Source organism: Schistocerca americana, chromosome 7, assembly GCF_021461395.2.
Source record: "Schistocerca americana isolate TAMUIC-IGC-003095 chromosome 7, iqSchAmer2.1, whole genome shotgun sequence".
NCBI classification, from domain to species: Eukaryota; Metazoa; Arthropoda; class Insecta; order Orthoptera; family Acrididae; genus Schistocerca; species Schistocerca americana.
The window spans coordinates 427,825,269-427,969,447 of NC_060125.1; the positions used below are offsets into that span (position 1 = coordinate 427,825,269).

Consider the following 144,179-nt stretch of genomic DNA (forward strand, 5'->3'; position numbering starts at 1 on the left):
GAACCTCCTCATTCCTTACGTTATGAGCCCACCTAATTTTCAGCATTCGTCTGTAGCACCATATCTCAAATGCTTCGATTCTCTTCTGTTCCGGTTTTCCCACAGTCCATGTTTCTCTACCATACAATGTTGTGCTCCAAACATACCATTCTCAGAAGCAGCCTGGCCTGAAGTATAATCTGTGTTGTCAACCCCGTAGGTAAGCTACACTGTCCTATCTCTGTCATTGTGAGAAAATGAAGCGCCTACAGCCGTCGTTATGATTTTATTTATTTTGTGGCCACCAGTTTCTCCGCTTCAATGCGCCATCCTCAGGCTGCCGTTTTTACCCACTACATTTCCCTCTAGTACTATGGAGATTATTCCCTGCTGTGATAATAATTATTCCATTGCATTAACCCTTCTTCTTGTCAGTGTTTCCCGTATAGTAATTTCCTCGTCCATGCTGCAAAGAACCTCCTCATTCTTTACCTTATCAGTTTACATTATTTTTAACATTCGTCTGCAGCACAACACTGAGATGCTTACATTCTCTTCAGTTCCGGTTTTCCCACAGTACATGTTTCACTTCCATACAACACTGTGTTCCAAACATGCATTCTCAGAAATTTCTTCCTCAAATTAAGGTCTATGTTTGATACTACTAGACTTCTCTTGATCAAGAGCACCCATTTTGCCAGTTCTAGTCTGCTTTTCTGTCTTCTTTGTTCCATCCGTCATGGATAATTTTACTGCCAAGGTAGCAGAATTCCTTAAATTCATGATCACAAATTCTGATTTCGAGTTTCACGCTGTTCTCATTTCTGCTACTTTTCGTTACTTTTATCTTTCTTCGATTAACTCTCAGTTCATATTCTACGCTGATTAGACGATTCCATTCAACACACCCTGTAATTATTCTTCACCTTCATTGAAGACAGAAATGTCATAAGCGATTTTTATCATTGATATCGTATCACCCTGAATTTCTATTCCGCTCGTGAACCTTTAATTTTATTTCGGTCATTGCTTCTTCCACGTGTAGACTGTGCAGTAGGGGCGAAAAACAACATCCCGGTCTTACACCCTTTCTAATCCAATCACTCTTGTTCCTTCCAGGTTCCTCTATATGTTGTATTGTACCCGTCTTCTCTTTACCGTACCCCACTCATCTCAAGATTTTGAAGATCTTGCACCATTTTCTACTGTCGAACGCTTTTTGCAGTTCGACAAGTCCTATGGACGTGTCTGGATTTTTCATCAGTCTTGTTCCGTTTATCATCCGCAGCATCAGAACTGCTTCTCTGGTGCCTTTACCTTTTCTGTAACCAAACTGATCGTCATCTAACAGATCCTCAATTTTCTCTTCCTCTACAAAATGATTAACATATTTGTGAACCCAAACAAGGGATCCACCACGTAGAATTACATAAAGATAGAGGAAATTCTACGAAAATGTTCTGTATTTAAATTGCTGAAATATTCCCCTCCAGTGACTCGAGCTTCCTAAGTAGGAATTACTCACAAAGACCTCTTCTTCCACACAGTCTAGTACGTTTCAAGTCGTCGAATGAACTGCTACAGCTAATGAGTGCAATTTGCGTATCGAAAATAACTCCGAAGCATCCATACCAACAAACATCTGTTTGTAATCGAGGAAACGCCGCGGTATCAGCTCCAGCGTGAACTGCAGATAAGAAGCGATACTGTACACTTGGCCACTTCTCGCAGACAGCGGCGATACTGTGCAGTAGGGAGCGAGCATCGGTTCAGACATGTGTCCCTCTGTGGTGCAGTTCCTGTTGCTGACCTCCATTGGCTTCTCAGTGGGGCTGAGGGCCTCCGCGAGCGGTCAGCCAGTCGTCAAGGTTGTAGCGGCTCACACGCTTTCACTTACAACGATATTACGCCTATATCTGTGATAAAGGGTTCTCCTTTTGCGATTGCTCGGTCATCCTGGCAGTAAAAATTCGGTCATGACGGAATTTAAAGAGCGACATGTCAGAAAGATTAGATACCACTAGCACAGAGGAAGGACATAATGTAACGCCATACGTTGATTCGGTCATGACGGAATTTAAAGAGTGACATGTCAGAAAGATTAGATACCACTAGCACAGAGGAAGGACATAATGTAACGCCATATGTTGATTTTATAGAGCGCATCGGAGATACGAGCACATACTCATCTTTGGTCACTGTTCAAAATGATTGTAATCTTTTTCAACAGAAATTTCAGTGATACTACAGGAATGTGGTGATTTAATAGGCTCTTTCCCGAAAATACTATCATTTAATTTCTTCAGACATGTACAGTGAGTTTGTTGATTCTCCACGAGAACATTACAAGTAGAAACTTCCAATGGTGTTGAGCTGTGTTTATGTTCATGTCTCTCACTATATTTATTCGTTTATTTATTTGTTTATATAACTGCCTAGTACAAAGCTTTCTGCAAAAGAGGTTACTGTGTATTGAGATGAGCACACGATAACAGAAGTCTCGAAATTTGAAAAAGAATCACTACGTAATATCGAAAACAATACGCAGTATCATAAATTCCAAATGCAAGTAGCACAAAAACTAAAAATTACAAATCTAGAAACAGGTCACTAAGCGTTTCTAATTGACAAATTCAAGCAAAATGTGATTTTTTTGAAGTTATTCCCAAAAAATAAAGTTGTATAACGCCAGACAGAATTTTTGTGGATACTTCACAAGAGAACGTAAAAATCGAAAAAAATCGAACTACACTCAAATAAAAGCTTATTATAGTTTCCATATCGAGGTAGGTGCTCTGTGCGAAAGCCAACACTTACTGACACCTTTGAGAATCATTTATTGTAAAAGAACATATATGAGTAATAGTGGTCTACCGCCCACAGGGCGAGGTGTATTCCCGGGAGTGATAATCTTAAAAAACTAAAACTATTAGCTTGGCTCGAGTCGGACACGAAATGGTCTGGAGAGGGAATGAAAGCGAGCTACGAAACCAATTAAAGCGTGCGCAAACGGTACTGCGAGTTCGTGGAATACTTGCCAGTAACGAGAACTTATGATCTGCAACATCGTCAATCAGCAGGCACGAAAATAGGAAAGACTGTGAAAACGCGACAGGTTACGAAACGTACAGTCTCGTTGCGCAATCTTAGTAACGTTTGCTTCCAATAAGTCTTATTTTCTGTAACCGTGTCTTGTCAGGGGGACGACAGATTGTTTTTAATGTAGGGGACTCTGTAACTGTTGTTTCTGATTTTAATCTGCTGGGTGATTTCATAACACCACATATCGGTGTGAGGTGAGAGCTTTTTTCCCAGAACGTCCTCGCAAGAAATAACATTTTTTGGAAAACAAAAGAGCAGAAACGGTTTTAGCATAGAGTTTCACCTGAGTTGGATCCCGTGAACAAAGCTGTGTAGAACCTTCCAGTGAACAAATTCAGTGTATGACTCTATCGCATGTTATCGCACCGTTGTTCCTTGTTGTGACTGCAACTTATTCACGCTGGGATAGTATGCAATGGGATTTCTCTGCTGACACAGAAGTACATTATGGCGTTTTTCATAATAACGGCTCTAAGTATTTTCGCTGTCAGGGCTATAAATTTTTTGTGTACATTTAAAGACAGCAAGTGAGTAAAAAATCTTCTGCACATATGGTGTCATTCTTTGACTTCATTCAATTTTTCAGTTCAACAATAAGCAACATTATTCGTACTGGACGTGTAACTGATCCACTGTGGTTGTACCTCCGAAAAAATGAATAAAAGTAGGTTTATTTATAGATAGATTTTTGAGTAGTGTTTCTTTTTAGTAGCAAGGTATGACCCCTACAGGGTGTCGACCATTTCCACTTCTTCATCTCCCCCCCCCCCCCCCCCCCTACTCACCATAAAATCCATTTTGGAACAGTATTTCCCATTCAATACTTGCAGATGTGATGTTGAAAACTCGAATTATACACAAAAAACAACGATTCGCACCAAAAGCTGTCCTGCTCTAGTGAAAAATGACATTCTGTGCCAATAAGTGACATGACCCCCTACTTCTTCCTTCAAGGCGTACTATAATGTAATTAATACTAGGCAATCGTTTTTATAGTGTTACAGCGTTTGGGATTCAATATAAATGTCAAATTACTTTCTCATTCGAGGAGAACCTAAGTTTTCTTCCTGATACATGGTCAATTTTGTTCTGGAGTTTTTAGGTGGACTTCTCTGCCCCGCAAGAGTTCATTCGATAGATTCTTTATTTGATTCAGGTAGAAGCAGGCATGTTCAGCGAATGGAGCTCAGTTCCTTCGACCTCAATGGTTTGCTTATTCCTTTATGGAGATGTACATTATCATTTTGAAAGAGCGAAGTCTATTTCTTAACTGCACCATCTTGGGAAGCGTGATCGTCTTTAATTTTGTCCATGTACATCCCGCTTCAACTTCGATTTGAAAACCACACCATAGACAATCACCCCTCTCCCATATAATATCGTTGCTACTACACTCCTGGAAATGGAAAAAAGAACACATTGACACCGGTGAGTCAGACCCGCCATACTTGCTCCGGACACTGCGAGAGGGCTGTACAAGCAATGATCACACGCACGGCACAGCGGACACACCAGGAACCGCGGTGTTGGCCGTCGAATGGCGCTAGCTGCGCAGCATTTGTGCACCGCCGCCGTCAGTGTCAGCCAGTTTGCCGTGGCATACGGAGCTCCATCGCAGTCTTTAACACTGGTAGCATGCCGCGACAGCGTGGACGTGAACCGTATGTGCAGTTGACGGACTTTGAGCGAGGGCGTATAGTGGGCATGCGGGAGGCCGGGTGGACGTACCGCCGAATTGCTCAACACGTGGGGCGTGAGGTCTCCACAGTACATCGATGTTGTCGCCAGTGGTCGGCGGAAGGTGCACGTGCCCGTCGACCTGGGACCGGACCGCAGCGACGCACGGATGCACGCCAAGACCGTAGGATCCTACGCAGTGCCGTAGGGGACCGCACCGCCACCTCCCAGCAAATTAGGGACACTGTTGCTCCTGGGGTATCGGCGAGGACCATTCGCAACCGTCTCCATGAAGCTGGGCTACGGTCCCGCACACCGTTAGGCCGTCTTCCGCTCACGCCCCAACATCGTGCAGCCCGCCTCCAGTGGTGTCGCGACAGGCGTGAATGGAGGGACGAATGTTGACGTGTCGTCTTCAGCGATGAGAGTCGCTTCTGCCTTGGTGCCAATGATGGTCATATGCGTGTTTGGCGCCGTGCAGGTGAGCGCCACAATCAGGACTGCATACGACCGAGGCACACAGGGCCAACACCCGGCATCATGGTGTGGGGAGCGATCTCCTACACTGGCCGTACACCACTGGTGATCGTCGAGGGGACACTGAATAGTGCACGGTACATCCAAACCGTCATCGAACCCATCGTTCTACCATTCCTAGACCGGCAAGGGAACATGCTGTTCCAACAGGACAATGCACGTCCGCATGTATCCCGTGCCACCCAACGTGCTCTAGAAGGTGTAAGTCAACTACCCTGGCCAGCGAGATCTCCGGATCTGTCCCCCATTGAGCATGTTTGGGACTGGATGAAGCGTCGTCTCACGCGGCCTGCACGTCCAGCACGAACGCTGGTCCAACTTATTTTGTGAGATATTTGGCCCGGTCACTATCAATGGACCACCCTCTATAACCAGACGACACACATTCGCATTCTGAGGGGTTTCTGGAGAGTATGGTCCCCTATTATAACTATTATAGCAATATCTACTACTTTGTTACATCTCTGATTGCTTATTTTCTGTAGCTGTAAATCGTGAGTGCCAAATAAATTTTACGAGGGTGTGCTGAAAAGTAATGCCTCCGAATTTTTTATGTGAAGACTCTTGAAGCTTATTAAACAAAGCAAACGTTATTATCATTCTACATCTCTGTTCTTCATGTCTATGTATTTATTTCTCGACGTAGTGACCCTGGCGACGTACACATTTCTCCCAAGGAGAGATCTCTTTGTTGGTACCGTCACTGTAGAATGTTTGACTTTGTTGATGGAGCCGCAACGTCACCTTTGCCTGCACCGTATCATGTCTGTCAAAGTGAAGTGCTCAAATGTATTTTTTAAGTTTTAGAAAGAGATGAAATTCGGATGAACCCAAGGCGTCGGATATTTGCAGCGTCCGTGTGTGGTATAGGATTGTCATGCTTAAGGAGAAGATGTTACACATGTGTACGAATTCTTCGAATTCTAAACTCGATTATAGCAGGCTATTTCTCACCTACTGTACTACTGTATTGTATGTTAACCGTGGGGCCTAGAAACGGCGGAGAGGCTCCGTCGCCCCCCCCCCCCCCTCCCGCAGCCGCAGTGGTTCACAACCCCACGACGACTACCGCAGTCCACTAAACGACCCCACCGCCCCACACCGAACCTCTCTTTCAGGGTTATCCTGCAGTTCGTTCCCCAGTGGACTCCACCGTCTCACGTCTCACACCGGACGAGTGTAACCCCTTTGTTTGCGTGGTAGAGTAATGGTGGTGTACGCTTGTGTGGAGAACTTGTTTGTGCAGCAATCGCCGACATAGTGTAGCTGAGTCGGAATAAGGGAAGCCAGCCCGCATTCGCCAAGGAAGATGGAAAAGCGTCTAAAAACCATCCACACACTGGCCGGCTCACCGGACCTCGACACAGGTCCGTCGGGCGGATTCATGCTGGGGACCAGGCGCTCCTCCCCAGTCCGGGAAGCCGTGTGTTAGACCGCACGGCTAACCGGGTGGGCCTTAACGACATTTTACGTTACACACCGCTACATTACATGAAACACTTCGCAGCCCTTTAGCGGCAGAGGACTGCAAATGTATAGACAAGAGGGACAAAGACGTAAAATGTCGAAAACTTCTGTATTATTTTAAAAGCTTCAAGAAGTTTCACAAATAAATTTAGGGGGCATTGCTTTTCAGCACCCCTTGTACGTATGGCCATGTATCATTAATTATTCATATAGTGTACTATAATTTTGATATACATTGCGCAGAAGAACCGTCCGTCATCCTTACAAGGATGTAATGAAATTGAGGGTGAAGTTTTTTGAAACCCTGTGAGTACACGGGAAAGGTACACATACTGTCCTTTACTAATGACAGTCACTGCAATCGTTGCTCAACGTCACGTCTACAGTTTCAGAATAATAAGCTTTCATTTCTGTGTTATGACACTGCACACCGCGCCCAACAGAAAGATCTCATCGTAGGAAATATTGAGTGGTCACTGGCATATGGGCTTTGGTATCGAATTAAATGTAGAATAGGAAAAAAATACTTTGTCCCCTAGGCTGATACTTATTCATATAAAAGTAGATGCTGTAGAGATGATTTACTGCAGCGTGTGAAGGTGGTTTAAAGCCTAGTTTGAAAGTATGGTAGGGTGACAACAGCAAGGTACCATTACATAAATGGCTGTTTACATTGTTTATTTGCTAAGTGAATCAAAGTAGAAGATACATTTTCGCCATACAAATTAATAAAGCTCGGGAAAAGCGTGCACTGAAAATGAATCAGCTTTTGAAATGGGTGGGCTGTGATTTGTTAAAACGATTAAGATGTTGATTTCGTATAATTTGGTATAAATTTTCAAAATAACGTTATTCTGCCATAGCCTTTCAGTGGTTTACTAGAATCTCTTTAAGCAAATGCACGGTGGGAACTTCGCTGAAAGGAAATGCGTTTCCTTCGTTACGAACGACAAATCAGTTAATAAAATGAAAACATCTCCATAGAATAAAAGATTAATAAGGTAAATGGCAAACAACAAACCTCCAAACTAAAATTATTAGATAAGAATGACGTATATGTATTCTTTAAAAGGACGTCAATAAAACTATGGAGCCAAGAAATGGTAACATAATTACTACACGTTACGACTGTCAGTTTAACAGCAAAAAGTTAAACTGTATAACATTTACAGTCATAAATTCGAAGGGAGACTAGAGTTCCTCATCGCCGGCCGCGGTGGCCGTGCGGTTCTAGGTGCTTCAGTCCGAAACCGCGAGACTGCTACGGTCGCAGGTTCGAATCCTGCCTCGGGCATGGATGTGTGTGAAGTCCTTAGGTTTAAGTAGTTCTAAGTTCTAGGGGACTGATGACCTCAGATGTTAAGTCCCACTGTGCTCAGAGCCATTTTTTAGAGTTCCTCATCTGTCATATAGCGATCGTAAGAGACACAGCATTATCTCAGTTAGGTAAGAATAGGGGTTAAATAGAAATTCAGGTGTGCATAATGTTTATCTGGTAAGTTAACGAGCACCTTTTGTCGCATATCACTTTTAATAAAATTTAAACTTCCATCGACACACCAAAGCGCTGATATCGGTTAGTTTTACCTAATTTTAAAAGTATATATGTCCACATTTAAAAGTTTTAATCTAGTATTTAAATAGTTGTTCCTATAAGAAAAAACCTGAAACTATGTAGAATTGTAAGGGTTTGATGGGTCACTTTAAGTGCGAAATAACACTAGTTCTCTCGTTTTGCTTCTGTGTTAATATCGCTTTCGTCAGCTCACCCGAGCTAAAAAATTTCAACCGTTCGCTACGTCTGCATAAAACATGACCGACGGTTTCAAGGGACTTCACAAGACCATTCCTTTCAACTACTCTTCCTGCTAATCGAGAAAGGGCAGAGAGATTACACTCGAAGCCAAAGAATCTAATTGTTTACATCGCTGGCGATGACAGTACTTAAATTGATTGATACATATTTTTTAGAGAAAACATTTTAAAATTTACTGAAAATATTGTAATCAATTTTATAAAATTTACATTGGTTAGTTTCTATGCACAACGAATGTAAGAAGCAATACACATAATTTGACATTCGCGAACAATTAGTTTTGTATGAAATTATTGTCCTACAAATGAAATGATCGATATCAACTGGTATGAGAGAGATCATAAAATGCTTTACGTGTGATTACATTTCACTGTGACTATACCCCTGAAGATTCACAAATCCCCAACTTCCTTTAATAGTACTTTCTTTTGACGTCGTGTTCTTATCCCAACCACGGCTTCTCCTGATGTCTAATGCTATCTTAATATTACAACGTCAACGAGCAGCAAACGTTTTAGAGAAGTTTTGTTTATTTTATCACTTTCAGCTTTGTAGACGCACGTAAATGGCAAGGAATTGCTTTAATTTTCAAGGTGGGTGACATCGATGTTACCATCGTAAAATTATTTCAAAGGATAATACTGATGCTACGTATGTGGCACACATAGTGTCTCTATCATCCATTAACACTTCCTTCAAACATTATATCAGCTATAACGGCCTTTGAAACTTAACCCTTCCGAACACGAGTCCAGCGTGTGAAATACTGAGGCTCCTCGCCATTTTGTGGTCCTAAGAGAAGGACAATATAGAAACTTATCGAGAATATGTGAGATACTACTCGTCGTCATTAATATATTTTTTGCTACCATCGAAACTCTGGCGCTATTACGACTGAAATTACGAAGTATCGGAAAACGTTGAAGAAATTAGGAATTAAATGTTATCAACATTATTAATCATGTCTATTAAGTCTATGCGAAATGTTTTATGATCACATCAGACGGTTTTAAAGTGTTAATTACAACGCTTCATTCGTTCTAGGTGAGCCATCAACAAAAACTTTTACGACTTTGCTTGGGATTTTACCCTGATTTGTGGATTTGTGGAAACCTGTGTAGTTAGCTCCAGTCCCGTTCAAGAAATTCTCATCGACGCCTTTGTTGCAGGTGACTCAAGACGGCGGTGGCAGTTACGTTTTCGTGACGACTGAGAATGGTGAACTACGGGGCACCGTGACCACCTCGCTGAATGGGACGGTCTACAGCAGGCTTCTCGGCATCCCGTACGCCACACCCCCTCTGGGGGATCTCAGGTTCCGCGTAAGTATAGACACTGACTTACTCGTGTGTCTTACACCTGCTTCAAGCTTTTGTAGTTCCATGAAATTTGACATTATCAAGCTGACTTTTGGGAGCTATTTCAAATACAACCTTTTATTCACAAATTTGTTGATCACATTTGGTGGATTTATGTCAATCTGTTTTGACTCTAATGACTCTCACCACGAAAGTAACACGTCAAGCCGTGGTCACTTACAATCAACTCTATTTTGACTTCAAGAGACCATGGGAGTACTATATGACACTTCGACATGTTACTTTCGTAACAAGATGCTGGTTAATTGGCATAAATTCGCAAAAACTGATCAAGAGATTTTTGAATAACAGGTACACTACTGGCCATTAAAATTGCTGCACCACGAAGATGACGTGCTACAGACGCGAAATTTAACCGACAGGAAGAAGATGCTGTGATGTGCAAATGATTAGCTTTTCAGAGCATTCACACAAGGTTGGCGCCGGTGGCGACACCTACAACGTGCTGACATGAGGAAAGTTTCCAACCGATGTCTCATACACGAACAGCCGTTGACCGGTGTAGAATGGTGAAACGTTGTTGTGATGCCTTGTGTAAGGAGGAGAAATGCGTACCATCACGTTTCCGACTTTGATAAAGGTCGGATTGTAGCCTATCGCGATTGCGGTTTATCGTATCGCGGCATTGCTGCTCGCGTTGGTCGAGATCCAAAGACTATTAGCAGAATGTAGAATTGGTGGGTTCAGGACGGTAATACGGAACACTGTGCTGGATCCCAACGGCCTCGTATCACTAGCAGTAGAGATGTCAGGCATCTTATCCTCATGGCTGCAACGGATCGTGCAGCCACGTCTCGATCCCTGAGTCAACAGATGGGGACGTTTGCAAGACAACAACCATCTGCACGAACAGTTGGACGACGTTTGCAGCAGCATGGACTATCAGCTCGGAGACCATGGCTGCGGATACCCTTGACGCTGCATCACAGCAGAAGTGCCTGCAATGGTGTACTCAACGGCGAAACTGGGTGCACGAATGGCAAAACGTCATTTTTCGGATGAATCCAGGTTCTGTTTACAGCATCATGATGGTCGCATCCGTGTTTGGCGACATCGCGGTGAACGCACATTGGAAGCGTGTATTCGTCATCGCCATACTGGCGTATCACCCCGCGTGACGGTATGGGGTGCCATTGGTTAAACGTCTCGGTCACCTGTTGTTCGCATTGACGCCACTTCGAACAGTGGACGCTACATTTCAGATGTGCTACGACCCATGGCTCTACCCTTCATTCGATCCCTGCGAAACCATACATTTCAGCAGGATAATCCACGAGCGCATGCTGCAGGTCTTGTACGGGCCTTTCTGGATACAGAAAATGTTCGACTGCTGCCCTGGCCAGCACATTCTCCAGATCTCTCACCAACTGAAAACGTCTGGTCAATGGTGGCCGAGCAGCTGGCTCGTCACAACACGCCAGTCACTACTCTTGATGAACTGTGGTATCGTGTCGAAGCTCCATGGGCAGCTGTACCTGTACGCGGCATCCAATCTGACTCAATGCCTAGGCGTATCAAGGCCGTTCTTACGGCCAGAGGTGGTTGTTGTGGGTACTGATTTCTCAGGATCCATGCACCCAAATTGAGTGAAAATGTAATCACATGTCAGTTCTAGTATAATATATTTGTCCTATTAATACCCGTTTATCATCTGCATTTCTTATTGGTGTAACAATCTTAATGGCTATTAGTGTATTTTATCGTTGGTACTTCTAGGACACCTAGTGTGCAAAGTGACTATGATGAATCTGTATAGCGTATAGTGTTGTATTTTCGCTGTTGTTCTAGCAAGTGATAGTCGTGATGAAAAAATGGAGATGGAGAAATACGGTACAAGTGCAAACAATAACGTATGACAGACGAATACCGACAACAGAGTCACATACTCCCACCTGAAGTGACACTTTGAGGAGGTTTGAAAGTTGACACAGGTCACTCCACATCTACATCCATTTCCAGCTAAATACTAGAGATGGAAATTACCCCATGTCGAGCGCACACAATCGTGCGTTAGTATCTTCTGAGATAGAGGCACTTTGCATCCATACTGCTATTATTAAATATTCGCTAATTGTAATTTTTGAATGTTGTGATTTCCATGAAACTACTAATTGGATTTTGAAGAGTTAAACGCCGTTGATTACGTCTCTTTTAAATCGACGAATTAACAATAGAAGCTATTCAGCTCCATTTGAAAAGAAGAATTTGATGACGATATCTCTGTAATTAATGTAGCAACGAGAAAAGATTATACGTATAGTTGCGCTCTGCCAAAACTACGACCGCACTTCTCTTAGTGTTTGCCAATTGTGTATTTTATGTGCCTAAAAATATAAATTGAATTTTATAAGTAATAAAAAACTAATTGGTTCCACAATTTCTTCGCTTTTACGTAATCAAAGCAATTACTTTTGATGCAAATACAGTTTACAAGCAAAAACATAGAAAAGCTATATAATTATTGGGATTATTTTATACCTCTTTTACTGTTCTTCATCGTGATCAAAGGCAAGAGTTTCCTGTTATTACTGATAAGTGTGAAAGTTGTTTATCAATAACAAAAACATGTTTCATACAAGCTGAACGGAGGTTTTTTGAGTAAATTGTGTTTTCTAGTACTTCATGATAAATATTTATCGCTTTTTTTCATTTCTTTCTGCAATATCCCTCATGTTACACATCAATAATTTGCTAATGAAACCTGAATTAAACACTGACATTTTAAATTTTTTTTATAAATACTGTTTACTTTTAAGAAACAGCAGGTGGATAGCTATGTAAAACAAAAATGTTCTGTAGGTTACGTCACCCTTTATATATCATCACTGAGTTTCTAGACAGTACAACGCTTCTGCTTTCTAAGGGAATCTACATATGTAAACAGGACGATCAAATTGGGTTAATGTTTGATAAGTACACAACACGTATAACGTACAAGTAACATGGTTATGATTTTAACTGTAAAAGACTACTAGGAAAACTACCATAGTCTATGCTTACTTGTGACAGCCTATGGTAATCATTTCGCGAGGAATTTTATGCAATTCATTTGGGTGAAAGCAGACTTGAGAAACCTTTAACGATTGTGTTTCCCAGCAGTTTTCCGTTCCACTGTACATATTTCATGTTAGTTGTTTACTACTGTGAACTATTAAAGTAATTGTTCACTAATATTCACACCCGTTAGTACATAGTATCAAATATCCTGCAAACTAGGTGGTATTGGCATGTCATGATTAGATTGTCAAAATGTGTTAAAAATTCCACGGGAATGTAGTCTACAACAGGAGACGTTTTGCTACTTATGTCTCTCACTGACCTGTAAAATTCTCTTCCCAAAATCGTACTTCTTACCTCGGCTTCTTCTACTCCTCTTCCGTTTTCATAATATGATCCTGAAGTCCTTTTCTTTTGTATAACCTTTGTACATATTATTTCCACCTTTCAGCTTTCCCTCGTTTGCTTAGTACTGCATTGTCATCTGAGTTTCTGATATTCATACAGCTGCTTCCTTCTTTCCACAGGTTTTTTCACTTTCCTATAGGTGGCGTACTCCTACAACTTTTCGTTTTGCTTACTTCCTTTCTCCTTTCATCCATTCAGTATAGCGTAAGTTAACTGGGAATTTCTGGTGGGTGTGACCCTCTTCCGGATTCACTATTTCATTTCTCTAAGCTAACCATTCAAATTCTAATGTATTTTTAACCAGTTTCAATCAGTAACTGCCTAACGGATTTTATGAAACCCTCAAAAACATCTGGTTCTTTCTGCTTATCCAAGTCCCTCCTCTTAATTTCCTATGTTAATGCAACCGATCTAGTTTTTGTTTGTGTTTCATAACTAACGACTGCACTATGGCGAGAGTTCAGATCTGGTTTTGGAATTATTCAGCAGTTTTAAAATACAGTTCCTAAATCTTAAACATTCCGGTGTCTCCATGTCTCTTCCTTGTTGTTTCCTAATCCTTAAAGCACTTGGTTACATTGATTAAATTGTGTTGTGCTCTATGCAAAAATTTTACCAAACGGCTGCCTATTGCACTGCTGTCCATTAGCAATATAGGACTCGACAAACCACGGGCAGAGGGAAAAAGGAACTCTGTCCCCACTTTGGTGCTCTTTGCAGCTACCCTATAGGTAAGGTAGCTCAAGAAATGCGTCGAAAATTGTAACAATCTGTCATAGCCATTGGTGTCAAGCTTAGGGTACAGTTCAGGCCGGTCGCCGACTTCATCCAAAAGGGCGGCCACTGACGTCATGCTGTCAAACGGCCGTCACCCACAGGAATTGCTTGCACACGCGCACACCTCGAGAGCCTCGATTCTAGTGCCGGGCGCGAAGACGTTCTTCCGTAGGCGTGAGGTTTCACGCCGCTGCACACGGAGTTTTTAACATGCTGCCATTGGACACGAATAGTGGGAAATTCAAGTAGGTGGATCGATCTTCCGGTTTAGTTAGCATGTTCTGATATAAAGGTTGTCTCAAACCTTTCGGGACAAATGAAACAGATGATAATGGGTCCGTAACCGATCATACTGAGATAGGAAAGCAATGGTCGGAAATGCATATTTATTATGTTGTGGTCATACACAGCGTACAACGCTTAACAACATCGTAGCTCATAGTAATTGTTCAAAATGACGATCACCATTCTCAATGCTTGTATGAAAAGGGTGCATGAAGTTGTGCTGTACAAAAAGATCCCTGATGTCTGTTGTACCAGCTGACGGGCAGCTTGGACCCTAGCAAGCAGGTCGTCATCAATTTCTATGTGCGTTTCGAACACCAATGTCCCGACGAAAGCCCAGAAGAATAAGTCCATAAGTACGAGATCCGGCTATCGCGCTGGCCATGTGACAGAGCCTCCCTTTCTGGCCTTGCGAAGAGTCTATGTGTTGTTTAGGTGCTCGCTGGCGTTAACATCGAAGTGGACTGGTGCATCGTTGTGTTGAAATCGCGTTCTTTAGCGGACAACAATGGGACAGTCTCCAAGAACTGTGGCAGTACATCTCGCAGGAACTCGAGATAAAGTGGACCAGTCAAATGGGCAGACAGTAAATAAGGGCAATGCTGCCCATACATTAAGAGAGCATCGTTGCCGACGGTCACCGATGTGGTTGGCGTGGGGATTATCCTCACTCCAGACTTGGGTTTTGCGGTTGTTGGAATCACCATCAAGGAGGAATGAAGCCTCAGTCGTGAACAATACAAACTGTACGCAGTTCGGCACTAGAGCACTGCGGTGTATAATCGATTGACAGAAATGAATGCGTGGTTCGCACACATTCTTTGTGATGGGAGCGTAATACCTGTTCCACCAGTACTCTTCACACTGTATACTTCGAAATGTGCGCTTCACGAGCAAGTTGACAGATACTTATTGCTAGATGGCTGGTTAAACGATCGAAAACCGTCCACTCAAAGTCTGATGTTCGGATATGTCTTTGGCGGGAACCTTTCCAGCTCTCTGTCTCGTTAACGACCTCATTTCCCGTTTGTTGGTATCCACGGTGACAAACTTCTTCCAGTATATTAAATGCATGTCTGACAACTCTCGTGATTAGTATTTTCCATTTTTGACTAAGTCTCATGCGCTATATACGCATCACCGTAATCACATAACACGCTATCTGATGCAATGGATACGAGACACCATGGATAGTGGCGTGCATGCAGCACAGTTTAATGCGCCATGCGATGCATGTAGTCGTCACATGACACAGTTGCTATGAGCCAAGTTGTGTACAGCATGTTTGTTTGGTTGTTAGGGGCGTACACTAACACCTGCTGCCTGCTCTAGTGTAGGACACTGGTGACCCCTAGAGAGTGCGGCAGAACTGCATGCACCGTTGCAATACATGCGTTGAGACTGGCGGTTGTCGCATTGAACAGTTACTATGACCTACACCGTTGTAATGCTTTGTACATTGTGTATGTCCATGACACAACAAATATACTTTTCCAACCATTGGTTGTGGATCCACCACCACCTGTCTCCATTTGACCCAAACCGTTTGAGACCCCCTGTATTTGGATTCTCAGAAATTATAATATTCGTATTTCCATTAGATGGGATGGAAATTCAGAGGAAAATACAATTGTCCAGAGTCTATTGCAGTCTTTGGAATCCGTCGTCTGAGTAAAGCAGGCAAATTTATCATAGCGAACTATATATGTAATACTGGCCTTGTATTTAGTAGGATATAAGCATATTTTGTAATGTGAGGAGCTTAAACTATTGAAAGGCCATGGGAAGCTCTGAAGATTATGGATGAACTTAAATTAAGAGAAATGTTGTCAATTTTGACCCGTCTGTCGAGTGTATCCTGCGCCAACTCTCTTCAGCGTAGAAGCTTCTGCTGGCGGTACAGAGAGGCTAAACACAGAACGTGTTTCTAATCGTAGAGCGCCCCAGACATGATTTTCATCGTGGTTGGTGTACGCTTAGAAGCGAGCTGGTGCACCACACGGAACGTGCTCCTAATCATGACTCACGACTGCGGCTTTCTCCAGAGGCAGTTACCAGCTCTACTTCACTCGCTAGTCACACGATTTGCCTACGAAAATGTCTGATAGTAAAATTCCCATGTTAGCTCTATTAATACGCTCATTTCCTCTCTTCTCCATATGTTAGTCAGGTTCTGTTTGTAGTATGTGTAAAAAAAATCACAAGTACCCGTGAACATGACGCAAGTTAAAAGTAAAGTTCTATGTCCACTCAGTAACGAATCAGCTTATAAAAGTTCCATTATAAGTAGTGCAAAAACAAATCTACGACAGTCTTTCACATATGGTAAAAAATTTTCATCCCCACGTTTTAGTGAAACTCTAAGTTCAGTCTTGGAGGGTAACTTGTTTTAGTCGGTAGCAGAAATTTTTGGAACAAAAGTCTTAAAATACGAAAGTGGAAAATATCTTATTGCAAGCTGTCTTGTAGATAAATACAGAAGCCAGAAAAATAATTTATTTACTGCCGTACTACTTTTCATTTTCTGTACTTCGTTTAAGTGTGTGTGCGTTAACACAATAATAACAAATAAAACCTGAATAGTGATCGAATTACATAGTGAAGCTGAAAACAATCTTGCAGTTCGTTGGTCCATGCTCCCTGGCATGTTCAGAACACTGAACAGACTCACTCCTGAGTATATTATATACCGCCAGTAAATTAATAAAATGTCTCAGAACTTTTTAAAAGATAAAAAAGAATTTAAAAAATGTATATAGAGGGACATGAATTAACTATACCTGGCTTGCCCGCCCGGCTAGCCTCGCGGTTTCAACACGCTGCTTCCCGAGCGGGAAGGCGTGCCAGTTCCCGGCACCAATCCGCCCGGTGAATTAGTGTCGAGGATCGGTGTCCCGGCAAGCCTGTGCATGGCTTTTTAGGCGGTTTTCCATCTGCTTCGTCGAATGCGGGATGGTTCCCCTTATTTCGCCTAAGTTACACTATGTTAGCGATGGCTGCACGAACACTGTCTCCATGTACATGTACACCATAATTGCTCTAACACGCGTCCGCCCCCAGTAGCTGAGTGGTAGACGGCATGGTAGCTCAGCGTGTTCGGTCAGAGGGTTAGCTGCCCTGTGTAATAAAAACACTGAGTTAATCGATCAATGACGAACTTAAACGGGTAACTTACGACGTCCGCCCCGAGCAGATGCAAGGAACGAAAACGAACAAAATGAGATTAAAAAAAAGAGAGTGGTCAGCGCGACAGAATGTCAATCCTAAGAGCCCGCGTTCGATTCCCAGCTGGGTCGGAGATTTTCTCCGCTCTGGGACTGGGTGTTGTGTTGTCCTAATCATCATCATTTCATCCTCATCGACGCGCAAGTCGCCGAAGTGGCGTCAAATCGAAAGACTTGCACCCGGCGAACGGTCTATCCGACGGGAGGCCCTAGTCACACGACTTTTACATTTTTACTCTACCACGCAAACATCTGGGGCTACACTCATCTGTTACGAGACGTTCCCGGGGGCGTGGTCCATTGTGGGCCGAGCTACACAATAACCCAGGGTTCCGTGTGGGGCGGCTGTGGGGTGAGTGGACTGCTGTTGCCTGTTGTGGGGGTGTGAACCACTGAGGACAACGGCGGGGACGAAGCTTCTCCGTCGTTTCTAAGTTCCCGGTTCAATACACACACAATGCACACAGTACCTGGCTTTGTAACTGCTTACCTCCACCCGCTACATTACCGACAATGATGCATTTTTGAGAGATACTCAATGTGCTGGCGTCTCGAAAAGGCATATATTCGTGGCAATTAAGATGTAATATAAAATTCACCAAATACGGGGGCCGGCCGTTGTGGCCAAGCGGTTCTAGGCGCTTCAGTCCGGAACCGCGCTGCTGCAACGGTCGTAGCTTCGAATCCTGCCTCGGGCATGGAAGTGTGTGGTGTCCTTAGGTTAGTTAGGTTTAAGCAGTTCTAATCTAGGGGACTGATGACCTCAGGTATTAAGTCCCATAGTGCTTGGAGCCATATGAACCATTTTTTAAATACGGGCTTCAACCTGAAATGACGAAATCCGATACGGTGTCGCCAAAGTTCCGCTTGTGACGTGATCACAATCTTGCATCTCATTGGCGGGTTCCTCTACGCAAAACAAAAATCTGACTTGTCTCTTACAGAATAATGTGGAACGTAAAATTTCACGCTGTCATTTCACAAAACTAGACCACCTCCTCGCTCACAAATTCTGTCTCACCCCGTGTGAGGGCAGCTTTATTTCGGAAAGACGTGTAACTCTAAGAGCGCAGTTCACTTGGTCGTTTTTATGCAAACAATGCCACTGTTTGTAAACACTGGAAGTATTGTCTGGCAAAGTGGATTGAAGACCAGGACAAGATAGCAGCACTGCTGCGTTTATGTTAGAGATCCGGAGAAGTGCACATTAAACTATCCCCACAAGTGTAGAACGGTGTACGCCACGTCATGTGTAGCACAGCAATTGAAATGTGATCGGCAGATTTGTTTGACAATACTCGTGGTATTCGTTGACAACGGACTCTAATAAGTCAAAACATTATAACCACTCCCCGCGGTGAAGGTTGAATGCCGCCTGTTGCCGTTAAGGGCACGTGACTCGTAACAAAAGTGAGTATGCGAAGCAGACACGTCCGGAGGATCACCCTAGTGAAGATAAGTGCCGCAATAGTCAACTGAGGCAAGCTACTTTGTCAAAGGACTTATTGTTATTATACGAAGCCTGTGAACGAACATCTCGAAAGAGGCGAAGCTGGTTGAATGTTCACGTGCTACTGTCGTGAGCATCTACGGAAATGGGTAGAAGGATAGTGAAATTACCACTAGACACATAGTTGGACGTCCACGACTGTTCATAGGACGTGGGGTTCGGCGGCCTGTCTGCTCTGTAAAGTAGGATGGCTGGTGATTTGTGGCATCTCTGCTGTAAGAGTACAATTCTCGTGCATGCACAAGTGTTTCAGAGCACGCTGCTCATCGTACATAGTTGAACATGGAGCTGCGCGGTAGATCCCCCCTACGTGTTCACATGTTGACCCAACCACATCGTCAATTACAATTGCAGTAAGCACAGGACCAAGGGGATTTCACCGTCGATCAATGGAAACTCGTCGGCTCTTCGTGTGAATCACATTTTTGTTACACTACGTTGATGTTCGTCTCCACAAATGCCTTCATCAAGGTGAAGGGTAGATTGAAACGTGCAGCGCGCCACCGCGCCACGGACGCAGGCTGGTAGGACAAGTATTATGCTAAGGGAGACATTCTGCTACGCATGCGTGGGACCTATGGTAGTAATCGAAGACAGACTGACAGCTGCGAACCACCTGCATCACTTCATGCGTCATATCTTTCCCGACGGGGAAGTCATCATTCAGCTGTATAACCGTATGTGTCTCGGAGACAGAAGCGTGCTACAGTGCTATGTGGGGCATTGTAGCGGACTCATCTTGACGTCTCGACGACCGAATTCACCTAATGTAAATCCTATGAAACTATTCTGAGTCGCTATCTGGCGCCGTCACCGCGTACATAAATCAGTGGCCCGTTATTTATGCGAAATGTACGACCTGTGCGTAGACATTTAAAAACGTATACCTCCACAAACCTACCAGCAAATTGTCGGACCCATGATACGTAGAATCAGTTGTGTATTTCGTTCCAACGACCGACAGACAAGGTATTAGGCAGGCGGTCTTAACTTTTTGGCTTATCAGTGTGCATTCTCCCTCGTAATGTACATAAATTCATGATTCGTGTGAATAACCAAATGGCCGTTTAAATTATGCTTCCGTTGAAACTGAAGATTGTTTGCCGTGATTCCGTGGCGCAGTTGAAGTCCCGCCCTACTCGACTGGTGTTGTCAGGGCCGTAACTACTTCCTCGCTTTGCTCAAAGGGCGCGTGGATCAACGGAGGTGCCGTTGCCAGCGCCAGCCATGTTGGAAGGCGAGCAGCCACGGCGGCCGTGACGTCCTGTGTGGGGCAGCGGACGAGCCGGTACTTGGAGAAAGGCCCTGGTCACTCCATTGGCGGATGCTGGCTCACAACACCCAGGCAGCGCCGTCGAATGCACCAAGCACGTGTCGGACTTTGTCTTGGGGTCTGAGAAGTCTGCTCCTGGAGTGGTCAACATGCACTCTTTGAAACTCTCAACAACTCACTGAATTGATCCTCCAGAAGAGGGAATTAATATGGAATTTTACTGGTTATATGTGGCAATGACTGACATTCACTGTATCAATACTCGTATACTCATTTTGCGATGGGAGTTAATTCATACTAGTTGGGTGTATCAGTTTACTGGAGTTTGCTTATTATGTGTAGCAGTTTTTGGAAACATGGTTTGCGTATCAGCTACTAAGGCAAATATTCCCTGTGATTACTGAAATTACCACTCTAATCATTCTGTTCAGTAATTTTGACGAAAGTTTCTTAATACAGTAAGTCGTAATATAATTACTGTAACACTGAAATAACCTTGGACATGACAACAAATGGACGTTGAAGCACATTAACAATTCACATTATTTTAGCTGAATTAAACCCCCAGGAAAAAAATAAAATAATTTCAAACTACTCAAATAACTGTTGAATCCCTGTTAAAACACTGCTCATCAAGAGACTAGCACACAATAAGAATATGGAAGTATAAGTAAACTACATTTAGTATTTGTTTAGTGTCAAATTCAAATAAAATAAAATAATTACTTCCAAATAAAAGAATCGATTTACTCACGAATTTTTAAACGAATAAACTTTGAAATAACCCTTTGTAAACTGGTCCTGAAGTCCCGGTAGATCTGTGATCATAGTAAGAGTAACTATGAAAGTGAATTTAAAAATTCAGGTAAGTCGCATAAGTAATTATTGTTTGTCACCAGGTCACCTGGTGATGGATACGCCCGAAACGCGTCATGAGCAGAGTAATGGCTTCAGTACCATCTGGATCTGAACTACTTACGCGACATACCAGCATTTTTAAATTCACTTTCATAACTGATATAACTCTGTTAAATTGTGAGATACATATATCATACTTGTTCATGCCAGTAGGAATCTTGGAATCACGAACATTCCAGGGTAATAATGTCACAGGTCAACAATGTAGTTTACCACTCAACTATCTACAGTGATAGAAAACACTACATATTCTAGGAACATTACTGGTTTCAAGGAGTCATTGGAAATTTACAGTTCAAATTTTTGGTAATTTGTGATAAGATCCTATGGGACCAAACAGCTGGGGTCATCGGTCCCTAAGCTCACGCACTACTTAAACTAACTTTAAATTACCCTAAGGGCAACACACAAAGCATGCCCGAGGGAGGACTGAAGCTGCTACGGGGGAATCGTACGAACCGTGACATGGTGTCTAGGCTACCCCGCTCGGTTACAGTTTAAATTAATGATGAGTCTAAGCGTCAATCTTTCAGTCTCATGATGCTCGCTTAGTCGAGCATCATAATCTTGTGGCGTGGTTAGTCGTTGGTGATAATGATACAGAACTACTACACATCCGACTTTTGCGACTACTCATTAATATTTTGCAGAGGCGTGTTGGCGAAATTTTCTTCTCTGCCCATTGAAAATCCTGCGTTGATGTTAAGGTGAGCCTCACAGATGCACGAGACAACAGTACGCCGTTTACCAGCTCGCCCCCCGTTTCAAACCTGCTGATAACGACATGTACAGCGGCCAACTTGCTTCCGCCGGCCAGCACGTACCCCATGAGGGACTCGTCTACTTCAACCGACGCCAGTATGATGTATCTTCGATAAAACGCAATGCGAACACTACATTCCATAAGAGTCGACAAATGCAGAACTTAGCAGGGGCCGTTCCGAATTTACATATTTCATTGTTCTTGTGTTTTAACTTGTGTGTAATGAAGTATGCTGTTTAAGGTAACGGATCATTGGAGATTTACTAGATACATGTCGCTCTTGATTCGTTTTGTTATGCTTAAATGTTTGTTATTGACAAACTCTTCCAGCACATCGTAACATGGAAGATAACGTCACAAGTTATAGGGAGTAGTGCAGTGTGCAGAGATACGCAGGAAGAAGGTCCACATCATTCTGCACGCTGATACCTTTTTCACCCTAGAGTTTGTAAAGAATTGTGGGACGTTGTTATTAATTTAAGAAATGTACGTTTTGCAGCATTGGATTTATTTACACGCAACAGCGCTCACTCTAAGAGTGTGTTTCTTCAATTTTTTGACTTCAGTCTCTTTAAAAAACGAAAGATTAAAATGCAGGGAGTGAAACGAGCAGCAGTGATGTTCAAATTATTGCTTTCACAAATATTCGGCAGTTTATTTACGAACAGATCGCAATTTCCTAGGGTATAGTAGGCAGTAACCTAAGAGGACAGCTTAAATTGCTGCGAGTGAAACGAGCAACGGTGAAAATTACACTATTACTTCTTACAAATAATATCAAGCGGAGATTCTGAAATTTTAAGATTTTGAACGTGACAGCGCTACAGTAATTGTGCTTGCAAGATCTTCAATGGAGTGAAAATAACCGCCAACTAGTTACAAAATACAGCTTTATCAAACCTTGATCATGGTTTTGACAGTTTTAAAACTGTCTTGTTCAGAAGGTATTGCGTTTAGAATCATATATTATCCATATACGATGTGGAAGTCGTTGGCTCTGTCTGGTAAATGTCGAAACCATAGTCAAAGTTTAATAAACCTATATTTCGCAGCTGGTTGACTGTTATTTCCAGTCCACACAAAAGATCAAGGGAGGAAGTTAGTTTCACCCGAATCACAATGGGACACGTGACCACGAGACTCGATAGTAGTCGACAAATGAACAGTGTCATTTATATTACTTCACAGTAACTTTACAGTTATCTTTGCCCTATCGTATCCCAGTGATCACAATAGATACACATCAACATTAGATGCATTATTTTTTTTATTAATGTGCGTTTCGTAATAAAATACATGGAAAATGACATATCTGACCAAGTTTATATCTCATTATTGACTCTGCGATCTCTGTACTGGGGCGAGTGATATTTCCATAGTCGTTTACCTTAAGATGAAGTACACAGGAAACCTATATAATGTGGTGTTATCGTGCAAAAACTATTTAAAGTTTACGAATTGAATCTGTACTTATTATGACACTCGGTCACAACCTGAAAATCTTTGGGCCATAGAACACGTATTTTATTGCCAGAAGATGGCCACATTGTGAGCGAAATCGAGTGTCACAATAAAAAGAAGTACAACTGTCTATTCCATGACGCGGTTCCTAATTTTCCTGAAAGTTGTTCATCTCGCTACACAAAACGAATTAAAATGTTTCAGAACATTGCGAAATGCATGCAGTTTGTTACTGTTCCAAAAATATTGCTGAGAATATGGTTCAAACGGCTCTGAGCACTATGGGACTCAACTTCTGAGGTCATCAGTCCCCTAGAATTTAGAACTACTTAAACCTAACTAACCTAAGGACATCACACACATCCATGCCCGAGGCAGGATTCGAACCTGCGACCGTAGCGGTCGCGCGGTTTCAGACTGTAGCGCCTAGAACCGCTCGGCCACCCCGGCCGGTTGCTGAGAGTACTTACGCTACGAGACTGTTATAGATGCCTTTATTTTGTCGCCGAATTGGATCAGTACTGGTACTAATTGGGTCAATCGTTTAAATCTCTTCTATTAAGCCTCCAGGTTGGCGAAATTGGGCTGCGTTTTGCCGGCTGGGAAGTGATTTGGTACAAGCGCGGGTGGTGTGGTTTCCCGGCAGGCGCCGCAGCCGGCGGCCAACTGGTCGGGCACCCGCGACGCGATGACCATGAGCGCCGCCTGCCCGCAGAGCGGCCTCGGCTCGGAGGACTGCCTCTACTTGAACGTGTACTTCCCCGTGTCCCACGACTCGCCGCTGCCCGTCATGTTCTACATCTACGGCGGTGCCTTCACCATGGGCAGCGCTACCGGCAAGGCGCCGGACTACTTCATGGACAAGGGCGTCATGCTGGTCACTTTCAACTACCGCGTCGGCTCCATAGGTAAGTTCCGCGAAACTTACGGCTCTTCACTTCTAACGAGTACGACATAGAAAAATCTGATCAATTCCTTAACATTTTCATAGTTCCTGAACAACGTAGCACCAATTTGAACAACGTACTCGTGTCATGCTCACTGCAACTCGACTTTACAAAGAGATGGTAGATTGGTTGTGCTAAAATAACATGTTTTACGTGCAAACGATTGTGAAGCAAACTGCAGAAGGTACTTTACATTGAACCACTTGTCAGCAGTTCTACCTGCTACATCCACATGTGGAACGTCAGAAGAATGATTGCTTAAACGCCTCTATGTGCACGATAATTTATCGAATCTTGCGATTGCTACGAGAGTGGTGCATAGAGGGTTGTAGTATATTTTAGGGTTCTCATTTAATTTGATGGCGACTTAATCGAAGATACTACAGTTTTAAACATGGCTGTTTCTCAGCACCCGTATAGTAGTTCCAACACAGGATTATACAGCCAACCGGTTGCAAATAACTATTTGGTACACGGATATAGGTCTCGACACCTGATATGGATGTCTTCATCAGAATGAAATATTGAGAAACCGTAAAATTACATTGCGAGAAAGCAGTGGTCACAATTTAGAGCAGCTGTGCTCAAGTCAAAAATAAAATAAACCATATTATTTTTGACTTGAGTATAGCTGCTCTAAATTGTGACCATTGTTTCCTCGCAAAGTAATTTTACGGTTTCCCAAAATTTCACTCTGATGAAGGCACCCTTAAATAGTTGTCGAAACCTAGGTCCATGTAACAAACAGTTTGTTACAACCGGCTGCCTGTGTTATCCTATGTTGAAACATTCGTACCAAGTAGGACAATATTTCATACGGACGTGACTGGCGGCTCGTAACAATTCATTTGGAAATATCTTGTAAACGATTGGTTTGGTTGGTTGGTTCGTTGGTTTGGAAAAGGGCACCAAACAGCGACGTCATCAGTCCGATCGGATTAGGGAAGGCTCTGAGCACTATGGGACTCAACTGCTGAGGTCATTAGTCCCCTAGAACTTAGAACTAGTTAAACCTAACTAACCTAAAGACATCACACACATCCATGGCCGAGGCAGGATTCGAACCTGCGACCGTAGCGGTCTCGCGGTTCCAGACTGCAGCGCCTAGAACAGCACGGCCACTTCGGCCGGCGATTAGGGAAGGATAGGGAAGGAAGTCAGCCGTGTCCTTTCAAAGGAACCATCTCACTATTTGCCTGAAGTGATCTAAAGAAATCACGGGGGACCTAAATCATGATAGCCGGACGGTTGATCTGCGGACCCGAGTGTACCGAAACGTTTTTGATTCTAATACCATATATTTCCACCCTTGCGAGGTTTCGCGAAGATGACTTGCTCATCCAACATGGATCTCAATATTTGAATCAATTATACGAAGAGAGTACAGAAATGGCGAGATTTTGAATTTACGTATACAATATTTCTCATTCACAACAAAAGCAAACTGCATTTTGTGTTTCTAATTTTTCCCGATTGGAAATAAATTTTGATTTGATTCAGATACGCAAATGAAACTCAGTAGCACTGCCGAAACAGCAAGAAACTGTAGAAAAATACAGATATGTTACGTGAATTTAAATGGACTGCCGTTCCTCCCTCTCCCCTACCTCTAGGTGTTTCTATCCCAAAGTCTCTAATGACCTCAACACTTACATGATGTTGCACCGTGATGTTGTAACCAAGGAGTTTGGTACTTAGCGTAGTGATCAACCACTACGTATCTTCCCAATACCGGCCAAATACAGCTGATTCTTCTAGCATTAGGAGTAGGCAACACGGTTATCTCCCTAAGGCTCGTCACCATACAGATGTTTCCTAGCGACAGGCTATGGAAGAAAGCCTTTCTTCGTTCCACTGGAATGATGTGCAGGTATAAAGGTCTGTGCATGAGGCGTTCTACGCAGAGAGAGAAAAAGAATACTTTGCAACGTCGCCAGTGTGCAGTCCGTCTGTTCCTCCACGCTACACACCACAACCGTAGCCTACGTTAGCAACTTGAAAAACAGTGGTAATTGTCACATTAGGCCCCACTTTTTGCTCCTAACGTTCTCTCGAACAATTTATATTCTTGAAGAATTATTGCTGTAGCATTTAACATGCTTTATGTCATCCACAATGAATACTACAACGACTAAATATCCTCATACCTAAGCGAAAATGAATATCAAAGGAAAATGTTGAACGCGCTCCGGAAGCTCCCGCTACAGTCAGATGCAGCAGAGTAGCGCTACTGTCAAGAATAATTACTCGTTTCTCGCGTATTGAAATTGCTTGCAGTTCTCACACATGGAGTATATATGCTGAAAGTTGTTCATTAAAGTGTTGGCTTTCAAATTATTCAGTCCTCCGGGAATTCTAATTGCAAGTACGAAGGATAGATGTTCTGCAACAGGTGATCGATTGTTTAAGATATCACAGTCTTTGACTAGTCGAGTAAAGGCTACCACACCGATGCAGAGAAGTTAGGAAACTCTTCGTGCATTCAAGTCCGCCATTTCCAGGAACGAATATGAATACTGGCTTATGGTTTATATGATATGAGAGACACTGAAAGGAAATCAAAGAACAAAATGAAAGGATGTTCACTACACTTTCTAGTGAGTAATCAAGTCCGTCTTAAACGATTCTCGTTCCCTAGTTTTCTGTATCAGGTCTCCATCAAAAGACAGAAAGTTGTAAATATCTATTCAGGAACGTAGGATTCGTTTCTTACATGTACGAGCGAAAAGTCTTCGTTTGAAGATAGTTGCATGAAACTTATGAAGTAGAAGATAATGACATTATCATTCATTTTTTCAGTCTCGGTTGTTATTTAATATTTCCTGGCACATAATCTCCGCCTGTCTTTTGCGATTATTATCCAGTTTTTCATTTATTTTTGTATGGCATAATTTTATTCGTCTTACCTTCCACAGTTCTATCGTATTTTTCATTCAACTAACTTGGACCTGAATAATTGAAATCTCCAATATCACTTGAACTAGCCACACCATTTTACACATTTTTCTAACAATACTGAAACACACTCCTTATAAATGTTGTTTACATCTGTTAAGTCATCGTGTGTGCAACGTTTTATCACATATTTGGCATCATTCACTAAACTCAAATACAGCGCTGTCCTGCAAATGCCAGCTTCAATACGGTAGCGTACACTAACGCCAGTGAGCAGTCTCGTTATTTTTAGTACTTCCATGGTAAAGGCATGTCTGCCAGTAAGTATTTCCTGGCAGTAAGTAAGAGACAATCACACACCTGTCCGAACGCCATCGTACGTTTGTGCGCCCCGTTGAATGAGGAGCAAATCATCGTGTTCCTGACTCTGTTTCCGGGCGACTTTCCATAGGCTACCCTGGTTCTGATGGGGTTCTTGGTTGTTGCTTCAACGTCTTTTGCTAAGAACTGATAGGGTATCTCGATGATTTACTTTTTGATGGCTATTCTCACGCAACGAGCTGAAAGAATTTTAGTGAAAGGGAGACATGCATTTTGCACATTGGCGTAAGATTAGCCTGCAGTACTCTGAGGTGACTAAGGTCATGGGGTAGCGACTGTACACATATACATGGCAATAGTACCGCGTACACAAGGTGTAAAAGGGCAGTTAATTGACGGAGCTGTCATTTGTACTCAGGTGATTCGTGTGAAAAGGTTTTCGACGTGATGATCATCCCACGACGCAAATTAACGGACTTTGAACGCGGAGTGGTAGTTGGAGTTAGACGCATGGGACACTCCATTTCGAAATTCAATATTCCGAGATCCACAGCTCAAGGCTGTACCGACAGTACCAAATTTCGGGCATTCCCTCTCACCACGGACAACACAGTGGCCGACAGCCTTAGAGCAGCGGCGTTTCCATAGAGTTGCCAGTGCTAATGCCACTGCTAACAGACAAGCAACAATGCGTGAAGTAACCGCAGATATGAATGTCGGACGTATGATGAACGTATTCGTTAGGTTAGTGAGACGAAATCTGGTTTTAGTGGGGTACAACAGCAGACGATCAACCCGAGTGCCTCTGCTGACAGCACTACATCGCCTGGAGCGCATCTCCTCGGCTGGTGACCAGACGACTGGAAAACCGTGGCCTGGTCAGATGAGTCCCGATTTCAGTTCGTTAGAGTCCTGCAATACTGATACAAACCCACCCCATCGAACATTTATGGTACATAATAGGGAGGTCAGTTCGTGCACAAAATCCTGCAGCGGCAACACTTCCGCAATTGTAAACTGCTATAGATGCAACATGGCTTAATATTTCGTGACTTCCATTGTTCAGTGAGTAAGTTAGCTTTACATATATGTGGTTGGGCTCGATTGTAGCACAGACCACACGAAGCCATGGATCTAATTTGTCAACAGAAGACGGTTGTGGCTCCATAATGGTGTGAACTGTGTCCTCTGGTCCAACTGAACCGATCATTGACTGGAAATGGTCATATTAGGCTACTTGGAGGCCGTTTGCAGCCATTCATGGACTTTATGTTATGGGTGACAATGCTCTCTGTCATTGGGCCACAATTGTTCGCGATTGGTTTGAAGAACATTCCGGACAATTCGAGCGAATGATTTGGCCACCCACATCACCCGACACGAATCCCATCGAACATTTATGGTACATAATAGGGAGGTCAGTTCGTGCACAAAATCCTGCAGCGGCAACACTTCCGCATTTGTAAACTGCTATAGATGCAACATGGCTTAATATTTCGTGACTTCCATTGTACAGTGAGTAAGTTAGCTTTACATGTATGTGGGTGGGCTCGATTGTGGCACAGACCACACGAAGCCATGGATCTAATTTGTCAATAGAAGCCGGTGGTGGCTCCATAATGGTGTGAACTGTGTCCTCTGGTCCAACTGAACCGATCATTGACTGGAAATGGTCATATTAGGCTACTTGGAGGCCGTTTGCAGCCATATGTTATGGGTGACAATGCTCTCTGTCATTGGGCCACAATTGTTCGCGATTGGTTTGAAGAACATTCCGGACAATTCGAGCGAATGATTTGGCCACCCACATCGCCCGACACGAATCCCTTCGAACATTTATGGTACATAATAGGGAGGTCAGTTCGTGCACAAAATCCTGCAGCGGCAACACTTCCGCAATTGTAAACTGCTTTGGATGCAACATGGCTTAATATTTCTGCAGAGGACTTCAACGACATGTTGAGTTCATGACATTCCGAGTTGCTGCGGTACGTCAGGCTAAAAGAGGTTCGACACGATGTTACGAGGTATCCCACGATTTTTGTCACCTCACTGTCTTTTCATGTGTTTAAAGGTTCTTTTCCTTCTATTCAGACGTGACTTCCATTGTTCAGTGAGTAAGTTAGCTTTACATGTATGTGGTACAAAAACAATTTTTCATTAGTTCATCTTTACGGTAGGCATATTGACTGTATCACATTATCGTTTATTTAAATGTGCTCAGGATTTCCTGATGCATCTGGAATTATTCTTAAATGATTCAAATGGCTCCGAGCACTATGGGACTTAACATCTATGGCCATCAGTCCCCTAGAACTTAGAACTACGTAAACCTAACTAACCTAAGGACATCACACAACACCCAGTCATGGAATTATTCTTAGTTCTTTTCTTGTTTATATAGCGGTTCGAAAATGGTTCAAATGGCTCTGAGCACTATGGGACTTAACTGTTGTGCTCATCAGTCCCCTAGAACTTAGAACTACTTAAACCTAACTAACCTAAGGACATCACAAACATCCATGCCCGAGGCAGGACTCGAACCTGCGATCGCAGCGGTCGCGCGGTTCCAGACTGTAGCGCCTAAAACCGCTCGGGCACTCCGGCCGGCTTATATGGCGGTCTTGCATGTCGCGTGATCATGTTCAGACAGTTATCATCTTTCCTGTGTTTCTGGGTGTAGACTGACTCTCAATACCCATAAGGTTGCCTTAAGAGTCCATGAGTTATATTCATACTCGTATCACCCATGAAATTCATGTCCAAATATGTGAGTACCTACGTGTGTTACTATTCATTTCTCTATCTGCACTTACTTGAAAGCCTCATCTTCAATAAGAATTCTGCCTTCAGCAGTAACGTTGTTCAGTGGGAAGCTAAACTGCAGTCAGCATAAACTTTTTCAAAATTTCAGTGAGCAGAAACTTTTCTTCCATCGATTGCATGCTTTACAGCTTGGAAGATAAATGGTGGTGCGCAGATTTGGGCACCGTTTGCTGCTTATCAGATTGTGTTTCGATGTGGTTGTTATACATTTCAGGTTTTGTGTGGAAAGGTGTTAGGCTATCTGATGGAACCACGCACGCTCATTAAACATTATCTACGTATACGATTAATCAATTACACGTTCTCTGGATCAGATTATGATATTGCTAGAAGTGACTGTTTCACTCAAGTATTGATTTGTGCCCCGCATTTGTTTCTTTTACTCAAAGAAAACACTCGATACTCTTGAATATGTTCATGAAATTTGGTCAGATTGTGTTATAAATTATTTGTTTGGTTAAAGTTTTATGTAAAGAGGGGAACATATTCAGGACATTTTTCGGATGACACGCTTTCTTCGGGTGATTACAAAAAAGAGTAGGTGACTTACAATGATAATAGCACCTTTGCTTATGACCTCTAGGATTCCTGAGCCTGCAGAACGACGACATCCCTGGCAATGCGGGCCTCAAGGACCAAGTCATGGCCCTGCAATGGGTGCAGCGCAACATTGCCGCCTTCGGCGGCGACCCGGACAAGGTCACTGTTTTTGGGGAGAGCGCAGGTGGAGCCTCCACGTCACACATGCTCCTCTCGCCGGCGGCCAAAGGTAAGTGCATCTCCTCATCCGCATATACGTTCAAGACAGTTGTTGGAGTTCTGTTGTATGTGGCTAATTGACAGCTGGAAAACTCAGTTCCTACCTGTGTTCTCTATGTAAGCGTCACCCCTTGACAACATACCAGTTTTGCTTGTAGTGCTTAGCTCATTTTAACCATACCGCCCGAAACGATATATAGAAAACCTTGCGGGATGTAAGGTCGTGATCCATGAAACTCTTCAGCTCCTAACGTTTCGTCCAGTGCTTCGCTGGACATCTTCAGAGGGGTGTTTCTCCTCCGGTGGGTTTCATGGATCACGACCTTACATCCCGCAAGGTTTACCAGAAGATATGTCATCCGGTCGTGAAAGCCTTCATACTATGATATATAGAAAGTTGCAAGAATCGCTATACCATGTCTGGCTTGTAAGCCTATTACCATTCTCAACTGAATATTTAAAATGCGAATTTAATTGCAAATTACTCCAAATAATGAGTATGTTACAACGTTTAAGAAATATTTGAGAACAAGAAGTACTACATATTTTTATTTACCGCAGCTTTTGTATCGCTGGCCCTTACACAAGTTCATTGTATGCAGATGATTTGGAGTTTCTATTATTGTCCCAATCTGATCTCGATTTTAGGATGTTGCAAATGTACCTGACGATTTTTTCCTTATACGAGTACATTATTTCCTTCAGTTTCCCCAAATACATTGTTTATTTGTTTCCAATTAAAACTGTGTGCCCGACCGAGACTTGAACTCGGGACCTTTGCCCTTCGCGGGCAAGCGCTCTACCATCTTTTTTTTTAAAATCTCATTTTGTTATTTATTGTTCGTTCCATTTGTTCGGGGCGGACGTCCCATGACACCCTTTCAAGTTCGTCGTTGATCTATTTACTCAGTTTTGTTATTACAGAGGGCTTCTAACCCTCTGACCGAACACGCTGAGCTATCGTGCCGGCAACCATCTGAGCTACCGAAGCACGACTCACGCCCGCTCTTCACAGCTTTACTTCTGCCAGTATCTCGTCTCCTACCTTCCAAACTTTACAGAAGCACTCCTGCGAACCTTGCAGAACTAGCACTCCTGAAAGAAAGGATACTGCGGAGACATGGCTTAGCAACAGCCCGGGGGATGTTTCCAGAATGAAATTTTCTCTCTGCAGCGGAGTGTGCGCTGATATGAAACTTCATTCATTCTGGAAACATCCCCCAGGCTGTGGCTAAGCCATGTCTCCGCAGTATCCTGTCTTTCAGGAGTGCTAGTTTTGCAAGGTTCGCAGGAGAGCTTCTGTAAAGTTTGGAAGGTAGGAGACGAGATACTGGCAGAAGTAAAGCTGTGAGGACCCAGCGTGAGTCGTGCTTCGGTAGCTCAGATGGTAGAGCACTTTCCCGCGAAAGGCAAAGGTCCCGAGTTCGAGTCTCGGTCGGGCACACAGTTTTAATCTGCCAGGAAGTTTCATATCTGTATATGATTATACGATTCAAAGATCCACATCGATGGTTTAGAAAAAAAAATCCAATTAACAATTGAGCTATAATTCGAATTTTAGTATGTTGATAACATGTTTTCAGATGTGCAAGCATTAATTTTGTTGAAACGAAGCAACCTTTTCAGAATTTCAAAAATGGCAAATGGATCTGAGCACTAAGGGACTCAACTTCTGAGGTCATTAGTCCCCTAGAAAATGGTTTAAATGGCTCTGAGCACTATGGGACTCAACTGCTGTGGTCATAAGTCCCCTGGAACTTAGAGCTACTTAAACCTAACTAACCTAACGACATCACACACAGCCATGCCCGAGGCAGGATTCGTACCTGCGACCGTAGCGGTCGTGCGGTTCCAGACTGTAGCGCCTTTAACCGCTCGGCCACTCCGGCCGGCAGTCCCCTAGAACTTAGAACTAGTTAAACCTAATTAACCTAAGGACATCACACTCATCCATGCCCGAGGCAGGACTCGAACCTGCGACCGTAGCGGTCTCGCGGTTCCAGACTGCAGCGCCTAGAACCGCACGGCCACTTTCTATAAACTGATGATTATATCCAGAAATTATTATAGAGCTTATTTGAATGTGGCAGAAACATATTCACAAGCGTTATTTTGTAAAAAATAAAATAAAATAAAATGCCTTCCAGAAGGAAGATAAAATAATCTGACTGAATCCCATGTCAGATATAAAGGTCAATGGAAGGGATTACCAGTCTGCCTTCGGCAGGGCAACAGAGCGGACGCGTACGTGTTGACTTCGTGCGGCGCGCGAGCTCGCCTTGTTTACATTCTGACGGCCGTTGCTTAAGTGCCGGCTTACCTTGTACGATCCATGGCGAACCGTTACCGTAAATCAACACTCCGATTTACTATCTGCAACGATTATGCCCGACCCAAAGCACTCGAGGTGGAGCGTTTTCTGGCTGGCTCTGTGCACTATGGGACGTAACATCTGTGGTCATCAGTCCCCTATAACTTAGAACTACTTAAACCTAACTAACCTAAGGACATCACACACATCCATGCCCGAGGCAGGATTCGAACCTGCGACCGTAGTAGTCGCGCGGTTCCAGACTAAGCGCCTGAACCGCTAGACCACCGCGGCCGGCGGAGCGTTTTCTGCGAGAGGAAGTGAAGATTCCGGCGACCGATACTATCGGCATACATTTGTCCATCGTGAGCAGCACGGTCTGTGTGAAAATCATTAACGACGCGGCGTGCGAACGCATACTACGTGAGACCAAACAGGGGCTCCGCTTCTGTCACGCTGATAGCAACGTGGGGGAGGTAACCGTCGACCACGCAGGCTTAGGTATGCGAACGATACGCATTTTCGAATTGCCATTCGAACTTCCTGCTGAGGAAGTCGTCGCGGCACTACGCCCATACGGCACGGTCCATGGCCACATTGCGGAGAAGTGGACACAGTTTCGGACGTATCCTGTCCTAAACGCGGTCCGACAGGTCACCATTGATCTCCGAAGCCACGTCCCGTCTTACTTACAGATCGGCGGATGCCGCGCAATAATTATATACGACGGCCAGCCTCGGACCTGTTCCGGGTGCGGCAAAGAAGGCCACCTTAGATCCAAATGCCTACAACGGCGTATTACGCAACTTCCAGCTGCCGAAGAACCACACACGTCGCAACCTACAGTGCTACCGGTGACCTATGCCGCTGCTCTAGCTTCTCCTACGACTTTGCAACGTCGCCCGGTCACCACAAACGACGCCACCAACGAGCCCGACAAGACACCGACGGAGAGCGCCTCGGACGACCCGCCGCCTCGGCCGGCCATCGACGCCGCTCCGAAGATGCCGGCGCAACCAGACGCTGACCCTGACCTCGGAAACACGATAGAGATCGACTCGCTCATCGTTCCTACAGCGGCCTTTCTGCCAGAACGACGCGACTCTCTTCCGTCGTCGGACACGGAGGGTCGCACAAGGAAACAACGTACTCCGAGACGTCGCAAGCGAAGACGTCGCACCGTTTCCGGCCAAGAGGAGACGTTACAAGCCGGGGAGGACGTAACCGTCGACCAGCACGAGGCCTCAGATCCCGCTACTGCTGACGAAGACGTAATGAGCGCGGAGACATCTATCGGTGTGCCTGCGCCCCATGCTGACGCTGAACTAAATCATGAACGTATCACAGGCGACACTACACCATGCACAATTATGACATCTTCTGCAGACAAAATGGATGATACACCAGTTTCCGCTTCCACGGCGTGGCACGAGGAGGAGGTCAAGGAGCAGGACCCGTTACGGGACCCTGCGCCGTCACGGCCGCACCACTAATCATACTCTCCCCAGACTCCCCTGCGGGCCAGCGGGATAACGTTCCACTGCGACGCCCACACCCTTGCGCGGGCGGTGGAGTGGACCAGCCTCCAGCAATCCGACACCAGGCCTACCGGATAGCAACCATCAACACCAACAACATCGGTTCCAGGGTGAAAATCCGCCTTATGCAGGAGATGTTCTGGGCTTCGGATATTAATTTCGCCCTTCTGCAGGAAGTTCATGTGGCTAGTCTCCCGGATATCAATGGCTATAACGCCCACGCCTCCGCGAGTGATCCTATGGGCCGCGGGGTGGCCATCTTCGTCCGCCACGGGATTTCTGTGACCGATGTCGCCTTCCTTCCATCAGCTCGGGGCATGGCACTCACTGCCATGGGGACACGCATAATTAATGTCTACGCTCCCTCAGGCACCGACCGACGGCATGAAAGAACCCAGTTTTATTCCGAGGAAATCGCTCCCCTGTTTTTAGGGCGTTATGACCATTGCCTACTAGGAGGTGATTTTAACTGCGTTCTGCATCCTAAAGATCAGATTCCCCACTATACTACATGCCAGGAGCTACGTATAGTGGTGCGAGACCTCCTGCTTCACGATACCTGGGAAGTTCAACACGGCGGCCTTCTTGGCCATACCTTTCTTACAAGTCATTCCGCAAGCCGACTAGACAGGATATATGTCTCACAAACTCTTAGATCTGCGATACGGGGCGCCGAGCGCTGGCCGCTGGCCTTTTCCGACCATTGCGCTTACATCTGTACGGTCCTCCTTCCGCCGCAATCAGTATGGCGCAGCCGTGCGCCATGGAAACTCATTACCTCACACTTGCATGACCTGGCGTGTCGCCAACAAGTCACTGAAACGTGGACAACCTGCGAACGACGCCTTCCCCGCTACCACTCGACATTGACATGGTGGTTGGACTGCGCCAAGCCGGCGATCCGGAGGACACTGATGAGATACGGGAAGGACATGGCCGACTGGCATCGCACCACTGTTGACTTGTATTACGCGATTCTCCGAGATCTGGATGCTCAACCGCCAACCCCGGGCAACCAGTTGGAACGGCAAAGAACTAAGGCGAAGATAATTGCGCTGGCACGCCGGAAACTGCAAGGGGTCGTGATACGGAAGCGGCGCCACGATCACGTGGATTTAGAAATTCCTTCCATGCCTGATATAGTGTCCGACAAACGAAGGCGTCGTCGGCAGATCATCAGCACTCTGACCACGCCTCATGGAACGCAGGTGACCACTCAGAATGACATCGTCCACGCATTCGTCGAGCACTACCGTCGTACTTATAGTGATGAAGACGCTGAAACTGCAGCAGACGACTCCATTTTGCATTACGTCACGCGCACCCTCCCCCACACGGAGGCGGATGCTTTGACAGTGGCGGTCACGCTAGACGAAGTCAACAACGCCCGGCATTGACGGCTTCCCGACTGAGTTTTACCGTACCTTTCGGGACCTCATGGCACCACGGTGGACGACTATGTATCGAGAACTGATGACATCTGACCAAGTAATCCCACCCGCCTTTGCTGAGGGCATCATTATACCAGTCCACAAACCAGCCCGTGGTTCGATGGTCACGAGTTACAGACCGCTCACCCTACTCAATGCCGATTACAAGATTTCCGCGCGCTTACTGGCAGTGCGGCTCCGAACTACACTCCCTCATATCCTCTCGCCAGAGCAAACGACGCCTGGCGGACAGGTTAACATACAGACAGCCACAGGGGAATGCCGCGACTTAATTACGATAGCGGCGGCCTGCAGACTCCGGGCAGCGGTCGTCGCTATAGACTTCGACAGCGCCTTCGATAAAGTGCGTCATCGTTTCCTGTTTTCGGTGGCAGCCCGAATGGGCATCCCCCCACCGTTTCTCGACGTCATCCGACGTCTTTACGACAGTGCCAGTTCACATGTCCAAGTCAATGGACGTTTAGCAGGGCCGGTACCTACCTGCCGTTCGATACGGCAGGTGTGCCCCCTCTCTACCCTCCTGTATGCCATTGCCCTTGAGCCCCTTATTGGTGGCTTGACGACCAAGCTCTCCGGCCTCACCCTACGCCAACACACTTTTCGCTGTCTGGCATATACTGATGACTTCCTCCTCCTCACTCGCTCCGGCTCTGATATTCGGGAAGTCCTCGAATTGATTACCCGTTATGGGGCTGCCGCTGCCAGTGCCATGAATGTCACCAAATCTTCCGCAATGCACATTGGACGAGGCCTCCAGGAGGGTGAAGTGGCACCCCTGCCGCTTGTGCGGACTTTCCGGTACCTGGGCATTACCTTTACCGCCGCGGTCACACGCACAGCGGCAACGAATTTCCATCGCCTTTTACACGTCATCCGGAACGACGTCCACCAGAACCTCTTGCGCCGCCAGGACACACTTCAACGGGTTGAGTTTATTAATCTTTATGTGGCATCAAAATTGGTTCACATCGCGCAAGTTCTCCCTCTGCCAACTGCAATTGGGCGCAACCTTCAGGCGGCTTTTGGCTATTATCTCACGGCTAGTTCAATGTTTAAAGTCCGTTATGAGACACTTACCCTGCCCTCACGGTATGGTGGCGTCAGGCTCGTCAATGTCCGTATGCGAAAACAGTGTATGCGCCAGGGTACATCTCTAACACGCAGCTTGCTTGAGGTCCTCCTACCTTCTTCCACCTCACCACCGGTGTCTGTCGGCCATATCGTGCCTTATTTGTCCCATATTTCGACCTTTTTCGTCGACTACAGTTACATACATACCAGTCTCCCAGATACACGCCCACCTAGGACTAAGGATTTTTACAGCCTGTTGCTGCACTGTGTTCCCCGGAATGTGATGGAGACCAAACATCCCTCCTTCCAGTGGCCCATAGTGTGGACTACCGTCCACCAGCCCTTCCTCCCTACGAACGTCCGGGCACTGTGGTATCACATAGTCAACAAGAAATTTGCCACGAAGCAGCGCCTGCACAACATTGGCTTGTCAGAATCCCCTCTTTGTCTCCTTTGCCAGCAACTGGACACTGATGAACACCGTCTACCATGCGCCTCATCGCAAGATGTATGGCGCTTCGTGCAGCAAATCATTGCCTGCTCTCTCCGGGTGCCACCAGACACAATCGAACCTCGAATGTTTCTATACCCGGAGGACCGACATTTTCCCGCCGCCAAATGTCATGCTATTACGTGGGTCAAAGGGTGGGCGGTCGCTTATCTCTTTCATGAGGGACCTAAATCCCGCCTCGACTTCTAGACCTATTTACGAACAGCCCATGCAGCTCTCGAAAACACGCCACGTTACCGAACATTATTTGCCAACTATCTTCGAGCGGTCTTTGTTAGACCTCCACTGAGCTGGGGGGCTGCCTGGCTCAGAGGGCACCCACCCCTCCTCCTCCGGCGGTGTCTGAGTTTCAACCGCCTAAGATCTATTCTACTTCTGACCTCCGCGGATGGGCGAGCGCGTCGCAGATTGCGCGGATTTTATTTCTTTTTGCTTTTCCTTTTTCCTTTCTTTTTCTTTAACCAGAATTTATATTTCTTTTCCCTTTCGCCGATGTGTTCCCATAATTTCATGATATTAGTGAATCTTACAAAAACAAAAAAAACAAAAAAAAAACAAAAAAAAGCGAATTGGATAACGTCACTGAGCCGTATGACGCAGAATCTTTAGGTAGTGGTTCGCGACTCGACACTTCCAAAAGCTTTTCTAACATTTGCGATTTTATTTAATATAAGTATATACCATAATATTTGATGTTATGTAAATATAAGTTCACCTTTTTTTTGTTGAAGGGTGACTGTTCGATTGGTTTAATCTACTTGTATAGCGATATTTTGCTCCTTTTTCTTTTACGCTTCGTAACTCACATGTTGCAAAAATTCTGCTAAAAAAAAAAAAAAAGATAAAGATGGTAGAGCACCTTCCCGCGAAAGGCAAAGGTCCCGAGTTCGAGTCTCGGTCGGGCACACAGTTTTAATCTGCCAGGAAGTTTCATATCTGTATGTGATTATACGATTCAAAGATCCACATCGATGGTTTCGAAAAAAAAAATTCCTTTTAAACAATTGAGCTATAATTCGAATTTTAGTATGTTGATAACATGTTTTCAGATGTGCAAGCATTAATTTTGTTGAAACGAAGTAGCCTTTTCGGAATTTCAAAAATGGCAAATGGATCTGAGCACTATGGGACTCAACTTCTGAGGTCATTAGTCCCCTAGAACTTGGAACTAGTTACACCTAACTAACCTAAGGACATGACACACATCCATGCCCGAGGCAGGACTCGAACCTGCGACCGTAGCGGTCTCGCGGTTCCAGACTGCAGCGCCTAGAACCGCACGGCCACTTCGGCCGGCAGAATTTCATAATTTCTGTAAACTGATGATTATATCCAGAAATTATTATACAGCTTATTTGAATGTGGCAGAAACACATTCACAAGCGTCATTTTGTAAAAAAAATAAAAAAAAATAAAATGCCTTCCAGAAGGAAGATAAAATAATCTGAATCCCATGTCGCATATAAAGGTCAATGGAAGTGATTACCGCCACCTCACGACAACAAATGAAAACCCAAACCCCACGGAACGAAATTCCATTGCGCAGACACATTATAGTCCTCATAAAATTCGTCCGAATGTGCTGTTCGGACAACTGTGAGTCTAACCGCTCCTAGAATAGCTTAATGTGCCGTGGAATGCATTTAAATTTTTGTATACACCTCAAAACTCTGCTAAAATCTTTATGCTATATCCATATAAATAATATAGATTTCAGCATGCACGAAACTACTTTTTTTATCAAAGCTATAGAACACAACCTAAACAAATACGCATTTTATTAGGTGCGATTTAATGTAAGCTTAATGCAACCCTCAAGGGTCTCAGATTATATAGAGGAACAAGATGAATTAACTTATCAAATTGCAGGGGGAGCACTCAATTTAATTTCTCGCGACAAATTCGAAACAGCTTTTCCTAACATACGGGAAGTTTTATATGTAGAACCGCAATGCTGAAAGTAATAAAACGGGTTCCTGGGAAACGCTGGTCAGCAAAGTTATCCACAGGAATCTAACAATTTGCGTTGTATATAACAAATCCCACATATTCACGTTCGTGTCAGCAGCTTCACACATCATATACACATGCATTCCTTTATAAAAATTATGATATTGAAATAATACCTCTTTGTCCTTTGTCAAATATCTGTTTCTCTATACAGTACCGTCCTCTGTTCATATCCTAGCACGTGACCCTAACTTCCCAAGTACATGTGTCAAATACCCATGAGGAGCGTTCCTTCAAAACTCGATAAACGCAAGACATACAGTTTTTCATAAAATGAGTTTTCTATTTTCACAAAGCTACAGAAGCTCGAGTATTTGAATTTTTACCTAGATCTTACTGTCATTAATAAAGTGCTGTAATGAAATATACTAGAATTTAATTTTATAGCAGTGTATTAAGAAGTGAATTTTTTTTTCAAAGTGCTTATAATTATTGCTGACATCACTTATGTTGCCTTCTTTAATTCTGTGTATTTTTTTCCACAGGTAATCTTTTTATGCACTGTTGTGTCATTATGCAGCTGCGTTCATATTTTTGGATATATTAACATACATAACATGTTCTTAAAATTTAAAGTTTTTGCTTTTATTGAAAGTACAAGCAAGAATAACAGAAACAGTAGCATAATACTATAATAGAAATGATATCTATGTTGTCTCCAACGAGGTGTAAAAAACGATTCTTTCCTTTTTTTTTGCTCCTTAGTGTAGATCATGATGCACAAATTGTATAACCATACTTGTCTACCATAGAAATCGTCACTGACTGATAGTTTTGGGATGGGGCTTCGCTGTATGTCAAAACAAATCTTAATGACAGTTGGATTATCTTCCTTCATTATATCATAAAACCACTTTACACCACTTGTATATAATCTGTGTTCAGTTAGTGGTCCAGTCTTCTTCTCCAGACTTGTTTCTGCTGTTATTCCCATTAAACCAATCTTAAAAGTGGAAGAGGTATCAGTACGAGGTGTCCCGAATGATATATTGAAATGTTTGTAAAATATATGCATATATTTCGGTAAGGAACATTGTTTCGGTCTTGAAAGTCTCCTCTCTTCACAGAATCTTTTGAACATTGTATTGAATATGAGATCTGCAGTTAAATAACTTCTCGTAGACTTCAATTCCATGGTGGCTCTCTCTGCATTTATATATTTTTTATATCATTCTTAATAGGAAAGTTGTGAAACTTCCTATGATCCTTTTATGTTGTGTTGCCTCCTATCCTTTCAAAAAAATTTTCAAATGTGTGTGAATTCCTAAGGGAACAAACTGCTGAGGTCATCGGTCCCTAGACTTAAACACAAACTAACTTATGCTAAGAACAACATACACACCCATGCCCGAAGGAGGACTCGAACCTCCGGTTGGAGGGACCGCGCAATCCGTGACATGGCGCCTCAAACCGCGCGGCGACTTCGTGCAGCCCTCTCCTTTCCTTTGAAAATCTTCCTCCTTCATGAAACCTGATTACTAGACAGTATAAACTGTCCTTTGACATGTCAGACACTAGTTGGAAAGCGACAGCACAAACAGGCACTACTTCACCACTCTTCTTTTTTAATGGTATACTTCACTATCACTGTTTTATTCCTTTTTGCATTCTATGTGTCCACTACCCTGCGCTGAGGCGAAGAAATATTAAGAAATTTTAACACAAACTTATCTTGATCCATTTTAGTTAATGATTTCCCGTGATGATGAAAGTTGGAAATAACTTCATAGCAGAGTTCAGTTGCTTTACATTCTTTCATTCCCTCAGCTTTTGGTGCCGAAATCTCAAATACATGATTCAATTTAATGATTGGTTACTTTTTACACTTTTTGTGTATTGTTTCAGGTCGATGTAAGCTTTTTTGAATCAGGATTTTCTCCCAGCATAGCGTACCTTGACCTGTACTCTGTTTGCAGAATCGCAAAAAACATCAACCATTTTGGTTTCGCTTGCAATACTTCTTTGTAGACGCACACGTGAGCGTCCAGTGAATACTTGTCTAAAAGTAAGCTGTAGGTGATCCGATGACAATAGAGTCTGGTTGCCGGTGAGTCCGCCGGTAAATATTGTTACATAAATGAGTAACATCGCTTAAAAATATATAAATGCAGAGAGTAGCCAGCATACTGTCTTATTGTTAACTTATTGCTGCGGAAAGACAGCCGAGACACTAGAGAGTAATTATACTGCATGTATCTACTTTAGCTATAAATGTAAGAATGCATACATGGTGTTTTGCTTAAACCTTATGAATTGGAGGGTTCACACACACAGCAGTTTTTGATTTTTGCTAAAACTTGGTTCAGAGGTTGATTATATCACAAAAACGCTTCTGAATTATGACACAGTTTATCGCAAGGGTATATGTAGATAATATATTCACTATGTAGTTGAAAAGTACAGGCCATTTGAGCTGTTACGTTCCATTTTAACATTCAAATACGTTAATACTTTAAACTACGCTTATTTCACCACTGATTTCACATTAATGTTCATAACAATAACAAGTAAGCAGGATAAAAAATTATCTTTAAGCTGAGTTACTCTGCTCGGTACTTCAATTAGCAACACTCAGAGCAGGGGAACAGCAATATGAATCGTGGACGGAATCAAAAAACAATATTTAACTCATTTTTATTGATCGTATTTGTGACTTGGTTGAAGTTGCACAGGTCTATCGAAGGCTACATTGGCTTGCAGAGCATGGTCACAACGTCACCAGATGCGTAGTGTTGATGCAGCAGCGATTGCCATCTTAGCTCTGTAATTACAATTTCATTGTTATCATATTAGTAATAACGGCTCCTACTATTGTACTGGATCCAGTGATAAGATACGCCTAGAAATTGATCCATCTCAACGTTTGGTAGCCACTATTGCATCCCAGCACAAGAATTCCCTCGCATGTTCGTACCGCAAGTGAGCAGCGACAAGCATGCCACACAACCCGAGCACAAGGACAGTCATCATTTAATCTTGTTATTATTTGGGGTATGGGTTTCAAAGCATGAATCTCATACCGGTAGGAGAATGATTGTTACCACTACAATATGCAACTTTTGTATCTATGTGAAACATGATGTTCCAGGATATCTGATGAGCGCAATGTCCGAAACGCGTAAGATTGAAATGATAAGGTCATCTTGCATCTAGTCCTTTACTAATGACTTTTTCATCAGTGACCTATTCATCATACTATCGGTCTGCACATACTAACGTCATTGCCCATTGACCCAGTGAGGTGCCGGCCGGTGTGGCCGTGCGGTTATAGGCGCTTCAGTCTGGAACCGCGTGACCGCTACGGTCGCAGGTTCGAATCCTGCCTAGGGCATGGATGTGTATGATGTCCTTAGGTTAGTTAGGTTTAAGTAGTTCTAAGTTCTAGGCGACTGATGACCTCAGATGTTAAGTCCCATAGTGCTCAGAGCCATTTGAACCATTTGAACCCAGTGAGGCAAATGTAATAACTACATGTCTTGTGTTGTTGTTGTTGTTGTTGTGGTGGTGTGGCCTTCAGTCAGAAGAAAGCTTTGATGCATCTCTTTACGCAACTCTATTTTGTTCAAGCCTCTTTCTCTCTGAATGACTGCTGCAATCTAAATCTTTCTCAGTCTGCATACTGCATTCATTTATTCGTCGCTCTCTACAATTTTTACGCGTCACACTTCCTTCCTGTACTAAATTGGTGATCCCTAGATGTCTCAAAATGTGTCTTATCAGCCGATCCCTTCTTCTATTTAGGTTGAGCCACAAAATTCTTTTCTCTCCAGTTGGACCAAGTACCTCTTGATTAGCTATGTGATGTACCGACCTTGTCTTCAGCATTCTTCTGTAGCACACCATTTAAAACTTTCTATTCTCGTCGTGTCTAAAGTGTTAATTACGCACGTTTCACTTCCACACACGGCTATACTCCAAATGCTTTCAGAAATAGAGTTAAATCTGTACTTGATGTTAACATATTTCTTTTCTTCAGAAAATCTTTCCTTGCCATTTAAAGTGTACATTTTACATCCTCTCTACTTCGGGTATCATCAGTTATGCTGCTGCCCAAATAACAAAACTCTTCTACTTCTTTAAGTGCCTCGTTTCCTACTCTAATTCCCTCAGCATCATCTGATTTAGCTCTCCTTCTTTGAAGACACTGTCCATTCCAGTCAGCTACTCTTCCGAGTCCTTTGTGGTCTGTGACAGATTAAAATATCGTCGACAAACCTCAGAGTTTGTATTTCTTCCCCCTATGCTTTAATTCTGTCTCCAAATTTTTCTTTTGTTTCCTTTCTGCTTGCCTCGTGTACGAACTGAATAATATTGACGATAGGCTACAACCCTGTCTCACACTCTTCTCAACCACTACTTGCCTTTCGTGGCTCTTGCCGCTTATAACAGCCGTCTGGTTACTGTGCGAGCTGTACAAAGCCATTCGCTCTCTGCTTATCACTCACAAGAAATGGCACACAGCGAACACGGCGTGGCATAGGAGTCGCAGTCGGCTTAAGCAGCATGTGGGCCAGGAATTCCCTAGCTTTACTCATAGTTGGCTGAAACAACTGTTTATGAGACTGCAAAACGAATAATGGGCTACATTTGATCAACAACAAGAAAATCTAATGCAGTAGAAGCGTCAAATCCAAAAACATTCAGTCCCGAGGAAGAATAATGTTACTTATGGCTCCACATCCTTATATTTTGCCGCCTTAATCGGTTGAGCCCTGAACATAATTCGTTGGCGACTAGCCCATAGAAAACGATTGTTTTGGTAACTATTTGTAACGGACGGCTAACCAGTTCATGATGCATAGCCAAACTCATCAACGAAGACGCAGCCGCAGTTCCAAGATGAAACGATGCTGAGCGTCCAAAAATAGACAATTGTAGCACAGGCTAATGATCCGTTTGCCAGATATGCGAGATTGGCGCGGAAAAACAAACTTTATTTAAATGGGCACACATACTCCATTTATGTTGGGTATGGCAACCGGGGCAAGCCCTACAATCTAAGGAACTACTCGACGCCAAGGGAGGGTGGCTGTTCCTGCCTACCGTACCTCCCCAGGAAATGCTCAGTTCCCGTGAGGGCTGGTCGAACGGCTGGGAAAACTGATTCGTGGTATCACTGATTAACCTGTTTAACAGGACGGCGGCGAGACCGCTTTTTAACAACGAAAGTAGACGCGTGCACGTCGGACCCCAGGGAAGGGGCCTTTCTGTGTCGTCTGACGACTTACTAAGGAAAGAATCACAATGTGCTTCCGCAACAAAAGATTCCTGGGCCGCCGCAGACTGCTTGTACGACCGTTAAAACTGTACCACATTAGATAGAGTCGAGGCAGACGACTCTAAGTCCTTCTCTCGAAACAACTTACCTGGAACTAATCGAATAATTACGTCGTGGATAATGGTATCCGTGTTAAAACACTCCATAGTACAATCAAACTTACGCTCTAAGACTGCCCTAAAACTCCGCTATCCATTCAACGTACGACTCGTTAACCCGTTTTTTTCAGTGATTTAACTTAAGTAGCACTGCCACAACATGCTATTTACACTCAAGGGGCGTAGTCAACACCGTAGACGACTCACGGCATTTTAATGAAGCGCAGACGAAACTTTTGCAACAAAGTATACAGAAATGAGCTGGAAGAAAGGCGGAGTGTACTCATATCTACAGAATCACAAACTTTCTTTACTTTGGAGTAGACAATAAAACGTTTCAGGTAGCTGTTCCAAGCTCCGTGCCTACATCGAAAGGTCCAAAAGCAGAGGGGGACGGAGGGTGCTGGAGTCGGTGGATGGCGCCTTTTGCCGCAGTTGCTGTCGAGGCGCCACTTGCACAAGCTCAGCATGCTGTTGCTGTAGTTGATGCTGCTGCTGTATCCGCAGCTGCTGCTGCTGCCATAATTCCGGAAACTGGTCGACCATGATGATGCGCTTGAGATAGGCTGGTCGCCCCTTTAGCGGCCCGGCCCAGCGTATAAAGTATGATTTCGCAATCTAGGAGGAAAGCGCCACACTGTGTCAACAGCGAGAGTTCTAAGAGTTCTTGGTTCTTGCTAAACCAAGCAAAACTGTACTTAAGCCAGAAACGTCAACAGAGCACTTCATATTTGAAAAGAGGGTGAAACGATATGTGGCAGAATATCAGCACGTCAGGCTTCTAAACTAGCAAACGTGCAACAGTCTTAAAATGACGGCCACATTAACATCGCTGTTCGGAAACCAGAGGGTCTTTCCAACAAACACGACGCTGGCACGCACTGTCAGCCGCCGCCGTAACCAGTTTCCTGACTTCCGGCACGTTTGATTCCGCAAAATTAGGTGCCATGGCATTATCAGCAGGAGCGGATACCAAATTTGAATACTCTTTTTAAATTTTACTGTGACTGAATTTTGTCATTATCTTACGTATCTTATAGACGCCACAGTCTGTGAGTATTCGAGTTTGTGTTTGTTACTCCTTCACGCTGAGATGGCTGGACGGATTTGGATGAACTTTGAAATGGAGATAGCTTGTAGCTCAAATTAAACTTGGGCTGCAATTGTGTATCAAACCTGTCAAAGGGGATGTGGGAGTTGGGGTGAGAAAGGATTGTAGCCCACGACGCGTGAACGCTCGTACTTTATTCATCCAGTACTTGAGAGCGGAAGCACATACTGACTTGCAACAAACTTTACACGTAAACTTTTTCCTCGCTGACAGCTGCCACAAAATGATGAAAGGATAAAAGCTTATCGCCTAACATTTTCGCTTTTCATGCAGTAAAACTGCGCATTTAGCATGACATATTAATTTATTACTCCTTTACTATTAATCGTATTCGCGACACATTTTTTTCACGCACTATTCACATATACCACTGAATTTACCAGCAAAATTATATCATTGTATAACACATAATACAGGAAATATGACGTCATGCCGCATCTTATGTGGCATATAAATTTATTACTTCTTTGCTACTAATTCCATTCGCAACACATTTCGCAGACAGTATCCACGTGAATATATCTACAAAAAGGTATGGCTGTACGACACACAATTCAGGAGATACGACGTCATAAACATCGAGCAGCGTGAAAGTGAAACTACCGGGGGAAATTTGCTACAGTTACAGGTCAAATATGTGTACACATACGTGTGAAATATGTTAAATATATGTGAAGTATATTGGACTTGAGAGGTACGACTGGGTTGATGCGGCCCGCCACGTTTTCCTCTCCTGTGCCAACCTCTTCATCTCAGAGTAGCACTTGCAACCTACGTCCTCAATTATTTGCTCGATGTATTCCAATCTCTGTCTTCCTCTACAGTTTTTGCCCTTTAAAACTCTCTCTAGTACCACAGAAGTCACTCCGTGATATCTTAACACATGTCCTAGCATCCTGTTCCTTCTCCCCGTCACTGTTCTCTACATATTCCTTTCCTCTCCGATTCTGCGCAGAACTTCGTCATTCCTTACAATATCAGTCCACCTAATTTTCAACATTCCTCTGTAGCACCACATCTCAAACGCTTCGATTTTCTTCTGTTCTGGTTTTCCCACAGCCCATGTTTAACTACCATACAATGTTATACTCCAGATGTACATTCTCAGAAATTTATACCTCAGATTGTGCCCTATGTTTGACACTAACAGACTTCTCTTGGTCTTTTTTCTAGGGCCTAGTTAAACAGTAATAGTGAGAGACCATCTCTTTGCCGAACACTGGAGTATTTACTTTTTATATATGTATCCTTTGCTGCAGGGTGAGCGCCAGTTCGCCATTGATTCCCACGTATTATCTGGAAGAAAATGTGATGATAGTGTTTCTATACCACTTGTGTAAGCACTTTCGACAGTAAAAGTTTGAGTCAGGCATGGAGGATTGTTTAGCATAATCGTTAAGGCAACTAATCGCGACGAGCAGATATTCGGGCTGGAATCCCAGATTCATGAAAATTTTGCATTGCATTTCGAAACAATTTGGTAGCGAGATGTGTTGCTTCTCCACAGGCCTGTTCAGTGGGGTGATCATCGAGAGCGGCCAGGCGTCCGCCAACTGGACGGTGGAGCCGGTGCCCCGAGAGAAGGCGTACCGTCTGGCGGAGGCGCTCGGCTTCCAGACTGAAAACCTCACAGCAGCAGAAGAGGACGAACGCCTCGCTGCCTTCCTAAGGGCAGCAAACCACGAAGACCTCACCGTCGACGACTCACGTGCCCTCTCTGATTTCGTGAGTTCGTTGCGACAGGGTGTTGCCTGCTGAACATTCGGCACTTTATTTTTTTCTCCCTGATGTCTTAACACACATGTCCTATCATCCTGTCCCTACTTCTGTTGTGTTTTCCATATATTCCTTTCTTCACCGAGTTTTCGCACAACTTCCACATTCTTCATCAGTCTATCTAATTTTTAATATCCTTATAGAGCACCACATCTCAAACGCTTGGATTTTATTCTGTTCTGGTTTCTCCACAGACCATGATTTACCAGCACATGGTGCTGTGCTCGAAACATACATTATCAACACTTCTTCCTCAGGCTAACGCCGATGTTTGATAATAGCAGAGTTCTCTTCTCCAGGTATTCCCTCTTTGCTAATATACTTTTTATGCCGTCCTTGCTTCGTCCGCCACGTGTTGCTTTACTTCCACGGTAACATGATTCCTTAACTTAGCCTACTTCCTATTTCACCAGTTTTGATCTTAAGTTTCTCACTAATCCCATTTCAACTAAACGTCATTATTTTCGTGTGTCTTCTGTTTACTCTCAATCCATATTTTGTACGCATAAGACTGTTCACTCTGTTCACTGCGTCTTGTAATTATTTTTTATTTTCGCTGAGGGTAACAATTTCATCAGCGAGTCTTATTATTTATGTCATCTCACCCTTGAGCTTTTATTTCCAGCGTTGCTTCTTCGATGTATAGATTGAACAGTACAGGCGAGAGACTACATCCATGTGTTAATTCGTTCTTGTTCTCCCATTTTTATTGTTCCCTTTTGGTCTTGGGAGTATTAGACATGTAAAACGAGCTCTTAGTCTAGACCTTGAAGGTCATAGGGATTTCGGACGGACACCGTGTCATCCTCTGCCATTTAGCGTCATGCGGGTGCGGCATGGAGTTTCATGTTGTCAGCATACTGCTGTTCCGGCCTTCTTGCCGACTTACCAGACGGAGGTGCTATTTCTCATTCAGACAGCTCCTCAGCTGGCATCATGACGTGGAGTACACTATGTATCAGTCCAGTTCTGTTCATTTGATATCACACTCTCAGGTTTTGGTTTTTGGGATCTTAATTTCTCCTCTTCGTCCAGCTATTATCCTTGTTCTTCTGTGATCTTAAGATTCTTCTGATTGTTTTCCCTTCTTATTGTCCAGTTCTTCTTGTTCACCTGTTTTATTTATTGTTAGTTATTCAGATCCGTATCATGCTTCCGGTTTAATTACTGTTGTGTAGCGTTTCTTATTTTTGCCACGAACGATTATGATGTGTTAGATTAGATTCAGTTTAAGTTCCATAGATCCAAAATTGAGATGATTATAGTGGGTGTGGAACATGTCAGAAAGTGTAACATAAAAGACATCAAACATTTGGATATAATACTTACTGCCTGCTCATTTGTCAGGAGCCTGTCAAAGTAGGTACAGTAAATGTGAAATGCTAATTTTTACAGAATTAATACACTGTCAGAATGAAACACTGTTATGCACTTTTAATAAATTTATCATACACAAAATATCTAATCTGGACTGGACCAAGTGCTGTCCAAAATAAATCTGGCAGACCTTTTTACTAAAGCTGGTCTAACAGTCCCTGTTAAGATATCTATCTACAGAGTAGAGAAACTGCCTGTCAAAAAGTCTTTTAAACTCCATGTACACCGTGCTATACTAGAAACCAAGTTTTTAATGGCTGCTGGCAATTTATTGAAAATGCATGTTTTTCACTAGTAGTTTGTTGTAGGTCTTTTTGTAGATTGTTCTTATTCAAAGTATTGATAGTATGTGCAGAGCTACTGGTTGGAAATAGGGATATATTATTCCCAACAAATTCTATTAAGCAAGAAATACACAGATAAGCAGATGTTAGAATACACAGTTCCTTGAACAACATTCTATATGATATTCTTGAATTTACATCACAAGTGATTATTATTACACTCTTTTGCACGCTAAAATCTTTTTCTCAGTTTGATGAGTGACCCAGAATATGATCGCATATGACATAACAAAATGAAAGTAAAGAAAGTATGCAAGTTTTTTATATTTATATGCCCTACATCTGACATCATTCTCGCTGTAAATACAGACTTGTTTAGGCGCTTCAGCAATTCTGTGGTATGCCTTTCCCAACTGAATTTATTATCGAGCAGCAGTCTCAGAAATATAACATTCTCATATTCTTCGATCTGCATGTCTTCATATGTTATACGTATGTGGGAAGGAAATCTGTTACAGGTTCTGAACTGCATAGAGTGGTTCCTTGCAATGTTTAATAACAACGAATTAGCTTTAAACCACTTATTATTGTCAGTGAGCATTTGAATAGCAGCCATTTCTAAATATATTCTTGACTTGCTACTTACTGCAATGTTCGTATCATCTACAAACAAAACAAACTTACCATCTAGCAATGTAACAGACGAGAGGTCATTAACGTCCACAAGAAAAAGCAACGGACGTGAGATGGAATCTTAAGGAACACCACACATAATTAATTTCCAAATAGATGAAGACTGGCTGCTTACTGCATAGCTATTTCGCAATAACACCCTTGGTTTCCTGTCTGTCAGATAAGACTCAAATCATTTCGCAACATTGCCAGTGAAAGCATAATATTCTAATTCACTTAAGAGAATACTGTGGTTCTCACAGTCAAAGGCTTCTGAACAGTCACTGAAAATGACAGTAGCCTCTAATTTATTACCTAATGAATTAAGTACATTCTCACTGTAAGTGTAAATAGATTTCTCTGTACCAGAATCCTTAAGGGACCCACCCTGTGACTAGGACAATATATTATTTTGTAGTCAGGGCTTAAGGAGATGCTGAACACAACGTTATCAAATATTTTTGAAAAATCTGGCAAAAGTGAAATTGGTCGATGGTTTGATGGTATCTCTTTATCTCCTTTCTTGTAAAGAGGTTCAACTTCAGCATATTTTAGCCTGCCTGGAAATGTTCCAATGATAAGAGACAGATTTCATAAATAAGATAGAATGGAACTCACATGAGCGCTCTTTGATTAACTTTGTTGATATGTTATAATACCCGCTAAAATACTAAAATTTTAAGGATTTTATGATGGATGCTACTTCTTTGGGAGGCTTGAGTATCAGTCCCATTTTAATGAAAATATTTTTGAAGACTGGTCTCAGATACTCCATTGTACTTTTCACCTAACCTGACAAGACCAAGCTGTCAGCAACAGAAGTAAAGTAATTGTTTAAGAGGTCTGCATCACTAGATGTACTTGTTACCAATGTCACATTTATTTTTAGAGCTATCTGTTCCTCTTCTTTTTTGGCACCACCTGTCACTGTGCTCACTATGCCCCACATAGTTTTTATTTTGTTGCCTGATCTAATTATCTTTTTCTCGTAACAAAGCTGCTTCAATTTCTGGATTACTTGCTTCAATATTTTGCAGTATTCTTTGTAACACATTACAATGCTAACATTAAAGCTGTTCCTAGAGAGTAGATACAGTCTCCTTTTTGTCCCACATCTATATTCATTGTGTAATCCATGGTCTCTTTTTTCAGTTGTGTGGTTTGAATTACCTTTAGGTGAAAATATTTTTTCAAAAGTGGAAGTAACTTATTAATGAATGCTTTGTATTTGCCATTTGAGTCAGAAGTACCGTAAACATCTATCCATTCATGTCTTAGAGGAATTTCTTGAATTTCTCAATTTTTGACTGATTTATTTCCCTCCTGTACTCGATTTAATAGATTTTTAATCATGACAAGTTTCAACATTTAACACGTGATTCTGCATGTAATGATCAGATAGCCCATTTGCTATTGGTTTTGTGATATGCCTTTTTTTAGATTTGTCTACAAAGATATTATCAATACCAGTCTCAGAACATTCACATATCCTAGTTGCAAAGTTCACAGTAGAACTAAATTGAATGATGGTGTTACTGGTTGCAATTATTGTTCACTGATAGGGCTTTTCAGTAATGTTCTGTTTCTAAGTGAACACTTTTTTCCTTTTTTTCTTTGCCAGCTGTGTTCTGACTGTTTTGACACGGTCCGTCCACGATTTCCTATGCTAACCTTTTCATCTCAGAGTAGCACTAGCAACCTACATCTTCAGTTATTTGCGGGGCATATCCCAGTCTCTGTCTTCCTCTATAGTTTTTGCCCTCTATAGCGCCTTCTAGTACCATGAAAGTAATTTCTTGATATGTTAAGAGATGTTATGTCAGCTAGTCCCTTTTTATTGTTAGTGTTTTGCATAAATTCCTTTCCTTGCTGATTCCCGAGAGAACTTCCTCATTCTCATTGCTTACCTTATCACTCCACTCAATTTTTAAAATTCTTCTGTAACACCATATCTCAAACGCTTTGATTCTCTTCTGCCTCAAATGCATAAGTCTCTTCTGTCCAAGTTTTCCCACAGTCCACGTCTCACCGTCATACGATGCTGTGCTCCAGACGCACATTCTGGAAAATTTCTTTCTCAAATTAAGACCACGATTATTTTGCGACCTAGGACTCAGAATTTCTTAACTTCATGTACTTCGTCTCACCAACTCCGATGTTAAGTCTCTCGCTGTTCTCATTTCTGATACTACTCATTTTTTCGTCTTTCTTCGATTTGCCTTCGGTCTATATGTTGTTCTAATTATACTTTCATTCCATTAAACAGGTCCTGTAATTCTTGGACTCTGTCACTGAGGGTAACAAAGTCATCATTTAATCTCAACTTTGACTCCCTATCACCTTGAATTTTAGCCCCACTCTTGAACCTCTCTTTTATTTTGACTTTGTTACACATCAAATTTAATTGTTAAATTCCTTCTCGTTAAAATATTTATTCCTCTCTCAGTTCCTGTGTGATTCTGATGATCGTGATCAATTTAGGCTGCTTGGGACTATTTTCAGACCTTCCATTTCGTGTTAAATCTGTTCCACCATCTTCCACTACCATTAAGACATTTTTTCGATATGAAGAGGTGTTCGTCATTTTAATTTAACACAATATTTAGATTATATTCCTAACCGATTCTTCTGGTCCTGTGTGCAACACCATCGTTATTAGTCGTAACAGGTGAATAGTCGTCTAAGGAATGTGCCAAATCTTCCTGTAGAAATGAAATATTTTATTCAAGTGCATGTACGAGTAAAGTTTTCCGTCGCATACTGAAATCTTGAAAAATTGCATCACTGTTATTGAACATGACTATTGCCAAGACCTGAACTACAGTAGTTCACACAGTAATTATGAAATGGATTTTTATGCCATTAAATTACCATCTGCATCCCTGTAGTACCTGGGTGTGTTTCTTCTGCGTCACTGAGTGCTGCATACTTGCAATCTACGAGAAAACTGACCATAATCTGTGCGTATCTGTTCGTTACAGGAAAAACGACGTCTCAGCCCCGTGGCGTGGCAACCCGTTATTGAGCCACCGTCAGCGTCGGCAGTGGTTACTGAGTCACCGATCAGCATTCTCATGGAGGGCCGCTACAACCAAGTCCCCGTCATGACCGGTGTCACATCCGCTGACGGGTCCGTCTTTGTTGCCAGTGCGTACCAAAACCTGTAACCTGCACAAACACAAGTGGTCCATTATTCTTGACAGCAACACTTACTGTGATACTGGAATGCTCCGTCTCACTGGAACACCCTTGTTGGTTTGTGCAAAGTGGGGAGGAATGCAGCACCTACACACATAGCGTATACTCATTCCGAGCTGAAGTGACTTTCTGGGGATATGGAGACAGCCGCCCCGTTTCAGGCAATAGTTCTGTTGTCAACGCAAGGATGCTTTCGAGATTCTGTTCCTTTTAATCGTAACACATTTAGAAGAATTTCGCGGTACAGCTGGTGCTTTACTCGTATGGTTATTTGCCAGTATTTATTTCTTATTATCTATTAACGTTAATACGAGGGCTATTCAGAAAGTAAGGAACGATAGGTCGCGAAATGGAAACCACAGTGAAAATCAGAACTGTTTTATTTGCACCAGTTAGCTACAACTTCCAGCTACTTATCTCCATAGTCGCCGATCCGACTTAGACGTTTGTCGTAGCGTTGTACGAACTTTCCAATACCCACGTTATAGAAGGCAGCCACCAGTACTTTCCGCCAATTCTCTACGTTGGCCTACAGCTCTCTGTCTTTGCCAAAATGTTGTCTTAATAGCCAGCGATTCATGTGAGCAGTGATGAAACTCAGAGGGAGACAATTACGGGCTGTATTGTGCGTAGTCAGACATTTCCAATTGAAAACGATGCAGGATCATCTTCATTGCCTCTGCAGAATGCGGCTGAGAATTATCTTGATGAAGAAAAGGCACGACAGTTATGTAATGTTGGCTACATAACTTCAGGCGAAATTTATCATGAGGCCCTCGTTCTTGGCGGGAGACACTATTGTTCTAAAAATCTTTATGTAACGGGATCCACGTTCATACTAGAGACACTGCCCAACACACCTGTGCAAAACTTCATCGGATTTTCACTGTGGTTTCCATTTCGCGACCGATCGTTCCTTACTTTCGGAATAAACCTCGTATAAAGAAAATGCTTTCTTTAAATCGAGCTTTCTACAAAGTACTCTCTGAAATAATCCCATGTGAGATTTTTGTCAAAAACGTGAGAGGGTAACTGGTTGTAATAGGTCTACATTTCACGTGGAGTGTCACTAATGGACATGCACATGTGAGCGATATGTTGTAAAATTTTAATTTGCACTCACCTTCAGTCTTGACACAATGTCCCCAGTCAGAGTAGGTAGAGTGTCCTTTCCAGTTCGTTGGTCACTCACCTTTCACACAGCACTGGACGCCGGCCGGTGTGGCCGTGCGGTTAAAGGCGCTTCAGTCTGGAACCGCGTGACCGCTACGGTCGCAGGTTCGAATCCTGCCTCGGGCATGGATGTGTGTGATGTCCTTAGGTTAGTTAGGTTTAATTAGTTCTAAGTTCTAGGCGACTGATGACCTCAGCAGTTGAGTCGCATAGTGCTCAGAGCCATTTGAACCATTTGAACAGCACTGGACGCTCCGAAGAAATGGGCTAGATGCTGTCTGGCCACAATTAACTAGCGTTTTCTTTTATTGAGCGTTATAATGGCCCATACATCGGGAATAATGAAGACAATCATTCACAATTATCGTGACGACTAATTTGATATGAGTAACCGACAAGTTCACAAAAAACAAACAAAAGATGTAGATACTTTTATACATTAATGTACACTGTTCGCAGATGCGCTATCGTGCCTCCAAGTCCGAACCCTATAATCACTAAACTTGGTGTCGGTGTCTTGTTTCTTCAGCTTGTCAGGAAAGTCCGTGCTTACTTACCCCTCAAATCAGAAGGTAGGATAAACAGCACTCTGAAATGCGTCTGTTGCTGTGGCCTGATCAATAATGGATGAGAAGGAAATATGTTGTTATCTTATAAGCTTATGTGGTGTGTCTCATTGTGTTGTTAGAGAGTTATTATGGGTACAAGCCACTGTCTATAATACTGTGTCCAAAGTAGCTTATCTCTGAAGCAACTGATATGCTCTAGCTGACGTAAGGCTAATTAGCTATGAACGTTACACCAGCATCAGAAGAAGGAAGACATCGAAGTCAACAACGACAGAATAGTATCCCTTTTCTAACGGCCTCCAAAACTGTGGGATTGAATGAACATATGAAAGTGAGCCTGACGCCATTAAGAGCAAACATTATTATTACACCAGTTTAGAAAACGGGAATTTTGCTGTTGGTGCCACGCGATACTTGACACAGCAACAAAGTGGTGCATCACTCAATTGGATCCACTGCTGATTATCGCCAGTTGCCTTGTGCGATATTTTGCACATAACGAAAGTTGTCAGGTACGAATATAGTGTATCTGCGGTTAAACCAAATACGGACTGTTCCATTTGATTTCGGATAGCAGGAGACCATGCATTTTTGTGGGTTCGATTTTCTATCATCTACAGCAGACTTTACATTAATATCCTTTGAAAAATCACAGCTGTGATAAAAAAGTGCTTCCGGTTTTATTAAGGGTTAAAGTTACCGTAATTTAATTAAATGACGCGATTCTGACATTCGTAGCTCAGAAACTATTCAAACTAAAATTCTCAGAACATAAATTTAATGTGAGCTTTCTCATTTTTCATAATTTTCTAAAAACCGCAATTTAAAACGGATTACAAATCATGCAAAACCACAGTTTAAAACGGATTACAAATTATGCCATATTGTCCGCCTGCTTAGCTGTGTGGTACCGTGCTTACCTCTCATGCAAGCGGGCCGGGTTCGATTTCCAGCCAGGTTGGAGATTTCTGCGCTCGTGGACTGGGTGTTGCTTTGTCCTCATCATCGTTTCGTCCTCATCACCGGCGCACAAGTCGCCCAAAGTGGCGTCGAATGAAATAACACTTGCTACTTCCACGAATGGGCCCTCCCGGCCAATGTTGCCATACGCTCAATTCCATTTTTTTTATGCCATATTGTTCACCAGTTGATTTAAAACCGGATTAGTAAACTGTTTAATGGTGTCTTGAATTAGGAGGCGTAGAAGAAAAAGAAAAGTATATACAAACAGCGCCAGCACACATGAATCATGACGAGCCTGCTGTCGATCGCTTGTTGCTGATGTTTTGCGGCAACCTATCGTCAAATTTTAACTGACTCAAATCAGCAAATCGAGGGTAGTGATTGCATTCATGTTTGGAATACGAGTGACCCTGTTGCGGAACTGTGACAGCCCCAGAGCCGCGGTATAGCTTAACTGCGCAATTACTGACGCATATTAAATTCATTGCGACCTATAGCTCCGGTGTAGGCCCCTGTTCGCCCCATTCTTGAGTACTGTTCATCTACCTGGGATCTCTATCAGGTAGGACGGACAGAGGAAATAGAGAAGATCCAACGAAGAGCGGCGCGTTTCGTTACGGGATCGATTAGCTGCGAGAGAGCGTTACGGCAAAGCTAAACACACTCCACTGGCAGACGTTACAAGAGAGATGTTGTACATCACAGAGAGATTTGCTACTGAAATTTCGGGACAGTACTTTTCAGGATGAGTCTGACGACATATTACTTCCCCCCACATACATATCGCGCATTGACCGCGAGGAGAAAATGCGAGACATTAGAGCCAATACAGAGGCTTACCGACAATCATTCTTCCCACACACTATTCGCGAGTGAAACAGGGCTGGAGGGATCAGATAGTGGCACCGAAAGTACCCTCTGCCACACACCATTAAGTGGCTTGCGGAGTATGATGTAGATGTAGATGTAGATGTACTGCCAGTAAATCTCACCATCGCTGGTGAGCGTGAATGTCTGGCCGTGGGAGGCGCGCAAGGTTCGCTTAGTGCGACTGTGCGAGCGCCGCTGCTGCATCGCCCTCGGACGAGGTCTGACCCAGCAGTCTGCTGGTGAAGATTCCGCCTGGAGCGTCGTGATCGCGAAGTGTCCCACCTGCGTACGGAACCTGAAGTGCCTCTATCGTGCGTAAGGCGCGAAGTGACACTGCTGCCAACAGAAGCCGAAGTTCTCCTTTGGAAGCAAAGCCTGAAGTCGATCTACTCCGAGCACAATCTGATGTGAAGTAAAAGATCAGAGTGCGTCAGTCCTGTGGAGATCTCCAGCGTCTCAAGAAGCAACAGCCAATCAGAAAGGCAAAGTTTTTCTTCCATCAAGGAAAAAGTCAACCAGACCCGCTATACTTCCACCACCGTGGGAAAAATGTGTACAGAAGCCTCTCTTCCAGAAACTTGCGTCTAAAAATTTTACGTCACCGCTCTCTAGGCAATCAAGCTTGCTACTATTTGGCACTTTCTGGGCGCAGTTTTCTAACGTGGGGCATATCAAGAGAAAAAAAGTACAAATGTGGGGCTAGGTGCCGAGCAGGCGGATAAAACGTGTGACCTTCAAACCAATGGATTGCTTGTGCGTTTCAGAAAGCTTTCGAGATCGCTATCTCTCCTACAAAATTTTCTCTTGACAATTGTTCTAAAAGCTGGCCATGTTATTTACCAAATCCACAAGGGAAAGGTTTCACAGAAGTTCATAGGTCCAAAAACGTCCAGAGTGCCCCTCCAGAAAGCTGATACCGCAATGCCTGGCTATGAGAGTGGGACTAGAGGCGACGGAACAGGGTTGTTGGAGCGATTCCTCAGTGGAACTGCACTTGCTTCTCTAAAGCAACTGCCCGAACAGCGCAACAGTCCATGAAGGGCCACCGGTACCGAACGGCCACCGTGTTATTCTCAGATCGTAGGCGTCAGTGGATGTGGACATGAAGGGGCATGTGATCAGCACACCGCTCTCCCGGCCGTACATCAGTTTACGAGACCGGATCCGGAGCTACTCAATCAAGCAGCTGGGTGCACCCAGCTTCCCAACAGCGCTCGGTAGACCGGGATCCGGAGCTACTCAATCAAGCAGCTGGGTGCACCCAGCTTCCCAACAGCGCTCGGTAGACCGTATGGTCACCCATCCAAGTTCTAGTTCAGCCCGACAGCCCATAACTTTGATGATATGAAGGGAACCGGTGTTGCCACTGCGGCAAGGCTGTTGGCAACACTTGCTTGCTTCTCTGGCCATGTTATTTATCAAATCATCTTTCCACCAGGGTGAGGTTCCACAGACGTTCGTAGCAACAAAATTTCCAGAGTGCCTCTGGTTGATAGTCTCTCTAGGAAGCCGATAGAACACAAATAGAGCGTAATGCTTGACTACGAGACCGGTGCTAGAAGGCAACGTGAGCAGGAGCTCTTCTGTTGAGCTGCACATTCTTCGCTGCTGCTTATCCTATACCCAGGACGTGGAAGTGAGTATCTACACGTATCCAGATAGAAGAAAAGGGAGTAATCACACACGTTTTCACTGTTCTTCTACTTAAATTTAAAATAAGCGGGCGTTCCCTCAATCTCCTCGAGTTAGGTTGGATTTAATCTGAATTGTAATTGATATAGATTTCAAACTGACTGTAATTTGCATATAAAAATTGGCTAATTTGTACAGAATGAACAGGGGCCTAGCATTTTCCTTTCCCAGTTTTCAAAATAGATGGTAACTTTTCCAATTTTTCGTCCGATCTGAAATGGAATCGTCCGCACACTCCAGAATTGGTGCAGATATCAAAGACTATGAGACACTGTCTGTGCAGTGCACATATGATGAAAAATGACGCAGTTTAGTTGCTGTGCGCCTGTGGAGCGTCGAGGTGGGTTGGCTGCTTCCTACTAGTAACACGGCTAGCGCGGAATCAGAAGAGCTCAGTAGGCAATAACATTCCTTATTCAGACTCCCGTACCGAGTTTCATGTCGGCGCCTCGACGACGTGCATTGATGCCTCGCCATAACACGCGTTGGTGTATTTCAAATGGTTCAAATGGCTCTGAGTACTATGGGAATTAACATCTGAGGTCATCAGTCCCCTAGAACTTAGAACTACTTAAACCTAACTAACCTAAGGACATCACACACATCCATGCCTGAGGCAGGATTCGAACATGCGACCGTAGCAGCAGCGTGGTTTCGGACTTAAGCGCCTACAACAGCTCGGTCACAGCGGCCGGTGAAGTCACCATAGAGGAGGACTTCCTCTGGCGTCATGTGGTCGAGACGCGCAACCATCAGGTCTAGTGGCAGCTTGTAGGACAGCAGCTACAAAATGAAGTTGCTAGGTGACGTTGAAAACTACTTCGTTCATAGAGGACCATGGGCTTTCATGGAAACGCCGTCGTCTGCAGTTCGAAGCCCCAGGAGCAGTAGCAGTATGGTTTGAAGAGTTTGTGTGTGTGTGTGTGTGTGTGTGTGTGTGTGTGTGTGTGTGTGTGTGTGCAGAGCTGGTCTAGCTGAATTGACTGAGCGTGAGATTAACTTTAGTTATTTATTCACACTCAATGCACGACGTTTAGGGCTTAGAGTACCTTACCGCCCTCCGTTGTTTGCTTTCCTGTAGAGGAGGCTACCCAGTGACTTCTCCTACTAAGACTGTGGCGTGCGGTGGACTTATTGTCCATATGCGAATCTTCCGACAATGAGAGCAGTACCAGGTAAGGATACCAATTTTGAGGATGTGTCGTGCCTAAAGTGTGGACAGTTGTCTTTCCGAGGGGGTCAACCTTCAGGTGAATGCGTCTCGCTTCGTCTTCCATGAAGCCTTTTACGAAGGGCACGCCGGGTTCCTCGTGAAGAGCCGCAATGCGTGTTAGCGGCGACGCCAGTAGACTCCGACGAAGGGCCTTATTTTGGATTCTTTGAACCTCTTCATCCGTCGGACACTAACTATTGTACCTGACGAAAATACGCTATGCAATACAATTGTCGGTTCTTTACTTGATCCTAGAGGAGAACAAGTGGTTCAAAAAAATGGCTCTGAGCACTATGGGACTCAACTGCTGTGGTCATCAGTCCCCTAGAACTTAGATCTACTTAAACCTAACTAACCTAAGGACATCACACACATCCATGCCCGAGGCAGGATTCGAACCTGCGACCGTAGCAGTCGCACGGTTCCGGACTGCGCGCCTAGAACCGCGAGACCACCGCGGCCGGCAAAGAACAAGTGGAAATTAGATAATGTAAAATATTAGTTCACTTTACTACAAGGTAATATGAAGATTTACTTAAATTCCACAGTGATTTTTTGAGTGTTTGCAATTGTTTTTGAACATTAAAGTATCACTGGATACAGACAAGTCTACAAGACTTTTCATTTTGAGACACGACGATGATGTTCACAGTTCAGCATAAGACATTAAATACACTTGTGTCCTACCTATGACGATACTGTTTTCTTAATGTATGATCACGAACCAAGCGTGAGCGTCCCTCTACTCGGTTGTCTATTGGTGTGTCGATGTGGTGGCGCTCCGAAGGTGAGAGAGAGTGTAGCTCCGCCAGTGCCTCCCATTCCCCGCTGCAGTACGCAGCGAGAGTTAGTTATCTTCTGTGGTACTGATGCGAACTTTGGACGATACCATACTAATCATGGCCCACAGAATGATACTGTAGGTGAGTAATGATCGTACTACTGAGCAATAAAGACGCAGCTTAGTGTCTCTATTGTCTTCACAGATGAAGACGGGGTATAAACCCTTCACCGGTCGCAGGTAGAGCGGTTGACCAAGGCTTTGTAATCTAAGCTGACCCCAAAGTGTTTAGTGAGTCTGACACCGGAGTCTGACACCGTTGATGGTGATGTTATTGCGAAGAATTGATTTCTTCGTAAAACATGCTGTGGTTTGTCGGCATTTTGTTTCTCCTGCACCACATGACCAGTCTATCGACTTGGTGCTGGAGACTGTTAATTAACTACTCAGTATCGCGGCCTGTGGGAAACAGGACTGTATCGTCGGCGTGTTTGGCTAACTTTTACTGCGGATCCAGGAATAAGCCATTTACGTAGATTCACTATAGCCGACATAATTGTCTTGAGAGATTCAGCAACTGTATTGATAATTGAGATAATTCTCATTTTTGTTCTGTCTCAGTTGCATATTTTTCATTAGATTATAAGTTTAGATCACTCAGGACCACCTTCAGCAACTACTTAGATTTGAGGATGTCCCAAAGACATAGCAACATGTGAGCTGTTTAAAAGTGTGCAACTGAGATGGAATAAAAAATGAGAAGTATCTTATTTACACAAATGTTTAATATGGGTCACAGAACTGACCCCTGCGGTGTTCCAGTGGAAATGCGTTTTGTGCCGTAGCTTTGGCTATGGTGGGCGACCATGAAAGTCCTGTCTCGGAGAAAGACAGTGATGAAATACAGGGTGGTTGTATCTGTTACCAGTCTTTAAATCAAGTTTTGCTGCCAAGCCTTGTCATAGGCGTTCTGTGAATTGATAAAGACAGCCACAGTAGACAAGGGACAATTGATGCCTTTGGTAACTTTCTGTCAGGCAAATCACTTGGTGTTCTTCAGACAGGTGCAAAGAAAATGCGATTTGTTCTGGTTGTATAATACCATTTGCCAATAGTGACAGTGATTTTCGTTGCTGAATAGGTGTCTCCAGTACTTTATATCTTTAAAATTGTGGATTTGGTGTATGTTTTAAACTGCTTGTGTTTTTCATTAATATCTCCGTCTAAGGAAAATTAATCAAAAGCCCATCGCAAAATTGGTAGAATATAGGGACCATACGACTGTAATATTATTCAGCAAGACTTTCAGTAGCACTTTTCATACAGAAAACTGCATACTGCATATGTCGATCTTTGTAGACTAATGTAACTAAAAGTAATTTCAGACAAATACGAAAATTTAAACAAAATTTTTCTGTGGCAATTTTGTTTTTAGATCATGATGAGCAATTTATGAGCTGCTGTATGTTTAAAACTAATTTAATAATCTGGCTAATCTCTTTTATCATTTTAATTGGTAATGTTTGCAAAAACCCAAATATTAATCTTCACATTCATGGATACTCAGAAACTTTCAGGATCAGGAACAGGGCATTATTACAATTATATTACTGAGGTGAATGATATTCTCATGACACACAAACACTGAATTTTACAGTATAGCGGCACACTGCAGTGAAATGACTGATTCATTCACTGATACTAGTCTAAATAATCTGTACATCGCCTGGCATGGTGATGGTCCTGTAAAGCAATCTTGAATTTTCATTGTCAGGCTTCTTAGAGCATTACACATTATGCCATTCTGCAATGTGCTGATACTACTGTAAAAGAGATTTTAGGATGGCTAGTTGTGGGCGGTGACTCTGAACTGTAGATGGGTGCAGATACTCAAATAAGGCTGCTCGTGGATACAAGACACGTTATTGCTGTTTGTTTACATTCTTTAGACTTTGATGCTGCTAGTGTTGATGGCTGACTTGGCAAATACACTGTCACGACGTCTATAAGCACGCTGACCCGCGGTCTAGCTGTGTAGATAATGGCGATGCGTGAGCACGAGTGGCTGTCGCTGTACATTTCCTCCCACTGCCACGTCACGCTCTCAGAGCATGAGGAAGGGCAAGGTGGAGACATTGTAAATGTGCCTCGTGTAAGTGGCAGCGCAGTGGTGTTGCTTAAGAAGTGATTGTATGTTTCACGTTTCTGAACACCATAGGTCTCAAAGAAAACAAATTTTCTCTATTGTTTGATTATTTTTTATATGATGAAGATATAATATTATTTTCACCTGGTGTAAATATCGCCATACGAATGAGTGTAGCTAACTTGAGTGCAGCTAATTTCACAGCTTTTCAAACTCAAGTTGCCACGTGATTGTGACTTATTTCGCAACATTTCGTAGCATACTTGAAAAAAGGTATTTCACATAAATATTACGTTCGAAATATTTTAAAACTTTTGCAACCTCATTTTGTTGACGTAGAAACTCTACCTGAGCAACGCAATGTATACGTCCTAGGCAGTTTTAACGTAAAAGAATTTGTCATTACAATGGGAATTACTTTGCAAGTCAGCCAGTTACATCTTCACGTGCCCAAGTGTGCTTTCAACTAAAATGGCAAATGGTCTCGCAAACAGCTGGAAAAGAGATGAAGATTGACAGTGCCGTCTAAACGTTTAGGAGAATTTCCTCGGACTTCATTTAAGGTCACAGTGAAGTCTTCAAACCACATATTTCCTTTACAGCAGTGACCATAAGGAAATGGACTGTGTTTGTCAGAATGTGTCCCTTCAACAACCCGATTTTCCTTTTAAATGCATGCCCACCAAATCAGAAACAAGTTGGTTTTCACCCTGCAATGTCTTACTGTAGGCAGTATGCAGTGAAGTCCACTCAGAATGCAAAGTCTGCAATCCATTCAGGATGTTCTAATTGTCATTCCAGCATTCATTTTTGCTTCATAAATTCCACAATAAGGAATTTTAAATCAAATAGTTGTTCCTGACATGTTCTTTGACTTAACCAACATGCTTTACAATCGTACATTAAGTCTCCATACTCTTCGATCAGTTCCAACTGACAGTGGCATAATGCAAGCGACTTCATAAAATTTTACTGTTCATACCACCAATTTCTTCATGTGCTGCTTGGCTGCACATGTAGCACAAAGTTCTTCCAGATCCACTCAACAATGAATTCTGCCTGCCAGTCGTTGTAATTTTTGTTCTTTCACTGTCATCTGAGTATTTAAATTCTTTCTGCATGGTATTGTAATGTCACTTCATAGCAAGTCTGCAGTACCCATAGCTTATGTGACTGTATAATATGTATTAAGAATTCTCGTTCCTCTCTTCTGTCATACCCATTCATCTCTAAAGGCTTATGGCGACACGTCGCACGGCTGTGCAAACATCCACTGAACCCAGGAACGTCCTTCACACCATGAACAAATAGCGATTGGAAAACCGCGCTGATACCACAATTCTCTCAAACGGAAGAGAGTTGTGCAGACAGAAACGTGCTACACTGCAGTACTAAATTAAATGTCTCGCTGTGCTAAGTATTCCCAGAGAAGTTACGAGCAAAGGAGAGACAGGCCGCGACTCGGCTCGCACACGGCCCACACGCGGCCAGCACACCATTACTGTGTGAAGTTTGGCACCAAATGGCTGGCCCTGGTACAGGAAATAGCACAGACCGTGCGCCATCGTTAGTGCAACGGCTCCGCTTCTCGTTACCCCCAGCCCATAGCGTGGGACCCGACGAAGACGGCTGTCACTGTGTGTATCAGGCTGCATCTCACTCTCAGTGGCACAGGCCGAGGGTGTTATATCTCGAGAGAGGCGGGGACGGCTGGATCGCCCATATCGCATTACTGAGAGGGCAACAGAGTGCTGAGCTACCTGATCAACCAGATACTCAGGCGGGGACGTAGATTCGAGGTCCGGCGACTGTGGAGACAGCAGCGTCATCCACACGAAGATGGCCAGTACTGACTGGACATCATATTACTGCCCAGCTGTTCGACAGCAAAAGGATCTGCTCCGGGCATACGTAGTGGAATGGGCCACGTTTGTGTCACGCGGTAATGTCTGGAACAGAGTCTGATGACCAAGCTTCAGCTATTATCACATGGTAATTGGTCAAACCACAGAAGACTAATGACGACTGGTCCACCACCAAATCGTTGTCATGCGGAAGTAGTGGTACTGAAGCTGAACGCTATATCTGAGTTGCTGAACTGATGGTCGTCAATGCCAAATGCGTCAGTCAAATACCTGATTTCATTCCCATTATAAAACATGCGCATTCTTTTCATCTGGAATTTCCTCACCAATGTACAATTAGTACACTAGCATTTCAGGACAGGCAATAATAATAATATATCAGTATTTTCTTAGATGGCAAAAAGGTATAATTTGTACGTCAGTGACATACAGTGCTGGTATTACAACAGCTGTCGAATTTGTTCCGTTTAATATAAGTCTGCTGACCCATGATATGTCGCACATCCACCTGCTGAAGACCGCATCGTAACAGATGTGCTGATTTTTACAGTGTCTGGAGTGATGGAGAGTGCGTCTGTGGCGGCAGATCTCAACGAAAACTTCACGTCCCTGGTGGGTTCTCTGCTGCCGAGGCCAACGAGGGAAGAGCAGGAGGCGGCGGCGCAGCAGCTGGAGGACTTCTACTTTGGGGACCAAGGATTCTCACAGCAACAGCCGCAGGCCGTATATGATGTCTGTATCGACATTTAATTGACTCTTAGATATCTAAAGATGTATGTGAAATGTATTCGCAGGTGTAAATACCAACAACCATTGGCTGTATAAGGGAATGACGACAGTGAAAATTAATTCCGAACTGGGACTTGAACCAGGATTTCCCATTGCAAGCGAGTGGTCAGCTTGTCGTTGTCTGTGCACGACTCACACCGAGACCCAAAGTTCCACACGTCGTCGTTCCTGCACCACAAAGTGTACTGGCACACACGTTATGCAAATCCGTACAACGGGGGACATTTAAAGTCGCTACTTGGTATCGACAGTTAAATACGATATTCCAGTGCCCCTATTGTTAAGAAGAACGATGCAATGTTCCTTCGGACATGGATGCATGGACGTGAGTCGTGCAGGGATAGCCAAATCGGTTATGGCGGCGGCTAGCGTACAGCGTGAAATCTCGGTTCGACTCCCCGTCCAGCACAAGTTTTCTTTGTCGTCATTCGCTTATACAGCTGATACTTGTGCGTATTCGCAACTACAAATACATTTCATGCATTATATAACAGCTGTAGTTGCCACGGTGCCTGTTCCTTCGGACATCCATGGATGTTCTAGGGAACACTGCACCGTTCTTCGTAACAACACAGACACTGCAATATCGTATCTAGAGATGCGCTTCTGTACAGTAACATACAAAACAATTTACTGCTGTTTGTATCCAGAGTACAAGAGGAATCCTGTAAGACCTCGACCTAGGACAAGGGTAGTGGTTACGTCAAGGAAATTCTGATTTTGTTTTGTAACATATTATTGTCGATTCGGATGAGATAAGTGGGACGTGAATCACAAGAAAACGCAAACACAGGCTTGTAGTTCACAAAGTTTTATTACACATATCCCCCTACAAAAGCAGTACAAAATATTTTACGTACCTGGCTTCCAATAGCCACCAATAACAAATATAATTAAAAACCTTATAGAGCCTTTATAATATTATACAGAATGAAACAAGTTAAGTAAAGTTCCTTCCTTTTAACTAAAGAGCAGACACCATATCCATGTAAGTATATAGTGCTGTCAACACCGGCCATGACCTTCTTCTTCTGTACGGATGCACACTTATTCCTCGAAATCTTAGGAGACTTGGTAAGAATGTCTTCCACGAGCAATGAGTGTGTTGGGGTAGGACACTACGAATGTAGTGTGTGGACATACAAGGTGAGAATGGTGGGTCTCACGGGAAGCGTGCGCGAGATAGTCCCTGCAGTCGCGCTATCCTCTGTGCCCTCGGTGGCTATGGACCAAACATAGCACAGAAGCTAGCCGAAGGAGGCACAAATGGCGAGCGGAAAAAAAAAAAAAAAAAAAAAAAAAAAAAAAAAAAAAAAAAAAAAAAAAAAAAAATGTGACTCAGCTGGATAGAGCGTCTGACATGTAAGCAGGAGATCCCGGGTTCGAGTCCCGGTCGGGACATACATTTTCACCTGTAGGTATTAATATAATACCAAAATAACAAATAGTTCCAGATAAAAATAGAGGAGCAGCATAATTGACCACAAATTTAACAGGAATTTACCAGGACCAAATCCCAATTGGTGAAACAAGCAACAGTACAGAATATTAAATAACAAATTCCAAGTAAATGAGCAAAATCTTGGACCAATAGACAGATCATAGAACCACGGCATTCCACCAATTATATAATTATATAGTGACTTATTCCACTGAACGCGTTCGTGACGTTCCTCTCTAGTATAACAACAATATTTAGGCAGACAGTTATCTTGCACGCAACAGCGGGCACAGCCCGACTGATGACCCACCCTAAAACAAGAGTGACCAAACTACTACTAACAGGGGACGCACCTTGACGCAGCTCGAACACATTAACGAGAGGAATCTCCTAATAATTACAGGAGAGAATACTCAACTACTGGGGCGATCAGCGACTCTGATAGGTTACAGCCAAGTAGCGCCAAGCGTCACCAAAACGTAGCTGGCAGAGCTAAAGGCGTCCGAACACATTTCAATCAAGGCACCGCCCCCTGTATTGGTCAATCCAGAACTGATTGGGCCCGCCGCTCGTAGTACACTGTAAGATTAAAAAAAAAGTACAGACTACCAAACTAAAGAACACAATACAAACCCTCTTACTTCAGAGTTATCTGCCCCCCCCCTTTAAATTTAAAACATACAAGACCTCAAACACCAAGCGAGATGGCGCAGTGGTTAGCACCATGGACTCGCATTCGGGAGGACGACGGTTCACTCCCGCGTCCGGCCATCCTGATTTAGGTTTTCCGTGATTTCCCTAAATCGCTGCAGGTAAATGCCGGGATGGTTCCTCTGAAAGGGCACGGCAGACTTCCTTCTCCGTCCTTCCCTAATTCGATGAAGCCGATGACCTCGCTGTTTGGTCTCTTCCCCAAAACAACCCCAAAGCCCTCAAACAAATAGCATGGAAAATTATTCTTTACTCTTAGAAGCAGACTCCAATAAGAAGCATAAAGTCTGGAGAAGTTAACGGCCTTCCGACGCAAGAGCATAAAATCCCATAATACAAGACACCAAATGTCACGGCCTCTCCAAACGAAGACCACAGAATAAGTCATAAGATGTTCATGTAACATTACAAGCACACTATCTTAACACTAGCTGAGGCCCACCTTTAGTAGCACCAAACGTCGAGAATCCACATAGCATAGATAGGCATCCAGCATCAGGTGGTACAATATACACACTTGCTAGTGCATTGGAGGCCATCAGCACCATCTCGCCGCCGACACTCTCAGCACCGCGAACAACCAACGCCCCTTCGTAACGGTCACTCCAAGAGTCGCCAACACAACATATGCCCAAGAAACGGGCAAGCACAGCCACTAGGGAATCGGAGCGAAAAACCAAGAGAGTCATAGCCGGAAGCGCCGCGCTTAAATAGCGACCACAAGAGGAAAACCAAAGAGAAAACGCGCATGGCAGAACGAGCGGGATTACTGCCCCTACAAGATAAGAGAATCACTGGCGCCAGCGACTCCCCCACGGCTCAATAAGGATCCGAGGGATTAATTATCTGATACGCTTGTAATTGGGAAAGGTTCTATTTTTATTTCCTTTTGAGTGTCACCCATTAGAAGGCCACACCATGGGGAGGTGGTCAAACTGTTAGTGACGCAAGAGCCGACGTCCAACGCTACTTCCGCGAGCCCCATGGGCTAATTGTTTGGTATTCAGACCTGGACCTGTCTGTTAATGTTTATGCACCGATTTTTACAAGACTGGTGAAAAGAACAAAACACGAAACGTCTCTGTGTAAAAGAGATTCCTGCAACTGTAACTGGAGGAACATGGCGCTACAGTAGACTCACCTCATGATTTCTGCTACTCGGTCCGCATCAGGGGTGCTGGAACCTGTTACATCTCACATGTCTCACCTGGCCTGCACTCGTTCTGACGTTGCACTCTAAGAGGTAGCACATACACCATCTTTGAATTAAATTATTGACGTGGGAAGAGATAGATTGCCCAGAAAAGAAGTAGACAATTCTTCTGGTAAAAGTAAATTATATTGTCGACGTTCTGTGTCCTCCAATTAAGTTGGTGCATATCAGAAACAACTTCAAATTAAAACAAGTGTGTGTCACCCCAGAACTCACTGAGCCTTCAGGGAAGTCACTAGTTCAAAGTAATTGTCTGTCCAATGTACCTTCGACGAACTAGTCATCCCAGTAGAATGTGGAGGAAAATATGCTGCAATGCGCGACTTTGTAAGAGACACGCCAAGACAGTTGTGACACTGTTCACCACCTCGATGCGCAGGTTTCTGCCCTGCTGCTATATTTCCACACACAATCGTGACCAGAAGGCAGTCTACTTCTGTTTACAACAACACCGAACGTGTAGACACTAAGACAAAAACATAGCCTTACTTACCACTACGAATGCAAGACATGACGTAGTAGCATGACATAAACTTTGTCCCTCTAATCTAGCCACATTTAAATCTGTAGTTATTTTCATAGTTAAAAATATAAGATTTCGATACCAATCAAAGTAACTTCGTAAGTCATTTTCGAAAGTTATACTTTGCAAAAATCAGATGAACCAACAATAAAGCTTTGTGGGCTGCTGAGATTGACTTGACACATCCTCTGTCTTCAAATCCATGATGATCTGTATTGAGCAGATGTGATATTACCCCTATTTCTGACTTTTTAGCAAGTGGTGACATCAGACATGTCATTTTTCATGACAATCAGGATTAAGCTATTTTTCACACCAGTAAGCCATATTTATACCCACTCATTGCACTTATTGTAAAATTTTACGATCTATGTGTCTACTGCAAAACGTGTTTCTATTCAAGAACTGTTTTTCCCCTCCAACCTTCAGTGCCAGGGACGAGTCCATCCTGCTGTTGCCATAGGGTGTTTTGTTTTCTGTTTTGCTTCTTACTTTCTAGTTTAGACTGTATTCCTACTCCAAGCTTCTAGAACATTTCGCTTTCGTCGCTTTCTGGGATCTCACTTCCTCCCACATCTTCTGCTGGTGGGTGTGCCACACCTTCTTGCACAGCAATGGAAAAATGGCTGCCTCTCACGTCCCTGAATTACGATTCTGTATTCGTTTAAAATTCACATAAATCTTGAAGCAAAAGTCGGATCTTGATGCGGGTTGCATGAATAAACTGAAAAACTCTTAGAACACATTTTATGCTTTGTTTGAAAAGAAGTTTCGTTTTATTTCAACTCAAGAGATTACGTAATGTTAGGTTGGGAAACGAGCATGGGTAGGTAAATAGCATGTCATTGCCTCGCCTTATAAGACCTAAATGGGTTGGTTGTCCCTGACTGACACCTAAAATGAGATGTATAGAATCGACAAAATGCATATTGAAGGTTGTTGTCCATGTCTGCTGGGCTCGTGTAAAAGGCATTCCAAAGATGCCAGCTATTGTTACAGCATCATTTAAGTTGACTATAAACTCTCAAGAAGTGCTGACAGGAAGCAGCACTTTCTTGGGGAGTGCTGTTAAGAGGAGAAATCATTAACAATGCCTACATTCTGGTCTTTACGGTGACAGCTTGAATGACCTCAATGTTTAAACAAATTCAGGAGCTGTTTGGCTCTATCAAACGTGAATAGTCGTCTGACAGTCTTCCTGTCTGGAGAGAAAGAGGATTTAGAAGTTTCTAATAGTTTGGAATTCTGGCTGCAGTAAGCCAACATTTGTTTCCGGAGAGCTTTTCAAGTGCTTCATCATCCCTTACTATACCGATCCTGTTCATTTTTCTCCATCCACATGAATTGTCATATCTGAAAGCCATTCAAACATTTCTCCTTTTCTCGATAACTTCGATGTTTCTGTGTCATGTACAACATCACACCAAAAAGGCATTTCGCAAACGTCAAGTCCTATTGCTGTACCTCTCAATAATCCTGGCATTTTTCTAAACAATTATTTTCCACATAGTATCATTTTTTCCAGCCTTACATTTTCAATTCGAATTAAGCTGCTTCCTAAGTTAGTGAAGGAGTTTACATGTTCAATTTCCTTTCTATGTAGCCCTAATTAGTCTATGTATGTCCCTGATGTTTTGATTGTTTCTGTCTTGGATGATGAAAATAGCAAGGACTCACAGCACTGTAAATCCACAGTCCGGTCACGTTAATGAAACCACCGTCTGTGTTCGACATCGCTGTGCAACAACAACAAACGGACAGAAAGTGACACACCTAACAGTGGAAGGTACATAAAGCGTGGAAAACAGTGCAGATGTTATCGTAATACATAAACTGAGCAATTGATCCGATGATCACTGGCTTTCGGACAAAGAATGGAATCATTCTCGTAACGGCTGAGCCCGTAAACTGTTAGCGTGTTGTTGTGTTGTTGTGGCAAAATATCCCTAACCAAAACTTGCGCCCAGGCAACAGGGCGCGCCACGAGCCGTAGATGACCGGGGTAAAGACGACTGCAGAGGTGTCTACGGGCGAACACATATGCAGCTGTTGAGCAACTGACCACCCAGATGAACCAACGTGCTACCATCAGTGTGTCCTCAATGACTGTACACCGAACGCTGCAGTGTATGCTCCTCTACTGCAGGAACTTGGTTCATGCACCCATAGTCACTGTTGTTCATCGTTGACAAAGCCTGGATTTTGCAAGCCACTCCCTCAGTTGGACTTCCACCGAGTGGCGACAGGTAGTGTTTTCAGATGAAACCACCATAAGCATCTTCCGCCAATTTTATAGTTTTTGTTGTTGTTAGTCACAAAGTTGTGTTTTGTGGTGCATTTGTAAATATTTACCGTTCTAAACACTTAAGTGCTGTAGTTAGTTAGTTAGTTAATTAATGAGTTACATGTTCCATAGAACATCTGAACGATTGTTTTATCGAAGTTATGCGAAACGAGTCAGTTTACAGGATATGTATACTGGCTACCACTTTTTGAGTAGAAATTCATAAATGTAATAGAAGGGATTGACCAGGAGAAATGATTTCAAATTAGATTTAAAACTTACTTCGCCACCCGTCCGACATTTTATGTTATTGGGCAAGTGATCAAAAATTTCTATTGCCGCAAATTTAACCCCTCCCTAAGCCACTGACAGCTTTAACAGTAGTTAACGTAGGTTACTTTTTCTGGTGTGCGTACTGTAAGACCTTCAAGACACACACCATCAGATTATTCGACTTGTCGCTCTAACGAAGTAGGCGAGTGTCAGCAATATGTCTCGTGGTCTTATCGTGGCGTGTTTATCTTCTGCCGTTAGGTCAGACGATAGAAATGCCACTTGCACCCTTCGAGTGGCAGATTGACGGTGACCAACTTTAAACAGAACGTGATTAATTTTCACACGCTTTTATTAAAATAATAAAAAGCATAGACATTATGTAACTTGATTCTGCTGTTTACAATTGACAATCTGAAGTTCCTTTGGTCTTGGTACGTAATCTTATTCTCAGATATCTCTGATACTTGACAAAAGTGTCTATACATTTATCTTCATGACTATGTACAGGAATATGATAATCTTATTAGGTGCAGACTGAAACTTGACTATATACTGGTACAGACTAATGCAGACTGGTACAGACTGCTGCAGACAAATGCAGACTTGTACAGACTGGTGCAGACAGGAGCAGACAAAAGCAGACTGACTAATTGGAGGTCTGTACACTCGTTATAATACCTTGCGCGTTCAGGTATCACTGCGCGAGTGTGATCCACGAGGAGAAAAGGTTCTACGTTAGCAGCAGTCTCATTGGCTGCGTTACATATTACTACACGGATCGGCGGAAGCAGAATTTGGTCCGTCTCTAAGGCAGCGCCATCTCGTAGTGCGGAGACGGACGAGTGCTGCACCTGCGCTGTTGTGCTTAGCGGGGCGCGCTCGAGTGGGAAAGTTGTGTACGTGCTGACTACGCCGAACTGTGTACACAACGCTTTTCCTCTCTAGGGTTGTAGGTATGTACATCATTGTTCCTCTCAAACGTCATCAGCGAAAACATGCATTGTGACGGCACAGCTAAAACGCCTAACTCCTTGGTTAGGTTAGGTTAGTGTTGTTTAACGTCCCGTCGACAACGAGGTCATTAGAGACGGAGCGCTAGCTCGGGTTAGGGAAGGATGGGGAAGGAAATCGGCCGTGCCCTTTGAAAGGAACCATCCCAGCATTTGCCTGAAACGATTTAGGGAAAGCACGGAAAACCTAAATCAGGATGGCTGGAGACGGGATTGAACCGTCGTCCTCCCGAATGCGAGTCCATAACTCCTTGAAGAGGTACCTAAATGCCATGGGTGAGCACCACATATTATTCTTATTGATCTCTCTCTCTCTGTCCGAACAGGCCTGGGAAGGCCCAAAGGTACCGTCCGGCCGCCATGTCATCCTCAGACCACAGGCGTCACTGGATGTGGGTATGGAGGGGCATGTGGTCAGGACACCGCTCTCCGGAGACGCTACTTTTCAATCAAGTTGCACCTCAGTTTGCCTCACAAGGGCTGAGTGCACCCCGTTTGCCAACAGTGCTTGCCAGACTTGATGGTCACCCATCCAAGTGCTAGCCAAGCCCGACAGCGCTTAACTTCGGTAATCTGATGGGAACAGGTGTTATCAGTGCTGCAAGACCGTTGGCTGTTCTCACTGATAGCTTTTGTGCAATCAATACTTTCTTCCTAAATGATGGTTTAACGTAGAAAAGAATTCCCTACGACATTACTGTGTGGAAATATGCAAAATATGTCAGGGGGTTTCCAAGTTTAGCACTTATGAGGAAGAGCAAAAGTAACTGAACTTACGTGTTTGAGAAGCTCAGTAATATGCTTCTTCCAGGCCAAGTTTTCATCAGTATGTACACCCCATAATTTAGAGTGTGACTCTATTTGCTGTACAGAGCTAAATGTAGCGTGTTCCTTCAAAATTTACAGAGAGGTCTTTTTCAGATACCCATTTAATCATTCTTTTGAAAATATCATGTATTAACTCTTCCGCTACTTTCTCTGTAATGGGATTTGTAACAACACTAGTACCGTCTGCACCAAGAACCAACATTAAAGCAATTTGGAATATATTGTTAATTTTTCACTTACAGAATTTTATGGCGAGTGAAATGTTATGTAATTTAGAATTCTTTATATAACATGTAGACAATTAATCCACACGTCGTCAGTCGTGAACCATCTTGTACCATGAAGCAGAACAAAGTCTTTTGTCATGGGGCATCTGGTACTTTACGAATGAACTGAGTTTCTTTAATGTCTTAACAATTTTATCTACCTTGAAAACAGAAATCTGTGGTAATTTCTAGTAGCTATTTCAAAACATATGCATCTGCCTAATTTGATTTCACTTACTGATTATTGATAAGTAGTAGAGTAATAATGTAGGAGATGGACTCTTAAATATAGTAGCCACAACGTTTTCTCGAGAACAACGCTTTTAAATTTCAATCTAATATTTGTTCCTAGGTACGTGACCATACTGGAATACATTTTCACATTTGACAAAACATCAATTTTATGGAGTAACTTTTATAATTTCAGAAAAATAATGCAGCACAAAATGTGAATAGCATCATTTCATAATGGAATAAGATAGTATGTTAAATTTCTGTTACAAGGATTGCTAGAGACAAAAATTTAAAAAGTATGCCATGTCAGGACACTCTACCCTACTTCATAGTGGTAGAGAACGGTGATCAGTTCTCCCTGAATCCTGTATGCACCTAAAAATTTCCGTTCTTTTCTTTATTAAGTCTCTATTTCCCTATCAGTTATTTTAATAGTACTTTTCAGGTATTGCTAGAGTAGCATAATTTTTGGAGAAATATTTTTCTTGCTGAAACGGCTTGTAAAACACCCTAAAATCACCTGGCTTTTTTTATAAATTTGCAGATGATTTCCGACTTGTACTTTATACAAGACACGCAGGCTTTCGCCAGGGTCGTGGCGAACACGAGCTCGTTCCCGCTGTACTACTACTATTTTGACTATGACGGCTACGGATCCACTGAATATGGTAAGCCTCGTTCTCACATTTTACTACACCGCTTACAGCTTATGTTCTATTCGAGTAACGGTGCACAGTTTACCTATAAATTTGCGAAAGTTATGACATTTCTCTGTGACTCCAAATTGCTACAAATCAAGTACAAAGACGAGTGACAGTTGTCAGAAGTATTTTAAGTTTAGCTCTGATTCTTGAGAATAATAACGAATGTTGAATGTTCTCATAAGGATTTGAGTGCGGTTCCGAGTTGTGGGCTACTTAGTACATTGCAAACCTTTGAGATTCGTCTACTTCATGATGAATGCTGTCCTCATCTTACATGGAATAGGTTTTCCCAAGAAATTACATTCCAGTTATTTTTTCGTACAGTTTACCATATTCCTCATCTAGCTTGAATTTCCCTTGGACGCTTACGTACTCGCTTACAAACAGTGCCTCGAGTTGTTTCCAAGCTGTTCTTTTTCTGTTTTTTATGTATTTACGTTCTTGCGGCTACACTGTATGCTAACTTTCTGAAAGTAGGCAATAGTCACTGAGAGGGGGGCGATTATGAAGGGGTTAGCGTAGACCATCATCCGTCGCAGAAACTGTCATTAGGTAAAATGATGTAGAAACTACTATGATTCCCATTGACGGTATAAAAGAAGATGAGCACACTGATTTGCTAATTTCCTTTGTGGGAAGTGAAGTAATAGCCAATATTAAAATTATACCTCACCAATGTAACAGAATAAAGAGAGGTCAAAATGTAAACACAACGATCTTTGGATGCCCGATGTAAAAGGAACAGGTCAAGAAGCAGTTGGGAAAAAATCCACAAAATTATAATAACTTCAAAAACATCATGGACGATGTAACACAAAAACTGACTCTGCCAAAACCATTTGAATGCAGCTGGAACCTCATGCCTGAGAGTCGATAAGGATACGTCGATGGATGGAGAAAAACGAGGGAAAATTATCGGGGAAATTCTAGAACAAAATTCGAATGACGTCCACTACATACGATTCATAAAAAAAGTTTGCGGTTGAAAATACGAGAGTGACAGGTGAAGCCGTCCTCCGTCTACCTGCTGTCGTCGACTATTCTGACGGAAGATATAAGGTTACTATGTTCTGTACAAGCCAGGATTTTAGTTATATATGTACATCAGATGGAGCAGCCACAAACATCTTCACTGTAACGGCGACTAAATTTCGGCTTTTCCTAATAGTTAATGTTACCTTTTTGGCTGAGTCGATCTGCGTTACCGAAGACAATATAGCTAGTAACGTCTTTGGGTGTTAGTTATTATTCACCAATATAAGCGATGTTATGGAAAGCGGTTTAGTTTTTTATTGAAAACATTCAATAATAATTACATGACCATGAATGATTGCCTTTTGTATAGAGGGAAAAGGAGGATTGATCCTACAATTACTCTCAGCAATTACGGCAACTAAAATGTCCATGATTTTTATAGTTCGTCACTCAAAGACATTATAGCAAGGACTATGGTCCATTATTATACTTCGCTACAGTCATTCAAACTTCGTACGCTTTTATTTTCTCAAAGCTAAGTGGCCAATTCCGTTCTTATATTCAATTTAACGTCCCTTCGTATAGTCCACAAATCCGATTATCAGTTATTCGGCATGTAGCAGCACTCTGTCTTCAGGCTACAAGAGGCCCATCGGGACCATCCGACCGCCGTGTCATCCTCAGCTGAGGATGCGGATAGGAGGGGTGTGTGGTCAGCACACCGCTCTCCCGGTCGTTACGATGGTTTTCTATGACCGGAGCCGCAACTATTCGGTCGATTAGCTCCTCAATTGGCATCACGAGGCTGAGTGCACCCCCGAAAACAGCAACAGCGCATGACGGCCCGGATGTTCACCCATCCAAGTGCCGGCCACACCCGACAGCGCTTAACTTCGGTGATCTGACGGGAACCGTTGTATCCACTGTCACAAGGCCGTTGCCATATTTGGCATGTACTAGAATTTAATACTGAGGACTACTTTTTCTCGCTCACACAATTCCTCAGATATTCTCAGTCTGTGACCTACAGCAAAAGTCTGTCCAATGTAAATTAACCATAGTTAATTTCCTTTGCAATTTGACAAAAGTGTCCTGACCCCTTCCGTAGCGTATCACACGCAAGTTCCCACTATAACGCACGCCGGAGCTACGTAGACTTCATTCAGAGCGAGAAAAACAAGACAAGAGAACCAACAATACCCGGACATGGTTTATGTAGTAGAATTTAGGAACAAAAGTTGATTTCTCTGAAGCGAAACTTTGCTGCGGGCATTATCCTGATGAGATATTATGTACCGATAACTTAATCAAAACCTTTTCAAAGCTATTAATTATTACCGATATCATCGATCACCTCTCCCCTATATAAATATAAGCCTGATAATATTGTTCTTAATTAAGAGCGCGGTTATACAGGTTGATAAAAATTGCTTTGATATTTTCGATTAAATGATTTATAAGTTCCGAAGACGACCTAAAGTTTTGGGTCAAATTTTAAAATAATTTCGACAGAGACCACTCCCGCAAAGATTTTGACAGTATAACCTGAGATGAACACCAAAGAGAAGACGACGTACTCCGTGCACACAGAGATTTCGAATAAAAGGGTATCTTATTCCGAATGAAAGAAGAGTTGATTGTCGAATTCAGTAAGACTTCGTGTGGTCCCCGTTGACCCAATGAAATTAATATAAATAATAATAGTGAGGTAGAATATTTAGGTATTATGTCTATCAAAATCGTTTGTGGTGCTTCGAAATTTAAGAGTTATAATTGGCAAGTGAAGTTGTCCGAGCTTTCAAAGCAAATATTCGTTTCCTTATAGCTGTTCATGTATCTGTACTGCGGTAACTTATTTGTGTTTTACAGGTATGGCACATGCTCAGGAAACGGGATACCTATTCATGCAATTGGTGGGAGGACCAAACAAAGATCCAAACTCAAATGACGGCAAGGTACTGGATCTGCTGACCACCCTCTGGACGAACTTCGCCAAGTATGGGTAAGTTCAAAAATTACTAGGAAGTTTCGTTGTATGTAATTGTGGGAAATCGAAATATTTACATATACACTGTAAAAAAAGTTTCGGTAATATTGGATGATTTAATCAAAAATTCAAGAGAAAGAGTTTCACAAATTCTGCAAGTCAGTAACGCGTTGGTCCACTTCTGGCCCTTATACAAGTAATTATTCGGCTTGTCAATGATTGATAAAGTTATTGTATGTTCTTCTGAGGGATATCATGCCAAATTCTGTCCAATTGGCGCCTTAATCGTCAAAATCCCGAGCTGGTTCGAGGGCCCTGTCCATATTGCTCCTAACGCTGTCAGGTAGGAAGAGATACGGTGAACATGCTGGCTAAGATAGGGTTTGGCAAGGACAAAGACAAGCAGTAGAAACTCTCGGCTTGCGCTGTCGGGAATTATCTTGCTGAAATGCAAGTCCGGGATGGCTTGCCATGAAGGACAACAAAACACGGCGTGGAACACCGTCGATGTACCGCTGTGCTGTAAGGGCGCTAAGGACGACAACCAACTCTCTCTCTGCTCTGGTGATGGCAATCTCCTTAGAGATTGTCTATATTCTGGTGTTTGTTGTCCTTGTCGTGGTACTGGGTTGAAATTTGTTTCTGGGCCTGTTGGAGGGCATTGGACTAGTCTGAGCAGACAGGAATCCATTACTAGGTGTGCTATAAAGCTGGCGAACTACGACAAACAAAGCGGCCTGCTATGAAAAGGAATGGCACCCGAGAACATCACTTACGGTTGTCAGGTTGCATGGCGGGCGACAGTCGTTATCCCACCACTGTCTAGGGCTTCTCGAGACACGTCTTCGGCCTGGAACCGCATCCACTGGAGTAGAATTGTCTTCAGTGACGAGTCCTGCATCGAACTGTGCCCCGATGAGTAGCGAATACACTTGGAGACGACTCGCACGACGATGGAATACGAACCTGTCACCCGCCACATGGCCCTACAATTAGGAACGATGATGCCGCATTCCATTCATTTCTTATTTACACGTCTATTTCCGTAGAACAAAACTGAGGAGCAAATCTCCATGGTCGTGGAACGTGTAAGTACATGACCTTACAACATAAAAGTAATAACATGTAAAATAAAATGACTATGACTCCTAAAAAGACGTCAAGCTTTAACTTTGCGTATACGCAATCAACAACGTAACAAAGGAATCAACTTAATTTTTCAAGGAACTCCTCGACAGAATAGAAGGAGTGAGCCATGAGGAAACTCTTCAGTTTCGATTTGAGAACTCGTTGATTATTGCTAGGATTTTTAAATTCTTATGGTAGCTTTTTGAAAATGGATGCAGCAGAATACTGCACTGCTTTCTGCACAAGAGTCAAGGAAGTTCGATCCAAATGCAGATTGGATTTCTGCCCAGTATTAATTTAGTGAAAGCTGCTTAGTCTCGGGAATAAGCAGATATTGTTAACAAGAAATGACACTAAAGAACACGTATATCGAGAGGACAATGTCAGGATATGCAGACTAATGAACAGAGGTCGACAAGAGGCTCGCTAACTTACACCACGTATTACCAGAACCGTCCATTTTGCCCTTTGAGAAAGGAGAGAGTTACCCCAAAATATAATGCCACACGTCATAAGCAAATGAAAATAAGCACAGTAGACTGCTTTTCGTGTCGAACCATCACTTGCTTCAGATACTGTTTTCATAGGGGAACTGGCAAGATTGAGTCTTTGAACAAGATACTGAACATGGGCTTTCCACGACAGTTTAATGTCGATGTCAACACACAGAAATTTTAACTTTTCAGTATCACTAACCTTATATTCATTCTGTGTAATTAGAACGTCAGATTTTTTTGAATTGTGTGTTCTGAGTCTTACTGTGCGTTAGTTTGTTTTCTACAATTCATGAAATAATGTATTGAAATGCACTATTTGAAACAAATCCAACGATCTACACAAACTCATTGACCACCAAATTAGTGTCACCAACAAAGAGAGTTATTTTAGAATCACCACTTATGTTGGAAGATACATATCATTCATACAAATAAGGAACAGGAGTGGCCCCAGCACTGGAGCACACCCCATTTAACTGTGTCCCATTCAGACCCCACATCGTAGCCATTTTAAGTACTACAGGGAACTACCTTTTGCCGTCTCTTCTTAAAGTCAATCAATTGTGAGCTACCCCCTGTATTCGATAATGGTTCAACTTCTGGAGTAACATTTTGTGATCAACACAATCGAACGCCGTGGTTAAATCAAGAAATACGCCAATCGTTGGAAACGTTTTGTTTAATCCATCCAGTACCTCAGAGAGAAAAGGGATATAGCATTTTCAGTTGTTAAACCACTTCTAAGACCAAATTTTATATTTGACAGCAAATTATGCCAAATGAAATGATCAATTATCCTTACGTACATAGCCTTTTAGCCTTTTCAACACCTTTAGCAAATACTGATGCCATGGAAATATGTCTAAAGTTGTCTGCATTATTCCTTTCTCCCTTTTTATTAAGCTGTACTACTGAATACTTTAACGTCCAAGAAACTGACCATTCCTAAAGGAAGATAATGCCCTCCCACTCACGCCGAGAGTTTCTACTGCTTGTCTTCGTGCTTGGCAAACTCTACCTCGGCCAACATGGTCGTCTGATCTCTCCCCAACTGAGAACGTTTGGAGCATCATGGGCACGGCCCTCCAACCTGCTCCGGGTTTCGATGTTCTAATGCGCCAGAAGTTGGCACGAAAACTCTCAGGAGGACATTCAACTCTGTCAATCAATTCCAAGCCGAATGCTTGCTTGTATAAGGGCCAGAGGTGGACCAACGCGTCATTGACTTTCCCAATTTCTGAAGCTCTTTCTCTTGAATAAATCATCACTTTTTTCTGAAATTGTAATCATTTTTTTGTCTGTACTTGTACTTCACATCTAGCGATTTCCGCCCCATTCGGACAGCGTCTTCGTGGTGCTTCGTTTCCTTTTTGTCGTAGGGTGTAATTTGTTTAGTAAATCTTGCCAATACTATTATTTCAGCCGACATTTAGCACGTCATATTCAGAACATTTGACTTGTAATCGTGATTTGTATATTTCGTGCTTTCCCCAAAACATTTCATGCCATGCACAGCCGCTTGTCTTCTTCAACATAACCTACTGTTACTAATGCCATCTTAGCACTGGAGTGAACATTAAAGTAGATGTGTAATTCGGTGATGGAATGGAATTTCAGGTTTAGGACCATTTAACACTTATAGATTTTGAGGGGCAAGACGTGTCTTCTTGTTGCACCACATGTAACCGATAACTGCCGCTGCAGCCGTAGGTCACGTTGTCGAGCACTTGGCTTGTGATCGTTTCTGAATGCTCACAAGCCACTTCGGAAGCCACGCCCTCTTTCACATTCTCGGCCACGTAGGCGCTCACGCCGAATTTGAGGAAGGATACAGCTGGTGCAGCCATGTCGTCTACGAGGCGTTAAACTCGAACTATTCGAACTCACATGCATCGCAGATACATAACCAGTTGTAGTTGTTACGGAAATGAGGTCTATTAAGCAAATGCTTACACATAGGTGATACGTTTCTCGAAGATAGAATATACTGTTACTACCAATTATATGAAGAAGAAAGCAAGTTACTTCATTGATGTCAATGCAGCTTATTGTGATGGAAAACAGAAATACAGACAATATTATGAAGCGCAACTTCTACTCACAACAGGCAGCACATCAGCATCATTTAAATTAAGGAGCCTAGTGTCTGTCCAGATTTCGTGTGGCCAAACAAATGACTCTTTTTTATAGGTGTATAATTTATAAAACGATTCATTGTTCTAACATGTTGAAGAGAGTTCTTTCTGTATTCTTGGAGGCACTCTGTTATAAGTGTTGCCTTAAATTGCTTCGTTATCAGTTCTTTGTGTTGATGTTCAGGATCATACCTTGAAATTTTTCTCACTAATTTTTTCATTTCGAATGGTGCACGCTGCGCTTTCTTAATAGATCGTTTATGAGACATTGTTATTCTTATTTCTATTGGGATATTTTGTTGCTTTGGAAACTTGATTGAAGTCACTGGGTATTCTACGTTACGTTTGTATTTTGCATGATATACGGGGTGTCCCATTTAACTTGTTCGCATAAAATAACTTTTCCCTGTTGCGTTAAATGAAAAACTGTTTAAACCAATGTTTTTGACATAAGTGTGTAGTTATTGCTACCAGTATAAGTTTTATGTATCCACACAGATGTAGGAGAGGTTAGCGTTTAAATTTTTCAAGTAGAACCATATACGTTTCAGTCAAGAATACACTCGCCTTCTCCAGGAACTACTCAAAAATGAATTAACTGTACCATTTCAATTCACGAAACTGGTAGCTATGGAAATGATAAATATTGCATAACTTCTCTAATTTGAATATCACTTCAGTGTATTTCTTTAACTAAATCATTTAATCGCGTCAAGGTGCCTTTGAACATTTTAAAATTACCAATAAACATTGAATGTAACAGTACTGCACTGATCAGCAATTGGATCCTGTTATTGTACAGTAATTATGACAACGCAGAAGTAACATGGACCTTTGTACTAACTTTTACTGTGATACTACCACCACAGGAAAAAGAGTGGTTACGTCCTAAGCTCAAAAGGATAAACACTGACATTTATACACAGTGTCGTTCTGTGGATGAAGGACGTCCTACGTCGTGCTAATACTTCCTCTGTGATGGTGGTACAGCAATCAGTAATAAGTTATTCATTTTCTCTGGTGTTGTTGGAACATTTTAGTAGACAGCATTCTACACAGCTCCCCACAGAAAGAAATCCAGTGGTGCAAGGTCCGGAGATCAGGTAGGCATGGTCCACCATGCTCAATCCCCCTACCATGGTATTTACGGTCCAGAATTCGTCGTACTAGTTAGGAATTATATTCAGGGCATCCATCGTGCTGTTACCACGTAACCATCCTCTGATTCAGAGATAAGGCTTCCAAGTGAAAAGGAAGAGTGTGTCTCACACATCGGGCATATTGTCTGCCATTTTGGTTGTCATTTACAAAGGAAGGCCCGTTACTGATTTCTCCAATAATTCCGCACCAAACATTAACGTTCCATGGTCGTAGACGCTCTACCTGTTGGAGCCATCGTGGATTGCCCGAGGACCAATAATGAATGTTTCTCATGCCGACAGTTCCTTTGCTGGATAATGTCACCCTGTCGGTGAAAAGGACATCTCAGAGGAATTACGGTTAGTCATAAGTAGTTGCTGAGAACGCTTCCAAATTTGAAACCTATTGTTGAAGTCACTTCCATGAATTTCTTTGTGTAAGTGAACTTGGTAAGGATCGAATTTATGACGTTGCAGACTGTGATGTGCACTTATTTTCGAGACACCAGCTTCATCTTGAATTCGTCTTGTGCTCATTTGTGGATTCACGGCTTCGTCTGTTCGTGTTCTACGACGATTTCTAGGTCTTGCATTTAACCTTTCCGATTCAAGTAGACGAGAAATGAGACAACCATACGTCTAGCGAGAAGGCGATGACTTGTCAGGGAATCGTCTACTGTACAATAGTTGTGCCTGAAAAGAATTTCGTCCGCCTACAGCAAATTAAAAAAATAGGTACGTACAGTCGTACTCAAAAGTATCCGAACGACCTGAATTGCATTTCGCCTGATTCACATGCAACCCACATAACGCAGCTGTCTAGCAGGTCCTCTAATCGCTCCTTGGTACAGTCGTTTGACTATTGAAAATGGTTCCAACAAGTCACCACTACAAAACACTGATCTGTATCGCAATAACTCAAGATAAAAAGTAATACTACGATACTACAAATATCAGGGAACACCTTATCACAGGTAAGACTGTCCTTAAGGCTTGTAAGCTCACATTTATTACAATGAATGACATACCGGAAATGTTACCACTCTCATTATTACGTCAGATAGGTAACGCACGTAGTAAGTTCGACGTATTCATGATTTCCTCTTCAAAGTAACATACCGTACTTATCATTTAACACAAAATGACATTAAAAATTTAAGTTATTCACGAGCAGATAGTTGAGAATATGTATGAACTTCAAATGACACGACGAAACGTCTCGTTCTGCATATGGATTCAAACTCAGGTCATGCACACTAAGCAAAGATTTCGTGACTGACGGAAACTAACAGTCATTCCTGATTAGGCATACAGAAAGTGATATACCTCGATTTTAGACAGTATCAGTTAGCAAATACCAACTTTAAATTACATAACGCAAACATTTATAACGGACGCGAATTCCTACCCAGCACCTATTGTCCCTGTTAACGAACTACAAGAGATGTTAAATATTGCTTCTTAACGAGTAACTTATTTGAAATGCCGTGAGGTAAAGCTTTGTGTTGGACAGGGATTCGAACTCAGAACATAATTAGATAGATATCGAAGCACAATCAACTGTGACGTACCGGATTTTCTCGGCAGTAGCTAGATGTTTTAACTGAAATGACGAGACGAAACATTAATTTTTTCCTTCCCAGGACTCCAACCCGACACCTATCGCTGTTATATTGTAGAGAAAAAGAACGTTAAATATGGGTTTGTTGCACCAGCAGCGACATGTGAGCATGTTTGAACTAGAAATAAATGACGAAGAGTTCAGTGCTGACTGGGAATAGAGTTCCACGCATACCGTGGTTGACTACACACGAAGAGACGTCAGCTACCGAATTTTTCTCCACCAGCGGCTCGGAATAACATCTTGAACTTACAGTGATCTCGCAAATAGTTCTGTGTCTCACTGGGAGTCAAAAACGTCAAATATCGTTAGTGTTGACATCGAATGAAAATACATTAAAAATCGAGATTATTATCATCCAGCAGATAGGTGTTCTCATGCTAGAGCTTAATAATACATAATGAAATCTTTAGTGCCGCGCCAGGAGTCGAACCCATTCTCGCACAATATGTGGAGATGTCGAGGAATCTGCAGTTTTGAACAAACAACAAACTGTAGCCGAGCTGTATTGTCACGAAGGGATCAAATTCTGCGTTAAGGGTGGTCTGAGTTGCATTCCCAGTTCAGAACCAATTTTATCGACATACAGAGGCTCAGATAAAAGATGGAATACGTGTCCTGTGAGCCTACATGGCGTTTGTTTCGTCACTAGAAATAAACAACTGGTATAAGAAAGGTTACTGGGGATAGAGTTCCCACATTTCGCCACTCCAGACTCTATTGTGGCTCAACCTAAGGTCTACTTGGTAGAGAAGGAATATCATTTTTAATGTGAATTTCAGACCACAATGCCATTATATCTTCTTCACTTGGTCTAGCCAGAAGAGAATGGAATTTGTCCCTCCCTATCTAAAATCACTGACCCAAGTTGGAATCGAACCCACACTATACATATATGAACCTATCATCAACCCAACAGACCACCAAATCCTTTTCTCAAGAGCTCATTTTTCTGTCATAGCGCCGTTGCACCACACTGGCTGAGAAATCTGACACACAGGCTCCCTGTATCAATTTGTAGCATGTTCAGTAAATTCATTTACTTGGTTGACCGAATCACCATGAACTAGCTGCCTCGGCTACCCAGTGCATGCATTCATCTTTATTTTGTAATCACCAAAATAAAATCACGTAACTGCCACCAAACAGAACTCCCAACAGTGTAGGATGCAGAAATTAAAATAGAAAGTGTTCCTTTCCACGTGAGCTACTCTATTGCGCTATCGGCTATCGGTTTGTTGAAAACGTCGTGCAGTCCAAAAGAAAAGGTATAACTGTTTGTCTCTCATAAGTATTGACCTGGTGACATGCAATATCCCACAGCGCAGTGGAACGCAGAAGTTCTGGAGGACTTGTTATTAACTTCTGGAGCTTTTATAGCTGTGTGTCACCTAGTGGCGTAATGGTCAGTATCGCGCACGGTAGATACGAAATCACGAGTTCTAGGGCATTCACTGCAATATTTTTAAAACGCAATTCTGCTGTTTGCTAAAATTATCAGTCTAATGGAACTTGTAACATAATTTCCTTCACTTCCCAACCCAAAATAGTCGTGTGTAGAAAAAGGGCTAACTACTGCAACATTTTGTTCATTTCAGGGATAATAGACAGCTAGACAGTAGACGCATCTCGAAACTTTTGTATGGGTACAGCGCATCGTGCCAAAACACGTCGGAAAAGTATTTTCTGCATTAGCTGTTGACTGTAATCAATAAACTGCATGTGCATTTTCAGACTGTAATAGATACTACTCACTTAGATTTTGATTGGGTCTGTGTTTAATTGGTATGCTGTGTCATATTCAAGAAGTACGCAAATGTGGCATTTCATAAATAAAGTTATGTATTCCTAGAAACCAAAAATTTTTCATGTCATCAGCTGGAAGAGGCGTTACCTGTTGTGCAGCATTGTAAGTTTTTCACCATTGCACTATGACCCGAAAGTACTTTCTTCCGATTTCCTTATCGATGTTTGATCTGACTGCTTGTAGCTCTTTCACAGAAGGGATAAAAACGCTACAGTCAGTGAGACTGGTACTGCGAGCCATATCAGACGCCTTTTCACAGGTCAGCACGTTACCACAGAGCTGGCCAAGAACTATGTGTCTTAGCTTCCTCTTACGAGACCAATAGTGGGTAGAACCTGTAAACCGCTATTTGAAGGACGAGATTAGTTGCGATTTCCACGTGCAACGACTTTCCTGGGCTGAAAACCGTAAATTTACAGTCTTTTGTTACTCCTCAAGCGATAATAAATCAGATTATTCAATGGAAATGACAGGTAAAATCAAGTGAACTTTGAGGCTTAATTCCGTACACACCAGGAAGTAAATCGTCGATCACATAGTTGCCAAACATACATTGCCTTGTTGCCAAATCTCAGTTACAATACCAGCAGGAAGAAGACAAACAGATGTGATGTTACAGCGGGCTGGGAAGTGAGCATAGCTGGTGTCTCCAACTCGCGGCTGCTACAGCCTGGAATACGTAATGCGTCTGATTCACATTTCTGTAACTGGGTATAGGGACTGGAGCGTAGATACTACTAATACTCAGAACTGACTGCAAACTAAGCATCATAAATAAGTAACTCTCATAGGTTCTTTTCATATTTCTTTCGTAAGTGTACTCAAAACTAAGAAATTCATTCACAGACGTTTCCGTGCCTCGCCGATAGTCGAGCACAACAAACCAATAAAAATAAAAAAAGAGAGTGTGTGTGTGTTGTGTGTGTGTGTGTGTGTGTGTGTGTGACAGAGAGAGAGAGAGAGAGAGAGAGAGAGATAAAAATCAAAAAGAATGAGAGAGAGAGTAAAAATTTGTAAAGAAATTGAATCATGGTATGTAAAGAAATCTTTCATTAAAATGCCACGTTCCACATCATTACGAAATATCGTATTCATGGTCTATGAAACAAGAATTAATCTAATGTAATCTAATCTAATCATATCATATTGATGGCTAGCCATGAAGAGTCATGAATTACAGAAGTTTTTGCCAATACCAGTAACCAAATCTAAACTTGAAAATAAAAGACGACAGTTTTTGTAATAAACCGGAACTTCTATCAAGACCCTTTCGCCCCTGTTAACTAACCACGAAAGATGTCTGATATACCTCTATTCTGAAGTAACAAAGTGTGCACGCATTTAAAGATGAAGTGCATGATGTGAAGTTCTGTGACGGAGATACGAACCCAACACGTAATCGGATTGTTAACTAAGTAAAATCAAATGTTAGGTATCGGTTTTTCTTACCTGTTGCTAGGCGCTTGACTCTAAAGTAAGGATACAAACTTTTGTGCCCAAGCGACAATCGAACTGCTCACCTACCGTGCATCCACGAATAGCTTAAGTCTCAGTCGCTTACTCACAAATAGTAAGATGTGTGCGTGTTTGACCAGAAATAACGACACCTATTGCGATTGTTGGCAACACATGAACAGACATTAAAAACGCATGTTAATTTTCACTAACAGGCCGCTGTGCACGTCATAGGGCTTGAAATGAAATTGTGAATAATTTTGTACTGAATCAGGATTCGGACCCATATACTTACCTTTGGAGGAGACCTAGAGAAGACTGCAGTCTTGAGAGAAGGAACATAATGATTGAACTATACTGTTAAGAGAGATTCAATTCCTCGAAAGAGGAGATACTAATTCGAATCACAATCCAGTACCAAATATTTCAACGTCCCTAGTTCAATCAAGTACAAGTAAAGTAAGAAACCTGTTCCTTTAAATGGCTATCGGTTCGTCGAATAAAATAAAATTTTCTAATGTAAGTAAGTATACCGGCGACTGTATTTCTGTCTACCATGACTTCCACTATGTCATTTCCCAATGTAAACCGGCTCTGCCCAGTTGGTAATGAAGGAACGTGATGTTTAACGCAGATTCTGGATTATAACGTCTTTCTCTTGATGTTAAGGGGCTCAAGCAAATCTGTTTGTGCCTCTTGAAAGTAAATGCCTGAACCCACGCATTGCACCTGTCATAGTTCGTTCCGCCAGGCATTGTGGCCACATTTCCCAGCCCCAGGAGTGTGCTGTAACAAGTGATGTGCTTAGCTTACAAAATTAATCACGGTGAAAAAACGCGAGACTGTTAAATGGTTAAGTAGAAGTAAGCTTCTGAAGGGGAGATTATGCTATTCTCATGTCAGCAGGATGTAAAGACCGTTCTAGGCATCATAGGCTCGATGTGAAGCCATTTTGAAATTTTCACAAATTCAGCAAATTTCTTAGTTCGAGAAAATCCACTGGGAAGTGTGAAGTTACCGGATAATTCAATTATTACCGTCATTATTACTATCATTTTCTTCATACCGCCGCTGGAACACTGTACTTGAAGATCATTTGATGCCTTTTGGTCATTATAGAAGTAGTTTCCAAAGAACAGGTTCTTTCCCTGTCTACGGAATCCTTTTCATGTTAATATCAAACATCAATTATAACTCGTAGATTACATTAAAACTAAAGTAATTGATGAAGACGTTACTTGGTAACAGAAACGCGCTGCCTTTCTTCATTTACTTGCGCCTAGAGATGGCTATCGAGTACTACCAAACCAAAAAACAAGAGATCTTACTGTCTTCCGATATACGTCGCCGTCAGTTCTTCCTTATGATTTGGTCGACATGACCTGTTTCAAGTAGTGTATGACAGACAATGTTTTAGAAAATCAATTGTTTTCCTTTGCAATAAACAGAAAAATTTTCGCAATATTAGTTCAAATTTAATATTCGCTTCTATACTGTAGGAAAGTATTTCACAGTTGCAAAACTCGCATCCGAATCTTTTACCTTACACTTGGTCGCTGACCATAAATTCTAGCTCCGAGTGACACCAGATTAAGTAACCTAATGTAGCGAAGCCTGTTTGCCAGTGCTCTTTCTCACGTCAAAATACGCAATTCACTCATTGGCCTTCATAAGTACACTGTAACAGTAATTTCTGTGTGTATGCAATGCATACGGATTAGAATTTAGTGGTGACCTCTCTTCCACTTCTGTGTACAATATGCCTGACCTAAACGGGCCTTTTATGGTTACAGGCCCTGGGCAGTGCAACATCATACTGACAACAGTAATGTGCTGATTCTGACAACCTGACTGTTCGTTTTACCTGATTTTGTAATAAGTTAAATAAAACAACATGAGCTTCCAGTGGGAGACATTTCGTCCTCCTTTTCACTCTGTGAAATTTGTCAGTAAGCTTTTTGCCTTCCAACCAGTGAAATGCGGTAGAGTACGGCCGGTATATGATTCACAAATCACGATTTAGTGCCGTTAAGACGATTTATTTATACGTCACAAAACTGCACATAGGTGCAATCGATTTCGAGGTGCAAAGTGTTTATCTTATTTTTGTGACAGGTGGGAATAAGTGATTTCCAAAGACTTTTTATTGTACTCAAATAATCTTTTATCACAAAGTAACAAGTTAAGTGTTTTATTCGTATCTATTTGGTAGGAAACTGTAATCGTGATGGAAGATTATACACCTGAATGTTTGACACAACTGGTAGGAGAAAACGCTGCATATTAACCAAACCCCGCGCCTCCTCTCCATATCCTCCTATGACACGAGCACGGGATTCTCCTTGCATACCGCTACAGAGCTGTTCCTAGCACAGCTTAGAAATGGCAACATCGTCACAAACATTAGGCAACACAGTGACAGGGCAATCACTTCCGCGTATGGCACTGAATTGACTCGCTAAATTCACTTGATATTCCCTTTCCATTTGAATGATTCGTGGTATATAATCCGCATCTAAACTAAGACACTAAGACAGAAAATTCAGTTTTTTGTCTAAAGAAATGCTATTCTTCAGGTAAGTGACAACTTTTATTATCTTTCACGATTCGTTATGAGGCTGAGCGACCAATACCATGATGAGAGCGGCGTAGAGGCAGCAGTGCGTCCGTAGCCCGTGGTACCGCCCGTGTCTCGGGTCAGAACGGCCCAATCAGTCGTCAGTTCTAACCGTTATAGGGGCCAGCGTGTGCGAGCTTTTTTTCTGATATATTTTATGGAGCTGCCAATTTCCAGAAAAAAATTTGTGTGGAAATCGGAAGAAAACCTTTACACATCAAATCCTCTTGGTAGTTCGACTCAGTAAGTTGCGTTAATGGTCATAGATCTTGGCTTTGTGACTGCCAAGCTGCTTCGCAATACCAGCGTCTCTGAAGAAATTCGAATCGACCATCAGCGATACGAATTTCAATATCGTTCATCACTTAAGACTCACATGCCAGGATGATAAGTATGAAGGAAATGAACCTCTTGATTACTATAGGGCCTCTATGCTAAATTTCCACAGTAGCATTTAGGAACTCCCTGCAGACATTTGCTAACAGCGGTTCTAGCAACTTACTTTTTCACTGGGTAGCTTCAAATATGGGCAATTTTGTCGCCTTAAATCCAATTGAATATTTTAAATATCACTTGTGAACAGCGTTCACTTCTCCATTAATTAAGGTATAGACCGCAAAACAAGCAATTTGCCTGAGTAGCTATAGAGCAGGTTCTAATAGGTATTGACACAATCTTTTACCATAGAGAATCAAAGAAAGAAACCAAACACATTACATTGCATTTACTCTCTGTGCCCTGACTAACACATATGAATCCATGACAATAATAAATTATTTGAGGAACCTCCAGTGAAAGGAAAAAGAACAGAATGTGACGCTTTAATTGTAGTGCACTGGATCAGAAAAAATGAAATTAATTCTGTGTCACATTGCTGTATTGCATTCTAGTATAATAAAATAATCATCAAATAAAAACGGTTTTGTGCCTCCTTTGCTATCAAGAGCGAAACACAAATCGTAGACAGATTTTATGGGTCACAACTCAACAACATTAAGGCATTTTACATGGTCGAGAGTGCGGAGTGGAGCAGACGTTGTCGGCAAAAGGCCAGACAATGCAGTGCCTCAGCCCCCGCCGGTAGGCAGTAAACGGGTCCCAGAGAACTCAGATGCATGCGGTGTTCAGAGGCAGATGGTCGGCAAAGAAATCTTTCGCTAAAACATTGTTGGACCAAACTATTATTACCATTGCGACAGAAAGAGAAATCTATTGTAGATTCTCTTGAATTACACTCATAGCTTCAGCACCGAGGGGAAAGGGGCGATAAAAACTTTGTCGACGTGTGCATTTAGTTATCAGAAATCGTATTAGACTACGGTCGTAGTCAAGAATAAAGTACTAAGGCTGAAGTCAAGACTTCCTGTGGGATTTGCCGCATTCTTCACTGTTGCCAGATCGAGCATATTGCCGGACATAGGATTCTGAGAGGAGCACAACTGTATTGCCCACCTTACGTGACGACTCTGGGGTCAATTTATTGCTCTAAGACTGTATCTACAACACATATTGCACGCTGAAGATCCACAACAATTAAAAAACAAAAGTAGTTTATGAGAGCAATGTTAACTATAGCGTTCGAAGTATTCATAGTATTGTATATGTGTGTGTCAAGGAAGACAAGGATACACAGTCTAGCTTCAATATTATAAATTCGCCTCAGTTTGCGGATGAACTCATAATCATTTTGAATATTTAGCAGTACTGTACTCATTGGTGTTAAACTCGTTTTCAACCAACGATTCCACAGCTACAGAAACACTACTTGTGATACCTCATAGACAAAATACTTACACAGTGCTATCAGACGAAAAGATGAACCTGACACAAATTGTGAGAAAATTGTTTTACAGCCTTCGTACCTGGATAATGAGCTTTTTCCTATTTGAGTTGTCTGTGAACGTTGCTGCTTGAGATGATTTAGGACGAAACTAAATTCCTTCAGCTACGACAATGTTTAAAGAAATCGTCTTAACGGCACTAAATCGTGATTTTTGAATCGTTTACCGGCCGTACTCTGCAGCATTTCGCTGGCTGAAAGGCAAAAAGCTTACTGAGAAACTTCACAGAAGGAAAAGGGGGACGAACTGTCTCCCACTGGAAGGTCATGTTGTTTTATTTAAATGATTACAAAATCAGGTAAAACGAACAGTCAGGTTGTCAGTATAAGCACATTACTGTTGTCAGTATGATGTTGCACTGCCCAGGGCCTGTAATGACAAAGAGCCCATTTAGGTCAGGCATATTGTACACAGAAGTGGAAGAGAGAACACCACTAAATTCTAATCCATACGCATTGTATACACACAGAAATTACTGTTACAGTGTACTTATGAACACAATGAGTGAATTGCGTATTTTCCGGTGAGAAAGATCACTGGCAAAAAGGCTTCGCTACATTAGGTTACTTAAACTGGTGTCACTCTGACCTAGAATTTTTGGTCAGCGACCAAGTGTAAGGTAAAAGATTCGGATGCGAGTTTTGCGATTGAGAAATACTTTCCTACAGTATAGAAGCGAATATTAAATTTGAACTAATATTACGAAAATTTTGTACTTGGATAGCTTAGAATGAAAATCTTTCTGTTTGTTGCAGAGGAAAACAATTGATTTTCTAAAACATTGTCTGTCATACACAACTTGAAACAGGTCATGTCGACCAAATCATATGGAAGAACTGACGGCGACGTACATCGGAAGGCAGTAAGATCTCTTGTTTTTTGGTTTGGCAGTACTCGACAGCCATTTTTAGGCACAAGTAAATGAAGAAAGGCAGCGCGTTTCTGTTACCAAGTAAAGTCTTCATCAATTACTTTAGTTTTAATGTAATCTACGAGTTATAACTGATGTTTGATATTAACATGAAAAGGATTCCGTGGATAGGGAAAGAACCTGTTTTTGGGAAACTACTTCTATAATGACCAAAAGGCATCAAATGATCTTCAAGTACAGTGTTCCAGCGGCGGTATGAAGAAAATGATAGTAATAATGACGGTAATAATCGAAATATCCGGTAACTTCACACTTCCCAGTGGATTTTCTCGAACTAAGAAATTTGCTGAATTTGTGAAAATTTCAAAATGGCTTCACATCGAGCCTATGATGCCTAGAACAGTCTTTACATCCTGCTGACATGAGACTAGCGTAATCTCCCCTTCAGAAGCTTACTTCCACTTAACTATTTAATAGTCTCGCGTTTTTTCACAGTGATTAATTTTGTAAGCTAAGCACATCACCTGTTACAGTACACTCCTGTGGCTGGGAAATGTGGTCACAATGCTCTGGCGGATGGAACTATGACAGGTGCAATGCATGTGTTCAGGCATTTACTTATATGAGGCACAAACAGATGTACTTTAAACCCGGTAACATCAAGAGAAAGACGTTATAATCCAGAATCCGCATTAAACATCACGTTCCTTCATTACCAACTGGGCAGAGCCGGTTTACATTGGGAAATGACATAGCGGAAGTCATGGTAGACAGAAATACAGTCGCCCGTAAACTTACTTACATTAGAAAATTTTATTTTATTTGATGAACCGATAGCCATTTAAAGGAACAACTCTCTTACTTTACTTGTACTTGATTGAACTAGGGACGTTGAAAAATTTGGTACTGGACTGTGATTCAAATTCGTATCTCTTCATTCGAGGATCGGAATCTCTCGGAACAGTATAGTTCAATCATTTTCTTCTTTTTCTCAAGACTGCAGTCTTCTCTAGGTCTCCTCCAAAGGTAAGTATATGGGTCCGAATCCTGATTCAGTACAAAATTATTCACAATTTCATTTCAAGCACTATGACATGCACACTGGCCTGTTAGTGAAAATTAACGTGCATTTTTAATATCTGTTCATGTGTTGCCAACAATCGCAATAGGTGTCGTTATTTCTGGTCAAACACGCACACATCTTACTATTTGTGAGTAAGTGACTGAGACTTAAGCTATTCATGGATGCACGGTAGGTGAGCAGTTCGATTGTCGCTTGGGCACAAAAGTTTGTATCCTTACTTTAGAGTCAAGCGCCTAGCAACAAGTAAGAAAAACCGATACGTAACACTTGATTTTACTTAGTTAACAATCAGATTACGTGTTGGTTCAAAAATGGCTCTGAGCACTATGGGACTTAGAACTACATAAACCTAACTAACCTAAGGACATCACACACATCCATGCCCGAGGCAGGATTCGAACCTGCGACCGCAGTGGTCGTGCGGTTCCAGACTGTAGAGCCTTTAACCGCTCGGCCACTCCGGCCGGCTAATTACGTGTTGGGTTCGTATCTCCGTCACAGAACTTCACATCATGCACTTCATCTTTAAATGCGTGCACACTTTGTTACTTCAGAATAGAGGTATATCAGACATCTTTCGTGGTTAGTTAACAGGGACGAAAGGGTCTTGATAGAAGTTCCGGTTTATTACAAAAACTGTCGTCTTTTATTTTCAAGTTTAGATTTGGTTACTGGTATTGGCAAAAACTTCTGTAATTCATGACTCTTCATGGCTAGTCATCAATATAGTATGATTAGATTAGATTACATTAGATTAATTCTTGTTTCATAGATCATGAAAACGATATTTCGTAATGATGTGGAACGTGGCATTTTAATGAAAGATTTCTTTACATACCATGATTCAATTTCTTTACAAATTTTTACTCTCTCTCTCATTCTTTTTGATTTTTATCTCTCTCTCTCTCTCTCTCTCTCTCTCTCTCTCTGTCACACACACACACACACACACACACACACACACACACACACACACAGACAGACAGACACACAACACACACACACTCTCTCTTTTTTTTTTTTATTGGTTTGTTGTGCTCGACTATCGGCGAGGCACGAAAACGTCTGTGAATGAATTTCTTAGTTTTGAGTACACTTACGAAAGAAACATGAAAAGAACCTATGAGAGTTACTGATTTATGATGCTTAGTTTGCAGTCAGTTCTGAGTATTAGTAGTAACTACGCTCCAGTCCCTAAACCTAGTTACATTTTGCGTATTCCAGGCTGTAGCAGCCGCGAGTTGGAGACACCAGCTATGCTCACTTCCCAGCCCGCTGTAACATCACATCTGTTTGTCTTCTTCCTGCTGGTATTGTAACTGAGATTTGGCAACAAGGCAATGTATGTTTGGCAACTATGTGATCGACGATTTACTTCCTGGTGTGTACGGAATTAAGCCTCGAAGTTCACTTGATTTTACCTGTCATTTCCATTGAATAATCTGATTTATTATCGCTTGAGGAGTAACAAAAGACTGTAAATTTACGGTTTTCAGCCCAGGAAAGTCGTTGCACGTGGAAATCGCAACTAATCTCGTCCTTCAAATAGCGGTTTACAGGTTCTACCCACTATTGGTCTCGTAAGAGGAAGCTAAGACACATAGTTCTTGGCCAGCTCTGTGGTAACGTGCTGACCTGTGAAAAGGCGTCTGATATGGTTCGCAGTACCAGTCTCACTGACTGTAGCGTTTTTATCCCTTCCGTGAAAGAGCTACAAGCAGTCAGATCAAACATCGATAAGGAAACCGCAAGAAAATACTTTCGGCTCATTGTGCAATGGTGAAAAACTTACAATGCTGCACAACAGGTAACGCCTCTTCCAGCTGCTGACATGAAAAATTTTTGGTTTCTAGGAATACATAACTTTATTTATGAAATGCCACATTTGCGTACTTCTTGAATATGACACAGCATACCAATTAAACACAGACCCAATCATAATCTAAGTGAGTAGTATCTTTACAGTCTGAAAATGCACATGCAGTTTATTGATTACATGCATGTAGAAAACTTGTTCTGAGTTAAAGCTGTCAAACAAGGTTTGAAGAAGAATAAAATGCCACTACCAGACGACAGCTAATGTAGAAAATACTTTTCCGACGTGTTTTGGCACGATGCGCTCTACCCAAACATAATACAAAAGTTTCGGGATGCATCTACTTTCTGGCTGTCTATTATACCTGAAATGAACAAAATGTCGCAGAAGTTAGCCCTTTTTCCACACACGACTATTCTGGGTTGAAAAGTGAAGGAAATTATGTTACAAGTTGTATTAGATTGATAATTTCAGCAGACAGCAGAATTGCGTTTTAAAAAATATTGCAGCGAATGTACTCGAACTCGCGACATCTTATCTACCGTGTGCGATACTTACCATTACGCCACTAGCTAACACAGAGCTATAACAGCTCCACAAGTCAAGAACAAGTCCTCCAGAACTTCTGCATTCCACTGGGCTGTGGGATATCGCATATCGCCAGGTCAATACTTATGAGAGACAAACAGTTATACCTTTTCTTTTGCGCTGCACGACGTTTTCAAAAATCGATAGCACAATAGAGTAGCTCAAGTGGAAAGGAACACTTTCTATTTTAATTTCTGCATCCTACACTGTTGGCAGTTCTGTTTGGTGGCAGTTACGTGATTTTATTTTGGTGATTACAAAATGAAGATGAATGCATGCACTGGGTAGCCGAGGCAGCTAGTTCATGGTGATTCGGTCAACCAAGTAAATGAATTTACTGAACATGCTACAAATTGATACAGGGAGCCTGTGTGTCAGAATTCTCAGCCAGTGTGGTGCAACGGCGTTATGATAGAAAAATGAGCACTTGAGAAAAGGATTTGATGGTCTGTTGGGCTGATGATAGGTTCATATATGTATGGTCTGGGTTCGATTCCAACTTGGGTCAGTGATTTTAGATAGGGAGGGACAAATTCCATTCGCTTCTGGCTACACCAAGTGAAGAAGATATAATGGCATTGTGGTCTGAAATTCACATTAAAAATGATATTCCTTCTCTACCAAGTAGACCTTAGGTTGAGCCACAATAGAGTCTGGAGTGGCGAAATGTGGGAACTCTATCCCCAGTGACCTTTCTTATACCAGTTATTTATTTCTAGTGACGAAACAAACGCTATGTAGGCTCACAGGACACTAATTCCATCTTTTATCTGAGCTTCTGTATGTCGATAAAATTGGTTCTGAACTGGGAATGCAACTCAGACCGCCCTTAACGCGGAATTTGATCCCTTCGTGACAATACAGCTCGGCTACAGTTTGTTGTTTGTTCGAAACTCCAGATTCCTCAACATCTCCACATATTGTGCGAGAATGGGTTCGAATCCTTGCCCGGCACTAAAGATTTCAGTATGTATTATCAAGCTCTAGCATGAGAACACCTATCTGCTGGATGATAATAATTTCGATTTTTAATGTATTTTCATTCGATGTCAACACTAACGATATTTGACGTTTTTGACTCCCAGTGAGACACAGAACTATTTGCGAGATCACTGTAAGTTCAAATTGTTATTCCGAGCTGCTGTTGGAGAAAAATTCGGTAGCTGACGTCTCTTTGTGTGTAGTCAACAACGATATGCGTGGAGCTCTATTCCCAGTCAGCACTGAACTCTTCGTCATATCATTTCTAGTTCAAACATGCTCACATGTCACTGCTGGTGCAACAAACCCATATTTAACGTTCGTTTTCTTTAGAATATAACAGCGATAGGTTCCGGGTTGGAGTCCTGGGAAGGAAAAAATTAATGTTTCGTCTCGTCATTTCTGTTAAAACATCTAGCTACTGCCGAGAAAATCCGATACGTCACAGTTGATTGTGCGTCGACATCTATCTTATTAGGTTCTGGGTTCGAGTCCCTGTCCAACACAAAGCTTTGCCTCAGGGCTTTTCAAATTAGTTACTTGTTACGAAGCAATATTTAACATCTCTTGTAGTTCGTTAACAGGGACAATAGGATCTGGGTAGGAATTCGCGTCCGTTATAAATGTTTGCGTTATGTAATTTAAAGTTGGTATTTGCTAACTGATACTGTCTAAAATCGAGGTATATCACTTTCTGTACGCCTATTCAGGAATGACTGTTAGTTTCCGTCAGTCACGAAATCTTTGCTTAGTCTGCATGACCTTAGTTTGAATCCATATGCAGAACGAGACGCCGGCCGGTGTGGCCGTGCGGTTCTAGGCACTTCAGTCTGGAACCGCGTGACCGCTACGGTCGCAGGTTCGAATCCTACCTCGGGCATGGATGTGTGTGATGTCCTTACGTTAGTTAGGTTTAAGTAGTTCTAAGTTCTAAGGGACTGATGACCTTAGATGTTAATTCCCATAGTGCTCAGAGCCAGCCAGAACGAGACGGTTCGTCGTGTCATTTGAAGTTCATACATATTCTCAACTAACTGCACGTGAATAACCTAAATTTTTGATGTCATTTTGTGTTAAATGATAAGTACGCTATTTTACTTTGAAGAGGAAATCATGAATACGTCGAACTTACTACGTGCATTACCTATCTGACGTAATAATGAGAGTGCTAACATTTTAGGTATGTCATTTACTGTAATAAATGTGGGCTTACAAGCCCTAAGGACAGTCGTACATGTGATAAGGTGTTCCCTGATGTTTGTAGTATCGTAGTATTACTTTACATCTTGAGTTATTGCGATACAGATCAGTGTTTTGTAGTGGTGACTTGTTGGAACCATTTTCAATAGTCAAACGACTGTACCAAGGAGCGATTAGAGGACCTGCTAGACAGCTGCGTTATGTGGGTTGCATGCGAATCAGGCGAAATGCAATTCTGGTCGTTCGAATACTTTTGAGCATTACCGTACAGTAGAGTACAAGATGGACATAATAATATAATAATCACAATGTTCTGTAACAGTACTGAATGTAGAAATGCAAGTTACTAAATCATTTGCTGTCAATGTACATTCATTGTAGATCAGCAGCATGTCTACCGTATCGTCATGCGTGTATATAATAGATCTTTACACAGCGAAAACTGTATTCACAATGTGTACTGCCGCCATGCAGTTACTAAATTACTCTGATGTACGATTCCACTGGTATGCAATACAGTCAGGCAGCAGTAGCCGAACAAGACAGACGCAGCAACAGGGAAGTAACCATTTTTGTGTCATTTACGAATTCTTAACCAGGAGCGAATTTTATTGTATCATCTGTGTGCTTTAATAGTTTAGTTTCTTGAGTTTCTGGGTGCAAATTTAATATCTAATAGCCATAGTTGTCGCGTCTTCGTTTGCTTCGGAAAGTAAACCGATTTTGTGACATATTACAAGTTCCTAACCAGGTCAAATTATTTAGTTTCACCTGAGTATTACTAGACACAGTTCGCGCGTTTCCGTCAGGGTCTAGAGTTGCGCAGCACGTGCCGATAGTCCGTTTATCTGCATAGTTTAGATTTCCACGGTTTTGTATGAACAGGGACTGTGATTGATATGTGCGGATGCGAGCCGAGTTGGTGACATTTCGTTCACAGCTTCAGACTGTGTTAGCTTAGGGTATACAGCTTGAGGCTGCAGTGGATGGGCACCACTATTGTGGGCCGACCGTGGGGATCCAAAGGACGTCCAGCACGTCAGAGTCCTCCGATGAGCGAGGTGGCGCAGTGGTTAGCACACTGGACTCGCATTCGGGAGGACGACGGTTCAATCCCGTCTCCAGCCATCCTGATTTAGGTTTTCCGTGATTTTCCTAAATCGTTTCAAGCAAATGCCGGGATGGTTCCTTAGAAAGGGCACGGCCGATTTCCTTCCCAATCCTTCCTTAACCCGAGCTTGCGCTCCGTCTCTAATGCCCTCGTTGTCGACGGTACGTTAAACGCTAACCACCACCACCATCAGTCCTCCGATCGGTCCTCACCGGTGGCCAACCCAGTTGTTGCTCGCACTGAGGCTGACCCTTCACCTGTGCTCGAGTGGGAGATTGCCCCAGGGCGAAGCAGGTGGCGAAAGACTTCCCAGGATGCCGCACGTAAGGCCTCCCCGGTTTGTCTGACAAACAGGTGCTGTCTGTGGCTGACACAGTCACTGAGCGAGATGCCGTCGCCTGTCCTGTTTCAGAGGAAACCACTGAGCCTGCAAGATACGGGCAATCGCAGAGGGTGGGATTATTGGTAGTTGGGAGCTCCAACGTTATGCGCTTTATGGGGCCCCTTAGGGACTTGGCTGACAAGAAGGGTGGTGTCATTCCAGATGTGGAAAGGGTCCTCCCGGATGCCATGAAGAGCACAGGGTGTAGCCAACTGCAGGCGATTGTTTACGTCGGTACCAATGATGTGTGGATCAGAAGAGATTCTCTCTGGTTTCGAGCGGCTAACAGAAGTGGTAAAGGCTGCCAGTCTTTCTTGCAAGATTAAAGAAGAACTGACCATTGGCAGCATAGTCGACAGGACCGATTGCGGGTCTCTGGTACAGAGCCGAGTGGAGGGTCTGAATCAGAGGCTCAGACGGTTCCGCGACCGTGTAGGCTGCAGATTCTTCGACTTGCACCAAAGGGTGGTTGGGTTTCGGGTTCCGCTGAATAGGTCAGGTGTCCACTATACGCAGGATGCGGTTACACAGGTAGCAGGGGCTGTGTGGCGTGGACTGGGCGGTTTTTTATGTTAGAGGGACTCGGTAAAACACAAGCAGGGCTTCAGTCACAAAGGGTGCAGGCTGAACACAGGAAGAACGTAGATACAGGAACAATTGGTATAACAGTTGTAAATTGTCATAGCTGTGCTGGGAAAGTACCAGAGCTCCAAGCACTAATAGAAAGCACTGATGCTCAAATCGTTATAGGCACTGAAAGCTGGCTAAAGCCGGATATAAGAGCAGCCGAAATTTTTGCGAAGAACCTAACGGTCTTCCGTAAGGATAGGCTAAACACGGTTGGTGGTGGCATGTTTGTTGCTGTCAGAAGTAGTTTATCTTGTCGCGAAATTGAAGTAGATACTTTCTGAGAGTTAGTATGGGCAGAGGTCATTGTTGGCAACCGGAATAAAATAATAATTGTATCCTTTTACCGACCTACCTATTCAGATGATACAGTTGCTGAAAGGTTCAAAGAAAACTTGAGTTTGATTTCAAACAATTACACGACTCATATGATAATATTTGGTGGTGACTTTAATTTACCCTGAATATGCTGGCGAAAATACATGTTTAATTCCGGAGGTACGCATAAAATATCATTCGAAAGTGTGCTAAACGCATTCTCTGAAAATTATTTCGAGCAGTTAGTTCATGAGCCCACGCGAATAGTAAACGGTTGTGAAAACACACTTGACCTCTTAGCAACAAAAATTCTAAGTTAATAACGAGCATCAAAACCGATTCAGGGATTAGTGAAGAGAGATTGAATATTGTAATCCCAGAAGCCTCGAAAAATAAGCGAAAAATTTACATATTAAAAAAAGCAGATAAAAATTCACTTGATGCCTTCCTAAGAGACAATCTCCACTCATTCCAAATTAATAATATAATTCTAGACCAGATGTGATTTGAATTCAAAGAAATAGTATCGACATCAATTGAGAGATTTATACCAAATAAATTATCAAACGACGGAGCTGATCCTCCTTGGTTCACAAAACGGGTTAGAACACTGTTGCAAAAACAATGAAACAAAGATGCCAAATTTAAACAGACGCAAAATCCCCAAGATTGGCCATCTTTTACAGAACCTCGAAATTTAGCGCGGACTTCAATGCGAGATGCCTATAACACCACAACGAAACTGACCGAGGGGGGTGGCGCAGTGGTTAGACACTGGACTCGCATTCGGGAGGACGACGGTTCAATCCCGCGTCCGGCCATCCTGATTTAGGTTTTCCGTGATTTCTCTAAATCACTCCAGGCAAATTCCGGGATGGTTCCTCTGAAAGGGCACGGCCGACTTCCCTCCCCATCCTTTCCTAATCTGATGAGACCGATGACCACGCTGTCTGGTCTCCTTCCCCAAACCAACCAACCAACCAACAACGAAACTTTGTCTCGAAACCTGGCAGAAAATCCGAAGAGATGCTCCTCGTAAGTGAAGTACGCTAGCGGCATAAACAATCAACGCCTTCTCTGTGCGATAGCAATGAAAACAATATAGAAAACAGGGCTGCCAAAGCAGAGTTACTAAACGCAGCCTTCCGAAATGCCTTCACAGAAGAAGACGAAGTAAATATTCCAGAATTCGAATCGATAACAGCTGCCAGCATGAGTAACGTAGAAGTATATATCCTCGGAGCAGTGAAGCAACTTAAATCACTTATTAAAAGGAAGTCTTCTGGTCCAGACTGTGTGTCAATTAGGTTCCTTTCGGAGTATGCTGATGCATTAGCTCAATACTAAACAATCACATACAACCGTTCGCTCGACAAAAGATCCGTACCCAAAGATGGAAAGCTGCACAGGTCACACCAATATTCAAGAAACGTAGTAGGAGTATTCCACTAAATTACGGGCCCATATTGTTAACGTCGATGTGCAGCAGGATTTTAGAACATTGTGTTCGAACATTATGAATTACCTCGAAGGAAACGGTCTATTGACACACAGTCAACATGGGATTAGAAAACGTCGTTCCTGTAAAACACAACAAGCTCTATATTCACATTGTATTTCTGGATTTCCGGAAGGCTTTTGACGCTGTACCACTAAAGTAGCTTGTAGCGAAATTGCGTGAATATGGAATATCGTCTCAGTTATGTGACTGGATTTGTGATTTCCTGTCACAGAGGTAGTAATTGACGGTGCGTCATCGAGTAAAACAGAAATGATTTCTGGCGTTCCCCTAGGTAGGCCCTTTGCAGTTCCTTATCTATATAAACGATTTGGAAGAAAATCTGAGCAGCCGTCTTCGGTTGTTTGCAGATAACGCTATCGTTTATCGATTAATAAAGTCATCGGAATATCAAAGCAAACTGCAAAACGATTTAGAAAAGATATCTGAATGGTGCGAAAAGTGGCATTTGACCCTAAATAACGGAAAATTTGAGGTCATCCACATGAGTGCTAAAAAGAACTCGTTAAACTTCGGTTACACGATAAATCAGTCTAATCTAAAATCCGTAAATTCAACTAAATACTTAGGTATTACGATTATGAACAACTTAAATTGGAAGGATCACATGTTGTGGGGAAGGCTAATCAAAGACTGCGTTTTATTGGCAGGACATTTAGAAAATGTAATAGACCTACTAAGGAGACTGCCTGTACTACGCTTGTCCGTCCTCTTTTAGAATACTGCTGCGCGGTGTGGGATCCTTACCAGATACGACTGATGGAGTACATCGAAAATGTTCAAAGAAAGGTAGCACGTTTTGTATTATCGCGAAATATGGGAGAGAGTGCCATAGAAACGATACAGGATTTGGGCTGGAATTCATTAAAAGAAAGGCGTTTTTCGTTGCGACGGAATCTTCTCACTAAATTCCAATCACCAACTTTCTCCTCCGAATGCGAAAATATTTTGCTGACACTGACCTACATAGGGAGGAACGATCATCACGATAAAATAAGGGAAATCAGAGCTCGTAAGAAAGGACCTAGGTGTTCATTATTTCCGAGCGCTGTACGAGATTGGAATAATAGAGAATTGTGAAGGTGGTTCGATGAACTCTCTGCCAGACACTTGAATGTGATTTGCAGAGTAGCCATGTAGATGTAGATGCAGAGGCATTGTACTCAACGCTAAAGTAACAACAAATCTGGGGGGGGGGGGGGGGGGGGGTGGAAGAGTACATAAAGTGTACATTCAAGGCAATAAACAGCTTGGTTTCTTTACTACCTGCTTGTTCATTATGTTTCATTGACAAATTGGTACAGTGTGATACATTTTTGAACAGGACACGGAGATGATATGAACGCACATGGCTCCTTTAACAAAATTTCCCCTCTACACCGTATCTCCTACATCTGTGGGGATCCATAAAACGTATACCCTCGAAAGAACTACCCAATGATCTTAAGAACATTGGTTGACACAATTTTTGATTCATCTCATCAGGAAAAAGTTATTTCGGTTGAGCAAGATAAATGGGACACCATGTATGTTATTATAAGCCAAGGTGAGACCAGGAGTGATTTTCTCTACTATTGATGTTTGTTTTTATAAATTGTGCTTTTGTACGGCATTTGTCACTTAACACTCTTGGCTTATTTTTCGTTGTTGAGATAACTATATCATAAGTTTCTACTAAACGTTTAGACGAAGAACTGTACGGGTTGTTTCCGTAACAGCGTGCAAAAACGTAACAGGACATAGAGCATGCTCCACTGAACAATTTGAGATACCAAACCTCGGGTCGGAGAAGCCAGCTTAAGGAGATATGAAAGTAAACTATTGCTTTGTCTAACATATTCTTTTCCACCTGACTCATAATTAACATGCGTACAGATTTACGGTACTATTCTGTTTATTTACATGTACGTTCTTTATGTTCTGCAAGGAAAACAAGGACGAGTCTGATTACCCGGAAGTCATAATGCAGGTTTCGTTTACTTTACTTATCCATAAGGTGGCTCTGTTGTATCATATTTACACTGTCCCTTGGCAGAACATACTATGAATAAACGACAGACCCACTCATTATTCAGTGCTATTCAGAGACTACAGTAAAATACCATGGAGCAGTACCGGTACAGTATTTCCCCGCCGCTGGATTGGAAATGGAGGTTTTATTCCATGACCTGCGAGGTCACCTGACCCGAAACCCCTTGATTTATTTCCTATGGGGAGATATCAAGTCACCTGTGTATAAGACTCCAGTGGATACGGAGATGGAATTAGTTGTCAGAATTGTATCCGCCTGTGACGTGATTCTAAACACACCAGGGATATTTGTCAGTGAAACTTGTTGGCCGACGTCATGCTTGTATTCATCTACATCTACATTTATACTCCGCAAGCCACCCAACGGTGTGTGGCGGAGGCCACTTTGCGTGCCACTATCATTACCTCCCTTTCCTGTCCCAGTCGCGTATGGTTCGCGGGAAGAACGACTGCCAGAAAACCTCCGTGCGCGCTCGAATCTCCCTAATTTTACATTCATACTCTCCTCGGGAGATATAAGTAGGGGGAAGCAATATATTCGATACCTCAACCAGAAACGCACCCTCTCGAAACTTGGACAGCAAGCTACACCGCGATGCAGAGCGCGTCTCTTGCACAGTCTGCCATTTGAGTTTGCTGAACATCTCCGTAACGCTATCACTCTTACCAAATAACCCTGTGACGAAACACGCCGCTCTTCTTTGGATCTTGTCTATTTCCTCTGTCAACCCGTCCTGGTACGGATCCCACACTGATGAGCAATACTCAAGTATAAGTCGAACGAGTGTCTTGTAAGCCACCTCCTTTGTTTATGGACTACATTTTCTAATGACTCTCCCAATGAATCTCAACCCTGCACCCCCCTTACCAACAACTAATTTTATATGATCATTCCACTTCAAATCGTTCCGTACGCATACTTCCAGATATTTTGCAGAAGTAACTGCTACCAGTGTTTGTTCCGCTATCATATAATCATACAATAAAGGATCCTTCTTTCTATGTATTCGCAATACATTACATTTGTCTATGTTAAGGGTCAGTTGCCACTCCCTGCACCAAGTGCCTATCCGCTGCAGATCTTCCTGCATTTCGCTACAATTTTCTAATGCTGCAACTTTTCTGTATACTACAGCATCATTCGCGAAAATCCACATGGAACTTCTGACACTATCTACTAGATCACGTATATATATTGTGAAAAGCAGTAGTCCCATAACACTCCCCTGTGGCACGTAGAGGTTACTTTAACGTCTGTAGACGTCTCTCCATTGAAAACAACAAGCTGTGTTCTGTTTGCTAAAAACTCTTCAATCCAGCCACACAGCTGGTCTGATATTCCGTAGGCTCTTACTTTGTTTATCAGGCGACAGTGTGGAACTGTATCTAACGCCTTTCGAAGTCAAGGAAAATGGCATCTACCTGGGCACCTGTATCTAATATTTTCTGGGTCGCATGAACAAATAAACCGAGTTGGGTCCCACACGATCGCTGTTTCCGGAATCCATGTTGATTCCTACAGAGTAGATTCTGGGTTTCCAGAAACGACATGATACGCGAGCAGAAAACATGTTCTAAAATTCTACAACAGATCGACGTCAGAGATATAGGTCTATAGTTTTGCGCATCTGCTCGACGACCCTTCTTGAAAACTGGAACTACCTGTGCTCTTTTCCAATCATTTGGAATCTTCCGTTCCTCTAGAGACTTGCTGTACACGGCTATTAGAAGGGGGCAGGGGGGTTGATGGCCTTCTGTTCAGCACATTTTGTAAGATACAGTACAAATTGTTCATTCATTGTGTCAATGATGTTATTTGCAGGTAGCTAACGTAAACAAAAAGTGCAGAGTAATGTGATTTTATTCCTATTACCTCCTTAAGCTGGCATCTCCAACCCCAGGTTCGCTGTCTCAGATTGTTCAGTGGAGCATCGTCGATGTCCTGTTAAATGTTTGTACGCTCTTACGGAAATACCGTGTGCATTGCCTATCAATAGCAAGAAAATGAGTAATGTATTGTAGCTGATGACAGGAAGGATAAAGATTCTATTCTTGTGGACAATAAAATAAAATAACAATTTTTTTCAGTGATAAACGATTATTTATGAACGTGTCAGCCAAAGAGCTCAGTGCACATGTAGAAGAAAAGGTATGATCACGGAATCAAGAGTGTAAACACATCCGCTGACAAGTGCCCATCACATATGATTAATTGATGTACATAACTGATTATTAATGTGTGAGGAAATAACGAGCGCTTTTGTGCAGCGGCTAACAAACCGTAATAGTTTCCAGAAATAGTAGATTTAAAATCACCCGATGGCAATCGTGATTAGGTTTCCGAGTTGTTTCTAGATACGTTGGAGCAAATTCTAAGTTTTTTTCCTAAGAAGGACGGTTCCATTTGCTTCCCTCATCTTTGTCCGATCTGAAACTACTGCCATGCGGACGGGTGTCAGAATCCAGCCCCCTTTCGTTCCTCATGCGGTCCTTTGTGTGTTATCTTGCGTGTGCTCTTTGAAACACTAGTAATATTCGTGGAGGGAGCTAAATCCTATCGAGTGTCTACAGGGAGGGATACCGATTACGTTCGTCGTCGCGGGCGCATGCTGGCTAATACACAGGTTCTGGTGCAGTTCTCCAAGTGACTTCTGTTTACAAATCCGTCGTGTTGACGGTAATGTTCACTGTTAACGTATTGTCGATGTCGACATCATTATAGATGGAGAATCAGCTCTGTGTGAGACAGTGTGTGCAAGAAATAGACCGCAACCTCGATGAGGTAAGCTCTTCTATGTCTACATCAACACCAGTACGCCTTAAGATTTTTGGTGCTATGTATATAGTGCACCAATGCAATAGCGCTCCGCATGATATTTCATTCCTGGATGGCACACGAAAACTGAGAGTGTAGCCCCAGATTGATCATATTTCATCATCGTGACTATTATGCGAGAGGTATTTGGGGGAAGTGACGTTTTCTAGACCTTTCTAAACACAAACTCTCAGGATTTTAGAGTCATGCTTTTTATATATAAGTAAAACACTGATAATTCCAGATAATTTGCGACGAGTAGAGCTCGGATTTGGGAAAACTCAAGGTTCATGAAGACTGACAGTTTTAGAGACCTTTCATTTAAAAACAGATTCAGAACTTGACTTTCTTTCAACAGATAACGTCTTGCTTAGAGTTAGTTTAGTATATAATGTTCTAGAAGAAATTCTAACACTGTAGTGTAAACACATATTACATAAACTGCTGTATAACTGTTACTGCTGTATATATTTCATTTTGTTTTTGTGAAGGACGTCTGTTCTTACGTGTTAGCAGCGTAGTCCCCCCATCTTCGCAGAAACACGGCGTCAGCCAGTGTCACTACATTCTGCTGCTCCACGTAAATTCTAATGCCGAAGTTCCATCCATCCTCATCACTAGGATCTCTGTTTCCTTTATTTACTATTTCCACAATAGCTCCCTCAGTCTCTTCATGTTGATCGCCTTGGTCCAATAACATCTGCATTTCGTAGTCATTTACATTTTCACACCCAGAAACATGTGGAACGAGATCTAACAACTGTCCTTTTCCGTTTTCTCCTGATCGAGTGTCGTTGTTAGTTTCATTATATTTTTCGTTTTCGTTATATTTCTGTAAAAGAATTTCCCAAGACTTCTTTAGGATTTCTGGTTTTAAATGGTTCCAGGTCCCGGTAGACAACATCCTTCAAATTAGTTTTCTTCAGGGCAGCGTTTAGTGATTGGCGTTCATTTGTGTAAAGTGCAAAAGTGATTGCAATAGGTTACGACGATATATTTTTTTTTCAAACACACCTAAGTTTCCTTGGTCCATTGGTTGGACAAGGCAGAGTAGTACTGGGTGAGTGGGTCAAAAGCCTCCTTAACTGAGGTATGCATCCAGGCACTTTTTTGATTTTTTATACAAAACTGCTAAGGCCGACGTATGTATATTTTTGAATACTGTTGGTTTGTCACACTTACCACTTAAGAAAAGAAGCAGTTTTTGATCTCCAGAGGCATTGCTGCATACTAGAATCGTTACTCCATCTTTTGATTTCTTATAACCTGGAGCGGAAGCTTCATTATAGCCGGTAGTGTTTTAGTTGGAAGCATTAGTCCTGTATCATCACAGCTATAAACTTGATCCAGAGAGATATTCCTGATTTGCTATATTTATTTTTTCTTGGATCACTTTAACAGCTCCGGAGAACTTTTCACCACAGATTTCAAACTGGCGTACCCCATGTCTTCTCTTCCACCTCTGCTACCAGTCGGAACTAGCAGAAAACTTTTTTCTGCTTCTTCTAATTGTTTTAGAAATAAAAGTGCCTCCTCCTGAATCATTGGACCACTTACCGCACTTTCCTTAACTCGCTGATGAACAAACCACAAATAAAGGACTTCGTGATTTTACGATGTATGCATTTTGATTTTTTTTATTAGAAGACCAAGACGCATTGGTACAATATTAGGCACTAGTTTTAGTTCTTTTTTATCGCCAGTGACCCACCGTTACTTCACTTGCGCCCGACTCTACCGATACCTTTTTTGTAGTTTCCCTGTCCAATCTTTCCAACGTTAAAACTTTCTTCTCCAAAGAAACAAATTTACTATTCTGTTTTGAAGAGTCAGCGCCCATATTGCTGGAAAGCGACACGAACTACAATTAAGACTTAGCGCTGCAATGAGCCTCAACAGACTCTGGCTGACCGGCTGCGGGTAGTGTTGCCAGCCAAAAATAAATTATTTCTGCTGTCCGTATACTCAAATTCCGCTGCAGCGTCAAATATAGTTTTGAATATAGCCTATACAAATTACTGGCGATATATAGGCTAAATAAACAACTTAAGCTATTAACAGGTTTGTTGAATACCTTTTTAGCAGGCCATTTGACAATCAGCATCATCAGAGACGACAGTGATGAATTTGGAGATTGTGGATCATTCACAAGGACGCTTTTACGTAATAATTATGGTTTGGTGCAACAGCACTTTCTTCTTTATGTGGAATATGAGCTTGTAAAGTTATAAGTAGTTCATTCGAAGGAGGTTTTGTTAGTAAGACTAGTAGTAGTATGTTTGCTAATTTGGCAATATTCGAGAACGCATCCTGTTCATCAGTTTTTTTTATATTTCACCTACTGCGCTCCAGAATTCTTCGATATTCTTTGAGTATGCCACTTTCTGTGTATCAGAAAAATACAGCCTTGATAAACTCTTTGATGGTTTCGTGTTTATCTACTTCCTGCCACGCTTCTCGGCAAGTTATGTTATGTCACCTATTTGGTTTTGGAATACCGGCAATTTTTTGATTCGCAAGTGACATATTCTTATATAAATTGTGGTTTACTGGAAACCTCTTGTAGCTATCACTCATGCACCTTTGGTAAAATATCTCAAAAACTAACCCGAAATGCTCCTTGACCCTCTCATTACAGTCTTTCAGCGGTTTCACACTTTGTTCTCCAGTGTTCTTCAGTACCGAGCAACACATTAGGATCATATAAATTTGAATTCTCGTCCTTGCTGAGGAAGGGGGGTTTGATAAAACTGACTGCCAGAATTCTGATAAATATTCAACTTTCTGGATATAGATTCTGTGCAGAGACTTTCCCTGACTGAAACATCCATTGAAATGATTAATTAGTGTCATTATGTACTTCAAAAATGAAGATAAGACTTTAGGTATGGATTTTGAAGCGCGGGTAAGATTATATTCTGTATATGATTCTTATCTTCGAGTTCTGCTTCCCTAAACAGCTCAACAAGAACGTTCCATTGTTTCTATATATGTGGTTAACACAGTTAGAAAATGCTAACCACCTTGTTTTACTGGGGCTCATTGTTTCTAATACAAAAGAATGCATGAGCTTCTGAAATTGCTCTAATATGCTCTAGCGTTTTGGAGAGCAAGAACAATATCATAAATATTCTTTATCATAGCTTCAGCACAGCTAGAGATGCCTGGTGGACCAGCTACGGCAACTAAATATGTTGAATGATAAAAACAATGATTCACAATTATCTCGGAGTTTTCGGTTAAGAGGTAGGTATTGAACGATTCAATCTTACATAGCAAATGTGGGCGTTATTAGCGCAAAACCCAACAACGTCATCAAGCGATAACTCAACCCTTTCTATATGATTTGTGAAAAGGTTGTACAGACGCTAGCTTTGCCTTCGTCTCAGCCCACGGAACTTAATTCAAAAGTTGTGTTTTGGCTTCAGAATTGCCTATATATCTCACTAACATACAACTCTCATCTAGAAGGATGGAGAATGCTTTGTTTCTTGGATAAGTATTCAATTCGTCCTTAATATATGCGGAGAGTTCATTCACAACACCTGTTCCTGCAAGATATACGAAATTAAGCGCTGTCCAGCACGGCTAGTACTTGGATGGGTGGCCGTCAGGGTCTGCCGAGCGCTGCTGGCAAGCGAGTTGCGCTCAGCCCTTGTGAGGCAAATGTATTCATAAGTAGCGGCTCAGGTTCGTAATCTCACAGCGGCCGGAAAAGTGGTGTCCCGCAAATGACCCTCCATATCCGCAACCGGTGACGCGTATAGGCTGAGGATGACATGACGGTCGGTCGGTGGCTTTGGGCCTTCAAGGTCTGTTTGGAGTATAGTCTTAATATTATCCTAATCTAAAACACTTTTCTCCTTCTGCGCCTTCCCTAAAATAATGGAGCCTTGGGAAGTACTTGTAACCACGATTCCCATATACTCTGTTGTTCGGTTGGAAGTGATAGCGGTTCTCGCAAGCCTGGCATGATGCTCACTTTTCAATGAGATTCTTTCTTCCTTGTCTGCCTCTTCCGACATAATTGTAACAGGATTGCACGCAACCACATGTGCCTGGTTGTGAAGGACTTTCCCAGGATCTATGGTGCGCTGAGGCTGGGCTGCCATGCTGCGCAGTAAAGATATAGCAGTGAGAAAGTTCCAAGTGCGCATACCGTAAGTGCAGTCCACTGAGACGGCCACCGTATCGTAATAACGTGAAGCACTCGCCCAGCGCTCAAGGTGTCAATGTGTTTCTATGATAGCGACACGTTATTTCAAGTGAACTCTGTAACTCTTCTTTGCATCTTTCCTATATACGTATTTAGTTAACACTGCTTAGCGAAAATACCATATCAAGAAACATTACTCAAGAGGTGATCGAGCGAGTGTTTTCAGTGTAGCCTCTTCCCGGCGTGAAATACACTTCTTTACGATTCTCGCGATAAAACTGAACCTAGCATCTTCTAAATGTGATTTAAGGAAACTGCAAAAAACCTAAACATTAGACAATTGTTTTAGCATCACTTATCTCGAATATCTCTGTATTCCTTTTAATTTTGCGACACCTGGCTATGTCGACATAACACTGAGTTACATTTTGTGACAGAAATTCCAACCGATGTCACCATTCCAATCAAGCGTTTCTCTCAAGTTTCGATGTGAAGGAGGTATTCCCTGTGTTACATCTCACATCACTTTAGCTCCACGCAGACTGGCGTGGAAACCGTTTACAGCTTATGTCAAGGTCCACCTACAAGCACAATTACTCTCTCATTGTCAGCTCAAAATGCACAGACGATGCACGCCAATTATAACTTGAGAGCACCAGAAAAATTACACTGACATTATGTAACCACAGTTCGTGAAGCTGAAGGTAAATCATCGCTGTCCTACATAATATACTGTGTTCTCGAATATCGCCGCAACCGCGATTCGATAGGTCCCGAATCTATTGTATCGTGCTTGAGAACTACAATTATTGTGGACTCCTTCACCACTACAATATATTATAAGATCCGTTTGATGAATAATTCCTGTAGCCAAATTGATGTGAGTATAATTTATGGCTGAACCTCATCCACAATCGGTGTAGCACTGGATGTCTGTTTTTTTTTTCAGTGACCCAGCTCCTTCTGGAAGTCCAGTGACGTGGGAAGCGTACACTTCGGAGGCCTCTAATTACTTACACTTGAAACTGGAGTCCGAAACAAGGCAAGACCTCCTCCCTGAGCGCACACAACTCTGGAAACAGATCCTGCCTGCTTAGACGAAGCACTTTAATTTCTTTATATGAGAATCTACAAAATATTAAAATAAATTGTATTTCACACTTTAAGCAAAAATAATTTTATTTCTTCATTTTATAACATGCCGTTTCCAGATTTTTCCTTCAGACTGTAACCTTACTGAAGAAAGATTGGCTTTATTTTAAGAAATAACATTTGGATTGTCACTTTATTAAGACGTACACAGCTCACATGAAAACAGGTCAGTATTTCTCTTAGATTTAAAGTTACTTCTGTGACGAAGTTGCTACTTAAATATTATTTTACATTTTCATCAAATAATTATTTCAAAGCTTTACATGCTGCTAGATTTTAGTGAAAATGACGTGTTGTAAATATAGTCAAACTTTGCTTATATTTTATAAAATCCACACGCGCACTACATTCCCTTACTGTTTATGTAGTCAGCTGACTACCTTGAAATATGTTTCAATCTATATTTTCAGCCTATCATTACAAATAGCATTGTATAAAATATACGTCTTGAAAATTTCGCAAAGTTTGACTATATTTACAACACGTCATTTACACAGAAAACTAGGGTTTTTGCTGTCGTCTTCCCCCTTTTGTACATGTCGCTTAAATATTTCACAAATATGCATTTCAGACCTGTTCTCGTCCACAGCTTCACCCCAACTTTGTTGTTGTTGCTGTTGTGGTCTTCAGTCCGAAAATTGGTTTGATGCATCTGTCCATGCTACTCTGTCCTGCCAAGCCTCATCTCCGAATAACTACTGCAACCTACATCCTTCTGAATCTGCTTACTGCATTTATCACCTGGTCTCCCTCTACGATTTTTAGCCCGCAAACTTCCCTCTAATACCTTAATTCCACTGTATTTTTGTAGAAATAGTGATTCATGTGTATACCAAATTTGGTTGAAGTTGCTCCTGACGCTACTCAGTTATGCGTTCCTGCTACCGCTTCCCATCCCCTTCCAGTCGTAGGGGTGCAAAGAGTCTCTTACTGTGTCACAGTTTCCCTATCTCTCTATCTTTCTCTCATTTTCCCGAGGTCGCAAGTGAAATGTGAGACAAGTTTGGTAGAAACTGTTTCATACGTTACAGGTATGTCAGAGTTTGGGTCCGTCTTCCAACCCCTAGAGATAAATGGAATCGGGGCTGTCATCGATTAATCTGGCGACTGTAAACACTGTGGATTCAATACTACTATCGATCTTGATAGAATATTTGTCCTTGTGATGGCATCTCACTCCCAACTGTGCCCCTAAAGGTGGCAAGGGTGTATTACCTCTGTATTACCCCCACACGAATTTTATACAAATAATTCAGATAATGAGTCCAGCATATACAAAATTTTGTTGAAATTTCTCCAAACCTTCCTGAATTTTAGTACAACGTCACCAGCCTTCTACCCCTATCACAGCGCCTATGGCTGGTAGATGATTCTTCCCCTTACAGTGCTTATTCGCAGATAGTGAGTGATATGTATACCAAGTTTGTTTGAAATTAATGCAGTGGTTTAACAGGAAATATTGGATGTACGTACATACATGACTACAATACCTTTTGTAAATACATAGATAGATTATCCAGTTTCTACCAGATGCCAAGATGACGCAAATAAATAATATTTTAATTTTATTTTGAAAACGTTTAATATTTTTTACAGTTTCAGAATACAAGAAGAAAATACGGTAAAAATATTTTGTACTTTTTCAAATTAGTAGAAATAAATAAAGGAATGTAAGGAACAATTTCAGTTTTAAATTTACATATTAATGAAATAATAAATAATATTTTATTTCCGAGTACGGTGAACTAGGGTCTCACTCAGAAACCATTACCAACATGGTGGCACATTTCCTCCTGCCATTACAGACTGCAGGATTTTTCTGCCACAAAAGCCTCTACCGACAGGTTTCGAAACTGCGTGTTACGATAGGAACCAAATGTAATGAGAAAAATTCTATGTGATCACTTCTACTCATTCTGTCTTCGTAGATTGTTTCTTATCTTTCAAAGTAGAATTCAGTTGCTATACATCCACATTTTCTAAGTTTATTGTGTATGTCGGATGTGAAATATCTCAGTCTGTTGCATTTTGTTTTCAGTTTCTTTACATCATTAACGTTTAGTTAGGGAAGATTTCTCTATTTGAGTAGAAAGTCCATCATGAACAGAGGGCAAAACTTCAAATGGAACCTCCCAGTTGTCCCACAGTAACAAAGGAGGCAAGTCTATTTTGTGAATGAGAAAACATTTTTTAGTGCAGCATTTTCCCTACTGAGCCTTTAGTCAACAAGTGCATACAAGACCAGAGTTTGTACTTAGAGACATACAATACCTCTCTCAACAAGGCGCCTAGGACCGACTGAAAACCAAGCATAAGTTGAATCACAAACATCCACCACTTCAAATCGCACCAAGCACTATGGGACTTGATATCTGAGGTCATCAGTCCTCTGGACTTAGAACTGCTTAAACCTAACTAACCTAAGGACATCAGACACATCCATGCCCGAGGCAGAATTCGAACCTGCGACCGTAGCAGCAGCGCGATTCCGGACTGAAGCGCGTAGAACCTTTCAGCCACAGTGGCTGGCCGTCCACAACTCTAAACATGCTATTCGTTAATGGTTTTTTCCTATCATCTTTGGGAAAAGGAATGCTGCTGGGAGAGGGGGAGGAGGGGAGCAATGCCAGCTTCACGACGCTGAATGCAGTGTTTTTCTTTTGGTGCATAATTCGCTGACAGGCAGTTTCCGCTTGTGTCATGTATTCTATTTTCTGCATTTACAGCAAACACATAGAGCCATTCAAATCTCCATCAGTAGCCCCAATAGCAGGTTATTTCTGAAATATTTATGTTTCCAGGGTTCGCCTGAATTTAGATGAAATGTACATGGCAGACTGGGGTGTTAAATCGATTAAAATAACATTGTGACTGGCGTTTCAGAGAGTCACGTGCGAGAGGCAGCTGCTAGCCAACTATAGTGAGATACACGAAAAATATTTGCAGTTGAGAATATGTATAAGCATCAGTTGCGTAATGGAATAATGATAGTCAAAATTTTTTCTGGACCGTGATTCGAACTCTATTTCCCGCTTATTGCGAGCGGTCGCCTTACCATTTGGCAATCCTAATTTGGAATAAGATAGGCACTGAAATATCGTATTTATCCGCAGATACTGTACGGAACTATACACAATGGTTGTACGAGAACAGGTTGTAGACACATGTTTGAAGACATATGGAAGTTTGGATCCAAAGGAGGGTCGAGCTCGGATAGTCAAATGGTGACACTACCGCTCGCAATAACCGGGAAATCTGGGTTTGAGTTCTGGTCCAGCCCAAATTTTATTGTCATTCAGTTATACAGCTGATGGTTGGCCATATTCGCAACTGCGAACACATTTCGTGTATTTCATAACGGCCTTAGTCGCAGCAGTGCCTGTTGCTTTGCACTTGCATGTATGTCCGAAGGAACATTGCATCGTAATTCAGAATAATACAGGCAATGCAGTATTGTATGGTAGTAACTACAGTTTTTCCTCGAGTGTCAAATGTCTGCTACACTGGGGTGGCAAAAGTCATTGGATATCTCCCAGTACCTTGTCGGGTCTCCTTTTGCCTGGCATAGTGCAGCCACTCGACGTGGCAATGGACTCAACAAGTCGCTGGAAGCCCCCTGCAGGAAGATTGAACCGTGGTGCCTTTGCAGCCGTCCATAATTGCGAAAGTGTTGCCATTGTAGGATTTTGTCCACGAACTGACCTCTCGATTATGTGCCATAAATGTTCGGTGGGTTCATTTTTGGTGATCTGGATGGCCAAATAACTCGCTCGAATTGTCCAGAGCGTTCTTCAAACAAATAGCGAACAGTTGTGGCCCGGCGGCAGGACGCATTTTGATCCATAAAAGTTCCATCGTTGTTTGGGAATATGAAGTCCATGAATGGTCTGCGAGTAGCCGAACATAACCGTTTCAACTCAAAAATCGGTTCAAATGGACGACACTGTCCATTCCATGTAAACACAGCGACCACCAACTTGCATAGTGCCTTGTTGTCAACTTGGTTTCATGGCCTCATGCGGTCTGCGCCACACAAGGAACCTACCGTCAGGTCTTATCAACTGAAATCGGGACTCATCTGACCAGGCCACGGTTAACAGAAATCTAGGGCCCAACCGATGTGGTTACGGGCCGAGGAGATGCGCTTTAGGCGACGCCATGCTGTTAGCAAAGACACTCGCATCAGTCGTCTGCTGCCATAATCCATTAACTCCAAATTTCGCCGCTCTGTTCTAAAGAATACGGTAGTCGCACAACCCTAATTGATTTCTGTCGTTATTTCACTCCGTGTCGCTTGTGCGTTAGCACTGACAACTCTCTGCAAAAGCCTCTGCTCTCGGTCGTTAAGTGAAGGCCATCGACCATTGGGTTGTCCATGGTGAAAGGTAATGCCACAGACACTGTACTCTCGGCACACTCTTCTCTCGGCACACTCTTGGCACTGTGGATCTCGGAATATCGAAATGGAATGTACCATGCATCTAGCTCCAACAACCATTCCGCGTTCAGAGTCTGTTAATTCCCATCGTGATGCCATAATCACATTGGAAAGCCTTTTAAACGAATCACTTGCGTACATACGACGGCTCTGCCAATGCAATGCCCTTTGGTGCCTTGGATACATGGTACTACTTCGATCTGTTTATGTGCATATCGTCCCATGACTTTTCTCACCTCAGTGTATGTTCATTAAATAAAAAAATTAAAAGTAAAAGCTTTTAATGCCTAGGCCGCAATTCTCGCGTCACAATTTAAGTTAGATAACTAGTTTCAGATGGTATCTGCAACCATCTTCAGATCGTTCAAAATATGAAACAGTAGTGAATATGCACTGGAAAGCATCTTTAGCTGTAGTCATGCAACAAACATGCTTTCGTAAGTGCCAAAACAATAACTGCAAGTAATTGAAAAAGTCACAGTGAGAAAGCAAGGTTGTAGACGATGATTTCTCAGGTTGACAGTCCTATAGAAAATTGTCTAGTTGCACGAGTAGAGGTGTAAAAGTGTTTGCTGGGGTGTGGTTGAGTACTTCTCTGGTAGAGGTGGAGAGTAGGTGCAGAAGATGGAGGCAGCTGGTGGTGAAATTAATTCATTGTCACATAATTTCGACACCTTTGAATTGACTCTCTCCACATCACATTAAACGGCTTAAGACTTACGGAGTTAGTAGGCGTCCTAGATCACTCTATTCTTCCCCCATATTTGTCGTACCCAACGAGCAGGACGAGATACGTCTTGTTGTGGGTTACTGAGCCTTAAACAAAAAGGATGTTCTTCAATCAGTACCAGCACCTGACCTGCTACTTTCTTTTGGCTGGTTCTAGAATGCAAAGATCTTAACTACTCTCGACGTTAATCAGGCTTACTTTGAAATTCTGCTAGCTGAGCAATGAAAACCAATAACAGAATTTACCACCAACTAAAATCTTTATGAATAAAATAGATGTGTTTGGGATATCTACGGGGGCCTGGACCCTCTCCAGACAAGGTTTCTTTGGATCTAAAGTTTCGTGTATTAACCACTGCCTTGGCGATTTTCTAATTTTCAGTGAAATTTCTGATGAACATCTGGAACATATTAAGAAGTCCTTCAGTGCCTTCACAATGCCAAGTTCACTGTAAAGCCATCAAAGGTGAGGTTCGCACAACCTGAGACTTCCTTTTTGGTTCATATAGTTTCCGCCCAGGGTGTAACTATAGACCACTGCCACAGTGAGATGATCCACTTGTGCCCACACCTGAAGAATACGAGGTTGGCAGCGGATTTTATTGGCATGATCAACTTTTCTAGAAAATTTCTTCCGAGCTTCGCTCAACTACGGGCGTCCCTGAATGACCTCAGGGAAAAGCGGAGGAAATTTGAGTTGGGTGCATCCCAGGAAGCAGCATTCAGGGCCTTGAAAGGGGATTTGGAATTTCCCCTGTTGTGGCTCTTCCCGAATTTAATAAGTGTTTTATAGTACGGACTAGTGAGTCGATGGCAGGTGTTGTCACAGTCCTTTTACAGAAGGATTATAGTTGGTTTCATTCAATTGCTAACGCTTTGTATACCCTCTCATTAGTTGAAGCCAAATAGTTTGTGTACGAGATAGAGACCCTAGCTGTTCTATTCACAGTTGAGAAGTTCACAATCTGATTGAACACCATCCATTCTTGTTAAAAATAGATAATTAGTCTGATGAAGACTAATTTAAGGCCGATACATACCAGACGAACTGTAAGGTGGCCAGTCAGAACTTCTGCATTGCAACTTTGGGTTAAGCACTGAAAATATTGTTGCAGGCTGTCTAAGCACAATGTTCAGGGAGGAACTAGGTCACCTCCCGGATGAAGAGCTCAATGAACTGGATGTCCCAGACCGTAGAGTTTACCCAATATTAAGTGGATGTTTTCTCCCTTTTAAAGATGTCAGGAAACAACAGAATTCTGACGCAGAGATATGTGAGCTGAAGTAGAGAATCAGAAAGGAGAGGCTGTTAGGCTGCATTTCATGAAGGGAAGCATCCTGTGTTGCACCATTTGGGGAAGCCGTGTTCATAAAATAGTTTTACCTATGGATTTGGCACCTCTAGTTGTCAAGTATTACCGTGAAACCCCTGCAGATGATCATCTGGGTGTCTCAAAGAGCAGGATGAAGATCAGGCGGCACTCTGTCTGGAAGGGAAAGGGCAAATGGATTATGGGCCTCGTATCGAGCTTCAAGACGTAGGCAACTAGTAAGCCAGCGGTGAATTCTCGCCAGGGTTTCCTGGCATCGGAAGTAGCTAATCAGCTCGTGGATAGTATTTTCTCTCGACGGTACACGCTTGTGTGCATGGACGCATTTTCTAGTATTTGCTGGTTGTTCCTGACATGTAGCGATGTATATCCCTTCAGTCCATATCTACATCTACATCTACATTGATACTCCGCAAGCCACCCAACGGTGTGTGGCGGAGGGCACTTTACGTGCCACTGTCATTACCTCCCTTTCCTGTTCCAGTCGCGTATGGTTCGCGGGAAGAACGACTGTCTGAAAGCCTCCGTGCGCGCTCTAATCTCTCTAATTTTACATTCGTGATCTCCTCGGGAAGTATAAGTAGGGGGAAGCAATATATTCGATACCTCATCCAGAAACGCACCCTCTCGAAACCTGGCGAGCAAGCTACACCGCGATGCAGAGCGCCTCTCTTGCAGAGTCTGCCACTTGAGTTTATTAAACATCTCCGTAACGCTATCACGGTTACCAAATAACTCAGTGACGAAACGCGCCGCTCTTCTTTGGATCTTCTCTATCTCCTCCGTCAACCCGACCTGGTACGGATCCCACACTGATGAGCAATACTCAAGTATAGGTCGAACGAGTGTTTTGTAAGCCACCTCCTTTGTTGATGGACTACATTTTCTAAGCACTCTCCCAATGAATCTCAACCTGATACCCGCCTTACCAACAATTAGTTTTATATGATCATTCCACTTCAAATCGTTCCGTACGCATACTCCCAGATATTTTACAGAAGTAACTGCTACCAGTGTTTGTTCCGCTATCATATAATCATACAATAAAGGATCCTTCTTTCTATGTATTCGCAATACATTACATTTGTCTATGTTAAGGGTCAGTTGCCACTCCCTGCACCAAGTGCCTATCCGCTGCAGATCTTCCTGCATTTCGCTACAATTTTCTAATGCAGCAACATCTCTGTATACTACAGCATCATCCGCGAAAAGCCGCATGGAACTTCCGACACTATCTACTAAGTCATTTATATATATTGTGAAAAGCAATGGTCCCATAACACTCCCCTGTGGGACGCCAGAGGTTACTTTAACGTCTGTAGACGTCTCTCCATTGATAACAACATGCTGTGTTCTGTTTGCTAAAAACTCTTCAATCCAGCCACACAGCTGGTCTGATATTCCGTAGGCTCTTACTTTGTTTATCAGGCGACAGTGCGGAACTGTATCGAACGCCTTCCGGAAGTCAAGAAAAATAGCATCTACCTGGGAGCCTGTATCTAATATTTTCTGGGTCTCATGAACAAATAAGGCGAGTTGGGTCTCACACGATCGCTGTTTCCGGAATCCATGTTGATTCCTACATAGTAGATTCTGGGTTATCTGAGACGTTTGGGCCATGTATGGTGTTACAGATAATGCTCCTACCTTCACTCTGCATGTTTCCACGATTTCCGTTTTGAAACTGGTATTAGCCGCACCACATCGGCTGTAAATTACTCCAGTCCTCCATTTTCTGTGTTAGTGAAACAGAATTTGCGCACTGCCCTCATAGCTTTCCATATACGCATCATACCCATTGGGATACCTCCTTAATGTGTTTTAGGTACGATTTTATCATGACCATGCATTAGTATCGTAAACCAACACCTTGTCTAATCTATGGGCACTGAACTACCTTCTTTCCGAGCAAGTTGACATTTTGTAGATTAAGGTTAACTGGAGACTGACGAAGAGTAACCTGAATCTCGCTCGTGAAAAATCGGAGGGCCACTGTAACGCAGGTAGGTAGCTGATCCCTCAGGCGACAGAGTGTGGGTTAAAACTTCGCGGCAGTGAGGCGGATAACTCTTGAACATGTTTTTGGGATCAGTCCAGGTCCTCCACTTTCTGATGATAGTCACTTTGCTTGTCAAAAATCCTCAAACCAGGTGAAGTTTTAGGGTTCATATTTCAGAAACCAAGCCGTTGCAACAGGGTGGTCTTTCCCAGCAAGCAAAAAGTTTATTTAACGTTGTACAGAAGGGGGTCCATTCTTAATGTTTCATGGAGACGAACCCTGCTTGGCATATTGGTTCTAGCTTGTATGCCACATTGCAAATGAATTGTGGTCTGCCCGTTGAGAGACAAGCATTCACTTCAGCAGTATTCAACCATATTTCCATCCAGAAGCATTATTACATTTGAATGTGGTGTTGCCATCGTGCCCCATAACCCTGTGTCTAATGTTCTTTCCCCTGGACAGGAGGGACAAGGGTGTGTGTGTGGGGGGGGGGGGAGGAGGAACTGGGTGTTACATTTTAATTCCGTCATATCTGCGAGTCACTATGAATACACGCCCAGAGGTTCTGGCGTGACTAGTAAGTAGCACCGAAGAACTGTTGACATCAGCCACAATTGGCGACAGGGCGTTCCACGGCCTGCTTTGGCTTTCTGGGTTGGTCGCAGTTGAGCAGCCCACCAGTGAATATCTGGCGGACAACCTGCGCTGTGTGGACACAGTTTGCTTTGTGGCTCACTCGATCTGGCAATAAGTGGGTCCCGTCAATGAATTTTCCAGCCGCCATATGGTTTTAGAATTGGTCTGACCTGTTTGACTTTCAAGTGCTTTAGATTTTTGGCTCATTAGTAACCTGTTACGTGCCAAGGTACACTGGGTTATTGGTGTTTAATGAACTTTGCCTTTACCAAGTAAAAATGTGGTTGTGTCTGGTACAAATGCTTCTTATTCATCGCTAATTGACAGAGATTCTGTGTTAACTCGCATAATGACCGTTGCTAGGGGCTCTTTCAAGAATGATTGTAATTACTGATTACTGTTTTTATGGTTTTTGTTTCGACTGTTATATATTTTGTGGGTCCCAATTAAAAATAAAATGTTTAATCACACCGCTCGTGGTTAGGATATGAAGTTGGCAATATATAGTTGCCAGCTTTGATTAGAAACAATATGTTACTGTTTTTAATACTGAACTTGTTTTAAAAGGAATGTGGATGATGTTATAAACCTACAGCTTCGAGACTAGTCTTTTTAATTCGGATCTTGGCAACTGACTATTGTGAAACTTTAAATTTCTTTAATTCTTTAACTACATCTACATCTATACTCCGCAAACCACCCGACGGGGTGTGGCTGAGGGTACCTTCAGTACCTCTATAGGCTCTCCCTTCTATTCCATTCTCGTGTTGTTCTTGGAAAGAAAGATTGTCGGTATGTCTCTATGTGGGCTCTAATCTCTCTGATTTTATCTTCATGGTCTTTTCGCGAGATATACGTAGGAGGGTGCAATATACAGCTTGACTGCTCGGTGAAGTTATGTTCTCGAAACTTCAACAAAAGCCCGTACCAAGCTACTGAGTGTCTCTCTTGCAGAGTCTTCCACTGGAGTTTATGTATCATCTCCGTTACGCTTTCGCGATTATTAAATGATCCTGTAACGAATAGCGCTGCTCCCCGTTGGATGGTCAGTGTTCATCGGAGGTGATGGTGTAATCTTGAGTGCCCCAGGGAAGTGTGGTAGGTCCGCTGTTGTTTTCTATCTACATAAATGATCTTTTGGATTGGATGAATAGGAACGTGCGGCTGTTTGCTGATGAAGCTGTGGTGTACGGGAAGGTGTCGTCGTTGAGTGACTGTAGGAGGATACAAGATGACTTGGACAGAATTTGTGATTGGTGTAAAGAATGGCAGCTAACTCTAAATATAGATAAATGTAAATTAATGCAGATGAATAGGAAAAAGAATCCCGTAATGTTTGAATACTCCATTAGCAGTGTAGCGCTTGACACAGTCACGTAGATTAAATATTTGGGCGTAACATTGCAGAGCGATATGAAGTGGGACAAGCATGTAATGGCAGCTGTGGGGAAGGCAGATAGCCGTCATCGGTTCATTGGTAGAATTTTGGGAAGATGTGGTTCATCTGTAAAAGAGACCGCTTATAAAACACTAATACGACCTATTCTTGAGTACTGCTCGAGCGTTTGGGATCCATATCAGGTCGGATTGAGGGAGGACATAGAAGCAATTCAGAGGCGGGCTGCTAGATTTGTTACTGGTAGGTTTGATCATCACACGAGTGTTACGGAAGTGCTTCAGGAACCCTGGTGAGAGTCTCTAGAGGAAAGGAGGCGCTCTTTTCGTGAATCGCTACTGAGGAAATTTAGAGAACCAGCATTTGAGGCTGACTGCAGTACAATATTACTGCCGCCAACTCACATTTCGCGGAAAGACCACAAAGATAAGATAAGAGAGATTAGGTCTCGTACAGAGGTATATAGGTAGTCATTTTTCCCAGGGAGAGAAGATGCTAGTTGTGGTACGAGGTACCCTCCGCCACGCACCGTATGGTGGATTGCGGAGTATGTATGTAGATGTAGATGTAATAGATCTTCTCTATCTCTTCTATCAACCCTATCTAGCACCATTTAAGTGATGCTACCCTGTTCGTTTTCTTAAATAATCGTGGATTGGGGTTATTCTACATTGTGGTAATAAAATGTTAAGACTAACTTGGGGCTGCTCTCTTGATTGGGTTTTGAATTAAGTACACGCTTTGTGTTGATAATATATTTTTTTTTAATATTGTTGCGCACGCCTCTCAATTCGACATCACCACTTCCATCCACCATCACAATTTGCATAAAACTGTAAAATTAGAAAACTAGAATAATGAGCAATTGAAGAGTATGGCTCGACTGAAATTAACAACTGATGCAAGAACGTATGTGATGTGTCACAAGATGTTGTGAAATACTGAGTTCTTCCAGGATTTTCACGAAGGACTAATGGAGCGTTATAGAAGAAAGTACACTCTTAAACACTATTGGGAACAACTTAATGTTACAATTCATAAAGAGGGAGGATCTGTGGAAAATTTGCGGATAGTATAAGCGAAGCGCTAGGGAGCTGGTTGGCGATTTGAGAAGTCCTGGGACTACAGAATAAGGTACCCTTTAACCACAATTTCTTATTGAAAAAATTTAAATTTTTACAATGGGAAAACACACACAGCTTGGGAGTAATGCGATAATTAAGAAACAGCAAAATTGCCCCCACCCAGGAAGTCCCACAAGAACTCATCAAATAATTCAAGTACTCAGTAGTTGCCACCAAATAATTAATTGCCCAGTGGCGTTGCTCGTTAGCAAGAAACGAACTGATTATACTTAATAACTGGAAAAACGGCGTATGGACCAATAAATGGTGTGTGTTATCGGTAAGCCTGTAACCTCCCCCTCACTTATCGACCTTAATGACAGTGAAAAATTAAACCGCGTGTACCTAATGGAAATTTGGGAAAAGCAATCGTCACCGTAGTGAATTTGTCGGTAAAGAGGGAGGAAAGGGTTACATCTAAATGAAAGGAAAAATGCTAGTGAAACTGGTGGAAATTAATTTTGAAAAGGGGTAAAGTTAATAAAGAAAGTAAATGTGCGGCCGTTACGTTAACAATTAACTAGCGGTAATTATATATTTGAGATTTGGGGGAAATTACGGTCGCCAGTCCTAAGGACAATTACTATAGTAACTGAAAAAGAAAGGTTATTACACATATAATTAGCACTAGAAGCGTGGCAACTGAAGGTTGACACGTGTAGTGTGAAAACTGAAAGTTTGTCAGAAGTAATAAATTTCGCCACACTCTGACTTAATTTAGCAAAAGAATTAATAAAACCGGAAAATCGAAAGTTAATTTAATGACTGAAGTTAATAGTGAGCTTTCTTTCAGAAGCACATCGAAATTCAGTAAAATACGGTTAGTCTTGGACTACCTCAACAATCATTTCAAAAGCTACTTGAATCTACGCAATTTAGAAATAAGATTTAACTTTGAACTTGAATTAAATGATTCTGAACTGTTAACAATAGTAAAATTTAGTACGTACCAAGCTGAGCTGCAGTCACAGGTAAGCTAAAATACGGTAACAAAACTCGCACTCTTAATTTGTGCTTGTGTAATCTAAATATTGTAGCCAGCTATGAATACCTTAACTGAACTTTGAAATTAAAGCAGTGAAATCGAATGGTGCTGGCGTTTCAATTTCAACGACACTCGGGTTCATTCCGGAAAAGGAAGAGACCCTGCTTGGTAATGCAATTGGGACAATGAGCAACAAAGGTTCATGCTAAGTTGCTGAAATTTTGTGATGCAACAATTTTAAAAGTTTGAAAAGCTGAGGTCTGCCATACAGTTCTAAAACTTTACGTGGTTCCAGTCTTCCTTGTTGGTTGATTGAAGGTTTGAAGCCGTCGATCGAGGAGGTGGCGACAGTCACTCATGGTCGGCCGTCGCTGTTGCAGAAGCTGGATGTTGGCGCGCCTTCTTCTCGACACGGTCACCAGACGAAACGGGCTGTTGATGTGCGTCAGCTAATGCTTCCCGTCCGCGACACCATGTCAGAAACTATCATCACAAGTCGAGCGCAATTACATGCTGCCAAACCCCGAAAGCGCGGCAACTCGCGGGAGCGTCACACAGCACACCTGCTCCACTGCACCACCCCAGCCAGACTCTCCTTCTGCTCTGCCCGCGCTCCACGCGGCAGAGTTAACACTACCAAAGATCCTAAACACTTTGGTTCTCCACACGACCTATCGATGTAATCGTTCGATAGCATAGTTTTCCCTGGGCCAGACCCAGCGTATAAATACAAATAATATTCACAAAACAAACCAATTATACATCGACATAAATGCATATGTATACAAATTGTGAAACAATTACAATATATAAAGACACAGAAACGTCATGTCTTCAGGTAACAAAATAAAGGAAAAGAAATTATAGTGCAATAGATGGAAATAGGAGGATATGCATTTCCGGCGTTACAAGCCAAAATAAATTAAAGTTACAGGTAGGTGCAGTACAAGCTGTTAACAAAGCTACAAGCCAAATAATTATTCTTAGCAAAGCAAATGTGCAAATGGCTTAAGGCCTAATAATAAAAGCCTATCACAGCGGGGCCAAAAATAATTTAAAAGTACCAAGTAGTTGCAGTGATACTATAAACTGCCAATTAAATGCTAACAACATCATTTCAGAGCTAATAACTGCACTTAGAAGTTATACAAAATGCTTAAGGAACAAAAACAGCTATGAAAATTTTGAGGTGTTAAGTTTTACGTATAATGAGCTTAAATAGTGTTTTAAAAGGCAGTACGCACAGAATAACTGAAATTTAATTTCAGGATGAGAATTGATTAGTGCTTTATGTATTTCATCTATGCCAATGGGGCTATCTTCTGTAAGCATTAATGTGTCATCTACATCTCTGTAGTAGCATATTATTTTTTGATTGTTAAGCTCTTTGTCTTGAAGAATTTTTCTTCCGAGCTATTAAGGAATACGTCAGCTGTGGTTCCAGGAGTGCTATATCCAATAGCGACAGCATCTTTTTGTGAGTATATTTTATTTACAATTTCGAATAAATTTTGTATGAGACTACTTTTATTAGTTTGTAAATTTCTGTAGGAGTTTGTATCGAAATTTTTCTGTATTGGAGTATGTTTTGTTTTATGATATCTATTGTTTCCTGTAATGGGATGTTTGTATATACATTAGTAATGATGAGAGAGACAAATCTTGCAATTTGAAGGTTTTTATGTCTTCGAGTTCTTAGCCAGTGCTCTATAGTTCTTTATTGCAAATTTTTTGCTGTATGTATAAAATTTATTAATGAGGTTGTTTAATTTCTTTCTTATATAGTATGTTAACATTGTCTGTTACAGGACATATAGCAACAGCCTGTTTGTGTATCTTACAGTGTTCCCAGAGCTTTGATGTTCTAGGGTTATGGGTATATGTGTCCTTTCCTCATATTCTGTAGGTTCTATATGACATGTTTTTCTTAGTTTGGGCTGCAAATTTGTGTTTAGGATCTGTGTGATTCCAGCATTACTAAAGAAATAGTTAACGTTTTGTATGTAGTCATTTCTCTTGATGATGACTACGCTATTGCCTTGATCTGATTTAATTGCTAGAGCATGATTACTCGTTAAGTTTTCATTAATTTGGCGTAGTACTTTTCCCTGATTGTGGGTCTCTTTCTATTTCATTCGCTTATTTGATAGCAATTTGGTTCTGTTGTTTTATATGTCAATTTACCAAGCCTAGGGTAACTTTTGCATATGCAGTTAGTTGTATTTATTCAGTATAGTGTAATCTAGATTCGTTAGTATACTTTATTGTATTGTACAATAGTTTTTGTTCCTGATCCTTGAAAGTAATTTCAGTCACGTTGATCGTTCCTTTATGAAAACTGAATCGAGATATGTTGGCAGTTTTGGCGATGGGGTATTGGTTTTTCATGAGATGTTTCATTTTATTTTTGGGTTTAAATCTGAACTGAGTGCTAATGTTATGTATATAAATATGTATAAAATGTGAAATAATGTCAAATATTAATGAAGTAGCACTATTACTTACTTTTAGGTAAGCTACATATATATCTTGGTTTAGGTATTCTTACAAGACAGTCTGCTGTTCATTTCTCAGTGGATCTGTAATTTTGCTCCATAATGTCTGGTGTAAGGTGCCAGACTTGGTTCAGCTGAAATCTTGATGATGACATAGGTCAGGATGAATCTCTTGTTGGAACATATCTTACTGAACTTTGCACTGTCGATGAGTTTTATCACATTTACTCTTATAACATTAAAGTCTACAATTTTCGTTCCTTGGCGCCTGCAGTGTAAAATTTGTCTCGTAGTGACATGATTGTGACGAGGATACTCCAGTTATACTGCTCTCTATATGATTTTTGCTGCGTAAATCACAATGAGCACATTTTGGCATAATGCCATCTTCAGGTGTTTAGTAAAAACATTCATACTCGTCACCTGTTAATGTACAGTATTTACAGAATAACTGATAATGACAGAATGCTAAAATGAGCACGTTGTGATTTACACAGTTAAAATCAAATAGAGAGCAGTGTAACCGGCATATCTCTATCGCAATCACGTCACTAGACATGATTTGCAGGCAGTGCCCAAAGAACAAAAATTTAAGATATTCGTCTGAAAGAAGGAATATGCTGAAGTGTTGAAAAATTATTCAACAGGAGAGACAATAGCTCAGACAATGGTTAACAATGGATATTCACCTTTGGGAGGTCAGAAATGGTAATAACCATCTGGATATTAATATTATGTCCTGGCTGATGACTCATTTATGATAACTTTGATAACGTCTGAAGTTATGAACAAGAACACGGCATCTGCAAGATGATGAGAGAACAGAGTGGGTGCACAAGACGAAAGAGAAAATGTTAAATTTTTGTATGAACGATTAACAGTGACTGGTTAGTGTAAACGTTATGTAGCAGCGTTTTACAACGCAAAGGAGCAACAGAGCACAGGACTGTCACTGTGTGAGATTTTCAATGGGCGGAAGATTCCTTCCCCTTCCGAGTTATGTAAACCAACCCCTGGGGAGAATGTGAATTTGCGTCTTCCAACACATACCACTGTGGTATATGTGGAGGGAGATCGTCCATTTAGGGCTGCGTCAGACACCCACCCATAGTTGGTTGCAGTTCAGTTTCCTCGAAAAGTGAAGGGGGGGGGGGGAGACTGGGGAATGAAGTGAAATGCGAAAAGATAAGAGACAGAAGAATGAAAGAATTTCATCTGTTGTTACGCCTTACTAACTGTATGCTCCAAGTTCACAAACAGACTGCGTTCGTAGGTTTGTGGCTGCACAATTTATCTTGAAAAATTGCAAGTTTAACATATTCTGTACAGGGAAATCCGAATCTGAGTGTCCTCTTGGATTTTTTGTGAGGCAGGACTATTTTCAGCACGTTGGGTGTCATAGGCCCCTCTTAGAGACGGAACCGATGATCACCATTTGCTGCTGTTATGTTCACGGTCACCTACGTAACACACAAAGCCTGCTCCTACAGGGTCAGGGTTTGATAATCAACAATACCGGTTGTGACGTAGCGGGTCCCTCCATGCAATTTTAATTACATGATCTTCAATACAGAACACCACCTAGTCATTACTTAACCTGCGTGACCTTTCTCTCGAGATCCTGTGCTATAAAAAGACACGACCTTGGACTCGACGCTTCTCGCCTCCCTAGACCAAATGTCAGCAGCCTAGGATTATCCAATTTCCATAGAGAAACTCTAAGATCATATAAGACAATACTCCAGGGGAATCAGCTTCGACACATAATGGTAAGATGTTCTATTTCAGCCACACTCTATGTCCTGATCCACATGGTTACTATCTATTACTATCATAAGCATAGAGTCATCAGACTTCTGCCCTTAACGTCCTTCCACCTGCAGGCCAATACCGACAGTGAAGATACTCAAGAGGAAATAGCATAGAACTGGGAAATTCAAAGAGTGTCTGTGAAAACTTTTAGAGATGTAGTCCAGGTGGTCGCTTAATGGAAGCTACTGTTATCAGCAAAGATGATAAGCGCTTTGTACTCGACGATAAAAAGGCTATCATTGCCACTTGAGGCGAGACAACGTCTCACTATCGTGATAGGGAGCTGATAAAACGCAAAGAAACATCGTGCCTCTGTAACGCACTTCTCACGAGTTACGGACGCTGGCTGTTTATAGCTAAGATGGGCTGCAAGTAGATTAAGAGAAACTGTTAGAACCGGCCTGTAGATGTAACAGGAATTACACAAAAGATTGAAACTTTTGAAATAAAGATGTTGCTTTATTTCATTAATTTTGATTTGTACATTTTTCTTGTTTTAATATGTAATTGTTGAATCACTGAATCATTAATAATTAAAAAATAAGCTATGATTTTTCTTGGGAACGGCGTTTGCATTTGAATTCCAGTTCTCAAATCAATGGCGGGCGATATTAATGTATCATTTTGACTTTAACTCAGTATGACTCATTTGTGGAATCTTCTTGGACCACCGTCACGGCCATCTCTTTCTTCTAAAACAGTACCTGAAAATTACATTTTATACACTTGTGCATTATTCTTTTTACGTTCTCAGGTATCGTAAGACATGTAAAACGGCTTACGTGGTGATTTAAAACACGAAGTGTCAAATCATAAGCTTCATAAATCGCTATTGTCAAGTATTAAAATATTTTGCATTGTCAAACACTGCCAATCTTCCTCATATACATGAACTCTGGTTTTAACAGTCTGTGTGGAGGCACTCAACATACGGGGCCTGCTCTTTTAAATACCTTGTGATACGTGATTACGGTCTGAGGACTGAAACTTCTGTTAACATAGAAGTATCTATTGTCAGCTCTTGGCGGAAAACTGACTTTTTTAATGCGTCGCTCAAGGGGTACTATAAGCAATCCTAAAAGTACTACCCTGCATCACGTTACGGAAATAAAGATTTAATATCTTGTGTGCCATTTGAAGCTGAGCATAAAAAGTCTTGACAACTGGTTTATGGGAATAAATAAGTATTTCAAAAAGTGACTGGTGGCACCTTTTTATATTCAACTAGCGCTCCACTGTGGCTTAGCATGGGTAGTGCTATGTATCCTGCAGCCGTATAGCCGTATAACTTATGTGGCATAGCAGTAGTAATTTACAGAAGCAAACCTCCCCCCTGAATTAGTCTATGTATTAGCAGAAACAGCATAAATGTTTCTACAGCTGTTGCTGAGGTTATTTTTCACCTCCAGACGGAAGAAATGCTGCAACTGGCTTTAGACCAACATAGTTCAGCAGTTTGCACAAAGTATTTACAAATTATGTAGAAAATCCTTGATAAAGAATGTATCAATTTATTAGTGAAAACTGTACCTAAATCTCTACAGTAGTTTCTGAGATCATTCTGCACATTTAGACATTAATTATGATGGAAGATTTTATTTATTCACTGTCCGGCACGTTAATGTGACCACCTGTCAAAAGCCTGAATAACGGTCTTTTACAGCGCGAGACGTGTAGGAAGAGAGTCAATGAGGTTCTGGAAGGTACCGACTGGGATGTGGTGACATGCCGACTACAGTGCTGTGACCAGGTGTACTAGGTTTCCAGGTTTAGGATCCACGGCGCGGACAGCCCAATCGAGCTGATCACATAAATTCTCGATTAGGGTTAAATACGGGAAGGTTGTTGGGCAGGATAGCACAGGAAGAAAAACAAACTGAATGTAGTGCTTGACATGGTCGTCAAGGATAGATACCCACCTGTGTTGATCCACTGTGCCTTCGAGAATGATGAGATCACCCAGGGAATGCAAACGTAATATTTTCAAGACTGTAACGCTCCCTTCTGGATGTAGGGTTGTAACCTATATTAAATTCTTTAAATTGAAATGAATGCTTGTTAGAAATTAGACAAAGATTATTATTAGGACATTTTTAAAAGATTTACATGTGGGTTTACATAATATTACTATATATGCGCGAGGCTGCTTTTTTTACCTTATACAATAATACTCAGGCTCCGGCATCGCTGCACCGCGACCGGCCCAGCCAACATGATACACCAGACAGGACTGACAAGCGCAGCAGGCGACTGCTCGCTAGCAACAACTTACTGCTACTGCTACACAGTTCGTACTGCAGTCAACACTGCTCTTTGGTCTCAGATACTCTTACAGCTTACATATCGCAGGCAGCACATACCTCTGACAGGGTGTTTGCTTCCAGACGTTTCATTCCGTAAATGCTGACAGCCATCTGTCCGATGGAGCATAAAACGTGATTCATCTGAGGAGGCCACCTGCCGTCACCACTGAAGGCCCAGTTGCGGTATTGGCGTGTAAATACCAGCCTTTAGCGCCCATGGACAGCAGTCTGTATGGGAGCACGAACGAGGCACTTGCTGCAGAGGCCCATACACAGCAATGTTCACGTAACTGCCGTTGAGGACACACTGTTGGTAGGCCCTTTGTGCATCTGGCCTGTTAGTTGACCAAAATTGCACGTCTAGACACCTGTACCCATCTCCACCGCCGTTGTGCACCCCTGTGGTCTATGGTCCTAGGTGCACAACATTTGACGCTGCGCCGGTTTTGGATAGCACCATTTTGCCATGCACAAGTTTACAGGCTGAGCCCTTTCGGAAATGCTTTCACCCTTGGCCCGGAAACCAATGATCATACCCTTCTGGGTGACATATAAATGGACCAGTTTTGGCATTTTCGCATTACGACAACGACTACACTGTTTTTCGCGTTCTCCCGACACACTTTATGTACCTCCATTGCCAGTGCTGCCACCAGTAGTCTGTGAGTGTTTATGCACATCATCGTCGAATTTAGGCGCTAGCACACTAATGAGGCTGGACTATATGTAAACTCTGTACTTTCAAGTTCAGTTGACAGTTTTGTGTACGAATGGAACAAAATCAGGGATGGTTTACGTCTCTGTCCCAACTATGGTTTCCCTTTCGGGTCCTCTCATTCTCATAACTGTCGTCTAGGTTCTGTATAAGTTGTGAATAACGGTTCGCTACCTGTGTTTTATACTTGTAATTTCGAAGAATCTACTCCAGTCGATACTTTCAAAAACTTTATCTAAATCTACAAATGCTGTTATCGTAGGTTTGTCTTCCTTAACGTATCTTATAAGTCAAATCGTAGGGTCAGTATGTACTATCGCTCCACCTTGACTTCGCTCCTGTCGCTCTACGTGTCTGTAGTCAGATGACTAGTCTGGCGTAATATTAATTTTGTTCACGGGCCACCGTGTAGAGTTATGATTATAATTCAGGGAATAATTCAGAGTAACTGAATATTATCACCTTCATGTATCTTAAGCAATTTGAGTTGGCTCGGGAGGAAAACTTCACACATGTTATGTGTTCCGTATTTAATTGGCTTTGGCACTGATGGGATTTGCAAGCTACCGAGCCGACCCGTCCGCCTACCTGCAGCGTCAGTCAGTGTGAGATACAACCACGTGCTTGGCCGCCCAACTACAGTGGCAGTTCGCGTAGTCTGCCCGACAACACCGAGCGAGGTAGCGCAGTTGTTAGTACACTGGATGCACATTCGAGAGGACGGCAGTTCCAACCCGTGTCCGGCAATCCCGATTTAGATTTTCCGTGATTTGCCTAAATCGCTCCAGGCAAATGCCGAGATGCATCCTTTGAAAGGACAGAGCCGATTTCCTTCCCCATCCTGGACTCAATCCGAGGTTGTGCTTCGTCTCTTATGACTTCTATGTCTACGGGGCGGTAAATCCAAACTTTCTCCTTTTATCGGCTTCTCGATTCCAGTGGTAGTCCGCAGTTTAATGTGTGATACGACCTGCACCAGAGGTTATTTAGGAAGTCACGCCAACCTTCCGTTAGTTGTGTATTGTGCTTGCCTGAGGCTGACGTTAGGTGGCCTTATGTCTAGCTCCTGTGCCCACTTGCCTGCTGCCTGACAACAGTTCAAGTCTGGTGCAAGCTACATATTCCGTTTTTCCTTGCATTTCTCTTCACATCCTTTAACAGAAACTCTACACCAAAAAAAGTTATCTGTTTAATGTCTGGCACTTCCTGCCTCGCAGGTCATTTAGGAAGACGATAGTAGCATATGATAACCTGCCGGTAGTGTTAGAACCAGCCTGAAGCTGCGCCTGGGCAGCCTTATGCCTATTTAATGTGCTCGGCTGCTGGTCGAGCCCAGTGGCAGTCCAGCTCGAGTTACACTTACTGTTATACGTTTTGCTACATTTCTGTTCACAACTGTTATACAAAAAAATCTGTTCTCATCTGCTTAATATCTCATATGTTCTCCATCACAGGAAGACAGTGGTAGCTCGTGTGGAATTCCTGATGGCAGCAGCCCATGTCGGCTTGGCGCTGCATTCAGGTGGCTTTGTCGTATGCATGTATGATTTCAACGAGTTCTGCCATTCATTACTAAATAGCAATGGCACGGTTTTCACCGTAGTTATTAGCTTTAATTATCATAGTTCAACCAATTTACCCAAAATAGTTATAAATTATGTACACTTACGTTCCTCCTGAATCAGTCCCTTTGTTAGTGTGAAACACATCAAAATCCCTAAAATAGTTCCTGAGATCAGCCTGAGCTTACAGACTTTAACCGCAGCAGGGGAAACTAATTTATATACACTCCTGGAAACGGAAAAAAGAACACATTGACACCGGTGTGTCAGACCCACCATACTTGCTCCGGACACTGCGAGAGGGCTGTACAAGCAATGATCACACGCACGGCACAGCGGACACACCAGGAACCGCGGTGTTGGCCGTCGAATGGCGCTAGCTGCGCAGCATTTGTGCACCGCCGCCGTCAGTGTCAGCCAGTTTGCCGTGGCATACGGAGCTCCATCGCAGTCTTTAACACTGGTAGCATGCCGCGACAGCGTGGACGTGAACCGTATGTGCAGTTGACGGACTTTGAGCGAGGGCGTATAGTGGGCATGCGGGAGGCCGGGTGGACGTACCGCCGAATTGCTCAACACGTGGGGCGTGAGGTCTCCACAGTACATCGATGTTGTCGCCAGTGGTCGGCGGAAGGTGCACGTGCCCGTCGACCTGGGACCGGACCGCAGCGACGCACGGATGCACGCCAAGACCGTAGGATCCTACGCAGTGCCGTAGGGGACCGCACCGCCACTTCCCAGCAAATTAGGGACACTGTTGCTCCTGGGGTATCGGCGAGGACCATTCGCAACCGTCTCCATGACGCTGGGCTACGGTCCCGCACACCGTTAGGCCGTCTTCCGCTCACGCCCCAACATCGTGCAGCCCGCCTCCAGTGGTGTCGCGACAGGCGTGAATGGAGGGACGAATGGAGACGTGTCGTCTTCAGCGATGAGAGTCGCTTCTGCCTTGGTGCCAATGATGGTCGTATGCGTGTTTGGCGCCGTGCAGGTGAGAGCCACAATCAGGACTGCATACGACCGAGGCACACAGGGCCAACACCCGGCATCATGGTGTGGGGAGCGATCTCCTACACTGGCCGTACACCACTGGTGATCGTCGAGGGGACACTGAATAGTGCACGGTACATCCAAACCGTCATCGAACCCATCGTTCTACCATTCCTAGACCGGCAAGGGAACTTGCTGTTCCAACAGGACAATGCACGTCCGCCTGTATCCCGTGCCACCCAACGTGCTCTAGAAGGTGTAAGTCAACTACCCTGGCCAGCAAGATCTCCGGATCTGTCCCCCATTGAGCATGTTTGGAACTGGATGAAGCGTCGTCTCACGCGGTCTGCACGTCCAGCACGAACGCTGGTCCAACTGAGGCGCCAGGTGGAAATGGCATGGCAAGCCGTTCCACAGGACTACATCCAGCATCTCTACGATCGTCTCCATGGGAGAATAGCAGCCTGCATTGCTGCGAAAGGTGGATATACACTGTACTAGTGCCGACATTGTGCATGCTCTGTTGCCTGTGTCTATGCGCCTGTGGTTCTGTCAGTGTGATCATGTGATGTATCTGACCCCAGGAATGTGTCAATAAAGTTTCCCCTTCCTGGGACAATGAATTCACAGTGTTCTTATTTCAATTTCCAGGAGTGTATGTATAGGAGATAGAAGAAAATGAAAATAGAAAGTGTATAGATAGATACACAGTCACTGGCTCTATGAGGGTGTGCTGAAAAGTAACTGCTGTGAATTTTTCATATGAAACTTTTTAAAGCTTTTTGAATAAGTGAAATTATTATTAACTTTCTACGTATCTACATACGAAGATTGCCCAGAAAGTACCGCTCTGCATTTTTTGGTCAGCCGAAAACAATGCTACGAATGAGAAACATTACGTATGTATTAATTTTAGTCTACTTAGTGAGCGCGCAAGTTCACCTCACTTCCGACAGATAGCGTAGCTGCAGGACAGTTTCAGGATTGCGTCTGTAGGTGATGTGCGTTACAATCAACGGGCCGTTATTGAATTGCTCACAGCAGCTAAAGAAATTGTGGGAAATATTCACAAACGTTTGGGCAAGGACCACGGAGCATCTGCTGTCGACAGAAGTACAGTTAGTCGCTGAGCACGGAGGTCATCAGATGGCGGTTCGGTGGAGCTCTACGATTTACAGCGGTTGGGAGACCACCCGCGGCTGTCACACCTGACGTCTTGCAGCGATCTGATGTTATTCTGTTTGTTTGGGTCATTGAAGGATGGCTTTAGTGGAAGACATTTTAAAGGACGATGAGGAGGAGGTTCGCACAGTGAAGCACTGGCTCCACCACCAGGTCAAGGATTGGGCTGCGACACCTGCAACAATCCGACGCCTTTAGTTCACTGTTATCGATCATCCTCCATACTATCGAGCGCTGCACACATCGAGGGAGGGATGAGTGAGTGGTGGTGACAGCCTGGTGGTCCTTGGGAAGTCCTGTAGACAGTTACAGATTACTTCTACATGACGTTGTGAGGCAGCCACGCCTCTCCCCATTGTCCGCAGCTGGTGCAGATGAACGAGCAGTGGCTTCCACCTACAGCCTCTAGGCTCGTGACCGTGTAACGCCGGAAATGTATATCCTCATATTTCCATCTATAGTACTATAAATTTTTTCCTTATTTTGTTAGCTGAATATATGATATTTCTCTGTCTTTATATATTGTAATTGTTTTACTATTTGTATATATACATATTTACGCATTTATGTCGATGTATAATTGGTTTGTTTTGTAAATATTATTTGTGTTTTTACGCTGGGTCTTGCCTAGGGAAAACTATTCTATCGAACAATTACATCGATAGGTCGTGTGGAGAACCAAAGTGTTTAGGATCTTTGGTAGTGTGAACTCTGCCGCGTGGAGCGCGGGCAGGGGAGTCTGGCTGGAGTAGTGCAGTGGAGCAGGTGTGTTGTGTGACGCTACTGCGAGTTGCCGCGCTTTCGGGGTTTGGCAGCATGTAATTGCGCTCGACTTGCTATGATAGTTTCTGGCACGGGGTCGCGGACGGGAAACATTAACTGGCACACATCAAGAGCCCGTTTCGCCTGGTGACCGTGTCGAGAAGAAGGCGCGCCAACATCCAGCTTCTGCAACAGCGACGCCCGACAATAAGTGATTGTCGCCACCTCCTCGATCGACGATTTCAAACGTTCAGTCAACCAACAAGGAAGACTGAAAGCACGTAAAATTTTAGAACTATATGGCAGACCTCAGCTTTTCAAACTGTTCCATTTGCATCACTAAAATATAGCAACTTAGCATGAATCTTTGTTGCTCATTGTCCCAATTGCATTACCGAGCAAGGTCCCTTCCTTTTCCGAAATGAACCCGAGTGCCGTTGAAATTCAAACGTCAGCATTAAAGTAATATCATTCCATTTCACTGCTTTAATTTCAAAGTTCAGTTAAAGTATTCATAGCTGGTTACAATAATCAAACAGAACTGTATTTAGATTACACAGCCACAAATTAAGACTGCGAGTTTTTTTTACCTTGTTTTAGCTTACCTGTGACTGCAGCTCAGCATGGTACGTACTAAATTTTACTATTGTTAATTGTTCAAAATCATTTAATTCAAGTTCAAAGTTAAATCTCTTATTTCTAAATTGCGTAGCTTCAAGTTGCTTTTGTGATGATTGTTGAGGTAGCACAAGACTAACCTTATTTTATTTAATATCGTAGTGCTTCAGAAACGAAGTTCACTGTTAATTTCAGTCACAAAATTTATTTTCAATTTTCCGGTGTTATTAATTCTTTTCCTAAATTAAGTCAGAGTGTAGCGGAATTTGTTGCTTCTGACAAACATTCAGTTTTCACACAACACGTGTCAACCCTCAGTTGCCACGTTTTTAGTGCTAATTATATGTGCATTAACCTTTCTTTTTCAGTTATTATAGTAGTTGTCCATAGGACTGGCAACCGTAATTTTCCCCAAATCTCAAATATCTAATTAACGCCAGTAAATTTTTAACGTAACGACCAAACATTTACTTTCTTTATTAACTTTGCCCTTTTTCAAAATTAATTTCCACCAATTTAATTTGCATTTTTTCATTTAGATGTAACCCTTCCTTCCTCTTTACCGACAGATTAACTTCGGTGACGATTGCTTTTCCCAAATTTCCATTCGGTACACGCGGTTTAATTTTTCACTGTCATTAAGGTAAGTAAGTGAGGGGGAGGCGTTAGGAGTCAGCTGTGCGTTGGGCTCAACCTGCTGCCCTCTGGCAGGTGTCAGATGGCAGCTGGTGCTGCTGCAAGTCCCATTAGCAACTCAGCGTCGCTGACGGCAGGCAAAGATGGCAGATCAGTGGGGCTGTGGCACCAAGTCATGCGAAGATGTGGAGGTAGACAGAGCCTGGTCTCGCAACCACGGATGGTGTTAGCGGAGCCGCCTCCCTGTCCGTCGTTGCTCTGGCGTCGTGGGGTGCTGCTGGTTTCTGACGACGAGATGTGATGCCTGTCTATGCCTCCAGTGCCAGTTTGTTCACTGAAATCCGGCACCTAGTCACTTCGCCACAAGTGGCCCCCGCTGCTGTGGAGACATGGGCCCACTTACACACGGTTACTGCTGTGCGATACCCTTCACTCCTGTGCCCTCTCTCCTTCTTCCGCAATATAATTGTGCGTCTGTTATTGTGAACCACATGTCGTCACACTGGCAACTACCGACGTGCTGCTGTTAACGCAACGGGCTATGTCAGATATCGTGCTACATCTTCTTACTTTTGTTAAAGACTTATACCTCTCTGTCCAAAGGCTGGGTAGTGGCACTACAATACAGACCTAACTTGGTGCCATCCGTTTTTCATCATTTTCCAAAACTTACGCAATACCTTAGAGGACTTCACTCTGATAGTGATGAAGCAGTGAGAGGAGACCTGAGGTTTTGGTTCTACCAACTCTGTCAAACACTCTGCAGTGACGGTATCGACAAACCAATCTCTCGTTATGAGAAATGTGTTCGTTGCCATGGTGACTATGTTGTGAAATAAATATGTAGACATGAAGAATAAAGTTGTAGAAAGTTAACAACTTCTGTTTTATTCAAAAATCTTTAAGAGTTTTCATATGTAAAACTCGGAAGCATTAGTTTTCAGCACGCCGTCGTAGCAAATCCGTATTGGATAAGTTTAATCTTCAGATGAATTCAGATGTTATATGTTCATTGAATCGAATATGACACAATCATTACAAATCATATTCCTATTGAACTGAAATGTGATAATTTCTTATCTGATGGTATCGAGTGCGGTATTGAATTAAAATTGCAATGTATATGAACTAATTTATAATGCAACTCAGACTTTAAACTCTTTTTAGGATGTTCCACACCAGTAGCAATTGTTTGTTTTTACTGAAATTTCACAGTATGTCTTTTGAAGCACAGTTTTGAACTTGGTGTCTGCTTTATCATATATATCACATTTTGTGTCTCACCTGCTGTGAATCGGTTCAAGTTAACGGCATGTGTTGAAAATAACCATTTAGTAAACCACTGTAAACCCGAGTATCATCATGAGCTGACACGTCCTTCATTATGAAGAAACCGGAAACTTTGTTGCGATTTTTCATGTTGTGCACTCAACAAGATGCTAAGAATGCAATGCAAATCATCAGTTTCATGTTTTAAATTAGTTATGTCCAAAATTTTCTGATCTCCTATCTGTTGGTTACATCAACAGAAATTCTTGTTTCCTCATATCATATACTGAATGCAGTTATTGATAAATATGCCGAGAAAATCTATTTTGCAAATGAGTTCTGGCGCATTTAGTGTGGGTTAAGGACAGCAGTTAGAAGCGAGTTTTTACCCGTTAGTTTAAACGTCATCGTTTAGAGTGATATACTTTGTGGTGTGCCAAAACACTTGCTAAATTATCTACAGTTCACGTGGTTGACCAAACTGTGAGTTTCATTAATTGAAAAGTTTTGTGGTTGCTCTTTATTGTATGCTTATTTTAAATACACTTTGTTATGGAGCTGATAAATTGCCAAGGCTATCGTATCGACATCATCATCTCTCTTTTTATGCACTACCCACAGTGAATCTGGCTCGTCATCTGACAACTACACTCTTAGAGCTTCTTCTAGGCTTACGAGATGCCAACTTATCTCTCAAAAACTACAGAAACGAAGGATTGCGAAAGGTTTTAGAAGATAAATTTAATCAGTACTGGATAGTGCCCTTGTAGAAAGGTATTGAGACAATTTTTTCCCTCCGTACCAGGTGTCAGATGCTACCCAAATCCGTTTCTTCTGTAGGATCATAACATCATCTTTTTGCCTGCACGAAGCTGTACTGATTCGATTACTTCATCACGCATTGCGTTTTATCTGATACCTAATGTGCCACTTTGGCATCTGGACGTTTCTCTAGGTAAAAATCACAGTGCCAAAAGACAGTCAATATTGGAATCAAAAGTAATAAGTGGCCGGATTTGCAGTTTGCTGAAGCATTTTTCCCCCTATTGCACTCTGAAGAGCAACCAATGGAGCAATCTCGTCATTTTGTTGATTCCAATGTGACCTTGTTTCTCAAATCATTGTGCTTAGGACAGTTTCAAACATCTGCGAATATAATTAAGTTACAGAGTACATGTCTAATCTCCTTCTAACACTGACAATGTGAGTACGTATCTTCTTCATTTTCCTCTTGTTAATCTTATTCTTATAATTGTTATTATTGACTATATCCATCTAGATTTTAACTTACCTTTTATGACACCCGTTACTGCAAGAGCAGTTTATTTCTCGCTGAGATCTCCGTCTTTTGCCCTCACTTATTTCTACGCTTCCTCTGTCAGAATTCAGTCAGTTCATTTAGCATGATGTCTTTCACACAAATGACGCTTCAGTGACATTGTGTAACCTGCATCGTATTCCATACGTGTCTGAGCTGATGAGGTGGAGGAATTCTTAGTATGTTCGAAAATTTTGTTCGCTGTCTCTTATATTTGGATATTTGCCGACTCCCATTGATTCAGATTGTTCCATATTAATCTTCCGAGACCGACTTTTGATGTTGTCTTTCAACACACTAATTGATTTTCATTATACAATCTGCTACGGTAGTGCATCCGCTGAAGTTCAAAGCACGTGAGCGGCGTACCGCATGAGATGCTGAGGCACGCAGCCGCTGGCCGCTCTTTGGTAGATGAGAACGACAACAGTGGCCTTTTCTATACTTTTTGTAGCTGTGTTCGGGATAAGATGTCATGGTTTGCTATTGAAAGTGGACGGATTTATACACGCAGAGGAAGGGAGAGAGAGAGAGAGAGAGGGAGAGAGAGAGAGAGAAAGAGAGAGAGAGAGAGACAGGGAGGAGGGAGGAGGGAGGGAGAGAGAGAGAGAGAGAGAGAGAGCAATATATGTATGTACGTACATGTATGTATGTGAAAACAGCAATGATTATTGTGTATGAGATATTTTGCTAAGACAAAGCTCCTCTCACGCGACGATTCTGGACAAAAGGCAACAATTCTGCATTACTAAATGTGGGCAAGCCATGTCGGTTTGTCGAAATCTGCCTGGCTCAAATACTGAATGTGGGGCTGAGTATAATTAGGTGAGGCAGTTTTCGTTCTGTTCCTGAACTGCAATTGTTCCGTGACCAGGTTTCGCAAATGGGTGTTTCATTTACCGAACAGTCTGTGTCTTACGTGATTTTTCAACGTAATTTGAAGATCTGATTCTTGTATGGGAGTTCCAAAGCCAGCTCGTGTCTCCAGTCGCTTTAGTCAGTGTGTGCCAGGCACATTTTGTATGGAAGAGGCACAACAATAATACGAGTTAACGTAAATCTCATCCCTTTTACTTGTAATCCATACCATTCATATATTCAATTAAATGAAGTACAGTTATGTGATAATAATATGAGCAACTGTAAGACGTTGCGTGAAAGCTTTGTGTGATAGTAACTAAACTAAATATCTTAGGACCAATTCTATTTACATTTCATTCTGCACCCCTTTCGCTCGTAACGAATATTCAGAAATAAGCAACTATTTGAGTTATTAAGCTACTTTCAGACATTGCAAGCTACCTCAAGAGCTCTGAGAGAGTTGCTGCGTCACATTCTGATATAGGATTTGTGCCACGATGGCATTGCCAGCACCCACGTCGAAAAAAAAAGCGTTGTATATGAATGCACAAACTTGGATCCATATCTAATCAGAGAAAAGCTAGATATAAGGAAGATTCAATCTGGTTTGAGTAAGAGGAAATTTAACCAGAGGGGAATATTAAATTATTTCGGGTATCACTATTTAAGTACAACTTTCTGAGGACCATAACTGGGAATAGCAGATTACATTAAATTAATTGAGACTTAATCATTTTGTGGAATGGGCAAACTTTATGTGGGACTCAATCACCACCAAATCTTGCGCTTTACAATACGAGCAAAATCCGTCACTGTACGAACACCATACAATGTGATTTACGAAGCACCCAATTTTGATTCACAACAGATTTGTTATTGAAAGACTGCAGCAGCAAGCATGTAAATATACCTGTGGGGATCACTTACCAGACAGTACTTGATGCTCTGCATTTGACCTTTCCAGTAGTAGGAAAACGAACACATATTCCGAACCTATTCAGTAACACACATGTACAGTTATATTGATATTTCACACTTTCGAATAAGGAAGAAATAATATCGACTTGGTGAAGAGCTATTATTTTCACTATTTACTTTTCATTAAAATGATTATAGGACGGTATTCCTTTTAAGCGTCTCCATTATATCATTTATATTTACATAGCACAAGATTCTGAAATAGTTCGGTGTAATGATAACGTAATTATTCATTTCGAACGCTATGGAAGTAATTTATATGTATCAGTGATCATACTACTCTCGAAATGCGTAGACAATCACTGAAAGTAAAACACACAATTTTATAATTAACGGAAAACATTACGTTTTAAATAACGTACGTTATCATGTTAATTTCTGTAATCAAATTTGTACTTCATTCATCTCAAGGACAAGAAGAAGAAGAAAAATAATAGAAAATCAATGTCGCCTTCATGTGAACATCTGAGTAACATGTGTTTGTGGGAACCGATTGGTTAGAAATGCTCAGATACTGATTGAGGAGTGCTTATAAACAATATCATATTTCGAAATTCCACTGGAGAGACAGAAGGTAGACTGGAAGATCATTTTTTAATAAGCTGGCATACAGATCCCGTGATCAT

General features: G+C 42.4%; 1 protein-coding gene across 1 annotated transcript; it reads left to right on the forward strand.

Annotated features, from left to right (window-relative positions):
* The first annotated feature begins 1,754 nt into the window (after positions 1-1,754).
* LOC124622982 (venom carboxylesterase-6-like) lies at positions 1,755-113,423 on the forward strand. Its single transcript, XM_047148771.1, has 10 exons — positions 1,755-1,847; positions 9,748-9,900; positions 24,220-24,481; positions 31,146-31,331; positions 48,208-48,425; positions 53,791-53,956; positions 65,830-66,011; positions 75,399-75,522; positions 78,403-78,535; positions 113,209-113,423. The coding sequence occupies exons 1-10, from the start codon at positions 1,755-1,757 to the stop codon at positions 113,354-113,356; spliced, it is 1,665 nt and encodes a 554-aa protein (XP_047004727.1). The 3' UTR covers positions 113,357-113,423.
* The last annotated feature ends 30,756 nt before the right edge of the window (positions 113,424-144,179 follow it).

Bases quoted from the DNA above. Each gene is read 5' to 3' on its own strand.
- LOC124622982 (XM_047148771.1), top strand. From the start codon at position 1,755: ATGTGTCCCTCTGTGGTGCAGTTCCTGTTGCTGACCTCCATTGGCTTC. The intron at 24,482-31,145 runs GTAAGTTCCGCG...TATGACCTCTAG, and splicing joins CTACCGCGTCGGCTCCATAG to GATTCCTGAGCCTGCAGAAC. The intron at 66,012-75,398 runs GTCTGTATCGAC...ATAAATTTGCAG, and splicing joins AGCCGCAGGCCGTATATGAT to ATGATTTCCGACTTGTACTT.